Here is a 144,179-nt window from a genome sequence, read left to right on the forward strand (position 1 = left end):
ATATACAATGCACTGTAATTCCCACATCTTCACTATATTTTTTGCCTCCACCTGGGGGGTTCAAGGGGGGTGAAGCCCCCCTGGTAAACCTCATTCCCCAAGGTTCACTTGGGGTGGAAGCCAGAGGATCATTGGGGGCGCCTTCCTTAACCCCCCCCCCCCCCAGGCTGAGGCAAAAAAAATTGTGTAGATGGGGGAATTACATTACATCAGGCTTTACCCACAGCCGCTTGGGTAATGTCAGGTTTACCCGGGTAATCATAGGTTTACCCGGATTTCTGACTTTACCCGCAACATATATGCACTCTCCGGCCACTTTATTAGGTAACCATGCTAGTACCTGGTTGGACTCCTTTTGCCTTCAGAACTGCCTTAATTCTTTGTGGCATAGATTCAACTAGGTGTTGGAAACATTCCTCTGAGATTTTGATCCATATTGACATAGCATCACGCAGTTGCTGCAGATTTGTTGGCTGCACATTGATAATGCAAATCTCCCATTCCACCACATCCCAAACGTGCTCTATTGGATTGAGATCTGGTGACTGTGAAGACCATTGGAGTACAGTGAACTCATTGTCATGTTCAAGAAACCAGTTTGAGATAATTTGAGAGTTGTGACATTGTGCATTATCCTGCTGGAAGTAGCCATCAGAAGATGGGTACACTGTAGTCAAAAAGGGATGAACATGGTAAGCAACAATACTCAGGTAGGCCGTGGCGTTTAAACAATGCTCAATTGGTATTAAGTAAACCAATGTGTGCCAAGAAAATATCCTCCACACAGTTACACCACCACCATCAGCCTGAACTATTGATATAAGGCAGGATGGATCCATGCTTTCATGTTGTTTACGCCAAATTCTGACCCTACCATCTGAATGTCATAGCTGAAATTGAGACTCATCAGACCAGGCAACGTTTTTCCAGTCTTCTATTGTCCAATTTTGGTGAGCCTGTGAAAATTGTAGCCTCAGTTTCCTGTTTTTAGCTGACAGGAGTGGTACCCGGTGTGGTTTTCTGCTGCTTTAGCACATCTGCTTCAAGGTTTGGCGTGTTGTGCGTTTAGAGATGGTATTCTGCATGCCTTGGTTGTAATGAGTGGTTATTTGAGTTACTGTTGCCTTTCTATCATCTCAAACCAGTCTGCCCATTCTCCTCTGACCTCTGACATCAACAAAGCATTGTCGTCCACACAACTGCTGCTCACTGGATATTTTCTCTTTTTCAGGACCATTTTATGTAAACCCTAGGGATGGTTGTGCCTGAAAATCCCAGTAGATCAGCAGTTTTTTAAATACTCAGACCAGCCCGTCTGGCACCAACAACCATGCCACGTTCAAAGTCACTTAAATCCCCTTTCTTCCCCATTCAGATGCTCGGTTTGAACGTCAGCAAGTCATCTTCACCACGTCTAGATGCATTGAGTTGCTGCCATGTGATTGGCTGATTAGCAATTTGTGTTACCAAGCAATTTAACAGGTGCCCAGAGGCAGAACTTTTTTTAATTTCTGCGATGAGATTTTTTTAGTGAAACTTTTTCTGCAGGTCATTTTTAAATGAAATAAAATTGTAAATTTGTCAGTTACACTAAAGCACCAGATCAATTGCAATGTGTTGGTTAACTGGAGAATAAAGCAATATTTAAAGTTTTATAATCTAGTGCAGTAGTTGAAAATTGCATTGCAAATTAGCTGCAGACAAAAAAGTAATTGTAAAATGTCTTTGAATTAATTTGTTTCCTTTTCTCTTAGTCTAACATAGAAATGAAGTAATAAAAAAGGTGCATTGCTCATACGAACATCTAACATTCAGAGAAAAACAGCTTTGCAGACTGTGAAAAGTTAGGGAACGAGCTTGCAAAAATCTCAGAGCCAAACAATGAATGCACTGCTGTGTTAAGGAAAACTTATACAATGCAGCCAGAGAACAGCTTTGTTTAAAAAGAACAGCCTAATGTGGAGCAGCACTGAAAAGTTAAAGTGCTGTTCTTTCTGCAGACATGCTGCATTTCTGCGATGACATCTCAGATCACTCTATGTTCTGCCTTGGGGAACAGGTGTACCTAATAAAGTGGCCGGTGAGTGTGTGTATATATATATATATATATATATATATATATATATATATATATGTGTGTGTGTGTATATATATATATATATATATATATATATATATATGTGTGTATATATATATATATATATATATACACATAAATACACATATTTAGACATGTCTATGTATGCATATATATATTAACCCTTTCCAGGTGAAAACCACGCATTGCGCACAGGCGAAATATGTGCACGTGCAGGATCAACACGGATCACTTAGGGTAACGTTAGGAAAAGGAGGGGTCAGGCGGCCATTTCAAAACAGCCGGAGGGGGACAAGTGTTTTTTACCAGTAAAAGTATATGTACATCACAAAAGGGACTGCAGTTTGATGTAAAATGCGTTAATTACAAAATTGAAATAAGTAATAATAGTTTTTTGGGTTGACCAGCGCAGTTAGGACGGCATGGAAGATCCTAATGGGGAAGGGGGTTTAAAGCCATTTGCAGTCCTATTTTTCTTTTTCAAATACCTTATACCATTATATCTTTGAGAGCTTATAACTTTTTTAATGATTTTTTTTTTAAATAATTTGGGCTCTATTTATCATTCCAATTCTCCTATATTTTCTCCTAAAAGTTCGCGATGAGAAATAATTCTCCTATTTATCATTCAAAAATACTCCTAAAATTGGGCAAGTTCGACTGTAAAATTCTCCTACTCTGTTCTAACTCTCCTTGGAGAACATGTTCTCCAAAAAAAGGGTTAAATTAGATCTTTTTAGTCTTATTTCATATAGTTCTCCTCATAATCCTCCTAGTTACAAATTTATCATTTATATTCTCCTGTGGAGGACTGAAAGTTCTCCTGCAAGTTCCTACCTTAAAGTTCTCCATAGCTACAGTGGAGAACAGCATTAGAAATCTATTCTCTACCAGTTGTAGAAGCAGTTACACACAAAAAAAGGGCTCTACAAGGTTCAAAAATTATCTATAACAAAGCACAATAATAATGGTTATTGGAGTGCAATAATAATTTATAATGGAGTAAAAAAAAAAATATATATAACGGAGCACCAAAATAATATATAACAGAGCACAAAAATGATATCTATTGGGGCATAAAAATAAGATATAAAAAAGCGCTAAAATTTAAGCACAAAAACAATGAAAATGTAGATCTATTTTCTTATATGAAAGTTTGCTGAAGAGGGGCGTTAACAAAGCTACTAGGAAGGCTGTATAAAGATTTCTATTGGTTTATAAATGATTGACATGGAGAATAGTTGCTTATTTTTAGTGATAAATAAGGAGAAGATACTAATCCGACTGGAGAAATTTATCATTAGTTCTCCCCAGCTCTCCTCAGCTCTCCCATGGAGAAAAAACAACTTTTTTATGATAAATATGGGCGCACATGTGCTCCTCTCCTAAGGAGAGCTGTGGAGAACTGATAGGAGAACAGAAAGGAGAATTCCCCAAATGATTGATAAATGGAGCCCTTTGTATCAGTGTGTATATGAGTATAACTGTACTTTTACATATATTTATGTTTAATGCATATTTTCTCTTCCTCTACGCGAGCTCACCTTTCCTCTACACACGACACCAAAGCGTACTCTAAGTGTTCATAGTTTACCATGTACTTGTTCCCAATACATCACTTACGAATCATACACTGTAGTTTATATTACTACAATTCCCATGCATTGATGGCTGCTGCCCTTATCACGAACATCACATAATCTGTAATTAGTGCACAGCTGCATGTACTCGCTTTACACACCCTATATGACTACAGAGATCTCAGGTCTCAGCTAGAACCAGATACACAACTCCTCAATATAACCCGCTCCCTGACCCTGACTTTCCGGACGCAGTGACGCACCCGCGCCGTGACATCATCAGGCCCCATCCCTCTGCAAGAGGCCGAGTTCTGGGCGCCGCTACCTGAGCAGGATTAACTGTTTCCTCCCTGCGTAGCCCTATGGGCCAGGCAGGCGGGGCCTATGAAATTGATAGCTGTCACGCTGAGCTGGCTTCAGTCAGTGTCTTATTCGTTGCTGTATATGACAGCAGAGCTGTGACATCGCTATGTGAGTACATGGCTTCATGCGCCCGGTATTAACTCTTGTTCTTCTTCATACAAGGCTGTAACTACCCAATACCTTTATTGTATGATGCATTAACTCTCAGGTTCTTATTCCAAGCGGAAATGGCCAGCAGTAAGTCAGTACTGAGCTTGGTCACCTTCTCTTTCGGAGTGGCTATTGGTTTTATTTTTTGCTACGTGATAGTCAACATAGTCCTAGAGAAGAAGGTGACGCCCCAACCCGAAATCTTCCACAATGACCCCCATGTGCGGCACTCAGATGATGATGCCCCGAGTGAGCAGCTTCAGGGGCAGATGAACTTCAACGCGGATAAGGAGCAGCATCACGGTAAATAGTGTTGTGCCCTACTATCTAGTAGTGTAGGAACATCTCTGAGCTACACGGCTTTATTTTGAAACATGTTTAAGGGATTTAAATTAGAGACTGCTCCTAATTATAAACAGGACCTTGGAACTTTACGACAAGGAAGTTGTTTTTTTATTCAAGCTGCCTTATTCGTGATATTTTGTTTCTTATTCAGGGAAGTTGGTTTCTTATATAAAAAAAAATCTCAGACTGCTTTAAATTAACTTTAATATAAAAATATAGGTTTTATTTAAATAACAATATGATTCATATATTGTACAGTAGTTACACAGAGGTGAACAATTGGATATACAAACTGGAAAAAAGGGCATACGTTGGCACCAATACAAATATTACAATTTTGAATAAGTAACATATATTTTCAAAGGGTTAATGCATAGTTGCCAACAGTCCCTGATTTCCAGGGACAGTCCCTGGATTTTGTTGTATGTCCCTGGATTTTTTTTGTCCCTGGAAATGTCCCTGAAAATCTCCTTTGCACATTTGTTGTTTGCATATACATATATACACACACATACACATATACAGATAGATAGATGATAAATAGATATAGTGTATTATTTAAATATAATTCATTCCTAATAGAATATTGTTATTATTATTGAATGGTTTCACATATTATTTGTCTTTCTAATTTTTATGCTGTGTTGTAAAAATAACCATATGCCCAGAATGTGTTCCAGAGACTGGGTAGGTGTAAGAGCTTGGTGCTGTAATCTGTATAATAAACTATGGATAAGTCTAAATTATACTATTACTTTCAAATGGGTGTGTTTTGATTGCAGAACTGAGTGGGCGGAGCAGTTGAACAGTAGGTCGTCAATACTCCAGTAACCCGCTTGCTTGCTCTGCTGCAAAGTGTCCCTGGAATTTTTTTTTAAATGTTGGCAACTATGGTTAATGACCATTGGGCCACTGATTTTACTGTTAATATATGTAGGGTGGATCCCCCTCCATGACATGCAATTGTTTTTAGCCTGACCCAATGGTGTTTTGGGCACAGAAATTGATGCCAACCCTGGCATAGGGGCTATAATTCTCATTTTTGAATAAGTAACTGATATTTCCAAAGGGTTAATGACTATTGGGCCACTGATTTTACTGTTAATATATGTAGGGAAGATTACAGCATTTATGCCACGGCTGGCATCCATTTCTGTGCCCAAAATACCATTGGGCCAGGCTAAAAACGACTGCATGTCATGGGGGGGGGGATCTACCCTACATACATTAACAGTAAAATCAGTGGCCCAATGGTCATTAACCTTTTGAAAATGTTACTTTTTCAAAAATGAGAATTACAGTACCTATGCCAGGGTTGGCATCAATTTCTGTGCCCAAAATACCATTGGGCCAGGGTAAAAACAATTGCATGTCATGGAGGGGGATCTACCCTGTATATATTCGTAGTGAAATCAATGGCCCAATGGTTTTTAACCCTTTGAAAATATGTTACTTATTCAAAAATGTAATATTTGTATTGGTGCCAACGTATGCTTGTATTGGTGCTTGAATAAGAAACCAAACTTCCTTTCAGGATTTTACCCTGAGACACAGGGTGTTAGCTGTAATCACAGGGGCTTAGGTTCATTGCAGAAGTATCAGGGTTGGGTTTTTTAGTGGCTCATTTTATTAGGCACAGCTTCCTATAAGGGTTTACTAAAGTGAGTTCCACAGTGCATTTATTAGAGTTAAAAAGAGGTATGTAGCATATTATTCTGAAAGTGAGATTATGTGGAATTATTACTGATTTCTATACAATGACACGGGTGAATGACTAAGTGGAATGCCCATAGACTTTAATGGGATGTAAAGTTAAAAGTGCCATAGTAACAAAACTATGAGCCATATAAAATAGATATTTACCAGATACGTTCCCCAAGAAAAGTAGCATATTCCGAAAGTGAGATTATGTGTGATTATACCTTCTTTCCATGGAATGACAAGGGTGAATGACAAAATGGAATGCCCATAGACTTTAATGGGATGTAATGTTAAGTGTTATAGCAACAAAACTATAACATATATCAAATAGATATGTTACCCAAGTACAGTAGCACATTCTGAAAGTGAGATTACGTGGAATTATAGCTTTTTTCTGTGGAATGACAACGTGGAATGCCCATAAACGTTAAAGGGACATAACACCCACATTTTTTTTCTTTCACGATTTAGAAAGAGTATGCTATTTTAAACCACTTTCTAATTTTCTTCTATTAGCTAATTTGCTTTCTTCTCTTGATATCCTTTGCTGAAAAGCATATCTAGATAGGCTCAGTAGCTGCTGATTGGTGGCTGTATATAGATGCCTCGTGTGATTTGGCTCACCCATGTGCATTGCTATTTCTTCAACAAAGGATATCTAAAAAATGAAGCAAATTAGATAATAGAAGTAAATTGGAATGTTGTTTAAAATTGTATTCTCTACCTGAATCATGATCAAAATATTTTTTTGTTTAGTGTCCCTTTAAGTGTTATAGCAAGAAAACGGAGACATATCCAGTAGATATTTACCGGTTATGTTCCCCACATACAGTAGCAAAGTGAGATTATGTGGAATGCCCATACATTTTAATGGTATGCAAAGTGAAGCGTTATTGCAACAAAACTGTGAGGCATATTACATAGATATTTACCAGTTCTATTTCCGAAGTACAGTAGTATACTCTAAAAGTGAGATTATTTGGAGTTCTAGCTGTTTTCTTTGGAATGACAAGGGTTAATGACATAATGGAATGTCCAGTTTAAAGTGCTATAGCAACAAAGCCATGAGATATATCAAATATATATTTACCATATATGTTCCACAAGTCGAGTAGCCTATTCTCATAGCAAGATTATGTGGAATTAGAGCTGCTTTCTGTGGAATGGCGTGTGTGAATGACAAAATGGAATGTTCATAGATTTTAATAGGATGTAAAGTTTTAAAGGGATATGAAACACAAATTTTATCTTTCATGATTCAGATAGAGCATGCAATTTACTGATTTACTCCTATTATCATTTTTTTCTTTGTTCTCTTGGTATTCTTTGTTGAATGAGCAGCAGTGCACTACTGGTTGCTGACTGAACGCATTGGGTGAGCCAATGACAATCGGTAAATATATGCAGCCACCAATCAGCAGCTAGAACCTAGGTTCTTTGCTGCTCCTGAGCTTTGCTAGATAAACCTTTCAGCAACGATTACAAGAGAAGTAAGCAAATTAAATAATAGAAGTAAAGTTGTTTAAAATTGTATTATCTATCTAATTCATGAAAGACCATTTTTGGGTTTCATGTCCCTTTAAGTGTTATAGCATCAAAACTGTGAGACATATTGCATATATATTTAGCAGATATATCCCCCAAGTACCAAAATAGACTAGGAAGGAGAGATAACATGGGATAATAGCTGCTTTCTATATCTCATAGTTTTGCTGCTTTAGCATTTTTAACTTCACATCCCATTAAAGTTTATGGGCATTTCATTTTGTCACTCACCCTTGTCATTCCATAAAAAGCAGCTATAATCTCACTTTCAGAATATGCTACTGTACACAGGGAATATATATGGTTAATATCTTATTCATATATCTCATAGTTGTTTTGCTATAACACTCTAAACTTTATATCCCCTTAACCTCTTCCTGCCTAGACTCATTTGTCTACATAGGAACAAAGTTCCGATGTAGACATTGAAATCACGCAATCGTTCATGTGGGATCCCATTCAAGAAGCGCCTATGGCTTCGGTACAGCCAAACAGCTAGGACATTCTTTGCTATCCTTAGGGCACTAAAGCCTAGTGCAGTTAGGACGGCATAGAACGTCCCAAGGGCAGGAAGGGGTTAAAGTCTATGGGCATTCCATTCTGTAATTCACCCTTGTTATTCCATGGAAAGAAGGTAAAATCCCACATAATCTCACTGTCAGAATATGCTACTGTACTTGGGGTCCCTAAGGCAGAACATAGAGTGATCTGAGATGTCATTGCAGAAAATGCAGCATGTCTGCAGAAAGAACAGGAACTGTTAGCACTTTAACTTTTCAGCCCTGCTCCACATTAGGCTGTTCTTTTTAAACAGAGCTGTTCTCTGGCTGCATTGTATAAGTTTTCCTTAACACAGTGCATCTAGAGCAAAGTGCTGTTTGAAGACAAGAGTCAAATATGCAGTAGTGCTGCAAAGCAGCAATGCATTGATTGTTGTCTGGCTCTGAGATTTTTGCAAACTCGTTCCCTAGCTTTTCACAGTCTATAAAGCTGTTTTTCTTTGAATGTAAGATGTTCGTATGAGCAATGCACCTTTTTTATTACTTCATTTCTATGTTAGACTAAGAGAAAAGGAAACAAATTAATTCAAAGACATTTTACAATTACTTTTTTTGCCTGCAGCTAATTTGCAATGCAATTTTCAACTACTGCACTAGATTATAAAACTTTAAATATTGCTTTATTCTCCAGTTAACTAACACATTGCAATTGATCTGGTGCTTTAGTGTAACTGACACATTTACAATTTTATTTCATTTAAAAATGACCTGCAGAAAAATTTTCGCTAAAAAATATCTAATCGCAGAAAGTGAAAAAAAGTTCTGTCTCTGGGCTTGGGGTACATATCTATTTGATATGTCTCATTGTTTTGTTGTAATACCACTTTTAACTTTACATCCCATTAAAGTCTATAGTCTTTCAATTTTGTCATTCCTTTTAGTACATCCCTTAAAAAGGTGACAAAGCGTTTAATAAAATTATATCAGCGTTGCTTTATATTTATCTAAATACTGGTGCAAGAAAAAAATCTATCATATTTTCAAGGATCTCTGTAACCTTAAAAGGTCCTTATAGTGGAAAATGAAATGCACTTATTCATTAGAGCATGTGATTGTATCACTAGCCACCCTGCAACTCTGAGTTTAATCCAAACAAAGCGGTTACACACACAGTCCTTGATACAATTATACATGCTAGTGATAAAATGGCATGCTTTAATAAATTAGTGTATACAATTTTTCCACTAATTGTTCTTTAAAGGAGCATAATAGTCAAAAGTAAAATGTGCATGAGTGCTTTCACAGGTACTGTGATTAATGAGCATATGTACATATGCTATGCATTCTCAGTGCACCTATATTTTAAACACTGTTACTGCTAAGGATCTGATTAGTAAAACGTCACTGGCAGGGAGAAAAATCACAAACTTTTTTTTTTTTTTCCTGTGCATTGTGTTTCTCCTTCACATCCAGAACCCATAGCCCTAGATACTGAAAAAAACAATGATTTGAGGGACCTCACAGAGCTGACCAGACTTCTTAGATAATCTCGCCAGACCAGAGAGCTTTAGAGAATCGGGCCCTCATAGAGCCGGCTGTGGATTTTATGATGCAAACTGAGGTTATTTTCTGGCATACTACACGCTGCTGTCAGAGTGATGCTTGTGTGCAAGTGTAGTGTGTACACCCAGCATATGCACAGCAATAGCTTTTATAAGAAGTTTTTTTTTTTTTTTTTTGCTGATGGACAAATGTTGGAAAAAATGCTGTTCATAATTTAAAGTTCAGTTATGCAAATTCCATTTTTTTTTTTTATTTGGATATTTTTATTAAGTTTTGAAAAAAAAGTGAATTTAGAGAAATTAAAAAAAAAAAAAAATTGTACAGTAATCAAGGTGTGTTGTCCCACTACCTTGACGTACATATAAAGGTTAGCCATATACTTTTAGATACATAAGAGAAAAATCAATTACATAAAGGGAACGAGTATTCCATAAGAAATATATGATCCTTACAGGTCAATAACATTATCCTGTCCAGTTGTGACTTTTAAGTTACTTAACTGAATATAATTAGAACATGCAGCTTTTAGAGGTGTTACAGGGCAGAGGTCTGATGTGTGCGTATGTCTAACAGAACAAAAAACAAGACAGGGGGGGCCTCGTGCAGATCAACCAGACTGATGTGGAAGATATGGTGAATAAAGCCAAAGGGTACTCATATTTGGCAATAGCACCTTTATTTGCTTGTAGTCGCAAGCTGATATCTTGGGGTGTATCAGCTCACCCACTCCTGGTCATTTCAAGCCGACTGGATCATAGGCAGAATACTAAACTCACGTCCATGTAGTGCTCCAATGATCAAAGTGATATGATACTTTCACTTTAGTTAAAAACTTGTTTATTAAAAACAACAAGCAGTGAATAAGGGGATATCAAGGTATGTTTTGTATGTCTAACAGAGGCTGTTAGGCTAGGAGTCTGATCGGAGGTCTTATGTAGACATGTGCTTCAAAGAAGGAGATGAGGTTGTAGTGCCAAGAGTCTGATGTGAGGCCATCCTCATTTTAGTACTACAAGGATATAGGCTTGACTTTTTTTTACAAATGAGACAGGCAATAAGAATTGTGGTGACTTGTTGGCAAAATCCACCTTCTAATCGTATTTGCTGCTTCCTATAAGCTTTGTTGAAGATATATTGGCAACAGCGCTGTTACTTCCTTCACCCCCCTCAGTCTCAGGATCAGCTTGTTTTCAAAGTTCCCAGGTATATCTCTGATACTTTGCCGAAACAAAAGACCAATGGGCCCTGGGTGAAATTTGAGTTCAGACTTCCTCTTACGCTGCTGTAACATTTTTCAGCCTTATACGGGTCAGCCGCAGCAATGTCCACCTTGGTGACACATTTAATTTTAATAGTATTTCATAGATACTATTCTGAATTTTAAAAAAAACACTTTGATAGATCTTCTCTTTATGTAAAATTATTTAATCTCTTTCCTGTTATCCCCTGGCTTTGGTGCGCAAACATTTATTTTAGTATCTTTTATTCATTTAAAAACATTTCTAAAATTACAGCTTAGCGTTTAAAGTGATGGTAAATCCTAGTGTTTGTGAAACGCTAGGATTTACCATCGTAACAAATAAAGGGGACTTTCATTCATGAAGTATAAAATACTTCATTCTGAAAGCCCCTTTATCTGTTAGCAGAGTCGCGGCGCTGAGCTGCTAAAGGCAGCCCACGGCAGAACGATATTTGGCTAATCTGTGACGTTTCCACCTCTTAGCCAATAGCTGTGCAGGAAATCAAGCTTGGCGCCGTTACATATGAAAGTCCCCTTTATTTGTTACAATGGTAAATCCTAGCGTTTCACAAACGCTAGTATTTACCATCACTTTAAGGATCTCTTCTTATTTATTAAACGGTTTGAATTTTGTACTTTAATTACCTGGGTAATTTAAGTAAAGCATTGCCTAGCTACAGCTAATTTACAGTAAGAAATTTTAATAATGCAATTTTAAAATATTATCCTACTTTCCATGCAACTTTCCTGCTGCCATAACTCCTTGTATCATATCTTGCTCAAGCGACTTTAAAATTTTGGTCATTGGCAAGAGTAGAGCAAAGTTGCACATGCGCACTCTAATAAAAGCTGCACTAATACGCGTCTCTCATATCGCTTTGGCAACAAGTCCCATACAACTACATAATATGGCAACTGATCTGCTGTATCGTCCTGAGTTTGAAAAGGAGGGGGGAAAGTGGTGTTGTGGGTGGAGGCTGAAAGCTGCACAGCAGGTAGGTTTATATTTTAAAATGATGCCTATTAAAATGCACTATTGAGATTTTTAATGGGAATGTATTGTATAAACTGCCAAGTTAGTTAGTCCCTTTAAAGGGATGTGGATATTTAAAATTAAACTTTGATAATTCAGATAAAACATGCAAATTTAAGAGACATTTCAGTTTACTTTTGTTATCAAATTTTATTTAATTCTCTTGATATTCCTAGGTAAGTTTTTAGGAGCAGTAATGCACTGGTGGTTATGCATATATGCCTCTTGTTCAGTTGGGTCCCAGTAGTGCATTGCTGCTTTAGAGTGAACATTAACTATATGTGTAACCCTATATAGGGGTTACATAGAGCATGTTATTATTACACTATTGCGTGCCTGTAAAACTTTTTTTTTTTTTTTTTTTTTTTGTAAGATGAGGATACACACATAGCTGACGGTCTGAATGAGAAGGTGAAAATCTTATGCTGGGTCATGACAGGTCCTCAAAACCTGGAAAAGAAAGCAAAACACATTAAAGCTACGTGGGCTAAAAGGTGCAATAAGGTATTGTATATGAGTTCAGAAGAGAACAAAGAATTTCCCACAGTGGGATTGGATACAAAGGAGGGCAGAGACCAACTGTATTGGAAAACCATTAAAGCCTTTCAGTATGTGCATGACCATCATCTAGAAGAAGCTGATTGGTTTATGAAAGCAGATGACGATACATATGTTGTTCTGGATAACCTAAGATGGCTTTTGTCAAAGCACAATCCTGAAGATCCTATTTATTTTGGGAGAAGATTCAAGCCCTATGTAAAGCAAGGTTATATGAGTGGGGGTGCTGGTTATGTGTTGAGTAAAGAAGCTCTGAAGAGGTTTGTTAATGCATTCAAAGAGGAAAAATGCACACACAGTTCTTCTGTGGAAGATCTTGCTTTGGGAAAATGTATGGAGATTATTAATGTAAAAGCTGGAGATTCCAGAGACACTAGTGGTAAAGAAACTTTTCATCCATTTGTTCCGGAACATCATCTTATCCAGGGCTACTTGCCGAAGACTTTTTGGTACTGGAATTACAATTACTATCCTGCTATTGAGGTAAGGTATTTCTTTTGTTTTAATGCACATTATTTGTATTTTGTTCTCTGTAATGCACAACATTTAGATTGCGGATGGAAGTCTCTCTTAATGACTGGAACCAATCTCTCTGGAATTCATACATTGGCTTAGATTAAGGGATTTGTAAATCTATGAAACTGAAGTTTTGGCATCTACCCAAGTGTAAGCTTAAATAGATTACTTTTCAGTGTTGCTGTACATTGTTGAGCACTCCTTGAAAAATCACTTAAAGGGACAGTATACACTCATTTTCATATAACTGCATGTAATAGACACTACTATAAAGAATAAGATGCACAGATACTGATATAAAAATCCAGTATAAAACGGTTTAAAAACTTACTTAGAAGCTGTCAGTTTGGCTCTGTTCAAAAGGTAGCTGGAAAGCCCCCTGCAAGTGGCAATTAAGACACTCCCCCCCCTCCCCCTTCTTTTGCATATGAAAAGACCCTTTACACAAACAGGGGCAAGCTGTAGAAGGTAGCAGACGGTATTCACATAAAACTTTGGGGCTTGGTTAGGAGTCTGAAAATCAGAGCAATGTTATTTAAAAATAAGCAAAACTATACATTTATTTAAAAAAAAAAAAACTTTATGGGCTATGTAAATAGATCATCTACAAAACATTTATGCAAAGAAAAAATAAGTGTATAATGTCCCTTTAATAAAAATATATAAATAAATGTTTTCAATGGCAAAATAAATTTAGGTTAATGCCAGAGTTTAAAGGGATAGCCTAGTCAAAATTAAACTTCCATAAATTGGATAGGGCATATAATTTTAAACTTTCCTATTGACTTTATTCATCAAATTTGTTTTGTTCTCTTTGTATTCTTAGTTGAAAAGCTAAACCTAGGTAGGCTCATATACTAATTTCTAAGCCCTTGAAGGCTGCCTCTTATCAGAATGCATTTGACAAATTTTCACAGCTAGAGAGCATTAGTTCATGTGTGCTTAAAATACCCAATAAAAGTAGTATGGCAACTCTTTAAGTGAGAATTATCCCAAAAATCTCACAATAATTACAAATATAGAGTTGAAAGAGTGCGCTATAAAGCTAACTACACCTATAATGTGTTAAAGGGACACTGTACCCAAAAATTTTCTTTTGTAATTCAGAAAGAGCAAACTTTCTAATTTACTCCTATTATCAATTTTTCTTCATTCTCTTGCTATCATTATTTGAAAAAGAAGGCATCTAAGCTTTTTTTGGTTTCAGTACTCTGGACAGCAGTTTTTTATTGGTGGATGAATTTATCCACCAATCAGCAAGGACAACCCAGGTTGTTCACCAAAAATGGGCCGGCATCTAAACTTAGATTCTTGCATTTCAAGTAAAGATACCAAGAGAATGAAGAAAATTTGATAATAGGAGTAAATTAGAAAGTTGCTTAAAATTTCATGCTCAATCTGAATCACGAAAGAAAATTTTTGGGTACAGTGTCCCTTTAACCCCTTAACGACTGAGGACGTGCAGGGTACGTCCTCAGAAAAAAGGCAGTTAATGCCTGAGAACGTACCCTGCACGTCCTCAGTGTGGAAAGCAGCTGGAAGCGATCCTGCTCGCTTCCAGCTGCTTTCCGGTTATTGCAGTGATGCCTCGATATGGAGGCATCCTGCAATAACCTTTTTTAAGTCATCCGGTGCAGAGAGAGCCACTCTGTGGCCCTCTCTGCACCGGAGATCGGTGGCTACCTGCGTTGGTGGGTGGGAGCCGGACCGGGAGGCGGGGTGGCGGCCATCGATGGCCATGTGGATCTGAAGGGGGGCGGGATCGTGGGCGGGGGTGGCTGGGGGCGCGCACGGGCGCGTGCACGGGGAGGGAGCGGGTGGGAACCGCTACACTGCAGAAAATGGGGAAATAAAAAATATAATAAAAAATAAAATCCAAACAATCAGCAAGGTGGTGGGGGTTTGTTTGTGGGGGGGTGGGGGGGTTGGGGGAAGCTACACTACAGAAAAAAACAAAAAAAAACCCCAAAAAAGCACTTTTTATTGTAAACTGGGTACTGGCAGACAGCTGCCAGTACCCAAGATGGCCCCCAATAAGGCAGAGGGGAGGGTTAGAGAGCGGTTTTGGGGGGGATCAGGGAGGTTGGGGGCTAAGGGGGGGATCCTACACAGTAGCATATGTAAATATGCTAAAACAAATTTCATTTTTTTTTAAAAACCCTTTTATTTTAGTACTGGCAGACTTTCTGCCAGTACTTAAGATGGCGGGGACAATTGTGGGGTGGGGGAGGGAAGGGAGCTGTTTGGGAGGGATCAGGGGGTGGGATGTGTCAGATGGGAGGCTGATCTCTACACTAAAGCTAAAATTAACCCTGCAAGCTCACTACAAACTCCCTAATTAACCCTTTCACTGCTAGCCATAATACACGTGTGAGGCGCAACAGGATTTAGTGGCCTTCTAATTACCAGAAAGCAACGCCAAAGTCATATATGTCTGCTATTTCTGAACAAAGGGGATCCCAGACAAGCATTTACAACCATTTGTGCCATAATTGCACAAGCTGTTTGTAAATGATTTCAGTGAGAAACCTAAAATTGTGAAAAATTTTACGTTTTTTTTAATTTGATCGCATTTGGCGGTGAAATGGTGGCATGAAATATACCAAAATGTGCCTAGATCAATACTTGGGGTTGTCTACTACACTAAAGCTAAAATTAACCCTACAAGCTCCCTAAAAGCTCCCTAATTAACCCCTTAACTGCTGGGCATGATACACTTGTGGTGCGCAGTGGCATTTAGCGGCCTTCTAATTACCAAAAAGCAACGCCAAAGCCATATATGTGTGCTATTTCTGAACAAAGGGGATCCCAGAGAAGAATTTACAACCATTTATGCCATAATTACACAAGCTGTTTGTAAATGATTTCAGTGAGAAACCTAAAGTTTGTGAAAAAATTTGTGAAAAAGTGAACAATTTTTTGTATTTGATCGCATTTGGCGGTGAAATGGTGGTATGAAATATACCAAAATTGGCCTAGATCAATACTTTGGGATGTCTACTAAAAAAAAATATATACTTGTCAAGGGATATTCAGGGATTCCTGAAAGATATCAGTGTTCTAATGTAACTAGCGCTAATTTTGGAAAAAAATTGTTTGGAAATAGCAAAGTGCTACTTGTATTTATGGCCCTATAACTTGCAAAGAACATGTAAACATTGGGTATTTCTAAACTCAGGACAAAATTTAGAAACTATTTAGCATGGGTGTTTTTTGGTGGTTTTAGATATGTAACAGATTTTGGGGGTCAAAGTTAGAAAAAGTGTGTTTTTTTCCATTTTTTCCTCATATTTTATAATTTTTTTTATAGTAAATTATAAGATATGAGGAAAATAATGGTATCTTTAGAAAGTCCATTTAATGGCGAGAAAAACGGTATATAATATGTGTGGGTACAGTAAATGAGTAAGAAGAAAATTACAGCTAAACACAAACACCGCAAAAATTTAAAAATAGCCTTGGTCCCAAACGGACAGAAAATGGAAAAGTGCTCTGGTCACTAAGGGGTTAATGACCGAGGACGTGCAGGGTACGTCCTCCAAAAAAAAGGCAGTTAATGCCTGAGAACGTACCCTGCACGTCCTCGGTGTGGAAAGCAGCTGGAAGCGATCCTGCTCGCTTCCAGCTGCTTTCCGGTTATTGCAGTGATGCCTCGATATGGAGGCATCCTGCAATAACCATGTATGGCCATCCGATGCAGAGAGAGCCACTCTGTGGCCCTCTCTGCACCGGACATCGATGGCCGGTATCGTTGGTGGATGGGAGCCGACGTGGGAGGCGGGTGGCGGCCATCGATGGGCCCAGTGATGTGGAGGGGGGCGGGATCGTGGGCGGGGATGACCGGGGGCGCGCGCGCGTGCACGATAGGGAGGGGGCGGGCGCGTGCACGGGAGGGAGCGGGTGGGAACCGCTACACTACAGAAAAAGGATTTGCTCATCAGGGTTCTAAAACGTAAAATTAATAAAAAATAAAAAGCGAAATCAGGGGGTGTTGGGTTAGTATGTGGGAGGGAAGCTACACTACAGAAAAAAAAATGGGGAAAAATAAAAAAAAACAACATTTTTTTTCTGCAAATTGGGTACTGGCAGATAGCTGCCAGTACCCAAGATGGCCCCCCAAAAAGGCAAAGGGGGATGGTTAGAGAGATGTTTGAGGGGGATCAGGGAGGTTGGGGGCTAAGGGGGATCCTAAACAGCAGCATATGTAAATATGCTATACATTTTTTTTTTTAAAAAAAAAAAAACAAAGATTCCCTTTATTTTTGTACTGGCAGACATTCTGCCAGTACTTAAGATGGCGGGGAAAATTGTGGGGTGGGGGAGGGAAGGGAGCTGTTTGGGAGGGATCAGGGGGTGTGATGTGTCAGGTGGGAGGCTGATCTCTACACTAAAGCTAAAATTAACCCTGCAAGCGCCCTACAAGCTACCTAATTAACCCCTTCACTGCTAGACATAATACACGTGTGATGTGCAGCGGTATTTAGCGGCCTTCTAATTACCAAAAAGCAACACCAAAGTCATATATGTCTGCTATTTCTGAACAAAGGGGATCACAGAGAAGCATTGACAACCATTTGTGACATAATTGCTCAAGCTGCTTGTAAATGATTTCAGTGAGAAACCTAAAATTGTGAAAAATTTAACGTTTTTTTTTAATTTGATCGCATCTGGCGGTGAAATGGTGGCATGAAATATACCAAAATGGGCCTAGATCAATACTTTGGGTTGTCTACTACACTACACTAAAGCTAAAATTAACCCTAGAAGCTCCCTACATGCTCCCTAATTAACCCCTTCACTGCTGGGCATAATACACTTGTGGTGCGCAGTGGCATTTAGCGTCCTTCTAATTACCAAAAAGCAACAACAAAAGCCATAGATGTCTGCTATTTCTGAACAAAGGGAATCTCAGAGAATAATTTACAACCATTTATGCCATAATTGCACAAGTTGTTTGTAAATAATTTCAGTGAGAAACCTAAAGTTTGTCAAGAAAAAGTGAACGATTTTCTTTATTTGATTGCATTTGGCGGTGAAATGGTGGCATGAAATATACCAAAATGGGCCTAGATCAATACTTTGGGGTGTCTTCTAAAAAAAAATATATACATGTTAAGGGATTTTCAGGGATTCCTGAAAGATATCAGTGTCCCAATGTAACTAGCGCTAATTTTGAAAAAAAGGGGTTTGGAAATAGCAAAATGCTGCTTGTATTTATTGCCTTATAACTTACAAAAAAAGCGAAGAACATGTAAACATTGGGTATTTCTAAACTCACGACAAAATTTAGAAACTATTTAGCATGGGTGTTTTTTGGTGGTTGTAGATGTGTAACAGATTTTGGGGGTCAAAGTTTGAAAAAGTGTGTTTTTTTCCATTTTTTATAGTAAATTATAAGATATGATGAAAATAATGGTATCTTTAAAAAGTCCACTTAATGGCGAGAAAAACGGTATATAATATGTGTGGGTACAGTAAATGAGTAAGAGGAAAATTACAGCTAAACACAAACGCTGCAGAAATGTAAAAATAGCCTTGGTCCCAAACGGACAGAAAATGGAAAAGTGCTGCGGTCATTAAGGGGTTAATATATAACTAGTCTGGGCGTAATAGTGTTATATCAATATATGCACCACCTCACAAATATTAAATAATAAAAGTAAATTTATTGTATATAAAATAGTATCTATTTATCAATGTAATTTCATATAAATATCATAGGATGAAGATACTTGTAATGCCTCTTAATAGTTATTAACTCTAAGGTGCACCCGATGAAGTACTAATAGGCATTAAATACCATCTATCATAAAATCGTGGATCCACGTTAATATTGATAAAAATATTGTGCAGTAATAATACACAATTATAGTATACGGTTAAAAACAAACTGATGAATTTGACAACATATCACAATATTGCATGGGTAACAAATAAGCTATAAGCACTGCCCCTTTATGTTTTATCCTCGTTTTGTATTTCCAAGTCTCTTTGGAGTATTATTTACGTCTTTGAGACGGAGGATTACTCTTTAAATATTAGTGAGTTGGAGTTTTAATGAACAAAAAATGCCCCAAATGGAAGGATATATATCAATATACGTTAAAGTTCCGTTGGCCAATGGAGTTCTACTCACCGAAAGCTTATGTTATAGTGTGCTTTCTCTGACCCTTACACACGTACCTCTCTTGTCAGTCTCGGCGTTTACACTGCCACTTCCGGGTTTCGCTGACGTAGTGGTCACGTGTTTAGTTCCAGTTCAATTGGGTGATCAGATTATCGGCATATGTAGCAGAATCCTCGGCAGCCAAATTGTTGCAATACTTTCTTTGACAAAGCCTTTACAATGTTTCACTTAGAGCGCTCATGAGACTTGTACTTTACCAGGCATGGGTGGAGTATGAACAAAACGAATCCTTCCTTTGTTCTAAACAATTGACGTTTAGTAGACCGCAAACTTCTTTTCTCTTTTAGTGCAATACAGGGCAACTCATCGACATGTTTCAGCTATACAGCTTGAAAAAAGTTAGAAACCAGTAGTGCATTGCTGCTCCTTCAACAAATGATACCAAGAGAATGAAGCAAACTGGAAATCATGAAAGAAAATGTTTGGGTTTCATGTCCCTTTAAGTTCTTTGCCATTGAATTCCAAAGTTTTAAATATATGCAAGTGTAGTGTGAAACTTTATTATTATTATTATTATTATTATTATACACACAACTAGCATATATAAGCATTTTTTATTACAGTAGCATACCGCTTGTCCCTTTTTAATTGCCACATGTTTTAAAATAACCAGTTTTTCTTCTTATAAAGCTTTAAATTATTATGTAAAGAATATTTTAAATATTTTTACAACACTCATTACTATTAATCAGATATAGACACGATATTACATTATCATTTTATAGTACTTTGTATTCCTTGTTTTATAGCCAATAAACAAATGTACAGAAGTAAACTTTCAAGTTCACTTAATCGCTTAAAGGGACACTGAACCCAAATTTGTTCTTTCATGATTCAGATAGAGCATGCAATTTCAAGCAAATTTCTAGTTTACTTCTATTATAATTTTTTCTTAATTATCTTGCTATCTTTATTTGAAAAGCAAGAATGTAAGTTTAGAAGCCGGCCCATTTTTGGTTCACAACCTGGGTTGTGCTTGCTGATTGGTGGCTACATGCACGCACAATTAAACAAGTGCTGTCCATGGTCTGAACCAAAAATTGGTTGGCTCCTTAGCTTAGATGTCGTCTTTTTCAAATAAAGATAGCAAGAGAACAAAGAAATTGATAATAGGAGTAAATTAGAAAGTTGCTCAGAATCATGAAAGAAAAAATTTGGGTTTCGTATCCCTTTAATGATTATGAGAGAGAGATACACATAGATGGCGTCAGCACTGCTTTTTCAGTTAAAAATATTTGTGACAAAGAAGAACAGCAACGTTTCGGGTCCCACAGACCCTTAGTCATGCTATGGTGTGCTATGAAACGCTGCCCAATTTAGCACCTGTGTCTTTATTACTAATCATTAAAGGGACAGTCTAGTCAAAATTAAACTTTCATTATTTAGATAGGATTTGTAATTTTAATCAACTTTCCAATTTACTTTTATCATCAAATTTGCTTTTTTTCTCTTGGTATTCTTAGTTTGAAACTAAACCTAGGCAGACTCATATGCTAATTTCTAAGCCCTTGAAGACTGCCTCTAAACACGCTTTTTAAATTCCTTTTCAACACAAAGAGACTGAAAGTACACGTGGGCCATATAGATAACACTGTATACAGGCACAGGGAGTTATTTAAGATTTAGCACAACACAATGCTTAATGCAAGACAATAGATAATAAACAGTCACAGTCATGTGATCAGGGGGCTGAACAAAGGTTCTTGGATACAAGGTAATCACAGTGGTAAAAAGTATATTAAAGGGACAGTTTACTCAAAAAATGTCTCCCCTTTAATTTGTTCCCAATGATCCACTTTACCTGCTGGAGGGTATTAAATTGTTTACAAGTATTTCCATTAGCCTTATATTAGCATTTGAAATAGTTTATTTAGCCTGTGGTATCCCCACCCATCCTGAAAGTTTTTGGTCTCGAGGCCAAGCTCTGTTAACACAGCCAGTAGAATAAATTACACTCCTAGTGGGTTAAAGAAGAGATAAGGTAATAAAATGTTAATTTTCCATTGTTCTCTCCAAGTACTGGTGATTGGTTTATGGGCAGATATAAGATAAAGAAGCAGGTATATGTACACAATGTGATACAGTAATGAGATCTGATTATACCTACAAGTTCAACCCATTTTATTAGGTTGTGGCTTCAAAACACAAAATCAGCTAATTCATATACACAAATAAGCCTTAAAAAAGCAAATCTCATATTTTTTATTCTCTGCAACTGGAAAAACAAGTAATTGGAAACACATTAAGGGAAAAATTATTTTATAGTATACTGCCCCTTTAATATAACTGTTTGATATGCAAAACTGGGGAATGGGTAATAAAGGGATTATCTATCTTCTAAAACCATAACAATTCTATTGTAGACTGTCCATTTAACCCTCTGGGCTCTTGAATTCCATATGAAATAACACTGCCATCTACTGACAAAAAATAAACAAACAAAATAACAATAAACAAAAAATAAACATAACACCTAAAGAAGATTATTATCTCTAACACAGATTATATGCTAGCAGAAAGTGATGCATAGCAAGATTAAAATCATACAATATAATTAAAATATTGCTACATTTAAAAGGAAAACGTTACATAAAGAATTACTTATAAAAACAAATGGAGATCATAATCTTTATTAAGACCTATCAGATGCAAAGTTTTAAGGTGTTGAATCAACCAGATCTCTCTCTCTGTCTCTGTTTCTTTCTTTTCTTGTCGGTGTCACAGGTATAGAAACCACTTATTTCACGCTTCTTCATATCCTGTAGTTGTGCTACAAATTAACCTTTTATCATAGCATTGCATTGAACACAATGTAGACAGGCATAAGAGCCCTTTTTTGAAGAAGTTAAATAGTTGATTATTCCAGTATTATGTCCACCCACATCCGCTTTCACTAGAACATCTCTGCCATTTTTAGTCCTTTTGTAGGCATGCATGGGGGGGGATTTTAAATTCTGGTATATGTGGATTATATTTATTTAAAAGATACCAATGTTTTTTTTCTTATGATCTTAGAAATAGTGTCACTATGAGTGTTATATTCAGAGGTAAATATGAGTTGTTATCGTTCTTGCTCTTAGGACTGGCATTTGTCAAAACTTAATTTCTTTCATATAATTGGCAAGAGTCCATGAGCTAGTGACGTATGGGATATACAATCCTACCAGGGCAAAGTTTCCCAAACCTCAAAATGTCTATGAATACACCACCCACAACTCGGTTTTACAAATTTGCCTCCTATGGAGGTGGTGAAGTAAGTTTGTGCGAGGTCACAAAATGCTGTTATTTATTGCGTCATTCTTGGCGCAATAATTTTTTGGCGCAGATGTGCGTCTATGATGAAGCAAGTTCGTCATTTCCTGCGTCTTAGTTGACGCCAGGTTGTTTGGCGTGAAGTTGTGTCTGTTATGACGCGAGTTGCGTCATTTCCGGATGTTTGTTGGCGCCAACATTTTAATTATACCTTCTTTTGCGTTGTGTGTCATACTTGACGCCAAAAAATTTGGTTTTATTTTACCCCACTTCCTATATGCTCCTTGCCTTATTTATGCTCAGAGGGCTATGCTATTTGCTTTTTTGCCAATCTTAGCATTTGCATTTTTTTCCCCATTCCTGAAACTGCTATATGAGGAAATAAGATATTTTTGTTTAAATGTTGTTTTTTCTTTTACATTTTACAAGATGTCTCAATCTGATCCTGTCTCAGAAGCTGCTGTAGGAACCATGCTGCCTGAACACTATTCTACCAAAGCTAAGTGTATCTTTTGTAAGCTAGCGGAGACTATATCTCCAGCTGTAGTATGTAACAGTTGTCATGATAAGCTTTTGCATGCTGAAAATGTTTCTATTAGTACTAGTACAGTATTTGTTGTTCCCTCAACATCTAATATACATGATATCCTTGTTGATATGAAAAATTATATTGCTGATGAAATACAGAAGGCTATGTCTACTATTCCGCCTTCTAATAAACATAAAAAGGTCTTTTAAAACTTCTCATAATACTGATTAATTTATTAATGACCGACAACATACTGATATATCCACCTCTGATGAGGATCTCTCTGACTCAGAAGATCCTACTTCAGACATTGAAATTGATTAATCAACTTATCTTTTTAAGATTGAGTATATTCGTTCTTTGTTGAAAGAAGTGTTGGTTACTTTGGATATTGAGGAGTCTGGTCCTCCTTGATAACAAATCCAGTAAACGTTTAAATTCGGTCTATAAACCTCCTGTGATTGCACCTGAGGTTTTCCCCGTTCCTGATGCTATTTCTGATGTGATTGCTAAGGAATTGGTCTAAGCCTGGTACTTTTGCTCCTTCAAGTTTTTGAAGGTTGTATCCTTTGTCAGTAGCTGAACTAGAGTTTTGGGAAAAAGTCCCTAAGGTTGATGGGGCTATTTCTACTCTTGCCAAACATACTACTATTCCTATGGAAGATAGTACTTCTTTTAAGGATCCTTTAGATAGGAAAATTTAATCTTATCTAAGGAAAGCTTATTTACATTCTGGCTATATTCTCAGACCTGCCATTTCTATGGCTAATGTTGCAGCTGCATCGACTTTTTGGTTGGATAGCTTAGCACAACGGGAAAAAGATTCTGATTTGTATAGCATTGTTTGTTTGCTTTAACATGCTAATCATTTTATCTGTGATGCTATTTTTGATATCATCAAGATTGATGTTAAATCTATGTATTTGGCTATTTTAGCTAGAAGAGCTTTATGGCTCAAATAATGGAATGCTGATGTGGTATCTAAATCTAGGTTACTATCTCTATCATTCCAGGGTAATAATTTATTTGGTTCTCAGTTGGATTCTATTTCCACTATTACTGGGGGGAAGGGAGTTTTTTTGCCCCATGACAAAAATTCTAAGGGTAAATCTAAAGCTTCTAATCGGTTTCGTTCCTTTCGTCAGAATAGAGAACAGAAAACCACTTCTTCTTCTCCTAAGTACTCTGGCTCCAATTGGAAGCCATCTTTGAGTTGGAATAAATCCAAGCCTTATAAGAAACCAAAGCCAGTCCCCTAGACTGCATGAAGGTGCGTCCCTCAATCCAATTCTGCTGGTGGGGGGCAGATTGAAATAATTTCAAGACGTTTGGGCAGGTTCCGTTCAGAATCATTGGATTCTGAATATTGTCTCTCAGGGATATCAAATAGATTTCAGAATAAGACCTCCTGTGAGAAGATTTTTTTTTCTCTCTCACGTTCCAACAAATCCTGTGAAAGATCAGGCCTTTCTGAAGTGTTTCAGATCTGGAGCTTTCAGGGGTAATTGTACCAGTTCCACTTCTGTAACAGGGTCTGGGTTTTTATTCAAATCTATTCATTGTCCCAAAGAAGGAAAATTCATTCAGACCAGTTCTAGATCTAAAGTTTTTTTAATCGCTTTGTAAGGGTCCTAACTTTCAAGATGGTGACTATAAGGACTATTCTGCTTTTTGTTCAGCAAGGTCATTACATGTCCACAATAGACTTACAGGATGCATATCTTCACTTTCCGATTCATCCAGATCACTATCTGTTTCTGAGATTCTCTTTTCTAGACAAGCATTACCATTTTGTTGTTCTTCCATTTGGCCTAGCGACAGCTCCAAGAATCTTTTCAAAGGTTCTCGGTGCCCTTCTATCTTTAATCAGAGAGCAGGGTATTGCGGCGTTTCCTTATTTGGACGATATCTTGGTACTGGCTCAATCTTTTCATTTAGAAGAATCTCACACAAATCAACTAGTGTTGTTTCTTCTAAGACATAGTTGAAGGATCAATTTACCAAAGAGTTTCTTGGTTCCTCAGACAAGGGTTACCTTTTTAGGTTTCCAGATAGACTCAATATCCATGACTCTGTCTTTAACAGACGAGACGTTTGAAGTTTGTTTCAACCTGTCTAAACCTTCAGTCTCAATTATTCCCTTCAGTGGCTATGTGCATGGAAGTTTTAGGTCTCATGACTGCAGCATCAGACGCAATCCCCTTTGCTTGTTTTCATATGAGACCTCTGCAGCTTGAATCAATGGTGCAAGGATTATATTCGGATATCACAATTGATATTCTTAAATCCCAATACTCAACTCTCTCTGACTTGGTGGTTAAACCATCATCAGATTATTCAAGGGACCTTTTTTTTTTTTTTTTTTTTTTTTTCTTCGTCCTTCCTGGACTGTGATTTCAACAGATGCAAGTCTCATCTGGGGAGCTGTCTGGGGGTCTCTGACAGCACAAGGAGTTTGTAATCCTCAAGAGGCAAGGTTACCAATCAATATTTTAGAACTCCGTACTATTTTCAGGGCTCTTCTGGCTTGGCCTCTATTAAAGAGAGAATCATTCATTTGTTTTGAGACAGACAATATCACAACTGTGGCATATGTCAATCATCAGGGTAGGACTCGCAGTCCTTTAGCGATGAAAGAAGTATCTCTGATGCTTTCTTGGGCGGAATCCAACTTCTTTCTAATTTCTGCGATACATATCCCAGGTGTAGACAATTGGGAAGCAGATTATCTCAGCCCCATAGGCAGAACATTTTTTCATTTTATGCAATGAGAATTGTTTTAGTGAAAAAAAAAAATTCTGCAGTGTCTTTTAAGAAGCTGGTGTTGCTATGTTTGTTGCCCTTACTCTGTGTGCATGAGGACAGGTTCATGTGCAGCCTCGCTGATGTCTGCTGTACGTTCCCACAGTGTCAGTCTGCCTGGGAATCTGCTCCACTGTACTGCTGGGGTCTATATGCCCTTTTTGGAGGATATTTGTGTGTGTAAGGGTTTGTCTATGTGTGTGTGTGTGTGTGTGTGTGTAAGGGTTTGTCTGTGTGTGTGTGTGTGTGTGAGGGTTTGTCTGTGTGAGTGTGTGTGTGGATCTGTGTGTATGTCTTTTTTTTTTTTTTGTCTTTATTTATAAACCGACAACATAGTAGCAATAGAAGGTTAACAACAGAAGAAAAAATTATGTTAAAGTCACATTCGTTTCACCACGCAGGGTAATTAATATAAGATACATAGCCAATAAGAGCATTTTAACCATGTAAAAAAAAAGAAACACTTAATACATTTCCAGTCATATGAAGATCAGACCCAGAATAAGACATACTATCACCAGTCTGTTGATCAAAGTAAATTAACCTCTACTGAACTTCAGTTTAAATTTTTATATTGTTGGTAAAAAAAAATTTTATTTTTCTCACTAAATCTAGACACTCAAGCAAGAAACACACAATCTATTATCCAACATGAACAAAATAACAAGAAAAGAAAAAAAGAAGACAGGGACCATCCCGTCGGCTCCCTCTCCCCCTTTCCAACTCTATTATTGTATAGGCAACCATTCTCCCTCTCTCAGATACGATTTTCACGCCTTTTATCATTGCCATCATGCCAAAATAATAAAACAAACCTAAGCCCATTCAATAGGTAATTTACCCGTTTGTATCAGGGTATCAAAAAGATTTGTTTTTCTAATGATAGCTATAAACTGTTGTAACATAATGGGAAAGGTTCTCATTAGTCCAAGCCATTTTTGGAGATTGCTCCATTTTGCCCTCAAGATAGATATCACTATAATATTGTTCAGATATAATTATCTTAGCTATCATAGATTTAAAAGTTTGGAAAGAAGGCAAAGTATTAGACCTCCAGTTCAGCAAAATAAAGTTACGTCCTGCCAAGATCAATGTATTAATTGTCTTATATTGTTTGTTTTTATGGTAGTTACACAAAAAAATTATATCTTGTGGGCTTATAACAAATCCATCATCCAAACTTAAAGATAACCAAAAATTAACCTTATACCAGAATTGTCTAACTTTAGCACAATTCCAGAAGCAATGCATAAGATCTGCATTCGGGTTACTACATTTCGAACAAACATTATGGTTGGCTCGATATCACTTTTTAAGTTGTGCGGGTGTTACATAGACCATATTTAAGAGCTTGCAATGAGATTCTCTCCAAGAGGTTATAGTGGTTGCTTTTTGTACCAATCTGAAACTCTCCTCAATATCTATATTCGTAATGGAAGGAAAATGTATTTTCCATTTCATCAATAATTTAGACGTATCTGATCGGCTTTATTAAGTAGCATATTATACATAAAAGAGATAGATACGTTGCCTTGTCTATATATATATATATATATATATATATATATATTGTTGTATTAATATCCCCTAGCTTCCAATCTGACATATTATCCTCCCATAATTCCCCATAGAAATGTCTCAATTGTAGATAGGCAAATAAACTGTTTATGAATCGCATACTCATTCTGTCCGAAAAAGATTTAACAATATTGAGTGTCTCGTTCCAAATTTGAATCACATTTTGTAGGCCTTTATCTGACCATTCCTTAAAGGTTCTGGAGGAAATCCCACTAGGAAATTTTGGATTTCCACGTATTGGTAAATATTTGGAAGACTTCCAGCAAGTATCCAATTCATCACACAATTTATGCCATGCCAAGATCGGATTTATAAATATCCCCATCCGGGCAATACGTTTAGGTAGTTCTATCTTGGATAGATGCATAAGAGCTTTCAAGCAATATGGCATTACAATACCTGACTCTAGGTGTAGGTTCATTGAGTATTCGGTTTCTGTAATCCAATCTAGTATATATTTACTAAGTGTAGTTAAGTTATAGTATCTAAGATTTGGAAGCGCTAGTCCTCCTGCATACGTATGTAAGCTAAGATTGTGTGTAGAAATTCGTTTACATTTTTATTTCCAGATAAATCCAGCTGTTATACCATTAAACAAAGCGATATATTTAGCCTTAATCATGATTGGAAGATTTTGTAGCAGATATAGTAGTTGCGGGAAAAAAATTGTCTTGATCATGGAAATCCGTGCAGAGAGTGAAATAGGGAGCGCCATCCAGTTATCTAGATCTTTTTTATATTTAGTAAGATAGGATGTATAGTTTAATTCGTACCATAGAGCAGGATCCTTATGAATTTTAATCCCTAAATAGTTTATTGACTCTACTGACTTAAATAGACAGTCAGAGTTTAATGGTTTATTTTGAATGATCCTTAAGATTTCTGACTATTCAAGATTAATTTTATAGCCTGAAAAGGATCCGAATTGTATTGCTAGTGCTAGAAAATGCTATATTGTATGGTCTGAATCATTCAAAAATAAGAGTAGGTCATCTGCATCGAGAGTGAGGACTGTTTTAACTGATCCAACCATTATCCCAGATAATTCTTGCCGTAGTTTGAACAAAAGAGGTGAAAGAGGACACCCCTGACGAGTACCTTTTTCTAGAATAATATCGTGAGTGAGTTCAGAATTAATTGGTAAATTAGAAGTCGGATTTTGATAAACTGCATATATTAGATTTAAGACATTCCCCTTAAAAACAAAATGCAAGAGTGAAGTGAATAAATGATCCCAGTTTAATGAGATCAAAAGCTTTTTCAGCATCAATCGCCAACAACGCCAAGTTTGATCTGTTCAAAGTTTCTTTACTCTTATTTTCATACCAGAAATACTCCAGGACTGTTAGGACCCTACGTATAATTTTAGATACATTTCTGCCTGTCATAAACCTAACTTGATCTGTATGAATTAGATTCCCCATATAGATTTTTAATCTATTTGCTATAATGGACATAAAGATTTTATAGTCGCGATTTAGTAGAGATATTGGTCTATATGCTGACATATTTTCTGGATCTTTATTTTTTTTATGTATCAGGGTGATGGTAAAAGCAGAGAAATACTTTGAGGGAATTTTATTCTCTATATAGTATGAATTAAAAAGACTCACTAACGTATTTGGGATATAATATTTCAAAATTTTATATAGTTCAGCAGGAAGTTGGTCTGGCCCAGGAACTTTGTTTGTTTTTGCTGTTTTAATCTGCGCTATTACTTCTGCCACTGTAATTGACTGATTTAATGTTTCTAAATCTTGTTCCCCAATTTTAGGGATTCTAAAATTATCCCAGAAGTGCTGTTTATTCTGCATGTTTATTTCTTCCCTCTTATAAATCCTCTTGTAATAGTTAAAAAAGGCTTCCCTTATTTCTTTTGTATTGATAATAGCCCTACCCTCAAGTTATTTTGCTACTCTGTCTATTTTTAATCAATGTTGAAAGGTATCTAGCTGATTTTTCCATAATTTCCATGGTATTTCGCACTCGTTTTTAAGTCCTCTTGTGTGGTCTTATGCTTAAGAAATAAGTCCCTTTCCTTTTTTTTTTCTCTATATATTTATCCCAGGCTATTTTAGCTGAATTATTGATATATGCTTCGTAAGTATTTCTAACCTGGTTAGTTAGCTGTAATTCTCTATCCTTACTTATGTAAATGGAAAAAAAAAATATTTTCTTATCTCACCTCTAATAAATGGCTTAAAGCACTCACTGGACTTTGAAAATAAAAATTTACTTTTAATGATCCAAAGTTAAAAATTCAGGGTGAGCATGACATTTCAATGCTGTACTAGCATCTTTATCAAATGTCCCAAGTTGGAAGTGGTGATGCTTCAGGGTAGGTACATCATCTGTGTGATGCCCCAAGGAAGATGTGTTTGAACTGGCTGTACTGCCACAATTTATAGCCCCTCCTTTAAGAAATTAAGATTGTTTGCGTATCCTCTTCGCTCTAGAGCGTAAGGCATCCACCACATGGTACTTGCAGCTGATTGGAGTATTAGGTTGTAAACACTGTCACTTGTTACAGCGTGAATGCCTCTTGGCTATTTAGCATATACGTCATTATAATCGCAGTTCTCCGCCCCACAGGCGTGCGTCAGACAAATCAGATGTCTGTCGGTCACTGAGGGAATGTAGGTATACGTCCCATAGTCGTGAGTCAGACAAATCAGAAATCCACATTAGTCAATGGGAGTGTAAGTGGATACTATACACGGGCTCTTCCGTCAATTCAAAGACGATATTCAGAGATCGTGTTCCACATATAGTGGAATGTTCAATTTTTTTGTACCATCCTTCATTGTTGTATCGTTATGCGTATAAAGAGCTTGCATTGTATCTGTATGCAAAATGGTGAAACATTAGACACAGGTGATACACACTTGTACTCTGATGATCATATACTACAACCCTAAAGTATATTAACAATCCGTGCCCCACATATAGCGGGTTCAACCATCGGTCTAATTCAGTTGGTATATATTGGTATATTAGGTGGTGGATGTCAAGCTGTATACAGCGCAATGTCCAGTATAGTATGGAGGGCTAGTAATAGTGTATGAAAAAGGAAAGAATATAAAAACATAGATATAGATAGATATGTATGTGTATGTGTGTGTGTATATGTGTGTATATATATATATATATATATATATATATATATATATATATATATATATATATATATATATATATATATATATATATATATATATATATATATATATATACAGGGAATGCAGAATTATTAGGCAAGTTGTATTTTTGAGGATTAATTTTATTATTGAACAACAACCATGTTCTCAATGAACCCAAAAAACTCATTAATATCAAAGCTGAATAGTTTTGGAAGTAGTTTTTAGTTATAGCTATTTTAGGGGGATATCTGTGTGTGTAGGTGACTATTACTGTGCATAATTATTAGGCAGCTTAACAAAAAACAAATATATACCCATTTCAATTATTTATTTTTACCAGTGAAACCAATATAACATCTCAACATTCACAAATATACATTTCTGACATTCAAAAACAAAACAAAAACAAATCAGTGACCAATATAGCCACCTTTCTTTGCAAGGACACTCAAAAGCCTGCCATCCATGGATTCTGTCAGTGTTTTGATCTGTTCACCATCAACATTGCGTGCAGCAGCAACCACAGCCTCCCAGACACTGTTCAGAGAGGTGTACTGTTTTCCCTCCTTGTAAATCTCACATTTGATGATGGACCACAGGTTCTCAATGGAGTTCAGATCAGGTGAACAAGGAGGCCATGTCATTAGATTTTCTTCTTTTATACCCTTTCTTGCCAGCCACACTGTGGAGTACTTGGACGCGTGTGATGGAGCATTGTCCTGCATGAAAATCATGTTTTTCTTGAAGGATGCAGACTTCTTCCTGTACCACTGCTTGAAGAAGGTGTCTTCCAGAAACTGGCAGTAGGACTGGGAGTTGAGCTTGACTCCATCCTCAACCCGAAAAGGCCCCACAAGCTCATCTTTGATGATACCAGCCCAAACCAGTACTCCACCTCCACCTTGCTGGCGTCTGAGTCGGACTGGAGCTCTCTGCCCTTTACCAATCCAGCCACGGGCCCATCCATCTGGCCCATCAAGACTCACTCTCATTTCATCAGTCCATAAAACCTTAGAAAAATCAGTCTTGAGATATTTCTTGGCCCAGTCTTGACGTTTCAGCTTGTGTGTCTTGTTCAGTGGTGGTTGTCTTTCAGCCTTTCTTACCTTGGCCATGTCTCTGAGTATTGCACACCTTGTGCTTTTGGGCACTCCAGTGATGTTGAAATATGGCCAAACTGGTGGCAAGTGGCATCTTGGCAGCTGCACGCTTGACTTTTCTCAGTTCATGGGCAGTTATTTTGTGCCTTGCGACCCTGTTGACTATTTTGAATGAAACGCTTGATTGTTCGATGATCACGCTTCAGAAGCTTTGCAATTTTAAGAGTGCTGCATCCCTCTGCAAGATATCTCACTATTGTTTACTTTTCTGAGCCTGTCAAATCCTTCTTTTGACCCATTTTGCCAAAGGAAAGGAAGTTGCCTAATAATTATGCACACCTGATATAGGGTGTTGATGTCATTAGACCACACCCCTTCTCATTACAGAGATGCACATCACCTAATATGCTTAATTGGTAGTAGGCTTTCGAGCCTATACAGCTTGGAGTAAGACAACATGCATAAAGAGGATGATGTGGTCAAAATACTCATTTGCCTAATAATTCTGCACTCCCTGTATATAGATTATATATATATATATATATATATATATATATATATATATATATATATATATATATATATATATATATATATATATATATATATATATATATATATATATATATATATATATATATATATATATATATATATATATATATATATAATGTGTGTATGTGAGAGTCCCCCTGCACCTAATAGGGGAAAGATGGATCTTTAGTAGATGAGGTAAACTCCTCATCTATGATGAGTGTTTCTGAAGAGAGCATCCACATTTTTTATTGGCCCAAAATCAAGTTTTATGTTCAGTCCCTTCGGGGACACTGTGTCCAACATGTAAATCCATCTGGATTCCAATTGTAATAGCATTCTGGCATGATCACCCCCCCCCCCCTCCTCCGTGGTGGTAGGTGATCAATTATCATGCATCGCAAGCTTGACAGATTATGTTTCTGGGTAACAATGCTGTGCAACTGGAAGATCAGATTGACCTCTCTGATTGAAAATCTGTGGTTGGCCATCCTGTCCTTGAATGGGGTGATCGTTGTGCCCATATAAAACAAGGAGCATGGACAGATCAGTATATAAATGACAAAAGTGCTATTGCACGTAAGGCGATGTCGTATGGAATAACGTTTGTTTTTATTCGGGTGTTGAAAAGAGTCCCCAGTCTGCATAGTATTGCCTCTAATTTATAATCCTCGTAATCTTGTATCACTATCGCGCCCCCTTTATCAGCAGGGTGTATGGTGATAGTGTTGTCATTCATAAGAGTAGTTAGTGCTATTTGTTCCTGTTTGGAAATGTTAGAGTAGGTATGTCTGAGAGGTTTATCATTACAATCTGAACGTATCGTTCTAGAGAAACTCTTAATGGATGGATTAGATGTAGGTGGGTCAAAATTAGATGGTGTTTTAAATCCAGTGTCAGTTTGTAGAGGCACTTTATCCGTCAAGAACTCTTTAATGTTCAAATGTCTCTGAAAACGATAAATATCCACTGCAGTTTGAAAAGAGTGGTGTTTCGGAGTGTAGATAAAGACCCTTATTTAATAATTTGGTCTTGTCGTCAGTAAATGGTCTAGAACTAAGGACTATGTCTGTTTCCTGTATGTGGGTTTTCTTTTTGTGCCCCCCCTCGTCTAATGTGCTTCCTTCTAAGTTTTTTGACTGTGTTTGTAGATTTCTATTAGCTGACCTTAAAGTGATATTCCCAGTGTTGGAATGTGCACCCCCTGATTTGGTGTTTGTGGTGCTTGTGTCACTACCAGAGTTTTCACCACTACTGGTATCAATTGTATCTACAATGTTTTTTGATTTAGTGAATGTACGTCGTCTGGGTTTGTAGTCCCTGGGTCTGTCTTCCTTACCATAAAGCCACATATAAATACGCTTCTCCCTGTAGTCAATTTCTACAGTAGACAATTTTCTGTTTTTAAAAGCCAATAGTTCACTGTTATATTTTTTTTGATCAGCATGTCTAATTTCATGACCCAGTTATCTGTCTTATCATCAACCAAAACCTGATAACTCTCAGTTTTTATTATATCAATTTAAATTTGAATCCTTCTTTCCGCCCTAGAGACATCCTCAATAGTCAGTAGAATTAAATCATAGGAGCATTTATTTAAAATGCAACACCACTTCCTACAGAACTCGGCACTTGATCTACCTAGTGTGGGTACATTGCTAATTCTAAAACCTTGAGGTATTAATTTATTTTTGTGATAGTTAGATAGACAGAGGGTAAGTTATAGTCTATTTTACGTTTACTCAAATTTAGAAGCTTATGATATATATCAATGGGGGTATCCCCTCTCAACTCACGTAAATCAGTAGTATTGCGGATGCATTCTGCGTCATCTTCAGTGAGCATAAAAGTGTCTGTGTTCACTATGTCCTCATCACTGAAGTTTGTTGCTCCTCCTGAGGGGTGTAAGCTCGTAGCCCCTGTCTCCATATTAGGTGCAGAGAGAAGATAAGTTAAAAACAACAGCAGCAATAGCTGAAAAAACACAACGTTCCGATATAGACCAATTGAAATCCTGAAATCGTGAGATTTGAATGATGGGATCGGGTCAGGGAGCGTCCTTATGATACTAAGCACACCCTCTTGACCGCAATCCCATCCTGGAAGCGTCATTGGCTTCAGGACAGCCAAACGGCTAGGACCTTCTATTCTAGCGCTAAAGCCCCACCAGGTTAGGACAGAATAGAACGTCGTAACGGCCTTAGAATGTTAATAGCATTGCTAAAGATCCTTATACAAAATAAATGTAATTTTGTTTACGATTTTGTTCATTGTTTTGCAGCTCAAAGATGTACTCTTTTTGATAAGGCTCTTCAGTGTTTCTCTCTTTTGTTGTGGCCATTTAGGGACAGTTAAACTTGTATTTCTGTAAATAATAATATCAAGCAAGCACTATAATAGTTCTGATTTCTTTAGGAGGCAATCCGTCCTTTCCATTGGAAGTGGAAAACTAAATTTTATTCAGCAAGCAAAATTATATCATAAAAATACATAAAGTAATTTAATTTTTCACTATTTTATAATTAAACATTTTATGTGGATTTTCGTTTAAAATTTCATGCCCCTTTAAAAAGGACTTTAAAGTTAATAGCTTAAGCATGCAATGTTAAGAAGCTTTTCAATTTACTTCTGTTATCAGATTTGGCTTTATGCGCTTGGTATGCTTTTCAACAAAGGATACAAAGATAGTTCATAGCTGCTCCTTAGCATATTACAAGGAGGTAGATAGTTATTGGTGGCTGCACACATGCTTCTTGTCATTGGCTCACCAGATGTGTTCAGCTAGCTCCCAGTACTGCACTGCTGCTCTGGAGCCGACTTTAACCATGTGTATTAGCACTCCACTTTGTAATACCAGCAAACTAAAATGTATTCACATTGCTAGTAAGCATTGCACTCACGAGAGCGAGCTATCATAGGCTCCTTTTGGGAGCCTCGTTCTGATGCTGTCACAGACGGCATCAGAATCTTGCGCAGCGAAGTATGTAACACAGCGATAGTCAGTCATATATGTGTATATTTAAAATTGCTGCTTAATTTAAGTGTATACACACATATTAACACATAAATATATGTAGATGTGGAAAAGGGGCGTTAAAAGATTGGGATTAAGGAGGGTTATAATATATAAATAAATTTAAACAGAAAATTATGATATATCAGGCTGATGCTCCTATTAGGTAATAGTAGACTAATATATTGATGCAATATATGTGTAATTGTATCTAGGTTGGTTTGGCAATTGTATCAATCCTAAAATTTGTCTAGTAAATACTATTTGAACAAAAGTGTAACAATTGTATCAATCATAAAAAATGCCTATTGAATACCGTTAAAGGGACACTCAGGTTAAATTAAATTTTCATGATTCAGATACAGCATGTACTTTTAAACAACTTTCCAATTCACTTCCATTAAAAAAAATGTGCACAGTCTTTTATATTTACAATTTTTGAGTCACCAGATCCTACTGAGCATGTGCAAGAATTCAGACTATACGTATATGCATTTGTGATTGGCTGATTGCTATCACATGGTACAAGGGGAGTGGAAATATACATAACTTTGAAATTTGTTATAAAAAAATGTACTACTCATTTGAAGTTCAGACTAAGTGCTATTGCATTGTCTTGTTATCTTGCATTTGTTGATTATGCAAATCTAATGTGTTGACTGGTCCTTTAAACAAAAATATTGCATAAATCATATTTCTTTTATAATAAAACTTACAGAATAAAATTCAATATATGCGCTTATGCATATTAAAATATAATAGACATAAATTACGAATAAGTAGGTTGTGGCCACAACGATATAAAAAACAAAGATAAAAAAGGCTAGCGTGAATGTAAGCTAGCATATAGGACAAAAGACTTGATTTAAGCATCTGATATTAATGTGCACGATGTACATATAGCAAAGTCTCTGAGTATACTATTAGTGATATTTGTAAACACAGTTGTGCAATTGTATTGGTAGAGATTGTATCGAAGAAGGTATCAAACTGATACTGAGAATTCAAAAAGTCAGTGGAGAGTGTAAATAAGTTACTTCCAGTTCGGCTTAATATATTGGAATACAAACTATTCAAAAAAAGATTTTTCACCAGCCGGGCTTACCCGGGAAATCTTATTAGGGTCGTCCTGGGTGTAGGACTCCGTCTGGAGTGAGATTTGGGCAGTTCTTACCACCAAAGTGACACTGGGGAAAGAGTCTTCTCTCTCTATTGTTTTAAGCGTCCTCGGTCACTACGGGCAATCAACTCTGTACTCACACATGTGAATGGTCACGTGTGCTGCTACACCAATCAGGTGGGTCTGGCTTAGGATTCCTCTCCTCTGGAATGTATTTATATATTATTACCCTCCTTAATCCCTAGCTTTTAGCGCCCCTTTTCCACATCTACAAATTTACCCATTTTCTTTTTAAGTGGTTTTGGGAGATCCACTTTTATTTAAAAGGAGCCTTGGGATCAGAGATTGAATATAGAACTTTACCCCCTTTTTTCGCATAAATATATATGTGTGTGTGTGTTTGTATATATGTATGTATGTATGTGTATATGTCATCGCCCAGCTCAAACAGTTTAACCTAGGAGCGTGAATTTTGGAAGGTACGTTGTTTTTATGACATAGGCACCCACTAGGGAAGGATTTTTGGAAATTGCGTCCCGGGGGGTGAATATTTTTTTTGAGGATACCTATATCTCAAAAACCAAAGATGTTAGACTTGAAAATTGGTATTTTAGATTTTCCTTTAAAAATAAAGAAACCTGTGTTTTACCATTTCACAAAAAAGGGGGGGGGGTGAAAAGAGAAGGGTTATTTATGAGGATACCTATATCGCAAAAACAGAATTTGTTAGAAAAGTTATAATTAAAGTAAGTTTACATGCCAATTTTCTTGCTCCTAACGTCAGTAGTTCTCAAGATATTGATATCACTAAAAAATGTAATACACTTTTTTTCACATCTGACAGTTGAGTCATAATATATAATTACAATTTAATATTAAAGGATCAGTAAATACAGCAGCTTTGCATTATCAACAAATGCATGATAACAAGACAATGCAATTGCACTTAGAAAAACTTCTACTACTCAGTTGCAGTTCAGACTAAGTGCTATGGAAGTCTTTTGAAGTGCTATTGAAGTGGCTGTCGCATGATGCAGTGGGAGTGGAAATAGACATAACTTTGAAATGTGTTAGAAAAAATTCTACTATTCATTTGCAGTTTAGACTAACACATTTCAAAGTTATATCTATTTCCACTACCACTGCATCATGTGACAGCCACTAGCCAGTCATAAATGTATATTTTATTAATTCTTGCACATGCTCAGTAGGGGCTGGTGACTCAAAAAGTGTAAATATAAAAAGACTTAACATTTTGTTTATGGAAGTATTGAAAAAAAAATTCTAACACCCCACTCCCACCAACTTTAAAGCCCCAAAACTGCCTAGTGCACAAAACTACAATGCCCTATATTTTGAGGGCATTTAGGGCACTTTTAGAAAATTAACCATAGATCTAATCTCTGGTTAATTTGGGAGCTGGTTAATTATTGCGCTCCTGCAAACGGCAAATTTGCCCATTTCTTTCCTATGGCATGGAGTGTCCACAATTTTTATTCCAATTACTAGTGGGAATTCAATTCCTGGCCAGCAGGAGGAGGCAAAGAGCACCCCAGCAAAACTGTTAAATGTCACTTACCTTAACCATAATCCCCAGTCATCCTCTTTGTCTCTATCACAGGGCTTACCGCCACACTGCCCTGAAAGCACCCGATACTGACTGATCTCTGAAGTTAAGCAGGGCCAGGCTCGGTCAGTACCTGGATGGGAGATCGGAGACCACTCGGATCTCTTGCAGAGGATATTTCTGGATTCCTATCTAGAGATTCTCTTTCTTGATGGATTTCGCAGAACCATCTGTCTTAGGGTATATGCTCCTGATACCATCCTGGGTGATTGTGATCGTGGACGCCAGCCTGTCTGGCTGGGAAGTGGTGTGGGACTCTTTTTAAAGGTTCAGGGTTTTGTGACTTGAGAGTAATCTTCTCTTCTCAAAACTTCCTTGAGTTGAGAGCGTTCTCTGTTCTTTTTTCTTTCTGGTCTCAACTTGCTTTGATGTGTTTTTGCAGATCCAATGGAAATCTTTTCCTCGGTGGCATACATTTACCACCAGGGAGGTACTCAGAGTTAGTTAGATTTGAAGGAAGTGTCCCGCATTCTCCAGTATACAGAATCTCTCGATTGTCTCCTCTCTGCCATCCCAGGGGGTGGATATCTGGGAAGCGGATTTTCTGAGCAAGCAAACCTTCTCTCCATCCAGAAGTATCTCTATGATAACCCTCAAGTAGGTTTTTTTTTTAGTTGGATCTGTTGGCGTTGCGCTCGAAGCGCCAAGCTTCCAAGATTCAGCTGAAGATCAGGAGATCCACAAGCCACACTGATCAACGCTCTGGTGGTGCCTTGGATCTTCAGTCTGATTTACCTGTTTTTTCTTTTTGCTCTCCATCCTCAAGTCTTTTTACTCATTCCAATCAGGAGAGGGAGTCTGTGTTTCTAATAGCTCCTGTCTGGCATCGCAGGATCTGGTTGGTGGATTTGATGAAGTAAGCCTGTTATTTGTAAGATTTTCCATAAGGTATGGCGTACATACCTGTATTGGTGCGAATCAACAGGTTTTTCTTGTTGAGTCGAGTAAGGGTTCCTTGCGTTCTGTCTTTTTTCTTCAGGAGGGCCTGGAGAAAGATTTGTCAGTCCATACTCTGAAGGGTCAGATTTCTGCCTTGTCTATTCTTTTGTCCTAACGTCTGGAAGGTCTGCCAGGTGTTCGAATTTTTGTTCTGGCCTTGGTCAGAATCAGGCCTTTCTTTATTCTGGTTACTCCTTCCTGGAACCTTTTCCTTGTTCTTAAAATTTTGCAGCAGGCTCCGTTTGAGCCTATGCATTCGGTTGATATTAAAGTGTTATCGTGGAAAGTAAGGCGGTCCTTCGTACTAAATTGGGGATTTCTTCCCAAAGTGGTATCTGATCATATCCTCAATCAAAAAATCGTTGTTCTTTCTTTTTGTCCAAATCCTTCTTCATAAGAAGGTACATGTTACACAACCTGGATGTTGTGCATGCTCTAGAATTTTATCTACAAACAACTAAAGTTTTTCGGCAGTCTGCCCTGTTCATTGTTTTCGCTGCTAAGCGTAAGGGTCTGAGGACCTCTTATACTGCTCTATCTCTCTGTTTGAGAAATGTTATCTGATTAGCATATGAGTCAGCTGGACAACAGCCTCCTAAGAGAATTACGGCTCATTCCACTAGGGTTGTCTCTTCTTCCTGCACTTTCAAAGATGTAGCATCTGTGGAGCAAATCTGCACAGCGGCCACTTGGTCTTCATTGCATTATTTTTCCAAATTCTTCAAATTTTATACTTTTGCCTTGGCTGAGGCTTCCTTTAGGAGAATAGTTCTTCATGCGGTGGTGCCTTCTCTTTAGGTTCACCTGTCTTGTTCTACCTTCTTTTCATTTTGTGTCCTCTAGCTTATGTATTGGTTCCCACTAGTAATTGGAAAAAAATCGTGGACTCACCATGCTATAGGAAAAAAACCAAAATGTATGCTTACCTGATAAATTTCTTTCTTTCCGGGCACAGAGAATCCATGACCCGCCCTTCTCTACATTTAACAATTTTTTGGTTTAAACCTCAGGCACCTCTATACCCTTGTGTTATCTTCTTTTTCCATGTTCCTTCAGCCGAATGACGGGATCATGGGTAAGGGAAGTGACACTTAACAGTTATGCTGGGGTGCTCTTTGCCTCCTCCTGCTGGCCAGGAGTTGAATTCCCACTAGTAATTGGAATGAAATCGTGGACTCTCCATGCCCGGAAAGAAAGAAATTTATCAGGTAAGCATACATTTTTCTTTTTGCGGAAGCACAATCATTTAGGGCTCCACTTGTAATCTAGCCCATTGCATTTTATTATTGCACATAACTTCTTAGAGCATTACACTTTTTTATCCCCTAAAAAAAAAATGATGGGTCTCAAATCTAGGCTACAGTAATTTTTTTTTTTTTTTTTTTTTTTTTGCTGTTCCAAAGCCTACCTAGGTATGCTCAACATAGGATACTAAAAGAACAAAGCAAATTAGTTAATAGAAGTAAAATGAAAAGTTGTTTAACATTGCATACATAGGCTGTCTGAATTGTGAAAGTTTATAGGACCATTATATACAACAGAATTGCATGATAACAAGATAATGCAATGGCACTTTTTTCTCTGACAGATTTTACAAAATCACTTTAAATTGCTGTCCTCTATTATATGACAGCTATCAGCCAATCACAGACTTATATCTGTAGCCCATGAGCCCTTGCACATACTCCGTAGGAGCTGGTGCCTCAGAAAGTGTGCATATAATAAGAGTGGGTTTATGCCAGCCTACAGGAGGAGTTATAATTTATGTGATAAATTAGTTAGAGCTGACATAGGACAGTCAAAGTTGAGCATATATCTCAGAAAATAATTAATGGCTGTTATCCATGTCTTGGTGCTCCAACTACAATAGTTTGAATAAGGGTAAATATGTTTTTCACCCATCCTAGAAAAGGTAAAATATTTAATATTAATGGGTTTTATACCTGTAACATTATTTTTATTTTTGCTATATACATGATCAAGTGCCCATGTGGGCGGGGCTACAGTGGAGAGACCACTAGAATAGTCTGCAACAGAATTAATGAGCATAAGTATAACATTTGAAGTGAACTAAACAGATCAAGAACCCTGTGGCAGAACATTTATTTAGTTGCTGGACATAACATCAGCCATCTTAAGTTTCAGATTATTGACCATATTAATCCATTGAAAAGAGGAGGGAATATTGAACTATTTTTAAAACAAAAGGACGCATTTTGGATTCATAAATTGGATACACTTTTTGTCCCATACAACTTAAAGGGATAGTAAACCCCAAAAATTTATTTTATGATTCAGATAGAACATACAATTTTAATCAACTTTCCAATTTAATTCTATTATCACATTTTCTTCATTCTCTTCTTATCCATTGCTGAAGGGACAGCATTGCACTCATGACAGGAAGCTGAAAATATCTATTTAGCCAATCACAAGAGACAAATGTGTGCAGGCACCAATTAGCAGCAGCTCCCACTAGTGTAGGATATGTGCGTATTCATTTTTTAACAAAGGATACTAAGAGAACAAAGCACATTTGAAAATAAAAGTGAATTTAAAAGTGTAGGGCTGCAACTAACGATTATTTTCATAATCGATTAATCGGCCGATTATTTTTTCGATTAATCGACTAATCGGATAAAAAGAGAATCAATAATAGTTTTCTATGTTTTAAATAAAATCCACATATTGAGTGTTACAAATATAAACTTCAGACTAAAACTTTACATTAACACAACTGTTTCTTCAATTTTTAAGCAACAGAGCACAGTTTTATAATTAAACAAAACAAAACCACAAACTGTTTGAAAAGAGGTAGAACTAGAAAGAGTTAGACTATCACTATTAATAACATTCTGTTATTCACTCTTTCAGAAACTTTGCATTGAAATGCAAAAATCTCAACATGTCCACATGCTTCTGACTAAGGCTGGTTCTCTGTTTGCAGCTATATTTCCTGCAGCAGAGAAGAGGCACTCAGATGGCGTTGAGGTTCTTGAGATGTATAAGTAGGGTTTTGCCAATTTCACCAACGTGGGATATTTATATTTTTTAGCTCTTCACCAATGCGAAGTGTTTTCTACCTTGGCAAGGGGCCTCTCAAAGTAACCCTTGACTTCATTCTAACATAAAAATATCTTGATTATCTATATGCAATGGTAAATAACCAGCAATAAGGTTAGGGGAAATATCTAGTCCGCTCTAAAAATAACGAATATATACTTATAAAGGTTGAATCTGGTACATATCACAATTTATTAAAAATATAAAAAAACAATAAAAAACAAAATCAGAAGCGCTAAGGACTGTATATCAATAACAGGACAAAGCCATACACATTTATTTATACAGTACATATAATCAGCAATAGCAAGCGATCTGCTAATAATTGTGCAAACAGATAATAGTGCACATCAATTTAAATAAGTCCCATCAATCTAGGGGCAAGGTGTAAACAACAAGCTTGGCACTATATCATGAAAAGCATAGTTCCAAATCACCTGATTTAATATAAACAATCCAAATGATGACTATTATATCTGGGTTGCACATAAGCCAGGGGTAGTTGTAAACTTATGCTGTCCTGAAAAAGTAAAAAGTATACGTCTGTAAACATCCTTTAGGCTAAGGACATAACCATAAAACACAATACCATATGCAGGAGTTCATTGGAGTGAAGCAGCTGGTGTTGTGCACAGACCAACTAATTGCAAACCAACTAATCGATTAATCGATTATGAGATTCGTTGACAACTATTTTCATAATCGATTATTATCGATTATGACGATTAGTTGTTGCAGCTCTATAAAAGTGTCGTAAAATGACATGCTCTATCTGAATCATGCAAGTTTAATTTTGACTTTCCTATCCTTTTAACAAATATTTTGATTTGACAGTGTTTCTTTAATGAAATAATGTGAGATGCTTTGTTTCTAATTACTATTTGTTAATAGGCCTTAATGATACTGTGTATATATATTTTTTTTAATTTTATATTTTTTGTACAGTTTATGAAATGTATATAATGATTGATGTTAAAGAGATAACCCTGAAGGACGGACCTTAATCGACCTGCCTATAAATGGGTGGTATGTTTCTCTGTGTATACTGACATTACTAACGATATCGCACCCGAAACGTTGATTTTGGTGAATGCTGCTGTCTATTGAACTGTTGCTATATTGTGAGAGGATAAGTACAGAACCTCTGACGGATTTGCACCACCTTATCACATTGTGCTGAACTATATTGAATACTTGACTTATAAAAAGAGTGAGCACAATTTAAAGTGAAGGTAAACTTTGGTGAATGAAAGCCCGTTTTTTTAAAAAATACTATTAAAAACAGGGGCACTTTCATTCATCAAAGTTTACAAAGCAGCCGTTTTGATTAAAAACTTAACTTTTTTTTCTTTTCACAACCAGAGCAGCTTCCCCGTCCTGGAAATCCTCTCTTCACACGTCAGCAATGACAAACTCGGCTTCCTCCAATCACGGCTTTCCCCCCAGGGTAGTCATTGCCTGAGAACATGCCGTGATTGGAGGAAGCCGGATTAGTCATTGCTGACGTGTGAAGAGAGGATTTCCAGGAGGGGGAAGCTGCTCTGGCTGTGAAAAGAAAAAAAGGTAATTTTTTTTTTTTTTTTTTTAATCGAAACGGCTGCTTTGTAAACTTTGATGAATGAAAGTGCCCCTGTTTTTAATAGTATTCTTAAATTCATTCATCATCAGTTTACCTTCACTTTAATAATGGAAGGAATTTGTAAAATCTCCTTAGACCTGCATTCTCTATCTGGATCATGAAACAGAACTCTGATCCAAGATGACGGACCTTCTCTTATCATATGTGCCTTTTGAAGTGTATGACCAAAAGTATTAAGTCAATCACTATGTTGAATCTATATGATTTTCACGAAGTGCAAAAAAAAAAAGGAACGTTTATTATACATTAAATATGTGATATATTTATACTTTATATACTTTTTTTAAAAAACATTTTTATTTTTATCCCCCCAGGGTCCCGGCTGCTGCTCTGACCTGGCAATTTCTTACCACTATGTGGATTCTACAACTATGTATCAGTTAGAATATTTGGTTCATCATCTTCGACCATATGGATACAAATACAGATACAACCCAGAACCACTAAAAAATACTGTGAACCAAAATGTAAATGAACCTTCCGACAAAGCTATTGATGGACAAGCAGCAGTGTGAAATCCATATATATATATATATTTAAAAAAAAAAATCTTCAAATGATACTTGTGCACTGAAGTGAAGCAGGTGGTTGGGCAAATAACCACAAACGACAGCCTATATTATTTTATGTTTTCAAGCTTGATAGACTCTGTTCTTTTCCCACAATAATCAATATTGAAGGATGAAAGTGATTGAAGAAATGTTATTACTTATGTTATGTTTATTCTGTAATGCTGTCAAGTGAGTGAAATGAAGAAAGATTGCTGTGGAAACCGTCTGTATTTACAATCACATTAGTACATATTGTGCCATTTACGCATACCTGTAAAACAGGATAGATTGCTACAAAGCCTAATTGATACCTATATCATAGAGCACTTTTGCTTCACTGGTTAATTATGCATTCATTCTTTTTCAAAGAGTGTCTGATGTCTGGTTTACTGGTAGCTGAATACAGGTCCAAATCCAGAATTCCAAAATACACTTTTTAATAATATATCTTCTTTTAAATATTAAAGGCATCCTAAACCCAAATTTTTTATTTCATGATTCAGATAGAGCGTGCAATTTTAAGCAACTTTCTAATTTACTTCTATTTTCATGTTCTCTTGATATCTTTATTTGGAAAAAAAAGCAGTGATGTAAGCTTAAGAGCTGGCCCATTTTTGGTTCAGCATCTGGGTAGCGCTTGCTGATTGGTGGTTAAATGTAGCCACCAATCAGGAAGTGCTGAACCAAAAATGGGCTGACTCCTAACCTTACATTTCTGCTTTTTCAAATAAAGATGACAAGAGAGCAAAGAAAAAATGTTAATAGGAGTAAATTAGAAAGTTACTTAAAATTGCATGCTCTAACTGAGTCACAAAAGACAAAATGTGGGTTTAGTATCCCTTTTTAATCAAAAATATTGTCTAAATGACATAAGATATTGTGTTTACACTTGGTCCGTCCCCTCTCCAAATTTTCCCTTTATATAGATGCAAATATTCCAAAATCCAAACATTTTCCGTCCCAAGCAGTTTGTATAAAGGGTTTTCTACCTGTATTCTCAGCTTTGAGACCTTGAAGTGACCCATGAACTTTAATGCGTCACAGTCCCTAGGAGGGAACTACAGTACAGAGATGCATGAACAAAACATGTTTTAGATGCTTATTTTAAATTAAACTTACCCTGTTCATTTAAGCACTATCTTTAGCTGATGTTGGGCACAACTGCAACAGCATGGTTACTACTCGCCATGCTTTTGTTATTAATTCTGCGCCAACAACTAATTTGAACCCCTTACTGGTGCCATATTATAGAGCTTAAAGGGACATTATACACTCATTTTTTCTTTGCATAAATGTTTTGTAGATTTATTTATATAGCCCATAAAGTTGTTTTTTTTAAAAAAAATGTATAGTTTTGCTTATTTTTAAATAACATTGCTCTGATTTTCAGACTCCTAACCAAGCCCCAAAGTTTTATTAGAATACAGTCAGCTACCTTCTCCAGCTTGCTCCTGTTTGTGTAAAGGGTCTTTTCATATGCAAAAGAAGGGGGAGTGTCTGATATTTCCCACTTGCAGTGGGCTTTCCAGCTACCTTTTCAACAGTGCTAAACTGTGAGCTTCTAAGTAAGTTTTTAAACAGTTTTATGCTGGATTTTTATATCCGTATCTGTGCATCTTATTCTTTATAGTAGTGTCTATTACATGCAGTTATATGAAAATGAGTGTATACTGTCTCTTTAAGTACTCTGTAAAAGGTGGGTGTGCATTCACAGATAGGTGTCAGGTTTTTTAACAGCTGCATTGTGCGCTTCTTGTTACTGTGCATGATACAGAGTGGGAACTTTGGATTCTTGTAGTAGATGAATTCTTCTATATTAATATGCCCTTTTTCTGTATATGTTATTTAAAACTGTGTATTAACGCTGCAAAAATGTAAACCTCGTGCTCTGTGTTATAAAACACCCAATACAGCTGTGAATAAGCCAATAACATCACTGAACTGTGAATGTTAACAACTTCTGTTACAAGGTGCAAGAATATTAGAACTCCAAGATGGCCAAAAAAGGCAATTCAGGGCTTTATCAACCAGCAACTGTAAAGTGTTAAAATAAGAGAACAATTCTGAAGAGAGCTGTAGGCATAGGCGGAGAAACAATAGTCTGGTAAGCATTAACCCCTTTGTGCCCTTATGACGTTCTATGCTGTCCTTACTGCTCTGGGCTTTAAAGCCCTTAAGACAGCATAGAATGTCATAGCTGTTTGGCTGTACTAAAGCCAAAGGCGCTACCTGAATAGGATTGTGGGCTGGAGGGTGTGCCTAGCTTCATAGGCACTCCCTCCTAACACGATCCCATCAATGAAAGCATGCAATTGCATGAACGATCGTGCAATTTCAATGTTTTACTTACTTAGTTTACATTGGGTAGACGAATAAATCTGGGCGGGAAGGGGTTGACCATTCTGTTGAAGTTTTGTCCAGCAGTTTCAATATCCCTTTAAGATTGGGAGCAGCATGTGAGAGGCTGTAATCCCCAAGCCATTAGTGCTTATTGCCTTTGGATAGAGCAGTGTCGCTCTCCCATATTGAGTTTTAAATAAACATTTGAAATAAGGGTGACACACACACTTTGGCAGTAGAGGTTTAGTTGACAGCAAAAAATGATAATTTATAGTCAGTCTGATTTTATTTATTTTTGGTTACTGCATCCTGTGCACTTTCTTTTGTGAAACAATGTTCCAAGGACACATAGAAAGCCCTGGCATATTTAGTGGGTTGGCATTACCCATATGGGGTTGTAATGTTAACAGGATTGCACAAATAAGATTGCAAATAAGGCCACATTTGATAAGAGGCCGGAGCCCTGGTTAATATTGAGAAACCAGGTAAAGCTTACATAGCTACATGTAGAGTTAAAAGTTGGTTATCAATTGATAATTGTTTATAAGCTCACATAATTTTTCATGGCCTTTACAATTTAAACAAGATTGTGCATTTGCCTTATTTTTCTTCATACGTGTTTTTTTTGGGGGGGGGGGGGGTTGTTACTGGGATTTGTTGCCCCGTGTTCCAGAGTGACTTTAAAGGGACATTACAATGAACAGTATGTTGGGACTATTTAGCTTGTGAACATCCTTTTTGCTGAGGTCTGATTGTCAGGGATACATATACCTCAGTCAGTAGCTTCTTATGGTCTATGTTTAGCTGTCTAACTCCTTGAGGTTGGTCACAATCCTTTAGACTTTAATGGTGATTTTTTGATTAAAAAAAAAAAAAAAGTTTTTTTCTAAATGGTTGTGGTCGACCCCCTTGTTTAAAACATTTTGGAGGACGTCTTTAACACAAGGGTAAATTCCACCTGTAAAAATTATGACACAAATATATCAGAAAAAAATATAGTCTAATCTTTTAATACCCTTTATAGAAACAGGCAGCTAAACATTGAGTATTACCCCTTGTAGAGGAAAAAATAAATAAAAAAGGCGCTCACCGTTTGAACAAAGATGTCATGTCTGTCTGTCTGATGAAGGGGCACCACCCTGAAAGGTCATGCTATAAAATTGACATCTTTGTTCAAACGGTGAGTGTCTTTCCATATAATTTCTCAATTGTGTATGTTACTTGCACGGAGCACCCCGGAAGCTGTGTGGTTCTTATTTATTCATAGTGTGCCAACCCTTGCTTACTTTATATATATCCCATGTTGACTTTGATTAATTTCCCTTGTTTTTTTACAACTCTCTCCACCTTACAAAACCTCAATTACCAGAGTAAATCTGTTTGCTACCACATTCTGTGCAAGACATTTCACATTTGTCGTGTGTTCTTTTCTTGGTTAAAGGGACATACATGTCTTTCAGGATTTGGATAGAACAAGCAATTTTAAACTTTCCAGTGTACTTATATTATCAAATTTTCTTTGTTTTCTTGTTATCCTTTATTGAAAAGCTGGAAGGTAAGTTTAGGCGTGTGCACGTGTCTGCATCACTATGTGGCAGCAGTTTTGCAAGGATGTTATACATTAGCAAGAGCACTAGATCCTGTCAGGTAGTGCTCCAGACGTGCACATTACCTACCTAGGTATCTCTTCAACAAAAAATAACGAGAACTAAGAAAATGTAATAATAGAAGTAAAGTGTATTCTATCTGAATCATGAAATAAATATTTTGGGTTTCATTTCCCTTTTAAAATTTATTTTCTAAGCTAAAAATGTCTTCTAAGTTAAAGGGACATAGAAATAAATATTAGATTATTTACCATATATAAGATGGTAGTGTGCCAATAAACATGTTTGGCTTGATTATGAGTGGTGCTCTGTTGTGCGGAAGCAAAAAGGGGTTTATCACGGCTCTTTGCACACATCTGACGTTGCGCGGTATTACAAGTTGAAAGTAACCGCATCTGCTTGAGCGCAATTAAATTTAATGTATGTCAGGATAGCATGACCTCAAAGCTCTTGTTAAGCGAGACGAAAAAGTTGCACAAAACATACATTTTAAAGTATAGTTACAATGAAAATGACACTATCTAATAAAAATGATTAAAAAGTTATAAAGGCTCAAAGATATTAGGTCTCAGGTGCCTGCAAAGGACTTTAACATAGAAATACATACATAGACATGTCTAAATAATATTATGTGTGTGTATGTGTATTTACAGACGTATACATATATAAGTGCATTAGAGCCCTTTGCTGTCAAGTAGATGAAAACACGTAAAATCCTATTTATGCAATATTTAATAGTGTTTAACTATTTACTGTAAATATTTCACATACCAATGTTCTTTACATAGGGAAATATGTGCTATGTATTTTAAAATAGATATTCCTATATATATTTGTCGATATCTTATACTTTTTTTATATACAGAAATGGTAGGCACTGCACTCTCACTAACCAAAAAATGACAACAACCAGGGTGCCGGCAGGGGCAATAAATAGAAAGTATGCAGACCGCATTTGCTGGATTTCAGATTTTCATGTCCATTTAGCACACTTGAGAAAATGTGATCCGGTTTATGCGAGTAAGGGTTAGAATTAGCGATTTTCCCACTTTTCGCTCTCCATTGAGCGGGGAATACCGTAAAGCGGTCACAATATTTGAACTTAAGCTTTTTGTGCGCATTGCCTCAGTGGTTGATCGTAAACTTTTTACTTTCAACTTGTAATACGCGCGCAACACAACATGTGCAAAAAGCCGCAGTCTAGGACAGTTAAGACGTGAGCACACTCGTTATGTAGCCCAATATCGTTTCGTGCTGCTTTAATATTGTTTTTTATTTACAAATTCAGATTATCGTCTTAACTCTTTGAACCACAAACAAGCTGTTATTTTTATTTGAATGTTTAAAGGGATATTGTTCCCAGTATTTATTTATTTTTTAAACAAAAGCATGCAAGTAAACTTACCTTCTCTTTTCAGGCTTGTAGAGGGTAGTCCATATCAACCAGTACAGCTGGGGCATTGTACCCATCTTACATTTGTTGATTTTTCCATATATGCATATTATTTTTTGTTTACCAAAATGTTTGTTTGGAACGTCTGTAACAATAACCGTGCTGCTGGCCTATATGTTTTTTTAAAAGTTACTGTAAAATTGTTTGCCTTATCAGTTTATTCTAAATATTTTGAGTATTGGTAATTACTATAAGTAATCATTAACTTTAAAATCTAAACCACTGTTATCTTTACATATGTTATGTAAATTTATATTTTTGTTCTATTTTATTTTAAAATAATTGTATATTACTCGAGTGTTTATTAAACATGCATTTTACATGTTTTCAGAGGGCTTCGTTATAAGTACAAGAACTTTTTTTTTTTTTTTTTTTACTTAAAAGGGACAGTGTACTGCAAAATTGTCTTCTCTTTAACATGTTTCCAATGATCCATTTTACCTGCTGGAGTGTATTAACTTGTTTACAAATGGCTCATTTACCTTTTTAGCTTGTCATTTTAAATGGATGTTTCTCCTGTAGAAACCTCCACCTGTACTAAAATTCCAGTACAGAAGTACTGGCTAGAGAAAAGCTATGTAAACAACAAAATACATTCAAACAAATCAACCTTCGGGGGTGGTAGAACCCTGCCCTTTGTAAAAGATGTTCCTGCATCCGTTTTAAATCTAATGAACTCTTCTACTTGCTGCTTGCCTGGGTACACTGTCCCTTTACAACAAGGTAGCCATCTTCAGCTCAACTCCATAGCAGAAGGTGGTGGTGTTATGTGTTTGTTTTTTGTTTGTTTTTAATAATTGCCTGGACCTATTTTGGTGTTGTGTTTTTCTTTTTGTACAGTATGGCCAGTCAAGAAGTGGACATTGAGGTAATTTAAATTATAAAATAAATATTTTAGTAAGGACTAAAATTGAAGTTAAGAGTTCCATAGACTTTGGTTTTATTAAGTGCTTGTGGAAACACAGGATTGCATCAACTTTGTCTCAAATACAACCATAACTGATTAAACCAACTTAAATACTGATTTAAGGACAATGGTGTGATAGCAGCAAAAGTACATTTTGCTATATAGTCAACAGTGAAGTATGGTCTCGTCAGAATCAAACGGAGAATTAAAAGAATTGTATTCTTTCTGTGTACCTGCCTACTTTGTGCTATGAAAAGATATGCTGTCGGCATTCAGATTTATTTTATTTAAAATTAAAAACTTGATTTTTTTTTTCATATTTTACTTCTAAATAATCAGATCTCTGTTTTGATTAACTTAAGTGCCTTTTAAGTATTGATAGTGGTGTTTGTAAAAAAAAAATAAAAAAAAAATATCCTAAAAGAAACAATAAAAAAATAATAATTAAAAATCAGTATTTTGTTTGACGTTTTTTCATCAGATCTTCCATTATTACTGGGTGTATAACAAATCCATTATGCTCGGTTATTTGACACCTAAAATGTTCTACCATTGTACCACCCTTTAAATCCAGACAATGCTGAGGTTAAAGGGACAGTCAACTTCTTTTTGTAAGGGCCCAGGTTTTATTTATGTGTGTGTTCAGTAACTGTTTATGGCGCAGCTATTGTACGAGCAAGCAGCTCTGATTGTAATTGTTGTTGCACAGTTAGGACTCAAACCGTTATGCCTGTCAGTTTTATCTCCCTCTGCTAATAGCGACCAAAACAGACTTATTTCTCTCCTCACATTGTGCACGTTGTCACTCACAAAGTGCACATCGCCAATCATGTGTTTGTGTACGATTTGTGTCTGCACATTTCTGCTTGTATCCTTAGCTGAATGAGAACCTCCTTGTTTGCGGTTGCTGTCGGCTATGGACGTGTTTGGGCAGCACTCGGGAGATAGTGGAGGCACTTCTACTCCAGGGATGACGTGGCGCTAGGTGATATCACAAGCAAGGGTGCTTATCGAAAACGTTTGCATGTGCAAAGGAATCTCCTTGCACATGTCAAGGGTAACAGTAATAAATAACTAATATATATATATATATATATATATATATATATATATATATATATATATATATATATATATATTTAAAAAGTATTAATTAAGTATAAAGAAAAGGGATTGCAGCACTCTTTTTGAAAATAGTCTAATATAAATTTATTTCAAAATCTAAAAAATGGCGGAATCCAGCCCTATCAATGGGCAGTATACCTACACAACATAGACATACATAAAAAGGATGCAGAAAATCACATTTGACTGGCCAGTCTGAAACTATAATCTATTGGTAATGTGGTGAATAGATATATACAACCACAAATATACACAACAAACAGTATTACATACTGCAGAGAAAATGTTCTTCAACAAATTATAGCAATGTAGCAAAAAGTGTAACAAACATATGTTGCAACATTAGAACAGTCCCCTTAGTAGATATAGAGGCGAAATTATGCATAGTGAAACTGTGCTAGCATAGTCATAATTCCATCTAATAATATTGCACCATTATTTGGATGCACCAGTTCATCAGAATGATGACAAAGAAATTTAAAGTTCACTTTACCATTTCCACGGCAATGTCCGTCAGTCGGTATTGCTCTCCTTACCGATATGGGCTTTAATGCTCCAAAGTGACGGACTGTTGTTGTCAGATTTGTATTCCAACAGCCACGCTTAGCTCAGCGTCTCCTCACCTCTCCTGGGCTGTATACCATCCAAGGCAAACGATTAGAAACAGATATGCACAGAACCAGGCCGTGCACTGCATCCGGGATAGCTTTCAGACTTCCACTTTTACTCCGGTTAGCTGTTTGCTTTTTGTTTCCGATCTGTGGTGTCTTGCCTCCCTATTTCTCAGGGATACCTCCAGGGTGCTTGTAAATCGCTGCTCACTCCTCCCTTGATTCTACCAGCTTTGAGGTTGTCAGCTGTATCTTGTTTCTAATCAGGAACCGACTCATGCAGGTAAACTGATACTCCTTAGTTGCGGTGCTCGCTGAAATGGTGCAACTTTACTTGGGGACTGCTTATTAGGGTCAGTCAGTGTGACTTCTTTGGGAGCTTGCCAACGTACGTTTCACCCCTTGTTGCTCCAAACATATCGGGGCTTCCTCAGGGCTAAATTATTCAGGTACAGGTGCTCTTTTTAGTACCCTAAACCCCGCCTCCATTCATTACGTCATGGGGGCGTATAGCAAAGAGGTCTTTTCTTATTTAAAACTGCTCTACATTTAAAGGTATTATATATCAAATTCCTTAAACATATAAAACATATTTAGCATTCTTTTAATGCAATCCTGAAGCCCAGGAAAAGGTGTTCACCATGTCATTTTATTTCTCTTGCACAGTATTTCTAAAGAAATGAAGCAAACTCTAGTCCAGAGCTTTCCAAACTTTTCATGTTGGTGACACACTTTTTAAACCTACATCATTCCGCGACACAGTAATTAATTCAGTTGTACTAGCAAAAAGGAGGTTAAACTAACTTGTTTTAAAATATACGGACACATACATAAATTATATAATAATAATAATAATAATATGTATTTACAAGTAACAGTATGTATGTGTAAGAATTAAAAAAAAAAAAGTTTAACACCAATAGCTACTTACTATTTTAATGGGATTTATGAGGTTGATGGGATGAACACAATTTCTGAATATTTGGTGGAATATTAGATAAAAAACAAGAAATAAAAATATGGTGCTGCACAATTAATCTGGTGCTAAGAACAACAGTGCTGGCAGTCCCAATGAATAATATGAACCTTAGTTTAAAAGTGTAGGATTGATAAAAATGTTTTCAATCAAAGAAGGACCAAGGCCGCACAGTGTTCTAAATGCTTTTATTACTAAAAAATCGTTACACAGAATTCCATCCCGAGCACAGGACGTCTATGCTCCACCCAAATCCCAACAGCACCCCTTACACCATAAAAAAGAGTAAAAGCAGGAGGAGGTAAACAAACTACCTTGAAACAGGATACTATAGTATGCTAACTCTATGTAGAAAATAAAAGCCCATACAGGCTGGAAAAATAAAGCTAGGAAGCACGCTATGTACCGCTATCTAATGTAACCGGTTACAGCTGAGTTATAATACTAGCGGGGCCCCGGAGAGAATGAAGTGTGTAAAAGTTCCAATAGATATCCAATTCCCAGGCACTTAGTGCTATATGCACGCTCTGGTTTAGATATAATTCAATGTCCTAATGGCAGATCATTATTAACAGATGCACTGATGATTAAACTTCGCCTGGCACACAAGTGTTTATAACACGCTCAGGCATAAAACTTAACAGTCCACCAGAATGTATAAATGTTGCCGCTTGTATTTCATCTGTGTGTTGTTAGATATTCACAGTTCAATTTAGCTCAGCATAAACTTGCATACAATGTGTCAGGTAGCTGATACACTTGATTGGTAACAATTTTTGCCGGATACTGGGTCCCTTGCAATTTTAAACATGAACGGTAAGCAAGACTTAAATCTCTCCTAACCTCAGCTCTTATCCGTTTGCATATGTCACTAAACAATGCTGCGGTAAAAGAACATACCCGCATCACCGGAGTCCGTGTGAGAGTGTGGGTTGGCGTATTCACTTGCGTTACCGTATAGAGGGATCCTGACGATTGTTTCAATGATAAGTTTGAATCCTCCTCTCAAAGCTCCTACGTCACCAATGACTGTTCATGACGCGTTTCGCCCCTCCCACTGCAGGTTCAAGATCGTGGGCTTCATCAGATGTACTCAATAGAGGCTATTCCTTGCTTATATCAGGTAATCCATTGACTGGTTCCGCCTCCTCTTACTGGCACATATTTGACAAGGCTATATTAACAACTTTGCAGCTTGTCTATTGTCGGTGTATAGCGTGCTAATGTTGGGACAGGTTGAAAAAATACTACTACTTTACTAATCTATATAATGATCTAAACATTTAGATATATACGAAAACACAATTTATTTACAATGTAATTCTTAGCCTATAACATAAGTAGAAAAGATATTTAGCAATCTTTATTATATTTTCACATTTTCATTTCGAAGCAGTGTTGTACAGAACATTAGTTAGCATAGAGATATCACTACTTTTTTTCTACTCCCTACTACTCCACTATCTTGCATTGGATAATACCATTACTGCACCTATTAGGACATTCCGTCCTTTGAAGTTTCACTTATGACTTTACTGCCCTCTATGGCATAGACTCATAGCCTAGCAGTAATATACCTCCAACCCTTACATTGATTAAAATGCTTTCAACTGCTTATAGTTATATCCTCACATTCATTTTACTAAACTGATCATGCAGGAAGCTAATTCCAAACCAAGGGGTTAGATATTAAGGTAAATTTATAAGTATTCATTTTAAACTTTAAATAGGTGCACGACATTTCACTTCCAAATAAGCAAGATACCATATGGCAATTTATAGGAAGCATGAATATTCGATCTTCTCATTCAGGCCATTTGGACTTAGTGTATTTAGCCTGTGAATTCATCTTGATTCATGCTGTAGAATGATCCTATCCAGATTACCTCCTCGTCTACTTTCTTTTAACTGCTCAATGCCCATCATCTGTAGTTTACTATGATCTGAATTATGAAATGCTTTAAAATGTCTTGCTACCGGACTGTCTTTTTCATTGTTTTCTTTCATGTAATTAGCAAGAGTCCATGAGCTAGTGACGTATGGGATATACATTCCTACCAGGTGGGGCAAAGTTTCCCAAACCTCAAAATGCCTACAAATACACCCCTCACCACACCCACAAATCAGTTTTACAAACTTTGCCTCCTATGGAGGTGGTGAAGTAAGTTTGTGCTAGATTCTACGTTGATATGCGCTCCGCAGCAGGTTGGAGCCCGGTTTTCCTCTCAGCGTGCAGTGAATGTCAGAGGGATGTGAGGAGAGTATTGCCTGTTTGAATTCAATGATCTCCTTCTACGGGGTCTATTTCATAGGTTCTCTGTTATCGGTCGTAGAGATTCATCTCTTACCTCCCTTTTCAGATCGACGATATACTCTTATATATATTCCATTACCTCTGCTGATTTTCGTTTCAGTACTGGTTTGGCTTTCTACAAACATGTAGATGAGTGTCCTGGGGTAAGTAAGTCTTATTTTCTGTGACACTCTAAGCTATGGTTGGGCACTTTTTTAATAAAGTTCTAAATATATGTATTCAAACATTTATTTGCCTTGACTCAGGATGTTCAACATTCCTTATTTTCAGACAGTCAGTTTCATATTTGGGATAATGCACTTGAATCAATTATTTTTCTTACCTTAAAAATTTGACTTTTTTCCCTGTGGGCTGTTAGGCTCGCGGGGGCTGAAAATGCTTCATTTTATTGCGTCATTCTTGGCGCTGACTTTTTTGGCGCAAAATTTTTTTTCTGTTTCCGGCGTCATACGTGTCGCCGGAAGTTGCGTCATTTTTGACGTTCTTTTACGCCAAAAATGTCGGCGTTCCGGAAGTGGCGTCATTTTTTGCGCCAAAAGCATTTAGGCGCCATATAATGTGGGCGTCTTATTTGGCGCTAAAAAAATATGGGCGTCGCTTTTGTCTCCACATTATTTAAGTCTCATTTTTCTTTGCTTCTGGTTGCTAGAAGCTTGTTCCTTGGCATTTTTTCCCATTCCTGAAACTGTCATTTAAGGAATTTGATCAATTTTGCTTTATATGTTGTTTTTTCTCTTACATATTGCAAGATGTCTCACGTTGCATCTGAGTCAGAAGATACTTCAGGAAAATCGCTGTCTGGTGCTGGAACTACCAAAGCTAAGTGTATCTGCTGTAAACTTTTGGTAGCTGTTCCTCCAGCTGTTGTTTGTATTAATTGTCATGACAAACTTGTTAATGCAGATAATATTTCCTTTAGTAATGTACCATTACCTGTTGCAGTTCCATCAACATCTAATGTTCAGAATGTTCCTGATAACATAAGAGATTTTGTTTCTGAATCCATCAAGAAGGCTATGTCTGTTATTCCTCCTTCTAGTAAACATAAAAAATCTTTTAAAACTTCTCTTTATACAGATGAATTTTTAAATGAACATCATCATTCTGATTCTAATGACTCTTCTGGTTCAGAGGATTCTGTCTCAGAGGTTGATGCTGATAAATCTTCATATTTATTTAAAATGGAATTTATTCGTTCTTTACTTAAAGAAGTACTAATTGCTTTAGAAATTGAGGATTCTGGTCCTCTTGATACTAAATCTAAACGTTTAGATAAGGTCTTTAAATCTCCTGTGGTTATTCCAGAAGTTTTTCCTGTTCCTGGTGCTATTTCTGAAGTAATTTCCAGAGACTGGAATAATTTGGGTAATTCATTTACTCCTTCTAAACGTTTTAAGCAATTATATCCTGTGCCGTCTGACAGATTAGAATTTTGGGACAAAATCCCTAAAGTTGATGGGGCTATTTCTACCCTTGCTAAACGTACTACTATTCCTACGTCAGATGGTACTTCCTTTAAGGATCCTTTAGATAGGAAAATTGAATCCTTTCTAAGAAAAGCTTATCTGTATTCAGGTAATCTTCTTAGACCTGCTATATCATTGGCTGATGTTGCTGCAGCTTCAACTTTTTGGTTGGAAACTTTAGCGCAACAAGTAACAGATCATGATTCTCATAATATTATTATTCTTCTTCAACATGCTAATAATTTTATCTGTGATGCCATTTTTGATATTATCAGAGTTGATGTCAGGTTTATGTCTCTAGCTATTTTAGCTAGAAGAGCTTTATGGCTTAAAACTTGGAATGCTGATATGTCTTCTAAATCGACTCTACTTTCCATTTCTTTCCAGGGTAACAAATTATTTGGTTCTCAGTTGGATTCTATTATCTCAACTGTTACTGGTAGGAAAGGAACTTTTTTACCACAGGATAAAAAATCTAAGGGTAAAAACAGGGCTAATAATCGTTTTCGTTCCTTTCGTTTCAACAAAGAACAAAAACCTGATCCTTCATCCTCAGGAGCAGTTTCAGTTTGGAAACCATCTCCAGTCTGGAATAAATCCAAGCCTTCTAGAAAAGCAAAGCCAGCTTCTAAGTCCACATGAAGGTGCGGCCCTCATTCCAGCTCAGCTGGTAGGGGGCAGGTTACGTTTTTTCAAAGAAATTTGGATCAATTCTGTTCACAATCTTTGGATTCAGAACATTGTTTCAGAAGGGTACAGAATTGGTTTCAAGATAAGACCTCCTGCAAAGAGATTTTTTCTTTCCCGTGTCCCAGTAAATCCAGTGAAAGCTCAAGCATTTCTGAAATGTGTTTCAGATCTAGAGTTGGCTGGAGTAATTATGCCAGTTCCAGTTCTGGAACAGGGGCTGGGGTTTTATTCGAATCTCTTCATTGTACCAAAGAAGGAGAATTCCTTCAGACCAGTTCTGGATCTAAAAATATTGAATCGTTATGTAAGGATACCAACGTTCAAAATGGTAACTGTAAGGACTATCTTGCCTTTTGTTCAACAAGGGCATTATATGTCCACAATAGATTTACAGGATGCATATCTGCATATTCCGATTCATCCAGATCATTATCAGTTCCTGAGATTCTCTTTTCTGGACAAGCATTACCAGTTTGTGGCTCTGCCGTTTGGCCTAGCTACAGCTCCAAGAATTTTTACAAAGGTTCTCTGTGCCCTTCTGTCTGTAATCAGAGAACAGGGTATTGTGGTATTTCCTTATTTGGACGATATCTTGGTACTTGCTCAGTCTTTACATTTAGCAGAATCTCATACGAATCGACTTGTGTTGTTTCTTCAAGATCATGGTTGGAGGATCAATTCACTAAAAAGTTCATTGATTCCTCAGACAAGGGTAACCTTTCTGGGTTTCCAGATAGATTCAGTGTCCATGACTCTGTCTTTGACAGACAAGAGACGTCTAAAATTGATTTCAGCTTGTCGAAACCTTCAGTCACAATCATTCCCTTCGGTAGCCTTATGCATGGAAATTCTAGGTCTTATGACTGCTGCATCGGACGCGATCCCCTTTGCTCGTTTTCACATGCGACCTCTTCAGCTCTGTATGCTGAATCAATGGTGCAGGGATTACACAAAGATATCTCAATTAATATCTTTAAAACCGATTGTACGACACTCTCTAACGTGGTGGACAGATCACCATCGTTTAATTCAGGGGGCTTCTTTTGTTCTTCCGACCTGGACTGTAATTTCAACAGATGCAAGTCTTACAGGTTGGGGAGCTGTGTGGGGATCTCTGACGGCACAAGGAGTTTGGGAATCTCAGGAGGTGAGATTACCGATCAATATTTTGGAACTCCGTGCAATTTTCAGAGCTCTTCAATCTTGGCCTCTTCTGAAGAGAAAATCGTTCATTTGTTTTCAGACAGACAATGTCACAACTGTGGCATACATCAATCATCAAGGAGGGACTCACAGTCCTCTGGCTATGAAAGAAGTATCTCGAATTCTGGTTTGGGCGGAATCCAGCTCCTGTCTAATCTCTGCAGTTCATATCCCAGGTATAGACAATTGGGAAGCGGATTATCTCAGTCACCAAATGTTGCATCCGGGCGAATGGTCTCTTCACCCAGAGGTATTTCTTCAGATTGCTCAAATGTGGGAGCTTCCAGAAATAGATCTGATGGCGTCTCATCTAAACAAGAAACTTCCCAGGTATCTGTCCAGATCCCGGGATCCTCAGGCGGAAGCAGTGGATGCATTATCACTTCCTTGGAAGTATCATCCTGCCTATATCTTTCCGCCTCTAGTTCTTCTTCCAAGAGTAATCTCCAAGATTCTGAAGGAATGCTCATTTGTTCTGCTGGTAGCTCCGGCATGGCCTCACAGGTTTTGGTATGCGGATCTTGTCCGGATGGCCTCTTGCCATCCGTGGACTCTTCCGCTAAGACCAGACCTTCTGTCGCAAGGTCCTTTTTTCCATCAGGATCTCAAATCCTTAAATTTAAAGGTATGGAGATTGAACGCTTGATTCTTGGTCAAAGAGGTTTCTCTGACTCTGTGATTAATACTATGTTACAGGCTCGTAAATCTGTATCTAGAGAGATATATTATAGAGTCTGGAAGACTTATATTTCTTGGTGTCTTTCTCATCATTTTTCTTGGCATTCTTTTAGAATTCCGAGAATTTTACAGTTTCTTCAGGATGGTTTAGATAAAGGTTTATCCGCAAGTTCTTTGAAAGGACAAATCTCTGCTCTTTCTGTTCTTTTTCACAGAAAGATTGCTAATCTTCCTGATATTGTTTTGTACAAGCTTTGGTTCGTATAAAACCTGTCATTAAGTCAATTTCTCCTCCTTGGAGTTTGAATTTGGTTCTGGGGGCTCTTCAAGCTCCTCCTTTTGAACCCATTCATTCAATGGACATTAAATTACTTTCTTGGAAAGTTTTGTTCCTTTTGGGGATCTCTTCTGCCAGAAGAGTCTCTGAATTATCTGCTCTTTCTTGTGAGTCTCCTTTTCTGATTTTTCATCAGGATAAGGCGGTGTTGCGAACTTCTTTTGAATTTTTACCCAAGGTTGTGAATTCCAACAACATTAGTAGAGAAATTGTGGTTCCCTCATTATGTCCTAATCCTAAGAATTCTAAGGAGAAATCGTTGCATTCTTTGGATGTTGTTAGAGCTTTGAAATATTATGTTGAAGCTACTAAGTCTTTCAGAAAGACTTCTAGTCTATTTGTTATCTTTTCCGGTTCTAGAAAAGGCCAGAAAGCTTCTGCCATTTCTTTGGCATCTTGGTTGAAATCTTTAATTCATCATGCCTATGTCGAGTCGGGTAAAACTCCGCCTCAAAGGATTACAGCTCATTCTACTAGGTCAGTTTCTACTTCCTGGGCGTTTAGGAATGAAGCTTCGGTTGATCAGATTTGCAAAGCAGCAACTTGGTCCTCTTTGCATACTTTTACTAAATTCTACCATTTTGATGTATTTTCTTCTTCTGAAGCAGTTTTTGGTAGAAAAGTACTTCAGGCAGCGGTTTCAGTTTGAATCTTCTGTTTATGTTTTTCATTAAACTTTATTTTGGGTGTGGATTATTTTCAGCAGGAATTGGCTGTCTTTATTTTATCCCTCCCTCTCTAGTGACTCTTGCGTGGAAAGATCCACATCTTGGGTAGTCATTATCCCATACGTCACTAGCTCATGGACTCTTGCTAATTACATGAAAGAAAACATAATTTATGTAAGAACTTACCTGATAAATTCATTTCTTTCATATTAGCAAGAGTCCATGAGGCCCGCCCTTTTTTTGTGGTGGTTATGATTTTTTTGTATAAAGCACAATTATTCCAATTCCTTATTTTATATGCTTTCACACTTTTTTCTTATCACCCCACTTCTTGGCTATTTGTTAAACTGATTTGTGGGTGTGGTGAGGGGTGTATTTGTAGGCATTTGAGGTTTGGGAAACTTTGCCCCTCCTGGTAGGAATGTATATCCCATACGTCACTAGCTCATGGACTCTTGCTAATATGAAAGAAATGAATTTATCAGGTAAGTTCTTACATAAATTATGTTTTTAATAGCGTCCCTATGCTCACGTGCTCGTATCTTGAGCTCTCTTGTAGTTTTGCCCACATAGAACATGGGGCACGGGCAGTTCAACAGGTAAATGACATTTGTTGAGGTGCAAGAAATTCTCTCCCTCACATAATGTACTTTTTTCCGAGTTGGTGTGCAGAAGCTGGTTGACCTTTTTATATACGGGCAGTACACACAGTGACCACAAGGTACTGATCCAACCTGATTACGCGCTGAGGTAAGCCAGTTAATACTCGGTTCCCTTTTATGCTCACTGTGGACCAACTTGTCTCTTATATTTGGTGCTCTTTTTGCAGTTAGTAAGGGGTATTCCGAGATACAGCCTATTAAGGATGCATCATTTGTTAGAATGTGCCAATGAGTATTTAAAATACTTTGTAGTTTACCCCAATGTGAGTTATACTTTGTCACTAGTCTGGCATGATTTTCAACTTTTTGTGCTTTACCTTGGTTATATAGCAGGTCACTCCTTGCTGTGTGACGAGCCCTAACCCAGGCTTTTTTCAATTGCCTTTTTGAGTAGCCTCTGGATATGAATCTTTCAGCCATTTCTTTTGCTTGTTTCTCAAAGGCTACTGGAGACAAACAACATCTCTTCAGCCTGAGAAATTGTCCCACTGGGACACCATTTTTCTGGGATTGTGGATGATGGCTTTGAGCATGTAACAGGCTGTTTGTTGCTGTCTTTTAACAATATATTCTGCTTTGATGGAAAGCTATATAGACAACTGAGGGGCACTGCAATGGGTGCAACGTGTGCACCCACTTATGCATGCCTGCATTTAGGTTTTTGGGAAAATAAAGTGGTCTTTTGTGAATTAGCAGGATGGATTGAGAAGCATGTAATTTTATGGCTGAGGTTTGTGGACGATATACTCATACTCTGGAAAGGGGATGAACAATCAGTTGTTGAATTTGTTAAAATTCTTAATGAGAATGATTTAAATCTGTTCCTTACATTTAATGTAAGTAAAAATGAAGCGACTTTCCTTGACTTAAATATATCAAAAGTAGGAACTGAGATCCACACCAATGTTCATCGTAAAAAGACAGCAACAAACAGCCTGTTACATGCTCAAAGCCATCATCCACAATCCCAGAAAAATGGTGTCCCAGTGGGACAATTTCTCAGGCTGAAGAGATGTTGTTCGTCTCCAGTAGCCTTTGAGAAACAAGCAAAAGAAATGGTAGCAAGACATTTTAAAGCATTTCATAATTCAGATCATAGTAAACTACAGATGATGGGCATTGAGCAGTTAAAAGAAAGTAGACGAGGAGGTAATCTGGATAGGATCATTCTACAGCATGAATCAAGATGGATTCACAGGCTAAATACACTAAGTCCAAATGGCCTGAATGAGAAGATCGAATATTCATGCTTCCTATAAATTGCCATATGGTATCTTGCTTATTTGGAAGTGAAATGTCGTGCACCTATTTAAAGTTTAAAATTAATACTTATAAATTTACCTTAATATCTAACCCGTTGGATTGGAATTAGCTTCCTGCATGATCAGTTTAGTAAAATGAATGTGAGGATATAACTGTAAGCAGTTGAAAGCATTTTAATCAATGTAAGGGTTGGAGATATATTACTGCTAGGCTATGAGTCTATGCCATAGAGGGCAGTAAAGTCATAAGTGAAACTTCAAAGGACAGAATGTCCTAATTGGTGCAGTAATGGTATTATCCAATGCAAGATAGTGGAGTAGTAGGGAGTAGAAAAAAAGTTGTGATATCTCTATGCTAACTAATGTTCTGTACAACACTGCTTCGAAATGAAAGTGTGAAAATATAATAGAAAAAGATTGCTAAATATCTTTTCTACTTATGTTATAGGCTAAGAATTACATTGTAAATAAATTGTGTTTTCGTATATATCTAAATGTTTAGATCATTATATAGATTAGTAAAGTAGTAGTATTTTTTCAACCTGTCCCAACATTAGCACGCTATGCACCGACAATAGACAAGCTGCAAAGTTGTTAATATAGCATTGTCAAATATGTGCCAGTAAGAGGAGGTGGAACCAGTCAATGGATTACCTGATATAAGCAAGGAATAGCCTCTATTGAGTACATCTGATGAAGCCCCGATCTTGAACCTGCAGTGGGAGGGGCGAAACGCGTCATGAACAGTCACTGGTGACGTAGGAGCTTTGAGCGGAGGATTCAAACTTATCATTGAAACAATCGTCAGGATCCCTCTATATGGTAACGCAAGTGAAGACGCCAACCCACACTCTCACATGGACTCCGGTGATGCGGGTATGTTCTTTTACCGCAGCATTGTTTAGTGACATATGCAAACGGATAAGAGGTGAGGTTAGGAGAGATTTAAGTCTTGCTTACCGTTCATATTTAAAATTGCAAGAGACCCAGTATCCGGCAAAAATTGTTACCAATCAAGTGTATCAGCTACCTGACACATTGTATGCAAGTTTATGCTGAGCTAAATTGAACTGTGAATATCTAACAACACACAGATGAAATACAAGCGGCAACATTTATACATTCTGGTGGACTGTTAAGTTTTATGCCTGAGCGTGTTATAAACACTTGTGTGCCAGGCGAAGTTTAAACATCAGTGCATCTGTTAATAATGAACTGCCATTAGGAGATTGAATTATATCTAAACCAGAGCGTGCATATAGCACTAAGTTCACAAACCATTTGGGACATAGAATCCCTGAAAGAAAAATGCTTGGGTAGCACTCTGTGCCCAGACTATATTGGTAGAGACAGGGCAATTTAAAATATAACTTTTATTTTCTTGATTAAAAAAATGGGTGAACACAAAACATTTAAAATTTTGCTCTATCGTGAATAGCTAGTCAAATATGTGAGATCTGTTATAATTAATTTGGCCTGATACTTATTAATGTATTATCAGTTCTCACTAAGTTATTAATACCATTTGTTTTTGGTTGGCTCGTATCGAGGTTGTAGTGTGATTATAATGCACTATTATTAATTTATTAGCTGTCACACTGTAGTTCTGGTGATCCAATTCTGGTTCTCCCAGTTGAATCGAAGGGTAATACAGCTACCAATTGAGTTTATGGTGTGTGCTGATTAGAACTGTTGTACATGAATTCTCAGTTAGTTTGTTAAATATGGAGTTCATAAATTTCTACCATTATGTAACAACCTGTAACTCCTTATTAACTGTAGTTATGAAGTGAGACAGTTCAATTCTGGCAGGATACGGTAATAATATTGTTGTGGATAGGCTATGAATCCGTCTTGTGGTCTATGTATGGCTATACGCCTGTTTATGATTAAGGCTTGTGACAACCTATGTGTCACTATTGTTTATCGTTGTTTGAATATACGTATTCTTTTGTTGATCCAATATATGGTTTGTACTTATGTTGTTATTATTGTAGTTTTGCACCCTCCTCTAATTTGGATGTTTGGTTCACATTAGTTGTATTGATTCAGTGGATGTGCATATTTATTATCTATTTCTATGATTATAGCATCTGTATCAATAGTTACTATCACTATTGTGCTATATAATTTATATAGAAAAGTGTATTCTGTTAGTACACACTGTTCCACTTTAGTTGTCTCAATATATATAGACTGTTATAGAGCAGTATGTTCTGTTGGTGCGTACTACTTCACTCAGATTGTTTCGATATATACCAGCATATATTGCTTGAATCAGTGTATCACTTTCTCTGTTTTATACCAAATATTGTGGTCTCATACCCCAATGTTCTTACTTTAGCTGCTAGGATTACTAGGTTACGACTGGAGAATATTAGTACATAAAATTTATTCAAATGTCATACTGTTATGTGCTATCTTAGCCTTTTGTTAACTATGTACGACTATTGCCCAGTCTCTTAAAATGCTAATCTTTATTTCACCGTATAACTACTATCCATTTCTCTCTGTTATTACTGTCAATCATGCGTTTCTTATAAGTTTGTAGCCAGCGTTGTTACTTGTATCAGACATTCACTTCATGCACACACCATCCTTCATCTATGTAGTTTTTTTTTTTAAAATATCTGCTTTTATACGTCATCTAGTAACCTTGTTCAATGCTTTGAGCTGTGTTAGCTCCTTTGCGTAATTAAATTAACCAGTTACTAGAATACACAGTCACACAGTGTCCGTTTAAATATTGGGTTAAACTGATAAATGTGTACTTCTAAAGTAGATTCTGTCATTTACCCCACTATATATAAACAGTGCTCCGTGCTTCCATTAAGCTTATCGTGGGTTTGTTAATAAGTTATAGCTGCTTATCGTGCCTCTATATTCACAAGCTTGTCCCCGCTAATAAGTTATAGCTTTATACTGTGCCTCTATATTCACACAATAATCCCCACTATAGTGCAAGTGGAGCACTCTTCACCTCTTGTACGGCTGAGCCGTTAATCAATAAGTCAGTTACGATAATGGTATTATAGCTACGATAGATTTAGGTTAAAACATACACTAATTGCGGGACCCCATTATCCCACACAACCCCCCTGACGCGTTTCGCCTGTTTTAGGCTTTATCAACATATAGCACTAAGTGCCTGGGAATTGGATATCGGAACTTTTACACACTTCATTCTCTCCGGGGCCCCGCTAGTTTTATAACTCAGCTGTAACCGGTTACATTAGATAGCGGTACATAGCGTGCTTCCTAGCTTTATTTTTCCAGCCTGTATGGGCTTTTATTTTCTACATAGAGTTAGCATACTATAGAATCCTGTTTCAAGGTAGTTTGTTTACCTCCTCCTGCTTTTACTCTTTTTTATGGTGTAAGGGGTGCTGTTGGGATTTGAGTGGAGCATAGACGTCCTGTGCTCGGGATGGAATTCTGTGTAACGATTTTTTAGTAATAAAAGAAAACTAAAACTGTTGCAACAGTAAAAATTATGATGTGAAATATTTTTTTAATTGCAATTCTGTTGGGGTAGTCTATCTAATACACTGTTCATGCCCAAAATTCTATGTAGGAAAAACAAAAAGATTCCTAAAAGATAGGATTCAAGAACACAGAGACGACATCTCACATAATAGAGACACTACAATAGCAAGACACTTCACTCAGTTTCACCAATCAAATGCAGCACATTTAAAAATAATGGCAATTGATAAGGGAATAGTGAATAACAGAGGAGGTGATAATGACACAGTATTACTACAGAAGGAAACTCGTTGGATCTATGTTTTAAAAACAAGATATCCAAGAGGCCTGAATAAAAGACTAGAGTTTGCTTCATTTCTTTAGAAATACTGTGCAAGAGAAATAAAATGACATGGTGAACGCCTTTTCCTGGGCTTCAGGATTGCATTAAAAGAATGCTAAATATGTTTTATATGTTTAAGGAATTTGATATATAATACCTTTAAATGTAGAGCAGTTTTAAATAAGAAAAGACCTCTTTGCTATACGCCCCCATGACGTAATGAATGGAGGCGGAGTTTAGGGTACTAAAAAGAGCACCTGTACCTGAATAATTTAGCCCTGAGGAAGCCCCGATATGTTTGGAGCAACAAGGGGTGAAACGTACGTTGGCAAGCTCCCAAAGAAGTCACACTGACTGACCCTAATAAGCAGTCCCCAAGTAAAGTTGCACCATTTCAGCGAGCACCGCAACTAAGGAGTATCAGTTTACCTGCATGAGTCGGTTCCTGATTAGAAACAAGATACAGCTGACAACCTCAAAGCTGGTAGAAGCAAGGGAGGAGTGAGCAGCGATTTACAAGCACCCTGGAGGTATCCCTGAGAAATAGGGAGGCAAGACACCACAGATCGGAAACAAAAAGCAAAAAGCTAACCGGAGTAAAAGTGGAAGTCTGAAAGCTATCCCGGATGCAGTGCATGGCCTGGTTCTGTGCATATCTGTTTCTAATCGTTTGCCTTGGATGGTATACAGCCCAAGAGAGGAGAGGAGACGCTGAGCTAAGCGTGGCTGTTGGAATACAAATCTGACAACAACAGTCCGTCACTTTGGAGCATTAAAGCCCATATCGGTAAGGAGAGCAATACCGACTGACGGACATTGCCGTGGAAATGGTAAAGTGAACTTTAAATTTCTTTGTCGTCATTCTGATGAACTGGTGCATCCAAATAATGGTGCAATATTATTAGATGGAATTATGACTATGCTAGCACAGTTTCACTATGCATAATTTCGCCTCTATATCTACTAAGGGGACTGTTCTAATGTCGCAACATATGTTTGTTACACTTTTTGCTACATTGCTATAATCTGTTGAATAACATTTTCTCTGCAGTATGTAATACTGTTTGTTGTGTATATTTGTGGTTGTATATATCTATTCACGACATTACCAATAGATTATAGTTTCAGACTGGCCAGTCAAATGTGATTTTCTGCATCCTTTTTATGTATGTCTATGTTGTGTAGGTATACTGCCCATTGATAGGGCTGGATTCCGCCATTTTTTAGATTTTGATTCTGAAATAAATTTATATTAGACTATTTTCAAAAAGAGTGCTGCAATCCCTTTTCTTTATACTTAATTTGTCGAAATTTTGTATACTCTATCTATCTTTAATACTTTTTAAATATTTTATTACTAGAGGGTCTGCACCATAAGATGTGACTACATCAATAGTAACTTTGTACCATGGTGAAATAATTAATCTCTCCCCATCATAACATTTTGTGTATATATATATATATATATATGTGTGTATATATATATATATATATATATATATATGTGTATATATATGTGTGTGTATATATATATGTGTATATATATGTGTGTGTATATATATATATATATATATATATGTGTGTGTGTATATATATATATATATGTGTATATGTATATGTGTATGCAAAAGTTCAAAGGTATATGCACTCTCACCACCGTCCAACAACTGCCAGGGTGCTCTTGAGAAGTGTACAGCAAAAAACAGAGTGAAGCACTCACTGGACTTTGGACATCAAAGTGAAATCTTTATTAAGTGACATTTCGGGACCTCAAACGTCCCTTCTTCTGACAATCAGAGTGTGCAAATGAACAAACTTATAAAGGCCTTCAGGCCCCTCCCCCAATCCTGTCTCCAATCACTGGAGATCGTGTGCAAACAGTAAGGGGCTAAACCATGCTGGTAGCCTAAACCACAATAAGGTATTAACACATACCTGTGAGTAAGAATGGCATTAAACAATGAAATAATAAATGTGCATATCAGATCGTGTGTTGTGATCTATATATACTGTGTTTCCAAAAGTGTGTTTCTAAAAGTGATATATATTAAGCGATCCTACAAGGTCCCTACATCCCACACTGGTACATGTCTCGGGATTACACGTAAATGGAACAGTCTAAGTATCAGGTCATGCCATTGGACAACATGTATCACCGCCCACACAGTTGTCAAGCATTGTCAAGACAATCAGAATAAACGCTCAAGGAGAACACACCTCTTCCCGTTTACACCCCTCTCATAGCATGCCTTAACTTTTCTTATGGGAAAAAGACCTGTCAAACTGGCCACAATCAAGGCAAACAGAAATGGGCACCCCGCTTCTAAAATCAGCTATTGTTGACAAACTTGCAATATAGACCGCCCGGAGATCGGATCTACCTATCGATCATACAAGTGGCAAAACTGTGCACGCATCCACGGGTACCACCCACAACACAGTCCCGTAACCTAATAGGAGCCTCAGGGGCACACCCCCTCTCCCATAAGTTGGGAGTATAAGAAGACCAGCCTACAATGTCATGTAGCCATCTGTCCCGAGATCACTGTCCTATCTGTCAGATCAAAGGATACCGGGCATATACAGGGAACACGAGCAAACAATGCCCGCTCCCCAACTGTATGATACCAAAGCCCCAAATTAGTGAATTGTACATACTGCCAACCAGCGAGTCACCCCAATCCTCCCCACGATCCACTACAAGTAACAGTTATGTTGACTCCATAGGGGTACCCTGTAGCCCTACAGCAACAAACTAAGGGATATTTGAATCAGAAAATATACATCCGTAGCCAACAAAAACACACCCACACAATTACATGAGGGGAGCGGGGGCGTACCCCCTTTATTTTAATGGGCTGTGATCTTTGGCATCATGACTATATTAATGATTTTGTATGGGGACCCAAAATTGAGGTACTATCAACCGAACCGGCATTGAATGCTGTTCTCTATCCCAGGGGCAAATGAATAGGGAATCCATATTATTCTAGAGATGCACATAAGCATGCAAACAAATACCCAGACCTACCAGGCTACACAGGTAGCTGTCCGTGCCGCAAGTCTACGTCCAGTGTGAGGGAATCCCCACCACCTTCCAGGACTCCAACCTAATCACCCCACTTGATAAGTATAATCACAGGAGAATGAGTCCACACAGCCATGAAAGTAAAAAATACAAATAAACTTAACACTAGAAAACTTATAAAATGAATCTCACAACCAGATAAAAGTAAATAAATGAAAAAATGACATCCACTACAAGATGACCCCCCGCAATTATAATACCCCTAGTGAGACAGGACCACCCCAAACCACATTGTGCACCTGGCTCCAAAGGCAGGGAGAAGTAGGCAGTGGTACCGGTATAAGTCTATGTAAATTCTCTACAGCGCCTTATATGTCAAAGACAAGAGTGGCCATATCCACCACCAATACTTCATAATTTAGCCAACCTCAAGGATAGAGGAGAATCATCATCAACCCACAAGTGAGAAAGACCAATGTAGGAGAACTTAGAGGTTTTGTGGGTCGCCTTCGGCTCCCAAGACATGAACCCAAACCTAAAACCCGTCAAATAACCGGCGTGAGAGCAGAGCTGTGGGATCAAATCAAACGTGGTGTGAAAAAAGGAAAGTGTTATGCAAACCAAAATCTACACATAAGACAAATATATTCTAATAGAAAAAAAGGCTAAAACAGGTATAAATATAAAAACAAATATTCCTATACCTGCTAGATTATTAAAACACTGGTTGCTTCAATTTGTGTAACCAACAGCGTCATAACATAGGAGAGAGCTAGCTGTTCACAAGCTAAATGGATGATAATAAATGACTATAGTAACAGATTTGGCCAATTTGGTTACAAAACATTCCATAATGAAATCATGTACTCTCATATATAAAAATATGATTATGGACTGCAGCCCATTGGCTATTTATTAGCCCTATTGATTAATAAATAGGGCTAATAAATAGCCAATGGGCTGCAGACGGTTGAGCATGTGTGTAGCTTGTTTACAACATATATATAACATGCTCAACCGTCTGCAGCCCATTGGCTATTTATTAGCCCTATTTATTAATAAATAGGGCTAATAAATAGCCAATGGGCTGCAGACGGTTGAGCATGTGTGTAGCTTGTTTACAACATATATATATATATTGCAGCCTACAACAAAACTAATTAACATTTATGACATCTTTATATTTTTTGGATTGCACATGCGGTTTATTTTGACTTTGAATAAATTTGATTTTTAGTTTTTGTAACTACACATCTCCTGTACTATGATCTGTTGCCATAGAAACTCAGGTCTAGATGCTTTTATATATATATATAAACATGGCAGCCTCCACAAACAACACGTGTGCGGAGGCTGCCATGTTGTCAAGCGTCTGAGCTTACTCTGAAAAGTCCCAGCATGCTGGAAGCGATGGGACTTACGTCAGCAGAGCACTCAAAAAACGCCCAGCCTCTCACTTGCAGGTGTTAAGAAAAAGCTCCAAGCGAGTCCCAGTTCGCTTGGAGGGATGTCCGAACGCGGCCATATATGTGGCGGTGCGCTAAGTATCTGAGATCCATTTTCACTATTGGGATCTTTTATTAGAGAAGGGGATTAGAGCAGTTATTGTTGTGCTCTACTTAACCTTATTGTTCTTTATGCGGTACCTCTGTTTTTCATAGAGGTTAAATCCGCAGACAGTTTTTAGCGCCATTTTGGAAATAATTGGCTATATTAGCGGTTGTTTTCCTGCCTCAACGTGAAGTTTGAGCGTATTGTTATTTTCTCAACAGAGTATTCAGTGCGATATTTAGCTGACTATTTTAATCAACTCTGGTCCTTCATACAAGATTTAAAGACTGTTTATTTCATCCCCAATATTATTTATATCTGTTCATTTTCTATTTATATTTGTGTTCATATAATACCACAATGAGGGGACTAAGGTCTCTGATTGTATTTAATTATCAATTCAGAACTATGTAAATGCAATTTTTATTTTTCAGGTTGTTTTTTTTTCTCCTGAAAATAATTTGTTTTCCTAATATTGGCCGCCATCTGGTGGCAGCTAAGAAAACTGCATGCTCTATTTTATGTTATGCATATTTCTAGAGTCCTACTATGATATATTCACATTGTTATATTTATGTGTATCCAGACTATTTTAAGTCCTTTTCATCGGATTTTGCTGCTTTATTATGGTAGCATCTTTATAAGACATATAGGTTTCATTATAAAGTTGTACTTTTTATTCAGGGGTACTATATTTTTTATTGAGGTACATTTTAAGGCACAGTAGAATATAGATGGCGCAGATCCTATAGAATTCTTGTCTGACTTATGCAAGTCTTCCATATATCTGTGTTCTGTGTGTTCAGCCCGTCTGAAAGAGAAGCCCCTTAGTTTGCGAAGCACAGCCAAACTAGGGATAGGAGGAGGAATACTCCGTTGATGAAATATTAAAATGCTATGTATAAAAATAAAGTAGTAACTTCATTAAAAAGGGAAGTCCATCGTTGTCACAGCAAAAAAAAAAAACAGCACAAAATAAGAAATGTAGAATAAAAGCAAAACAAAGCTTTAATGTAGCTCAACGCGTTTCAACAATAAAGCTTCTTTTTTAAGAGCAAATAAAACCAAGTAAACAACTGCATACAGACCATATGGAAAACATAGGTAACATTTTACTGTGATACATACAGCATAAGAGAAAGAAAACACAAACATTGGAAAGTTTCCACAGTGCTCAACATAGTTATAACTTAAAATAACAGTTTCCAATAGCTTAACAGAGAATATGTATTTTTGAGAGTTGTATATAAATAGTATACCAGCAAATGTGTAACTCTCCAATCAATTTATGGGACCACTTTCAGGTCTCCCAAGTCTGTAAAGCATCTAAGGTAACTGTGGGTCTACTGATGTTTAGGAGGTTACAGTTAGCTATTTGTAAGGACCTCATTTCATTTTTATTATGATATACTAGTAATAAAATGATATACTTAAATGCTATAAGTAATGGATAAACATATTTAAAAATAGGTAAAACCAATTTCCAAATGGTCACAAAATGTAAGTAAACTGAGTATTATACTATTAGGATTTATATGTATAGATAGGTGTAACCAGATTTTGTGAAACCACAAAATATTTAAAGGTGAATGTATCCAACTTCCAAATGATCACAAAGTATAATTAAACTGATTATTATACTATTAGGAGTTATTTATATATAAGTAGGTGTAGCTATATTTTGGGCAACCGCAAAATACAAAGGTACATCTCTTAGGCCTAGATTTAGAGTTCGGCGATAGCCGTGAAAACCAGCGTTAGAGGCTCCTAACGCTGGTTTTGGCCGCCCGCTGGTATTTGGAGTCAGTGATTAAAGGGTCTAACGCTCACTTTTCAGCCGCGACTTTTCCATACCGCAGATCCCCTTACGTCAATTGCGTATCCTATCTTTTCAATGGGATCTTTCTAACGCTGGTATTTAGAGTCGTTTCTGAAGTGAGCGTTAGAGCTCTAACGACAAAACTCCAGCCGCCAGAAAATAGCAGGAGTTAAGAGCTTTCTGGGCTAACGCCGGTTCATAAAGCTCTTAACTACTGTACCCTAAAGTACACTAACACCCATAAACTACCTATGTACCCCTAAACCGAGGTCCCCCCACATCGCCGCCACTCGATTTAAATTTTTTAACCCCTAATCTGCCGACCGCCACCTACGTTATACTTATGTACCCCTAATCTGCTGCCCCTAACCCCGCCGACCCCTGTATTACATTTATTAACCCCTAACCTGCCCCCCACAACGTCGCCGCCAGCTACTTACAATAATTAACCCCTAATCTTCCGACCGCAAAGCGCCGCCACCTACGTTATCCTTATGTACCCCTAATCTGCTGCCCCTAACACCGCCGACCCCTATATTATATTTATTAACCCCTAATCTGCCCCCCTCAACGTCGCCGACACCTGCCTACACTTATTAACCCCTAATCTGCCGAGCGGACCACACCGCTACTATAATAAAGTTATTAACCCCTAATCCGCCTCACTAACCCTATCATAAATAGTATTAACCCCTAATCTGCCCTCCCTAACATCGCCGACACCTACCTTCAATTATTAACCCCTAATCTGACGACCGGAGCTCATCGCTACTATAATAAATGGATTAACCCCTAAAGCTAAGTCTAACCCTAACACTAACACCCCCCTAACTTAAATATAATTTACATCTAACGAAATTAATTCTCTTATTAAATAACTTATTCCTATTTAAAGCTAAATACTTACCTGTAAAATAAATCCTAATATAGCTACAATATAAATTATAATTATATTATAGCTATTTTTACAGGCAACTTTGTAATTATTTTAACCAGGTACAATAGCTATTAAATAGTTAAGAACTATTTAATAGTTACCTAGTTAAAATAATAACAAATTTACCTGTAAAATAAATCCTAACCTAAGATATAATTAAACCTAACACTACCCTATCAATAAATTAATTAAATAAACTACCTACAATTACCTACAATTAACCTAACACTACCCTATCAATAAATTAATTAAATAAACTACCTACAATTACCTACAATTAACCTAACACTACACTATCAATAAATTAATTAAACACAATTCCTACAAATAAATACAATTAAATAAACTAGCTAAAGTACAAAAAATAAAAAAGAACTAAGTTACAAAAAATAAAAAAATATTTACAAACATCAGAAAATTATTACAACAATTTTAAACTAATTACACCTACTCTAAGCCCCCTAATAAAATAACAAAGACCCCCAAAATAAAAAATTCCCTACCCTATTCTAAATTTAAAAAGTTAAAAGCTCTTTTACCTTACCAGCCCTGAACAGGGCCCTTTGCGGGGCATGCCCCAAGAATTTCAGCTCTTTTGCCTGTAAAAAAAACACATACAATACCCCCCCCCCAACATTACAACCCACCACCCACATACCCCTAATCTAACCCAAACCCCCCTTAAATAAACCTAACACTAAGCCCCTGAAGATCTTCCTACCTTGTCTTCACCATCCAGGTATCACCGATCCGTCCTGGCTCCAACATCTTCATCCAACCCAAGCGGGGGTTGGCGATCCATCATCCGGTGGCTGAAGAGGTCCAGAAGAGGCTCCAAAGTCTTCCTCCTATCCGGCAAGAAGAGGACATCCGGACCGGCAAACATCTTCTCCAAGCGGCATCTTCGATCTTCTTGCATCCGGTGCGGAGCGGGTCCATCTTGAAGCAGGCGACGCGGATCCATCCTCTTCTTCCGTTGTCTCCCGACGAATGACGGTTCCTTTAAGGGACGTCATCCAAGATGGCGTCCCTTGAATTCCGATTGGCTGATAGGATTCTATCAGCCAATCGGAATTAAGGTAGGAATATTCTGATTGGCTGATGGAATCAGCCAATCAGAATCAAGTTCAATCCTATTGGCTGATCCAATCAGCCAATCAGATTGAGCTCGCATTCTATTGGCTGATCGGAACAGCCAATAGAATGCGAGCTCAATCTGATTGGCTGATTGGATCAGCCAATCGGATTGAACTTGATTCTGATTGGCTGATTCCATCAGCCAATCAGAATATTCCTACCTTAATTCCGATTGGCTGATAGAATCCTATCAGCCAATCGGAATTCAAGGGACGCCATCTTGGATGACGTCCCTTAAAGGAACCGTCATTCGTCGGGAGACAACGGAAGAAGAGGATGGATCCGCGTCGCCTGCTTCAAGATGGACCCGCTCCGCACCGGATGCAAGAAGATCGAAGATGCCGCTTGGAGAAGATGTTTGCCGGTCCGGATGTCCTCTTCTTGCCGGATAGGAGGAAGACTTTGGAGCCTCTTCTGGACCTCTTCAGCCACCGGATGATGGATCGCCAACCCCCGCTTGGGTTGGATGAAGATGTTGGAGCCAGGACGGATCGGTGATACCTGGATGGTGAAGACAAGGTAGGAAGATCTTCAGGGGCTTAGTGTTAGGTTTATTTAAGGGGGGTTTGGGTTAGATTAGGGGTATGTGGGTGGTGGGTTGTAATGTTGGGGGGGGTATTGTATGTGTTTTTTTTACAGGCAAAAGAGCTTAAATTCTTGGGGCATGCCCCGCAAAGGGCCCTGTTCAAGGCTGGTAAGGTAAAAGAGCTTTGAACTTTTGTAATTTAGAATAGGGTAGGGAATTTTTTATTTTGGGGGTCTTTGTTATTTTATTAGGGGGCTTAGAGTAGGTGTAATTAGTTTAAAATTGTTGTAATAATTTTCTGATGTTTGTAAATATTTTTTTATTTTTTGTAACTTAGTTCTTTTTTATTTTTTGTACTTTAGCTAGTTTATTTAATTGTATTTATTTGTAGGAATTGTGTTTAATTAATTTATTGATAGTGTAGTGTTAGGTTAATTGTAGGTAATTGTAGGTAGTTTATTTAATTAATTTATTGATAGGGTAGTGTTAGGTTTAATTATATCTTAGGTTAGGATTTATTTTACAGGTAAATTTGTTATTATTTTAACTAGGTAACTATTAAATAGTTCTTAACTATTTAATAGCTATTGTACCTGGTTAAAATAATTACAAAGTTGCCTGTAAAATAAATATTAATCCTAAAATAGCTATAATATAATTATAATTTATATTGTAGCTATATTAGGATTTATTTTACAGGTAAGTATTTAGCTTTAAATAGGAATAAGTTATTTAATAAGAGTTAATTAATTTCGTTAGATGTAAATTATATTTAAGTTAGGGGGGTGTTAGTGTTAGGGTTAGACTTAGCTTTAGGGGTTAATCCATTTATTATAGTAGCGATGAGCTCCGGTCGTCAGATTAGGGGTTAATAATTGAAGTTAGGTGTCGGCGATGTTAGGGAGGGCAGATTAGGGGTTAATACTATTTATGATAGGGTTAGTGAGGCGGGTTAGGGGTTAATAACTTTATTATAGTAGCGGTGCGGTCCGCTCGGCAGATTAGGGGTTAATAAGTGTAGGCAGGTGTCGGCGACGTTGTGGGGGCAGATTAGGGGTTAATAAATATAATATAGGGGTCGGCGATGTTAGGGCAGCAGATTAGGGGTACATAGGGATAACGTAGGTTGCGGCGGTTTACGGAGCGGCAGATTAGGGGTTAAAAAAAATATGCAGGGGTCAGCGATAGCGGGAGCGGCAGATTAGGGGTTAATAAGTGTAAGGTTAGGGGTGTTTAGACTCGGGGTACATGTTAGAGTGTTAGGTGCAGACGTAGGAAGTGTTTCCCCATAGGAAACAATGGGGCTGCGTTAGGAGCTGAACGCTGCTTTTTTGCAGGTGTTAGGTTTTTTTTCAGCTCAAACAGCCCCATTGTTTCCTATGGGGATATCGTGCACGAGCACGTTTTTGAGGCTGGCCGCGTCCGTAAGCAACTCTGGTATCGAGAGTTGCATTTGCTGTAAAAATGCTCTACGCTCCTTTTTTGGAGCCTAACGCAGCATTTGTTTGAACTCTCGATACCAGAGTTAAATTTATGGTGCGGCCAGAAAAAAGCCCGCGGAGCGTTAACAGCCCTTCTACCGCCAAACTCCAAATCTAGGCCTTAGTGTTTAGTAGAATAGTTATGAGGTATTGTATTAAATGCGGTAATTGCAAGATAAACAGCGCCATCTATGTCCGGGTAAGGTCAACAAGTACCTGGGCACAATTAGTGGGGGGAATTAGCAAGACCGTATCATGGAATAATTACTAGGCATGGGCTGCCTCCTAATTAAACATATAACTATTTGATGTGGGGTAGCAGCCTATAGAGCTTTATGGGTTAGAATAAAAAACATATAGGGAATGCCAAAGGAATCATCTGTATTATCTCACCACTGTCAAGTAAGCTATAATGAGATACATTTTTGCACCTTTACAATGTGTATATAAAAAATTAGTAATATCAGTTGAAAACTACCATTCTGAGCTTTATGGACAAGAGAACCAGAGTACACTGAATCAGAGTAAGTTCACTTCATAAGATTAGAACATAGAAATGTTAGAAGTTATAGAGGTTACTAATATATGGTCTTATGTAAGTATATATATATATATATATATATATATATATATAGGACTGTGTTTCTGTTCCACGGCTTAGATTCCGGTAAGATCGTTTCATTTTTACACATAAATGTTAACACTAGAAGGCAGGGTCACAGTGAGACTCCTTTATCTTTATGGAATCAAGGGTTAATATCTCCTGAGGGTGATCGTTGAACAGTGGGGTGTTAATCATATTTGTTTATGTGATTTATGCTGCTTCTATGTGTGAGATGTTTTGGGCTCATAGGCTGATATGGAACGTACAGGTTACTCCTTTACTTTGAGAGCTGCGCAGTTTTATTAGACTTGGCACACTTTTCCTTTAGCAGGGGCGGTCCTGCATTGCGCACCGTGTGACCGGGAGGGGTCACGGTTTCCATTTCATATTCCTGACCGAGTGACTACGAAGAGGAGCGTGTTTTCTCTACCCTGTCTGGGTCATAGGAGGTGGTGAGTGCCCCAGCCATTGGGGGTATAGGTGCCAATTGTTTTTTTACCTATTTATGGAGGTCTCTGATTTTTTTAGAGGATGCTTCCTCTACATCTGAATTTGATACCTGTGTATATTGTGAGGAACTGGTAGTGAGAAAGATGAGGCGCTGGAGAATTGACCCTGCTAGACTAATGTATTCCCCTCTAAGAAAACAGTGGTTGATATGTAGTGAATGTAGTCCAGCGCTAAATTAGCACGGGTAGAGTATTTAGTTAAATTCTATAATTTGAATATATTGTATTTTGTGATTGGATAAATGTTTAATGTATGTACTGCAATGTTGTTATTATATATTTATTGTAGGTAATCCTAAGTATTTATCAACATTCAGTTAATAAAAAGATATAAACAGGTATATACAACTGATATATATAAACTTGTTGTCTAATGTGAGCTTCTTATCTATATATAAAAACTAATAAAACATTTGTATAATTAGACAGAAATTTAATAACTTGTTAAAAGCATACATAAAATAAAAAGGGACGTCTCCCTTGTAACATCGATTTCATCAGAGAAAACAATTGAATAACTGTAGTATATATTTCCGCTATTTGATAATCAGGTACCTGTTATATAGTGTAACAAATGATAATGTCCAGAAATTGGATTAAAAAATCGTAAAGATCCAAACGAGATGACCTCCCCGCTATTGTGGCGGGTGTGTGTTACCGGTCCGTTAGTGAGAGACTGGTATTTAAAAATATGTCATGTGACTTTTCCTACGTCACACTTGTGATCGTAGCTGTAACATCACTGATGTCCTGTAAAGATTCTACTCCTAGTCACCACTTGTGACCGCAAAGACCCCACCACTAGTCACCTCCGTGACCGCAAAGACCTCATTACAGTCACTACAAGTGACCGCCAAGTCCACACTGCGAGGATTGCATTATAGTCACTGCACGTGACCGCAAAGTTTAACATCCAAGTCACTGAATGTGACCGCAAAGACCACACTAAAAGAGAAATCAGGTGTGCCAAGAGACCAGCGTAAGTTGCAATCTCCCCCAAGACTCCCTAATTACACACGGAATAGGGGAATACACCTTCTGATACACATACAGATTAAAGTTAAAAAAATTGCAACATAATAAGCGCTTGACAGAATATCAAGGATCACTGGTTACATTACAACTATATTGAAACAGCTACGATCACAAGTGTGACGTAGGAAAAGTCACATGACATATTTTTAAATACCAGTCTCTCACTAACGGACCGGTAACACACACCCGCCACAATAGCGGGGAGGTCATCTCGTTTGGATCTTTAAGTTTTTTTAATCCAATTTCTGGACATTATCATTTGTTACACTATATAACAGGTACCTGATTATCAAATAGCGGAAATATATACTACAGTTATTCAATTGTTTTCTCTGATGAAATCGATGTTATAAGGGAGACGTCCCTTTTTATTTTATGTATGCTTTTAACAAGTTATTAAATTTCTGTCTAATTATACAAATGTTTTATTAGTTTTTATATATAGATAAGAAGCTCACATTAGACAACAAGTTTATATATATCAGTTGTATATACCTGTTTATATCTTTTTATTAACTGAATGTTGATAAATACTTAGGATTACCTACAATAAATATATAATAACAACATTGCAGTACATACATTAAATATATTGTGAGGAAGCCCGGGTAATCCAGCCCTCTCAATTATGTTCCATATGCTGCAACAGAGTGTTTTAATCAACCAATGTTGAGATGTTAGATACCACTGAGCCTTCCGCCTCTGAGGACTCTTCGTCCCGTGAGGTGTGTCCCCTACAGTCATCTGATCCTACATGTTAAGCTTCTCCTTGCCCCACTAATCCTCCTCCCGGAGGGGGCATTTTTCCGCCAGACGTTACTGTGCCGTTCCATATGGCGATGTCTGTGGCCTTAGCCGTTTTGCCCCGTACAGCTAAGTGCAAACGAAGGGTTAACTCATGCACTCCTGCTCAGGATGCATCATGTAAATTGTTGGTTGTATCCGATCAGTCATCTGACGATGTGGTACTCTCTGAGGCTTCAGAGCACGGACCTTCTGGGTCAGAACCTGCTGCTTCAATTCCTCCAGAAGAGGAGGATTTTGCCTTTAGATTTAAGGTAGCACACCTGCGCTTCCTTCTAAGAGAGGTTTTGACGATATTAGAGATTCCTAGTACTGATCTGCCACTCGAATCTCAGAGCCCTAAATCAGAGGGTGAATTGGATTAAGGTGAGAGGGGAAGGATGGGAATCCTGTTCCTTGTTTGTTTTTCAAGATCCCGGTTCTGGGCTCTATGAGGGGTTGTATTGGCATCCCTACTTGGCGATCACTTTTTTGTGCTCTTGCCTAATGTTTTTTACTATTCTGTTTAAGCATCGTTTATTCTTAGAACTCTTGGTTATAGGGGAAAATCTTTTTATGAAGAAGTTTCATCACAAGGGATATCTTATGTACTGATGACTTTGGTTGTCGCAGTTTTTCTGGAGACTTCCTATTGGAGGTCTCTGTCTCGATACGAGAGGATGTTAACCTCAATATTTTCTTGAAAGAATTAAGGCCTTGGAGCTTATAATTCTTTCATCTGTGATTTTCACAGTTTTCTTGTTCCAGAGCTAGTGCTTCAGTTTTTTTCTGTTCAGGCCTTGTATCGTTCTGTCATATATGACACTTGGTTCCGCTATTCCACGGTTTTATCATTTGATGAGGCGAATCTGAGAGACAAGTTTCTTTTTATTTGTCCTTTAGTCCAGTTAATGCCCAGCATCAGAGACCTCAGCTAAGCGGAGCAATCCAAGTGTTTTTGAAAGCCGTTTTCACTCCTGGATTAAGTCCAAGCAGAGCAGAGGCCCGCTGAAACTAGATTGGCAGGAGGGGCCAGTCCAAGGTCCTATATTGGATCGTGTTGGGGACAGTCTATCGCTCTTTCAGTCGCTTGGTTCAGGGACGTACCAGATACATGGGTCTTTGAGGTCATAGCTAGGTTTCAAGCCTCATCCTCCCGGGGCATTTTCCTTCTTTTGATCATGTTTTCAGACAGAGAGAGGGATGCTTTCTCAGTTGGGTTTTGTTCTCTTTGAGTAATTATCCCAGTGTCTATCACGGAGTGAGCTTTGAGATATCATTTAAACCATTATTTTCATGATCCCATAGAGGGAGGGGCCTCCTGCCCTTTTGTGATCTTAAAGCCTTTCATGTATCCTCATTCCTGAGGGAGACTATAAGGTCCTCCCTACCTTTGGTGCGGGTAGAGCAGTGCAGGTCCTCTGTTGAGGAAGGGTATCATACCTTTTTTCTTTCCTCCTCAGGGAACATTTCCGGTTCCTAGGGTTGTTTTTTCTGGACCAGCATTTCCAGCACATTGCTCCTCCTTTTTGGTCTCAGAGCCTTTTAGGAATCAAGGGATTCTTTGGCAATTGCCAGAATCCATATCTAGCGGTAGATTCCCTTATCTAGACGATTCTGATCCATCGTCTTGTCTGATAAAAGAACATTAAGAGTTGGAAGAAATCTAGACCAGAGTTCTCTGGTGTTGGGCACCAGCATGGATTCCTGGATGCTATTTTAGTCTGCATAGAGATAAAGATTTTTCCTCAGATTTGTGAAGTTATGAGTTAGCTTCATCAGGTTGTGCCCTCCAGTCCTTCTTCAGGCCATCGCTGGCTCTGCGTTTTGGTGGTAAGGATAATCATTTGGCTTTTCTTGGACCTCATTCCTTTTGCCAGCAGAGGCTCAGAGTATGCTGAGGAAGTGGAGTGGCGCTATTTTCAAATTTGTCTTAACAGATTTACCTGGACTACTAGTTGAAGGAATCGCTCTCTAGTGTTTTTGTCCAAATCTCTTGTCCTGAGGGACATTTCCTTAATTCGTCCGGGGCAATTTTGACTTCGGTCGGAAACCCCCCAGGACGGAGAGAAAGAGCATGGGATCTGTGGTTTTAGGAGGTTTACCTCCCGATTACTTTTGGATCTTCAGGTAATTTTCTTTTTGCACTGAGTGTTTTGAATACTGGGTTAGTCCCAGTTTATAGATTCCCGTTTGTCTTACTCTTGGCGGCTTGGAACTTCATCTGAGGGGAACGAGAGGCACCTTAGTGATGAGGGTAGTATCTCTATGGATTTGTGCCATGGGGTTCTATCTTCAGGCTACTTAGGAAGGGACAGATTTTTCTCTGTTATCAAGGGAAGCGTAAGGGTCGGTAGGCGTCTTCCACTTCCTTCTCTGTGAGTTGAGGAGTACCATCCGCTTGACATATGATACAGCGGGGCACAAACCTCCTCAGAGGATTATGGCTCATTTATGAGAGCAGTGTCATAATTTTGGGCCCTTAAGATGGGGCCCTCTATGGATCAGACTTGTAGGACGACTACCTGGGCCTCCTTACTTTCTTTTTCCAAAATGTTTTAACAAAAAGATTTGCTTATGTGGAAGCAGTCTTCGGGAGGAAGGGTTTGCAGGCTGTGGTGCCCTCAGATAAAAGGGGGCCGCCTCTTCTTTTTGCCCTCCCGTTAGCATTCAGTGTCCTCTAGAGCTTGGGAATAGATTTCCCAGAAGTAAGGAATGCATCTGTGGACTCTCCCTGTATTAAGAAGGAAAACATAAATTATGCTTACCTGATCATTTCCTTTCCTTCTGTACAGGGAGTCCACAGCTCCCTGGCACCTTTTTCACCCTTGTATTTCTCCTACTGTTCCTTGTTCCCTTGGCAGAATGACTGGGGGATGAGGGAAGTAGGGGAGGTATTTAAGCCTTTGGCTGGGGTGTCTTTGCCTCCTCCTGGTGGCTATGTTCAGTATTTCCCACAAGTAAGGAATGCAGCTGTGGACTCTCCCTGTAAAGAAGGAAAGGAAATTATCAGGTAAGCATAATTTGTTTTCTTTAGGAAAATATAAACTCTGACAGACCTACAAACAATAGAATAAATATACAACGTTAAATAATCATGACAGTGGGACGCTTAGACAATCAGACAACAGTCCTCATAGAAAGTTCCCCTGAATGCACACTAATATGAGAATGGAACAGTGCAAGTAATATAGCATTATTGTCCTATGGTGTAAAGGTTTCCAATGTGTGAGTGACAGTCTAGGCAATTATATATAAAGTTACTTGCTCATTATACGTTTATGATATGTTTATCCAAATCCCCTATTAGTGGCTAGGATTGCGTACAAACTTTCTTCACGCTGCCAGGGTATCAATTTGTAGGGCCGTCTCACATGAGAATTATCTTCTAAAGGCACAGATCACATCACATAAGAGATTAGACTCTCCTTTGTATTACACATTTGGGAAGCTTTATCGGTCAGGGCCAAAGCAGCCGGTGAGGTCTTCTTCAGTATGAATGCCGTAGCCTTTTGGGTCAGCAAACAAGCTGAGCGATCTGTAGCTGGGATTCCTTCATATGTAAATATCTGTGCATGGCGGCTCTCCACGCTCCGTTTCACACTTCATCATCCCTAATCTCAGCCATCCGTTCTGTAGAGTCCTCAATTGTGGGATTCCATGTCCACTGAGGCTTACCAGGGGTGAATAGCAAGCGCTGGTGCCCCAGGATGCCCCCACTCCCCCCCCCTCTCATTCAGAGTAGATTCGGGTTGAACTGGTTGTTCGTGATTATAGGCATTGCTATGTCTGAGCCCTGTATATAGTGTTGCCTCGAGGGCATGGTGGTCCTTAAGTAGGTGGCACAGTTCCTCTAGGAAATATTCAAGCTCCATACTGAGCATCAGCAGTAGATGTTAGGCAGGTGTTTGAGGTGTTATATCAAGTTAAGAGCAGCGTCTGGGGTTGGTAGAGAGACCTCAGCTGCAGATGCCGTCTTGGGGAAAGAATGCGAGTACCAATCTCAAAAATGAAAACCTTCTTAGGAAGCAAAGTTTGTAAATGTATAGTTAAATCATCGTAAGTGAAGTTTTTCTGCTTATTTAACTTGAAAGGTTGAGCAGGTCACAATCCTGTGTCCAAACATGGCCGCCACCCAAAAATTCCCCCAGGGGTACAATATTTTATTCTTTCTCTTATTGAGATTTTTTTCTTATTGTCTGACTCAGGTTAGTTCTCCTCTTAGTGTCTTTAGGACACTAATATATATCTATATTTTCTGATAGGAATACAATATTATTTATCTCGGTGACATGTTTATATGTCTCAAATTCATTTTGTTGGTGTTTTTAGGACACTTATTTATCTATTTTGATATTTCTAGAAATACTGTTATTTTCTCCTATTGAGGTGGTGATATTTATTATGACAGGTTTGTTTTCCTGTTTCACTCTCCATTCTTGTGTTTTCGGACACTAGTATATTTAATTCCACTTTTCATCTGGCTCATCTCATAATAGGACAGATTTGTAGAGGTCAGAGTCATGCTCAGATCCCTGATGAGTCCTGTCAGGCAGAATGCCTTCCTGATCTTTAGGGTGACTATCAGTACCATCTTACTTGTCTGATGGTATTTATATGGATAATGTTCTAAGCATTATGTTTACTTATTGCTTTCTTTCTTCTGTACTTATGAATTGTGTGTTTTTAGGGAGTTTTAACATTTACATGGTTAATCCCTACCTTTTTACAGTAGAAGAATATCTCGATATCCTTCTTTTGTACATATTCAATTTTTTTCCCTCTTTGTCTTCGGTAGAGGTATATTCTTGATACTTTGATATTCTTCCAGATGAAGTCTCCCAGGGAACTAAATAGGATCACATCTTGTACTATATAGGGCCTTTTTAGGAAGAATTGTCACTGTTCTTCTGGAGGATTTAGGTCAAGGTTTCTATTCCAACCTATTTGTGGTTCCCAAGAAAGAGGGAAATTTTCGACCCTTTTTTAGACCTAAGGTGTCTCAACACATTTCTCAAGGTCCTGTCCTTCAAAATGGAGACTATCGTTCCATTTTCCCTTTGGTTCATGAGGGTCATTTTTTGACTACCATATATCTGAAGGATGTTCATCTTCATGTTCCTATCTCAGGGAACATCTCCTTTCCTTCTTAATATTAGGAGAGTCCATGGCTTCATTCCTTACTGTTGGGAAATACTGAACCTGGCCACCAGGAGGAGGCAAAGACACCCCAGCCAAAGGCATAAATACCTGTCCCACTTCCCCTATACCCCAGTCATTCGTTGCCTTTCCGTCACAGGAGGATGGCAGAGAAGTGTCAGAAGATTTCGGAGTTGTTCCTCAGGAGGGATAAATGCCTTTTGTTATGGAACTGGAGTTTTAGGTAGTCTTGTCAGCCTCTCAGTGAGATCATTGACGAAAGTTAGAGTCTGGAGATGCAGGGAGAGTCTTCCTGCGAACCCATCCAGACTACCTGCTAACAGCTCCTTAAGCAACCAGTGTTGACGAGTTTCACTGTCTGCTTTCTTCACTCAAGTCCATGTCAAGAGCGATGCTTCAAGACTGTCACACTTGAGAGGCTGTGTTTCTGTTCCACAGCACGGATTCTGGTAAGATCGTTTCAATTTTTACTTATGTTGAAGTTGCTGAAGACAGGGTCACAGTGTGACTCCTTTTATCTTTATAGAATCATGGGTTAATATCTCCTGAGGGAGGTTATTGAACAGTGGGGATTAGTCAAATGTGTTACTTTGATTTTATGCTGCTTTATGTGTGAGATTTATTGGGCTCATAGACTTATGTGTTAACGGAACATACAGGTATTTACTTTTACTTTGAATGCTGCGCAGCTTGTAGCTTGGCACGCTTTTTCTCATAGCAGGGCAGTCCTGCCTTGTGCACCACGTGACCAGGTGTGGTCACACTTTCGTTTTCTCTTTCCTGACCGAGCTAGCTGTCAGAGAGGTCGCTTCTTCACTGGTTGCCTGGGTCTAGGAGGTGGTGAGTGCCCCAGTCATTGGGGGTATAAAGGAGCCATTTATTTGTATCCTACTGTTGTTAGTGCAAGCTATGGAGGATCCTGATATGCTTGAGGGTACTCCCTCTTGCTAATAGTAATACCTGTCTATATTGTGAGAAGGCCTTGGTGTGCCCACCCTCTCAACTATGTTCCATATGCATCAACAAGGTTAATATGTCTAAAAAGGTTAACCCCTTTAGTACTACTGAGCCATCCACCTCTGAGGACTTGCCGTCCCATGAGGTGCATGCCCACCTGTCATCTCCATTTTCACATGCAGCTTCCCATGGCATGCCTGATCCTCCGTCTGAAGGGAGCCTATTACCATCAGACTTTACCGCGCAGTTAAAGACGGCGGTGTCTGAGGCCCTTAGTTTTTTACCTTGCCCTGCTAAGCGCAAGTGAAAGGTCAAACATAGATCTCCAGTCCAGGGGACATCCAGTGATTTACTTGATTTGTCTGCTTTTCAAGTATCCCAGGATGGGTCACACTCTGAGTCTTCAGAGGGTGAAATTTCTGGATTGGAGTCTGCTACCTCTAGGCCTCCGTCTGCGGAGGAGCCAGTCTTCAGTTTTAAAATTGAACACTTACGTTTTCTTCTAAAGGAGGTTCTGTAGACATTAGAGGTTACGGTGGCCAAGTTGCCTGTTGAACCTTTGATCCCTAATTTAGACAGAGTGGGGTCGATCCGATAAAAATCGTTGCCCGCAAAAGCTGGCGACGCCAATATTTGCGCGGGTTTGGTATCCTATATACGGCGTAACCTAGAAGTTACGCGCGTATATTTCTGCCGTCGCCCGTAGTTTTTTGGGCCATAGGCAGGTATACCAAACCCGCGCAGTTTGGTATCCAATATACAGCGTAAGGACTTACGTGGCGAAAATGGAGAAATCTTACTCCATTTTCACCTCGCCACAAAAAGCAGCCGTAAGAAGCCTTACGCTGACTATTGGAGCCCCGTAACTCTCTAAACTAGCTGCTAAATAAACCTAACACCTAACGCATGCGCAATGTCTATCTACCTAACACCTAACGCATGCGCAATGTCTATCTACCTGTCAACCGCGATCTGCTAAATAAAACCTAACACCTAACGCATGCGCAATGTCTATCTACCTGTCAACTGCGATCCCCCGCCGCAATCCCTAATAAAGTATTTAACCCCTAAACCGCCGCCATCTACATAAACTAACCCCCTACTGTGAGCCCCTAAAACCGCCGCCATCTACCTGATCTATACCCTAATCTGACCCCTTACACCGCCGCCAGCTATATTAATATTATTAACCCCTAATCTAATATCCATAAATTAATAAACTCTATTACCAGCCCTTAAAAGGGCCTTTTGCGGGGCTTTGCCCCAAAGTTAACAGCTCTTTTGCCCTATAACCTGCCCTCCCTACACCGCCGCACCTATATTAATGGTATTAACCCCTAATATAAGCCCCTTACACCGCCGCCATCTATATTAAAATTATTAACCCCTAATTTAATCTACCTACCCCGCTGCCAGCTATATTATCTATATTAACCCTAAGTATATTATAGTTAATATAGTTATTACATTATATATATTAACTATATTAACCCTAATTATATTAGGGTTAATATAGTTAATATAGTTACTATAGTATTTATATTAACTCTATCTAACCCTAACACCCCTAACTAAATTCTTTTTAAATAAATCTAATTTATATTATAAACTAAAATATTCCTATTTAAATCTAAATACTTACCTATAAAATAAACCCTAAGATAGCTACAATATAATTAATAATTACATTGTAGCTATGTTAGGGTTTATATTTATTTTACAGGTAAATTGTTAATTATTTTAACTAGGTATAATAGCTATTAAATAGTTATTACCTATTTAATAGCTACCTAGTTAAAATAATTACCCAATTACCTGTAAAATAAATCCTAACCTAAGTTACAAATACACCTACACTATCAATAAATTAAATAAACTACAAATATCTATCTAAAAATACAATTAAACTAAACTAAACTAAATTACAAAAAAAAAAAAACACTAAATTACAAAAAATAAAAAAAAGATTACAAGATTTTTAAGCTAATTACACCTATTCTAAGCCCCCTAATAAAATAATAAAGCCCCCCAAAATAAAAAAACATTCCCTACCCTATTCTAAATTAAAAATAGTTCAAAGCTCTTTTACCTTACCAGCCCTTAAAAGGGCCTTTTGTGGGGGCATGCCCCAAAGAAAACTGCTCTTTTGCCTGAAAAAAACACACAATACCACCCCCCAACATTACAACCCACCACCCACATACCCCTAATCTAACCCAAACCCCCCTTAAATAAACCTAACACTACCCCCCTGAAGATCTCCCTACCTTATCTTCACTACGCCGGGCCGAACTCCTCATCCGATCCGGGTGATGTCTATCCAAGCGGTAAAGAAGAAATCTTCATCCCGGCGATGTTTTTATCCAAGCGGCAGCAAAGTCTTCATCCATCCAGCGGCATCTTGAATCTTCTCTCCACCGACGCGGAGCATCCATCGCGGCCGACGACTGAACGACGAATGAGGTACCTTTAAATGACATCATCCAAGATGGCGTCCGTCGAATTCCGATTGGCTGATAGGATTCTATCAGCCAATCGGAATTAAGGTAGAAAAATCTGATTGGCTGATTGAATCAGCCAATCAGATTCAAGTTCAATCTGATTGGCTGATTGGTTCAGCCAATCGGATTGAACTTGAATCTGATTGGCTGATTCAATCAGCCAATCAGATTTTTCTACCTTAATTCCGATTGGCTGATAGAATCCTATCAGCCAATCGGAATTCGACGGACGCCATCTTGGATGACGTCATTTAAAGGTACCTCATTCGTCGTTCAGTCGTCGGCCGGGATGGATGCTCCGCGTCGGTGGAGCGATGAATGAAGATTGAAGATGCCACTTGATGGAAGATGCTGCCCGATGGAAGAAGACTTTGCTGCCGCTTGGAGAAAGACATCGCCGGGATGAAGAATTCTTCTTTGCCGCTTGATTGGACATCGCCCGGATCGGATGAAGAGTTCTGCCCGGCGGGGTGAATACAAGGTAGGGAGATCTTCAGGGGGGTAGTGTTAGGTTTATCAGGGGGCAGACTGTTGCTGTTTTCAGACGCTTGGTCCAGGGACATGCAGGATCTGTGGGTCCTGGGGGTCGCAGCTCAGGGATAGAAGATAGGTTTCAAATCTCATCCACCCAAGGGCAGATTTCTCCTCTCAAGCCTGTCTTTAAAACCAGAAATGAGGGAAGCTTTTCTGGGGTGCGTGCGGGATCTGTCTTCCTTAGGGGTCATTGTCCCGATTCTTATCGCAGAAAGAGGTTTGGGATACTACTCAAACCTTTTTGTGGTCCCAAAGAAGGATGGAACTTTCCCCCAATTCTGGACCTAAAGTGCTTAAAAAAGTTTCTAAATGTCCCCTCGTTCAAGATGGAGAAAATAAGGTCCATTCTTTCTCTGGTTCAGGAAGGACAGTTCATGACTACTATAGATCTGAAGGATGCCTACCTTCATGTTCCAATACACAGGGACCACTTCCAGTTCTTAAGGTTTGCGTTCTTGGATTAGCACTATCCATGAGAGTATTTCTAACTGACCAGAGATGTTGCAAGCTAGCTTCGGCATGTCTTGCCCTCTGGACCCCCTTAAGGCCATCTGTGGCTCAGTGTATGGAGGTAATTGGTCACATGGTGTCCAGCATTGACATAATTCCTTTTGCCAGGTTCCGTCTCAGACCGTTACAACTATGCATGCTGAAACGGCGATCATTCGGATCTGTCTCAACAGATTTCCCTGGATAGCCGGTCAAAAGAATCGCTCTCTTGGTGGCTCTGTTCAGATCATCTGTGGGACATCCTTTCTACGACCATCCTGGGAGATTATGACTACGGACGCAAGCCTCTCAGGATGGGGAGCTGTTTGGGGTGCCAGGAAGGCACAGGGCCTGTGGTCTCAGGAGGAACGCTCCCTCCTGATCAACATTTTGGAGCTTCGAGCAATCTACAATTCTCTGAAGGCTTGGCCTCTTCTGTGTTCATCCCGGTTTATCAGATTCCAATCAGACAATATAATATTGGTGGCTTACATCAACCATCAGGGGGGAACAAGAAGCTCCCTAGCAATGAGGGAAGTATCTCGAATTCTGGAGTGGGTTGAGGCCCACAGCTGCTCGCTGTCAGCGATCCACATTCCAGGTGTGGACAACTGGGAAGCGGATTTTCTCAGCAGACAATCCTTTCGTCCGGGGGAATGGTCTCTCATCCCGAAAAGTTTGCAGAGATATGCATCATGTGGGGGACGCCGGAGATAGATCTCATGGTGTCTCGTCTCAATACCAAACTACCCAGATATGGGTTGAAGTACAGGGATCCTCATGCGGAGCTAATAGATGCATTAGCGGTACCTTGGAGGTTCAGTCTAATCTACCTTTTTCCGCCATTACCACTCTTTCCTCGGGTAGTGACCCGCATCAAGCAGGAGCAGGCGTCAGTAATACTGATTGTTCCATCGTGGTCGCGAAGGACATGGTTCGTGGATCAAGTGAGGATATCATCTTCTCCTCCATGGAAGTTACCTTGTCGCTGAAACAGGGTCTGCTGAAACAGGGACCGTTTGTTCATCAAAATCTAGATTCTCTGAGGCTGACTGCGTGGAGATTGAACGCTTAGTCCTTGCCAAGAGAGGGTTTTCTGAGAGAGTTATTGATACTCACTCTTATTCAAGCACGTAAGCCGGTTACTCGTCACATCTATCATAAGGTGTGGAGAACCTATTTATTCCTATTTATAGTGTGAAGAGCTTGGATTTCCTTGGCATAAAGTTAAGTTTGCCAGGATTCTATTGTTTCTCCAGAATGGACTGGAGAAGGGTCTTTCGGACAGTTTCCTGAAGTGACAAATTTTGGCCTTGTCTGTTTTACTGCACAAGATGCAGTCTTTTTATAAGGCTCTGATTAGGATCAGACCTGTATTCAGATCTTCGGCTCCCCCTTGGAGTCTGAATCTGGTTCTTAAGGTTTTGCAACGGACTCCGTTTGAGCCCATGTATGAAATTGACATCAAATTGTTGTCCTAGAAAGTTCTTTTTCTACTGGCTATTGCTTCAGCGTGCAAAACCTTAAGAGTATCTGAAATTGCCCCCTTGCAATGTGAGCCTCCTTATCTGGTGTTCCATTCGATTAAGACTGGCCTACATACTAAAGTCGTGTCAGACCGCAACATAAATCAAGAGATTGTGTTCCCTTCTTTATGTCCTAATCATTCTTCTTCGAAGAAACGTTTACTTCATAATTTGGACGTGTTTCTTGCCTTGATGTTTTATCTTCAGGCTACTAAGGATTTTAGACAAAATTCTTCCTTATTTGTGGCATATTCTGGGAAGCGTAAGGGTCAGAAGGTCTCTTTGACTTCCTTATCTTTTTGGTTGAGGAGTCTTATCCGCTTATCTTATGAAACAGCGGGACATAGACTTCCTCAGAAAATTACGTCTCATTCTACTAGAGCAGTGGCTTCCTCTTGAGCCTTAAAGAACAAGGCCTCTATGGATCAGATTTGTAAGGCCTCCTTACAGACTTTTTCTAAATTCTACAAGTTTGATGTTTTTGCTTCAGCTGAAGCAGCCTTTGGGAGAGAGGTTTTGCAGGCTGTGGTGCCCTCAGATTAGGGTCCGCCTCTATTTTTGTCTGTCCCGATATCATTCAGTGTCCTCTAGAGCTTGGGTATAAGTTTCCCAAACAGTAAGGAATGAAGCCATGGACTCTCCTTATATTAAGAAGGAAAACATAAATTATGCTTACTAGATAATTTCATTTCCTTCTGTATAAGGAGAGTCCACGGCTCCCACCCATGTTTCTCCAATGGGCGGCCCCCTAAATTATTTGTTTCTTCTGGCACCTTTTATACCCTGATATTTCTCCTACTATTCCTTGTTCCCTTAGCAGAATGACTAGGGGATAGGGGAAGTGGGTAGGTATAATAGCTATTAAATAGTTATTACCTATTTAATAGCTACCTAGTTAAAATAATTACCCAATTACCTGTAAAATAAATCCTAACCTAAGTTACAAATACACCTTTGGCTTGGGTGTCTTTGCCTCCTCCTGATGGCCAGGTTCAGTATTTCCCAACAGTAAGGAATGAAGCCGTGGACTCCTTATACAGAAGGCAATGAAATTATCTGGTAAGCATAATTTAGGTTTTTTTTCTGCGGTTTGCCTTTCTAGACAAATACTTTCAATTTGTTGCTCTTGGACGCCTAGTCTTAGCTAGGTGTGATTTTTCTGAGAAGGTCATTGATACCATGCTTTAAGTTCGTAATCCTGTTACTCGTAAGATTTACCATAAAGTAAATACCTTTATTGGTGCGAATCTAGAGGTTTCTATTGGAGTCGGGTAAGGATCCCCTGCATTTTATCCTTTCTTCAGGATGGCTTGGAAAAAGGTTTGTCAGTGAGTACTCTGAAGGGTCAGATTTCTGCACTGTCTATTGTTTTACACAAACGTTTGGCAGATCTGCCTGATGTTCAATCATTTGTTCAGGCCTTGGTCAGTATCAGGCCTGTGTTTAAACCTGTTGCTCCTCAATGGAGACTTAACCTTGTTCTTGGAGTTTTACAACAGGCTCTGTTTGAGCCTATGCATTCGATTGATATTAAGTTGTTATCCTGGAAATTATTATTTTATTTTTTTCACAGGGATAAGGCAGTCCTTCGTGCTAAGTTGGGTTTTCTTCCTAAGGTAGTGTCGGATCGCAACATCAATCAAGAATTTATTGTTCCTTTTTTTTTGTCCTAACCCTTCTCAGAAGGAAAGTCTGTTGCACAACCTGGATGTTGTGCATGCTCTAATATTTTATCTGCAAGGAACCAAAGATTTCCGGCTATCTACTGTCCTGTTTCGTTGTTTTCACTGGTAAGCGTAAGGGTCAGAAGGCCACTAACTTATCCGTTTAGCTTATGAGACAGCTAGACAACAGCCTCCTGAGAGAATTATGGCTCATTCCACTATGGCTGTCTCTTCTTCCTGGGCTTTCAAAAATTAAGCTTCTGTGGAGCAAATCTGCAATGTGGACACTTGGTCCTTATTGCATACCTTTTCCAAATTCTACAAATTTGATACTTTTGCCTTGGCTGAGGCTTCCTTTGGGAGAATGGTTCTTCAAGCCGTGGTGCCTTCTGTTAAGGTCTGCCTGTCTTGTTCTCCCACCCTTTCATTCTGTGTCCTCTAGCTTGGGTATTGGTTCCCACTAGTAATTAGACTGGATTTGTGGACTCTCCATGACAATGGGAAAGAAAACTAAATTTATGCTCACCTGATAAACTATTTTCTTTCTTTGGCATGGAGAGTCCACGACCCTCCCTTAATTTCAGTTAAAGCGACAGTCAACACCAGAATTGTTGTGGTATTAAAAGATAGATAATCCCTTAATTACCAATTCCCCAGTTTTGCCTAACCAACAGTTATAATTATACACATTTTACCTCTGTAATTACCTTGTCTCTAAGCCTCAGCAGACTACCCCCTTATTTCAGTTCTTTTGATAGACTTGCATTTTAGCCAATCAGAGCTGACTCCATGGTAAATTCACGTGCATGAGCTCAATGTTATCTATATGAAACACATGAACTAATGCCCTCTAGTGGTGAAAAACTATCAAAATGCATTTAGATTAGAGGCGGCCTTCAAGGTCTATGAAATTAGCATATGAATCTCCTAGGTCTAGCTTTCAACTAAGAATACCAAGAGAACAAAGCAAAATTGGTGATAAAAGTAAATTGGAAAGTTGTTTAAAATTACATGCTCTATTTGAATCATGAAAGTTTTTTTTGGACTTGACTGTCCCTTTAAGATAGTTTTTTTTTTATAAACCTCAGGCACCTCTATACCTTTGTGTCATCTAATTTTTCCATTTTCCTTCAGCTGAAGGATTATTGTAATGGTAGTGACACTTAACGGCTCTGCTGGGGTGTTCTTTGCTTCCTCCTGCTGGCCAGGAGTTGAATTCCCACTAGTAATTAGAATGGATTTGTGGACTCTTCATGCCAACGAAAGAAAATAATTTATCAGTAAAGCATACATCATTTTGTTATTAGCAAGAGAGAAGGTTCAGTGGCACTACCTATAAAGTTAGAATGCCTACACCCTCTTTATATTCCTTAGCTCCTTGGCTGTATAGCGGGGTGGGTGGTGCTGTGTATTAAATGATCAGAACCAAAATGTGATGGGTTAAAGACCCATCCTAGAATACACTATTAGCACTCATAGTAGGCATATGTACAGAGATGAACACCAAATGGTTAGAGAGATCTCATAGGATTTAATAAAACATAACTTTTATTTTATACACATAAAAACAGAGTTAAAATTCAGGGATGTGCAGATTAAAAACAAAAAAACTCCTAGTAAGGTAATGAGATATACAAATTCCTACCCAAATGTGAAAAATAGCAAAATTCTAAAGAAATGCTGGTTATGGCGATACCTGAGTATTCAATACTCCACGTTCAGAGTGAATAAATGAAACCCTCTGATAGTGAAGAAATATATCCACTTTAGTTATGTTAATGTAATAATAACTGGTATCATGTGGATTGTGATATCAGGAATCAGCATAATGGGTTTCATTCATAGCGTACTGACTTATATTAATATTGTTAGCCTAATATTAATCTTAAAGATCTACAATTATGTATATACCAGAAGTGCTCAGGTATTGTTTTCAGTGCCCCTTCTGAATTGTAGATAGAATTATAAGATAGTATATCGTTGTCCAGTCAGTGTGTTTGGTGCATACTTAGGTATCTCGTCATTTGCTTAACACAGATAGGGCAGAGTCACATAGGGTTTATAGTAATTATTTAAAGTTGGTATCAAATTTCTCAATAGAGCTAATTTATATTCTCCCAATATTATTATATGCGTAATATTCAGAGCCACTTTTGTTCACCACATAAAGTATAATATTTATGCAAGTTGTTATTGTCTTTTAACTGAATAACCACTTCAGCTAATGATAGAGTATTAGTCACAGGATGGGGGGTAGGAGTTAGTAGTTATTAACATAAATACTGGAGTTATAGTTAAATTAGATGGTAGGATGAAGTAAGTAAGTAACGTGGGTTGTAATATGACACCCTGTATGGTGTGTCTCTTAAACTACTGCCTCTGTGTTTAAAATTAATGCATATTAGTTGCTGGCAGCTGCAGCAAGGTTAATTACACCCACTCGTGTGAGACTCAGCTTGTGTTTAGTATATTCAGAGTAACCACATATTTGACACTTGGATTATTTACGTCATATACTCCAGCTTTAGGTTAAATAGATACAATAGTAGGATGTAATAGATCCATAGCACTGGATGGAAAATAGAAAAGGAGTTTCCAGTTAATGTAGCGAAAAGTATAAGCGTTTACATTCACTAATGTCTAGATTCAATTCACTCCATACAGTATCTATATATGTTCAGTGCTGCATTAAATACCAGCTAATATAGGTATAAGTACTTAATCGCCACTAAAGTATTGTTAACATAAATTTTCCCCATCTCTAGCTTAAGCTTAAAGGTTATTCGTGAATAAAGCGACTAATCTTATCCCTATCGTGATCTTGCACCATATAGCTCAAAGCATAGTAAGAGATAGTCAATCCTTAACAGCTTGTTAAGTCGGTTCTGAACCGCAACAAGTAATTAAATATGCGGGGAGAAGATACCAAAAACGATATCCCTACTAAGAATTTTGCCCTAACAAACACAGGAGCTCCTTGACTCCTCACCAATTCCCTAACATGTTTCGCCGTTCTCACGGCTTTCTCAAAGGGGGGTGTGTGCGCGCGTCGCGCTGGTATTGGCTTTTTATGTGTTGAGGCAGCTGATCCCCCTCCCACATCTATGACGTCACTTTGACGAGAGCGATGAGCGGATACAGTATGAATGGAGGTGGTGCTCTCATCCACTGCAAGGTTCTATTACTAAAACAATGAAATAGACTGGATATATAAAGTTGATATGTAACTGTCTACAAATTCCCATGGTTAATAATAATCAACCATTGATAAATTTTATTTATATTATTATAAAAAATCGATATGGTTTAATAACATGCCTATGTGTGACTTTACTGTATATCTTCAAAGGGGGTGTAAATATTTGTATGTCTCTATAGTGGTGACGATTAATTCTAACAAATAATAACTAATACTCAATAACTGGAAATATTTGTGTAATATTAATATCTTATTCTTACACAATCTAGGTAATACCATCCCATATGTGATATTAAATGTGACGTGAAATAAGTGTATTGGAAATTAATAATTCTGTGAAGTAGGTATAACTGTTAAAAGTTTATTAATTATATAGTATATAATCTTAATACGTTATTGTGACTCGACTAGAGTGAGGACTGATAATGTGATTGGTATTGTGTGGTGAGTACCCAACAGTTAATTACAATTTAATCTTGGCTTTAATACTGCCTAGATTAAAATTTATTTTTTTTTACCCTTGGTCTAAATATAAATTCAGCTTCATTAAGTGTTAAAGTTGAAAATAGTGAATGTAAAGGGTGAAGTGATACAGAAGAACTGAGGGTGCTCAAACATAGTTTCCTTAGAGTGCTACATAATCTAAAAATTAGATAAGAAAGAAGGGGGGAGAGAGTGGGAAGTGAGCATTATCTCATGTGATTGCGGTTATGAAAATATTTTGTTCTATTTGCTTACTCATAATATTATTGCGGATGAAATTTATGTGTACATCATAATCACATATTTGGATATCTAGATATATCCTTACTTTATTCCACAATACTATAGATTCAATAGATATTCTTGATTAACCCCTTAACGACTGAGGACGTGCAGGGTACGTCCTCAGAAAAAAGGCAGTTAATGCCTGAGAACGTACCCTGCACGTCCTCAGTGTGGAAAGCAGCTGGAAGCGATCCTGCTCGCTTCCAGCTGCTTTCCGGTTATTGCAGTGATGCCTCGATATGGAGGCATCCTGCAATAACCTTTGTAAGCCATCCGGTGCAGAGAGAGCCACTCTGTGGCCCTCTCTGCACCGGAGATCGGTGGCTTACTGCGTTGGTGGGTGGGAGCCGGACCGGGAGGCGGGTGGCGGCCATCGATGGCCCTGACGATGTGAAGGGGGGCGGGATCGTGGGCGGGGGTGGCTGGGGGCGCGCACGGGCGCGCGCGTGCACGGGAGGGTGGGGGCGGGCGCGTGCACGGGGAGGGAGCGGGTGGGAACAGAAAATGCTAAAATAAAAAATGTTAAAAAAAATCTAAAAAAGTCACAAAAATGATCAGCAAAGTGGTGGGGGTTTGTCTGTGTGTGGGGGGGGGGGTGGAAGCTACACTACAGAAAAATAAAAACAATAAAAAAAAGCACTTTTTATTGCAAACTGGGTACTGGCAGACAGCTGCCAGTACCCAAGATGGCCCCCAATAAGGCAGAGGGGAGGGTTAGAGAGCGGTTTTGGGGGGGGGATCAGGGAGGTTGGGGGCTAAGGGGGGGATCCTACACAGTAGCATATGTAAATATGCTAACAATTTTTTTTATTTTTTTTTAAAACCCTTTTATTTTAGTACTGGCAGACTTTCTGCCAGTACTTAAGATGGCGGGGACAATTGTGGGGTGGGGGAGGGAAGGGAGCTGTTTGGGAGGGATCAGGGGGTGGGATGTGTCAGATGGGAGGCTGATCTCTACACTAAAGCTAAAATTAACCCTGCAAGCTCCCTACAAACTCCCTAATTAACCCCTTCACGGCCTTCTAATTACCAGAAAGCAACTCCAAAGTCATATATGTCTGCTATTTCTGAACAAAGGGGATCCCAGACAAGCATTTACAACGATTTGTGCCATAATTGCACAAGCTGTTTGTAAATGATTTCAGTGAGAAACCTAAAATTGTGAAAAATGTTATGTTTTTTTTAATTTGATCGCATTTGGCGGTGAAATGGTGGCATGAAATATACCAAAATGTGCCTAGATCAATACTTGGGGTTGTCTACTACACTACACTAAAGCTAAAATTAACCCTACAAGCTCCCTAAAAGCTCCCTAATTAACCCCTTAACTGCTGGGCATAATACACTTGTGGTGCGCAGTGGCATTTAGCGGCCTTCTAATTACCAAAAAGCAACGCCAAAGCCATATATGTTTGCTATTTCTGAACAAAGGGGATCCCAGAGAAGAATTTACAACCATTTATGCCATAATTGCACAAGTTGTTTGTAAATAATTTCAGTGAGAAATCGAAAGTTTGTGAAAAAATGTGTGAAAAAGTGAACAATTTTTTGTATTTGATCTCATTTGGCGGTGAAATGGTGGTATGAAATATACCAAAATTGGCCTAGATCAATACTTTGGGATGTCTACTAAAAAAAAATATATACATGTCAAGGGATATTCAGGGATTCCTGAAAGATATTAGTGTTCTAATATAACTAGCGCTAATTTTGGAAAAAAATGGTTTGGAAATAGCAAAGTGCTACTTGTATTTATGGCCCTATAACTTGCAAAAAAAGCAAAGAACATGTAAACATTGGGTATTTCTAAACTCAGGACAAAATTTAGAAACTATTTAGCATGGGTGTTTTTTTGGTGGTTTTAGATATGTAACAGATTTTGGGGGTCAAAGTTAGAAAAAGTGTGTTTTTTTCCATTTTTCCTCATATTTTATCATTTTTTTTATAGTAAATTATAAGATATGATGAAAATAATGGTATCTTTAGAAAGTCCATTTAATGGCGAGAAAAACGGTATATAATATGTGTGGGTACAGTAAATGAGTAAGAAGAAAATTACAGCTAAACACAAACACTGCAGAAATGTAAAAATAGCCTTGGTCCCAAACGGACAGAAAATGGAAAAGTGCTGTGGTCATTAAGGGGTTAAAGATGTGAAATAACCTTTTGGCTTGTATAGTGATTAATATTTTTGTACAGTCTTCATGTATTTACAGTGTGATATTGCTTACTGCTCCGTATCTTAGAGATAATATTTATCTCTCTCATCAGAGATAGTGGGCGAAGTTGTTCTGTTCATTTAACCCTTGAGGGTAAACAGAATTTAAAAGAAAAATCCACCTTGTTTCAGCTCTTAAGAGTGCTTTTTCTTGATTCCCACCTCTTATACCCAGATCAATTTTCTGCAAGCCAAAACACTGTAGATCAGACTGTTTAGATTTGTGTTTTAGCAGAAAATGTCTGGCTACTGTTGTGATGGTTTTACCTGCCTGATTATCTTTGTGGGCATTTTTTATGTTTCTCAGGTGCTCTTGTAACCTGGTTCTTATTTTCCTGGTGGTCATCCCAACATAGAATAAATTGCATTTACATTTTAAAGCATAGATGACCCCTTCAGTATGGCAATTGATGTATGCGTTTATTTTGTGAATCTTCCCAAATCTATCAGTAACTGTATTGGTTTTGTGCATATAATTGCAGGTGCTGCAGACTCCACATTTGAAAGAGCCGTTCTTTAGTTTTGTTTTTGTTTTTTCTCCATGGAAATGGCTTGGACTGATAAGATCTTTTAAATTGCGTGCTCTTTTATAGCCAACAGCTATCCTATCATCCAATATGGTTCCTAGAACAGGATCCGCTTTTAAGATATGCCAGTTGTCTTGCAGGATTTTCACTACTTTGTTTGTTTGTGGATTATAAGTAGTAATAAACCTAATTGTATCTGAAGATTTGGTATCTGTTTTCTTCGTCAATAGTTTTTGTTGAGGGGTATGTCTTGCTCTGTATTCCGCCTTTTTAATAGATCTTTTACTGTAACCACGTTGTAACAATCTTTCTGTTAGTTCTTTAGCCCTGCATTTGTAATTTTCTTCGGTTGAGCAGTTTCTTTTCATTCTTAGAAACTCTCCTGTAGGTAACGCTTTAGCTGTGCTAGGGGCATGTGCACTTGAACAGTGTAGAATACTGTTAGTTGCAGTAGATTTTCTGTAAACATCTGTATCAAGTGTTCCATTTTGGTTCTTGTTGATTTTTAGATCTAAAAATGTGATCTCAGTCAGGCTTGCTTCATATGTCAATTTAATGTTTAAGTTGTTAGTGTTGAGAGTTTGCAGAAATAGATCCAAGTCAGATTTGCTTCCTTCCCACAGGAAGAGCACGTCGTCTATATACCGAAGCCACAATGGTACATGTGCCATGTGGCTGGAATTCTGATCTGAGAATACTATAGTTTGCTCCCACCAGCCTAAAAAAAGATTGGCATACGTGGGTGCACATGATGTGCCCATCGCCGTGCCTCTGATTTGCAGGTAAAATCCATGATTGAAGGTGAAAAAGTTATGGTGAAGAACAAAACTGAGTAATTCTAGGATAAATTCGTCGTGAGCATCATCTTCACTTGATCCCATTTGTAAAAAGCTTTTTACTGCTTTTAGGCCCAACTCATGGTCTATGCTGGTATACAGTGATTCTACATCAGCTGTTACTAGCCAGGTGCCAGGTTCAATCTGAAGTTATTCAAGTTGTTTTAGTACATCTGGTGTATCTTGCACGTATGACGGTAATTGTTGTATTCTCTTAATCTGTAATCTACGTATTTGCTGGCTTTTTCAGTGATACACCTTATTCCAGACACTATTGGGTGGCCAGGTGGATGAGTTGGATTCTTGTGTATTTTGGGGATCAAGTAGAAGGTTGCTGTGGTTGGATTATCAACATTCAGAAACTTATATTCTTGTGGCGAGATAATGCGGTTATATCTGGCAGTTTCAATCAATGCTGTGTATTTATCAATATACATTTGTGTTGGATTAAAATGGAGCTTTTTGTAACATTTGATATCTCTCAGTTGTTTCTCCGCTTCCATTAAGTACATTTCCACTGGCCAGATAACAACATTTCCTCCCTTATCAGAGTTTCTTATTATTACATCCTTCCAAGTTTGTAGCTCAGATAATGCTTGTTGTTCCGTGACTGAGAGATTATGTTCTCTTTGGATGATGTTTAGATCAGTAATTTGTTTGCATACCATGTTGTTGAATACTTCCAGGTAATGGTTATTGTTTATTTTGGGCATAAATTGGGATTGATTTTTTATTTTCTTTCTCCACGATGCTTGTTGTGGATCTTCATTTTCTCTTAACAATTCTTCCATCAATTCCAATGTAAATTGTTCTTCTTCTGTCCATATATTGTTGTGTTCTTCGTTAGTTTGACTGGTTTTATTATTGTACATTCTTTTGAGAGCTATTTTTCTCACAAATAACTGTACATCCTTTATCACTTCAAATTTATCGTTTCGAGGAGTTGGACAGAATGAAAGCCCTTTGGATAGCACTTTTATGTGCTCTTCTGAAAGTAGTTTGCTTGATAGATTTATAATTCTCATTTTGTCATTCTTATCTGTGAGAATGGACTCGGTTCTCTGTGATAAGGTTTCCAACCCTTTCTTGTTGGTTTGTTGTGATTGTTGTTTTTGTTCTTCATTTGCTTTTTTGCTTTTCCCCCTGCCTCTTCTTGTACGTTTGTGGAAGAAGAGGCACTTTCGTCTAAAAAATCCTTTCTTTTCCTTCTAGTTAATCTCTCATTGATGGAAGTACTTGGAGTTTGAATTTCTGTTTCAGTTTCAGAGTTGTCAGTTTCGTCAATGTCAGTGTCTGAGATGTCACTTTCCACTATATTGACTCTTGAGGGTTTACCTCTATTGCTATTCTTTTTCCATTTATAGACTTTTTTATTTTCATAATCCGATTTGTCTCTGCTGAGTTTGCCTTGTTTTTCTGATTTGATTTCTTGTTCATATTTGTCAAGTTCTTGTTGATATTTTTTTATATGAACTCTCAAACTCGCTCAGATGGTCAAATTCTTTAAGTTTTTCGTTTAGTTCTTTGATTTGTGTCTCAAGCAGATCATACTCAGATTTGTCATGTTTGATAAGTATTTTCATAAGTTTCTCAGAGCATTCTGACAAAGCATCTTCCCATTCAACGCTTAAAGAGGGATTTTTAAATTCAAATGCAGGGAATAATTGCACTCTTAATCCGCGAGGGATCATGTGAGTTTCTATGTACTTTTCAAAAAAATGGTGATTCCACCATACTTTATTTTGTTTGTGCATTAATTTATGGATGTCTCTTAAGGTACCATTCATTCTATCATTGATATTGGTACTAACAGTATTAGGGTTTTGGAACACTTCATTGAGATCAGCTTCTCTTTTCTGTTGACGTGAGAGTCTGTCTTGTTCCCATTTGGTTGTCATATTATAATAGATAAATTAATTTCCTTGTTATGAATGGTGTGCTCACTGAAATGAGACCTGCTTATTGCAGGTTATTAGTTTAGCAAGAGAGAAGGTTCAGTGGCACTACCTATAAAGTTAGAATGCCTACACCCTCTTTATATTCCTTAGCTCCTTGGCTGTATAGCGGGGTGGGTGGTGCTGTGTATTAAATGATCAGAACCAAAATGTGATGGGTTAAAGACCCATCCTAGAATACACTATTAGCACTCATAGTAGGCATATGTACAGAGATGAACACCAAATGGTTAGAGAGATCTCATAGGATTTAATAAAACATAACTTTTATTTTATACACATAAAAACAGAGTTAAAATTCAGGGATGTGCAGATTAAAAACAAAAAAACTCCTAGTAAGGTAATGAGATATACAAATTCCTACCCAAATGTGAAAAATAGCAAAATTCTAAAGAAATGCTGGTTATGGCGATACCTGAGTATTCAATACTCCACGTTCAGAGTGAATAAATGAAACCCTCTGATAGTGAAGAAATATATCCACTTTAGTTATGTTAATGTAATAATAACTGGTATCATGTGGATTGTGATATCAGGAATCAGCATAATGGGTTTCATTCATAGCGTACTGACTTATATTAATATTGTTAGCCTAATATTAATCTTAAAGATCTACAATTATGTATATACCAGAAGTGCTCAGGTATTGTTTTCAGTGCCCCTTCTGAATTGTAGATAGAATTATAAGATAGTATATCGTTGTCCAGTCAGTGTGTTTGGTGCATACTTAGGTATCTCGTCATCTGCTTAACACAGATAGGGTAGAGTCACATAGGGTTTATAGTAATTATTTAAAGTTGGTATCAAATTTCTCAATAGAGCTAATTTATATTCTCCCAATATTATTATATGCGTAATATTCAGAGCCACTTTTGTTCACCACATAAAGTATAATATTTATGCAAGTTGTTATTAAGTTATTAAGAGTCAGGATCCAGCACTCAATATGTCTTCAACCTCCGGGGTGCACTCCAAAAAGTAATACACTATAGAAGGCACTCGCCATTTTGACAACAATAATTTTAATGAACCGTTCATTAAAATTATTGTTGTTGGGGGGCGTGTCCAAGCAGCGCCGGGAGATGACATACATCCAGAGACCTCCTGCCTGAGATCTTTATTCTTTAAATTTTATAAGGAACCAAATAGCGCATTACCTTTAAAACTGTACATCTATTTACCTGAATATGCGCTGAACAAGAAAATACCAAGCTCTGAGACATTCAGCCGGCTTTTACCCTGATAAGCAGTACAGAGGCCTAAAGGCGCAGAACCCTTATCATCCTCTCCCGGCACGCCAAATACTACAAATACAGCAGCTACCACTGCACAACTCTACAACCCACACTAGGTTTAGCGTACGGAGCTTTACCGGCTATTTAAATACCATTGGGCTGAAAGAAGAAAGTGAAACACAGCCAAACACGCACCTGGCGTTAACCTAAGATGGAGGCACAAATCATTGCAGCACTCGCAATACTGGAGCGCACCATGGACATGCAATTTGAGGACCTGAGGCAACATGTTTACGTTCTCCGGAATGGAGAACTCGACTCACTTACTTATCAAGCTTGCCAGCCAACTATTCACCCTGAGCTGAAAGGGGGCGGATGTGATGACTGGCTACTACGCCCGGTCGTCCTATGCATATAGTAAGTGCCTTCCCGAACACAACGAACAGACTACAGAGGTCCAGGCTCAAAAGATCCCCTTGACATCTCTAAATGGTCTTTGCCTAGAGGATGCTGTGATACCCCTGGACTCGGTGGCGAGGCGGCCGATCGCCACGGAGACAGAGAATGCAGTTGAGTATGCTCTGCAGCACCTCACACCAGCTCCACCGCACACACAGCACCGGACCCCATTTGTGAGCAGCGATTACTTCCTGCATACCACTCATGATGCCTGCTCACTGTCTTTGCCACTTGCTTCCTTGTGCTGCCCGGTGCCCGGTTATGGGCCTGTGGATATCTGCAGGGAGGGTGCTTCTTCACTCCATCAAAGCCCACAGTTGAGACTCAGGAAAACCACATTTGCGAGGCTTCTTTGTAGATGTGGGGTTGGATAGCTTAGATATGCTTGCCCGGTGGGATATAATGATCGATTCACCTATAACCGGGAGGTACACAACACCTACTCTTGAGGTCATATTTAAGTGGACAGTATCATTCTGAGATACAAGCCCAACGTTTGAGACACGCTATCACTGTTATCCTTTGTTAATTTAGGTTTGTATGTGCATATTTTTAGATAACTAGGCTCTTGTTGTGCTCATATAATTGCCTATTCACAGCATGCTAACTAGCAGTTCTCTTGTTTTACTATTACCTATATCTGGTTCTATCCCTTATGATAAGTTCCCTGAGGAAGAATGTTTATGCCAACAAACTCAATACATAAATGCTTGGGAACTCACTCCTGTATTTAACTTGGTCTAACTGCATTCTGAGGGTTCCTACACAAAATTTACTGAGCTTACCTCAGATTAAAGGCTCTAGCTTAATATAGTATTTCAATTATACTGTACAGTGTCATATCTTTAACAGACCTCAACTATTACCAAAGCAAATAATACTGTCTCCCCAAATTTAATATAGCCCAGTATTACCTGCGGGTTCCATACTCATGCCCGGGTATTTGGCAATTATTCCCCCATTTTGGTTGAATGACATTCATAATTAGATCAGCCGCAAGTACCCTCGCCCCTATCCCTTAAACTACATTACAAACATTAGTTGTTAATTACTGCCATAATCATACAGTATTATATTGGCAGGTTCCCATGATCCTACGTTTCCCAGAAATCTCTTAGATCTATTGTCTTTATTATTGGGTAGAATTTTTAAAAGCAAAACCATGCCCCCTAGGTTTTTGATAATAAGCCCTCTAAGGAGAGATATTTAGCTCCACAAGTCCAATGTATAATTGATAATGCTTGGAAACTCACTCCTGATCTTAACTTGGTCTAACTACATTTTGGGGGTTCCTACACAAAATTCACTGAGCTTACCTCAGATTGAAGGTCCTAGCTTAAGATAACATTTCAATTATATTGCACAGTGTCATATTCTTAACAGACCTCAGCTATTACCAGAGCAAATAATACTGTCTCCCCAAATTTATTAAAGCCCAGTATTACCTGTAGGTTCCATACTCATACCGGGGTATTAAGCAATTATTCCCCTATTTTGATGGAAGGACAATCATAATTAGATTATGAGGGAGTACCCTCGCCTCTATCCTTTAAACTACATTACAAACATTAGTTGTTAATTACTTTCACAATCACACAGTATTATAGGGGCAGGTTCCCATGATTCTACGTTTCCCAGAAATCTCTTAGATCTATTGCCTTTACTACTGGGTAGAATTTTCCAAAGCACAACTATACCCCCTAGGTGGTTATTATAAGCCCTCTAAGGAGAGATATTTAGCTCCGCGAGTCCAATGTATAATTGATCATTAGTAATCCTCTATAGTTAATAGATTTCTCAAGGGCTCAGAGACATATTCATTCACCAAAATAGCTTAAGCTCCTCCACCGTCCCATTACCCCTCAGATCAGTATACGGTTAACATTCCACACAGGCAGCTTCCATAACATCATAGAACAAGTTTTTGCCCACCCCATTAAATTAAGTCTAAGAGATCACTGGAGCCCCTACTAAACCATAATAACCATGCTACACACCCTCCACATCCAGACACGCCCCCCTCTATTTTCCCTTTTTTTTTTTATTAGAGCGGCTCTTGCCCGCTGAATCCCCCCCTCCCCTAAAATTAAACCTTCTTGCTAACCCCATCTTGCCATGAGTCATTCTGAATAAATACATTACCATAGGGTCTTCGCAGTAAGATGGAGACTATCCTCATCTTTCATAAGCTAAAGGTCATAAAATGAGGTCTCTACACCATATGTTCCAGTTAACCATCTCAGTTTCATGTAAGTCTCATATCTCTACCTCCATTCCTATATGCTATGTATCTTACAACCCACATTTTGGTCATAATTTTGTACCCTAAGCCAGATTTCATTCTCTATATATGTACATATATTTCCACAAATCATGAATTACTGTTGGGAATACAACACCTGGCCACCAGGAGGAGGCAAAGACACCCCAGCCAAAGTGCTAAGTATCCCTCCCACTTCCCCTACTCCCCCAGTCATTCTTTGCCTAGTCAACTAGGAGGTTGGCAAAGAAAGTGCTCTGAAGATTTCTGGAAGTCCTTTAATGGGTAGTTTCCCTTCAAGATAAGACTGGGGTTCTGTTGTAGCCATGAAATCCTCTTAGTAAGAGTATTGGTGACTTTAAGCTCATGGATGTCGCAGGGAAGCTTCCCTGCCCTCCTTCCAGTATACTTCTGCTAACACCCCAATTGGCAACCAGTGTAAGTTTACAGTGCTTTGCTTTATTCTTAGGTCCATGTCAGATGTGAATAAAGCTGTCAGACCTGGAGGTGCTGTGCTCCATTAGCCCTCAGTAAGACCGTGGGGTGTTAGACTCTACACTCTCTGATGTGGCCATAATCGTTCAGCTGCCTTTATAACTGGTATACCCCCAGTGGGGGAGGCTCTTATATAAATGTTTTATGGGCTTTTATTGTAATGGGAGTGTCTAGAGTTGAGCTCCTTTATGCCGGTACATTTTTTATTTACATCAGCGGCACCTTCGGCTACACAAGATGAGAGGAGGCTACCGCAAGCTGTGTAATTAATTTATTTACCTCTTCTTATAAGGGGTTTTTTTTTTTTTTGGAAGTACATTTTTACTGTTTGATCTGAGGCAATCGCAATATGCGCTATTGACTCTATGCATTGCTATCTGCAGCGCCATTTTAACTGCCCCGTGGCGGTGCGCACTACTAAACGGTTCTTCCCGCCACGGGCAATGTTTTTGGTGCGCTTTCCAGATCAGCGCCATGGGGTTTTCCTTACTAGTCAACTCTGGCACTAATACACCAAGTTTAGCTCGGCTGGTGCTGTCCTAGCAATTCAGCTACTTTATTTATTTCATTGGGAGTTATATATATATATGTGTGTGTGTTCTAATATACTGTATATTTGTGCATTACTATATGTTTAAACTATTATATATCAAGATTCTTGGTACATTACCGGATTAAGATTAGATTTAAAGGGACAGTCAGCACTAAAATTGTTATTGTTTAAAAAGATAGATAATGCCTTTACTACCCATTCCCCAGCTTTGCACAACCAACATTGTTAGATTAATATACTTAATAACATTTAAACCTCTAAATTTCTGCCTGTTTCTAAGCCACTACAGACAGCCTTTTATCGCATGCTTTTTTATAAGCTTTTCACAAAAGGATACTGCTAGTTCATGTGGGCCATATAGATAACATTGTGTTCAAGTCCATGGAGTTATTTTAGAGTCAGCACAACACAGCACTAAAATGCAAGTCAACAGATAATAATGAAAAGTCATGTGATTAGGGGGGCTCTATCTTTTAAAACAATAACAATTCTATTGTAGACTGTCCCTTTTTCTGTTTAGCAGGGATTCCCCGGTGTTTGCTGCCATCTAGTGACATTTAATTGTAATGATCCTTTATTACTTGTGCTGCATCAGATTCTGTTGTTTTTAACTCTTCTCTAATGAAGAGTATTTTATATGATGAAGGAATAACCTTCTCTGAGGTTTTCATCATTATATTTCCTCATAAATTAAGATTTGATCTAATTTCCTCCTGGTTTAGGAAATATTGATATAATATGATGTTTTATTCATATCCCTCTTATCTGCAGTAGAATATTATAAATTTGATGATTTAGGGGAATAGTTAAGGCCCCCTTTCTCCTCGTTTCAGAATTTATTCTTAATATTTAGATGTTATATTCCTTGCCTTGCTACAGATACACTAGTTCCCTATTTCTTATTCAAGAATGGTTTAGTACTGGTCAAATTTAAGCATTATCTGTATAGCTCATATTTCTTACTTACGGCTAGATTTAGAGTTTGGCGTTAGCCGTCAAAACCAGCGTTAGAGGCTCCTAACGCTGGTTTTGGGCTACCGCTGGTATTTAGAGTCTTGTAGGTAAGGGTCTAACGCTCACTTTGCAGCCGCGACTTTTCCATACCGCAGATCCCCCTACGCCATTTGCATATCCTATCTTTTCAATGGGATCTTTCTAACGCCGGTATTTAGAGTCTTGGCTGAAGTGAGCGTTAGAAATCTAAAGACAAAACTCCAGCCGCAGAAAAAAGTCAGGAGTTAAGAGCTTTCTGGGCTAACGCCGGTTTATAAAGCTCTTAACTACTGTGCTCTAAAGTACACTAACACCCATAAACTACCTATGTACCCCTAAACCGAGGCCCCCCCACATCGCCGCCACTCTAATAAAAAAATTTAACCCCTAATCTGCCGACCACACACCGCCGCAACCTACGTTATCCCTATGTACCCCTAATCTGCTGCCCCTAACACCGCCGACCCCTATATTATATTTATTAACCCCTAATCTGCCGCCACCAACGTCGCTGCTACCTTACCTACAATTATTAACCCCTAATCTGCCGACCGGACCTCACCGCTACTATAATAAACTTATTAACCCCTAATCCGCCTCACTCCCGCCTCAATAACCCTATAATAAATAGTATTAACCCCTAATCTGCCCTCCCTAACACCTAACTTCAAGTATTAACCCCTAATCTGCCGACCGGACCTCACCGCTACTATAATAAATGTATTAACCCCTAAAGCTAAGTCTAACCCTAACATTAACACCCCCCTAAGTAAAATATAATTTAAATCTAACGAAATAAATTAACTCTTATTAAATAAATTATTCCTATTTAAAGCTAAATACTTACCTGTAAAATAAACCCTAATATAGCTACAATATAAATTATAATTATATTGTAGCTATTTTAGGATTTATATTTATTTTACAGGCAACTTTGTATTTATTTTAACCAGGTACAATAGCTATTAAATAGTTAACTATTTAATAGCTACCTAGTTAAAATAATTACAAAATTACCTGTAAAATAAATCCTAACCTAAGTTACAATTAAACCTAACACTACACTATCAATAAATTAATTAAATAAAATACCTACAATTAAATCTAACACTACACTATCAATAAATTAATTAAATACAATACCTACAAATAAATACAATTAAATAAACTAACTAAAGTACAAAAAATAAAAAAAGCTAAGTTACAAAAAATAAAAAAATTAATTACAAACATAATAAAAATATTACAACAATTTTAAACTAATTACACCTACTCTAAGCCCCCTAATAAAATAACAAAGCCCCCCAAAAAAATGCCCTACCCTATTCTAAAATTAAAATAGAAAAGCTCTTTTACCTTACCATCCCTTAAAAGGGCCTTTTGCGGGGCATGCCCCAAAGAATTCAGCTCTTTTGCCTGTGAAAATAAACACAATACCCCCCCCAACATTACAACCCACCACCCACATACCCCTAATCTAACCCAAACCCCCCTTAAATAAACCTAACACTAAGCCCCTGAAGATCTTCCTACCTTATCTTCACCACACCGGGTATCACCGATCCGTCCAGGCTCCGAAATCTTCATCCAAGCCCAAGCGGGGGCTGGAGATTCATCATCCGGCTGAAGTCTTCTATCAAGCGGCAAGAAGAAGTCCAGAAGAGGCTCCAAAGTCTTCATCCTATCCGGGCAGAAGAGGAGATCCGGACCGGCAACCATCTTCATCCAAGCGGCATCTTCTATCTTCATCCGATGACGATCTATCCTCTTCTTCCGACGTCCTAAGTCCGAATGAAGGTTCCTTTAAATTACGTCATCCAAGATGGCGTCCCTTGAATTCCGATTGGCTGATAGGATTCTATCAGCCAATCGGAATTAAGGTAGGGAAAATCTGATTGGCTGATTGAATCAGCCAATCAGATTGAGCTCGCATTCTATTGGCTGTTCCGATCAGCCAATAGAATGCGAGCTCAATCTGATTGGCTGATTCCATCAGCCAATCAGATTTTTCCTACCTTAATTCCGATTGGCTGATAGAATCCTATCAGCCAATCGGAATTCGAGGGACGCCATCTTGGATGACGTCATTTAAAGGAACCTTCATTCGGACTTAGGACGTCGGAAGAAGAGGATGGATCCGCGCCGGAGGTCTTCAAGATGGAGCCGCTCGTCATCGGATGAAGATAGAAGATGCCGCTTGGATGAAGATGGTTGCCGGTCCGTATCTCCTCTTCTGCATGGATAGGATGAAGACTTTGGAGCCTCTTCTGGACTTCTTCTTGCCGCTTGATAAAAGACTTCAGCCCGGATGATGGATCTCCAGCCCCCGCTTGGGCTTGGATGAAGATTTCGGAGCCTGGACGGATCGGTGATACCCGGTGTGGTGAAGATAAGGTAGGAAGATCTTCAGGGGCTTAGTGTTAGGTTTATTTAAGGGGGGTTTGGGTTAGATTAGGGGTATGTGGGTGGTGGGTTGTAATGTTGGGGGGGTATTGTATGTTTTTTTACAGGCAAAAGAGCTGAATTCTTTGGGGCATGCCCCGCAAAAGGCCCTTTTAAGGGCTGGTAAGGTAAAAGAGCTTTTCTATTTTAATTTTAGAATAGGGTAGGGCATTTTTTTATTTTGGGGGCTTTGTTATTTTATTAGGGGGCTTAGAGTAGGTGTAATTAGCTTAAAATTGTTGTAATATTTTTATTATGTTTGTAATTATTTTTTTTATTTTTTGTAACTTAGCTTTTTTTATTTTTTGTACTTTAGTTAGTTTATTTATTTGTATTTATTTGTAGGTATTTTATTTAATTAATTTATTGATAGTCTAGTGTTAGGTTTAATTGTAACTTAGGTTAGGATTTATTTTACAGGTAATTTTGTAATTATTTTAACTAGGTAGCTATTAAATAGTTATTAACTATTTAATAGCTATTGTACCTGGTTAAAATAATTACAAAGTTGCCTGTAAAATAAATATTATTCCTAAAATAGCTACAATATAATTATAATTTATATTGTAGCTATATTAGGGTTTATTTTACAGGTAAGTATTTAGCTTTAAATAGGAATAATTTATTTAATAAGAGTTAATTTATTTCGTTAGATTTAAATTATATTTAACTTAGGGGGGTGTTAGTGTTAGGGTTAGACTTAGCTTTAGGGGTTAATACATTTATTAGAGTAGCGGTGAGGTCCGGTCGGCAGATTAGGGGTTAATTATTGTAGGTAGCTGGCGGCGACGTTGTGGGGGGCAGATTAGGGGTTAATAAATATAATATAGGGGTCGGCGGTGTTAGGGGCAGCAGATTAGGGGTACATAGGTATAATGTAGGTTGCAGCGGTGTACGGAGCGGCAGATTAGGGGTTAAAAAAAATATGCACGGGTCAGCGATAGCGGGGGCGGCAGATTAGGAGTTAATAAGTGTAAGGTTAGGGGTGTTTAGACTCGGGGTACATGTTAGAGTGTTAGGTGCAGACTTAGAAACTGTTTCCCCATAGGAAACAATGGGGCTGCGTTAAGAGCTGAACGCTGCTTTTTTGCAGGTGTTAGGTTTTTTTCAGCTCAAACTGCCCCATTGTTTTCTATGGGGGAATCGTGCACAAGCAAGTTTTTTAAGCTGGCCGCGTCCGTAAGCACCGCTGGTATTGAGAGTTGCAATGGCGGTAAATATGATATACGCTCCCTTTTTGGAGCCTAACGCAGCCCTTCTGTGAACTCTAAATACCAGCGGTATTTAAAAGGTGCGGGGGGAAAAAAGCCAGCGTTAGCTACGCGGGTCGTTACCGACAAAACTCTAAATCTAGCCGTTAGTTAATATGCATCTCTGTCAATGTGTGATCGTATTTATTCTCACATGACAGTTTCACATATATAATACTTTTAGCATTTCAAATGTTTATGCTTGCTTATCATTTATTTAGAATGTGTGCATAGCTGAAACTTATTATAATTACCAATGTGTAATTATAATTGACAGGAAAAATACTCAGTCTTGGTCATTTTTCAGCATTACCATAATTTGTTCCGCAAATACATATCTGCAGATTTTTTTAGTTCTTCCAGTATGTATTCTTATTTATCTCTTATTTAGAGTGTATTATCTGGAATTTTTACTTGCATTCTAGTGGATACTTATTTTCTCTGAAACAGTTAAGTATCTTAAACTTTAAAGCTCATGTCTTGTGATGTTCAGTATTTGTTCATGTCTCTTTTATGGAAATTCTCATGTCTGTCAATTTTTATTTTCCTTAAATGGGCTTTCTGCTTATCTAAGGGTGTGTTGGACGTTAATAATAAAGAGACATGCCAGATGGTCTTAGGCCATTCTAGTCCATTTTCACATATGTCAAATTTTATGGTACTTTGTGCCTCAGGGTTTAGTGGTGAACTTTGCTGCTTTGAAAGTCGAGAGTTCAAATCCATCTGAGGCTGTCTGGTTTTCTTTGTGCATGGCTTTCCTTTTTAGCCATGATGTTTTTTTATTATACCGGCTTAAAAAGAAAGATCTGACAGTGTGTATACACACTACCATAAAAAGAAAGGAAATCAAGCACTCTTTTTATCAAATGTCTATATCAAAAATTATTTAAATAAAAAAAAAAGTAACCAGAGATATTTCTCCAACAGAATATAAGCACAAATTAAAGAAAAACACACATTATATATACAATAGTCGATAAGTCTATGTTTAAAAACTACAACCCTAGTTACAAAAAAAACAACTAAAATTACAGATAAAAAATAAACAAAGCTATCCAAAATAAAAAATGTAAACCTAAACTATAATGTATTTGTTATTATTCTTTAAAACAAACCCCCAATTAAAAATGTATTAACGAAACAATTGAAATTAATAATTATTCCTAAATTCTTTAGATTAGTTAAAAATTATAAACACATTGAATTATATTTATAGAAACTAGATTATGAATCAACCATACACATATGCTGTTATAATATTCTTATAACGATCATAAAAAAATATACCTTTAAAATTAACCTTACTCACAATGAATCACAGTAACATACCACAATAAAATACCAGAATATGGACCGCTAACTTCACAGTGTTTAGATAAACAATATACCAAGATACTTCACACAATTCTTACTGGATTTCAATAGATTTAAGATTTAAGATAACTTTCAGACAACTTCAATTAAAAACACCAGAAATTGTATATATTATCGATGCAAACAGCCAATTTATATGGCAATATGTCTGACCTAAAATGACCTCTTATGTAGCTACAATCAGGCAAATTCTAAAATATATATATATAGCAATAACTGTAATTAATTTATGATATTAAAATATGAAATTCTGGGGCGGAGTCTGGCCACGCAGGGAGATGGCCGCACATTAGAAGGGCTCCTAAGACCCATATAGGCAAAAAATCACAAACCCAGCATTATACCCTACCTTTCCCACCCAAATCCAGGGGTCATGTATCTAAGACATTGGGACTGACTTCCGACCGAAGTTTAACTTAAGGACAGCACTTCCCCGTAATACAGGCATCCTGAACTGATCCTCGCACATACGAGGCCTAGACTGGCGGTAACATCCGTCCCGGACATCGGAGGGTTATGGAGAGAGGTGCCTCACAGGCCAATCCAGCGCACCCCTGCATTTTCTTCCTGGGCTAGATACAGCAGGTGGAGTAGGAGCAACGTGACAAACAAATGTAAAGGCATAACAGACAGCGGAGGGCCTAACCTAGCGAAGTGATCCACTCCAAAGGTGCACTACAGGACAGGTGGAGTCCAACTGATTCGTCCTCCAGGGTGGTGTTTTGACGACAGTGAGTCTGGGTTTTCTTTCCCTAAAATCACTAGTTTGTGGTTCTTCATACCCCAATTAAATAATAAACTGTGAGGTTATCAAGGCCTAAGATACTGGCATACTGAGGCAAAAGCTGTAACTTTCACAGCAGCAGGCTAACACCAATAACATATAATCAAAGCTAAAGAATTAGACCCTCCTCTATAGGTTATACATATTTGCAACTTCTAGTAGAATACAGAAAAGGCAATAATTATTAACTCACTTTGATATAAAGCAGGAGAAGGAGAAACAGAAAGGAAAATAGGAGGGAGACAGCCTCTTCCTGAAAAATAAAGAAACCCCATTATATATGCATTTTTATGCATACTGCTGGGGCTGTAACAAAACAAGCACTAAAGGATTTATATTGTTGCACTGGAGGATTTCTTCTAGTTTAAGTGGAAATACATTTTAAGTCTCATGGTGATTGCTTCCTATGTAATGTCTTGCAAGAGACAGAACAAATCTGGGAAATCTAACAGATCTAACCCTCTCAGCCATTATCTTAAACCAATTGACCCAAGGTCTGACATCCCAAAAGAAGATATGGCTAACAAACAAGTGAACACAGCAGCCCAAGTTATACAAGCCGACTTCGCTCAACCCCCTTTTGTCACTAAGGAAGATATCCAACATTTGTCATCAAAGGAAGACATAAAAGGTGTCCTTCAGGAGATGAGAAACTTATTTGGGGACCTGCGCAAGGATCTGAGCGCTCTAGACAACAGAGTTCTCATGATTGAAGAACAACACGGCACTATCACCGCCAATCTTCAAAACATCTCTACGGAGTTACAGAATCAATCAGAACACATGCACTTCTTAACGGACAAATTAGAAGATTTGGACAATCGCTGCAGGGAAAACAACCTTAGATTTAGGGGTATATCAGAGACGGTCCATCCTCCAGCAATCGAGGGTTATCTGCAGGCCCTTTTGAGGGTCATGAAAGATGCCCCTACTGCAAATGAGATTCCTATTGAAAGAGCCCACAGGGCCCTTAGGCCCAAACCCCCTCTGAAAGCCCCACCGAGAGATATTATAGTAAAGTTTCTTAGTTTCAAGGACAAGGAGGAAATTCTATGGTGCGCTAGAGTGAAACACCCTATCTTTCACGAAGGGGAGGAAATACAAATATTTACAGATCTCTCTCCAGCTACGCTCCAGAAATGTCGAGAACTGTCCCACATAACTTCCCATCTGCGCAACAATAAAGTACAGTATCGCTGGGGATTCCCAGTATCTCTGATTGCAAATCACAACAATAAGGCAATTATTTATAAGCCAGGAACTGATCCTCAATTTTTTCTACAAAGATCTTGCTTTACCAGGACCCTCGGAGAAGACCCCGGATCATACTCCAAGAGGAGAGGCACCTCGATCTACTACACCTACCGGTGACCTCATCCCAGATGCTTAGATAAGTACCTTTCTCTTTGATCTGGACCATAGGGCACCTAAGTGCCTCCTCTCATGGCCTAAATATGATCCTGTGGCTGGGGGGTGATATGCATTGGGTTGGTCCCCCATCTAGCCTTAAAAGGACTCTCGCTAAAGTTTATCCTGTTGGACTTTATTATTTTAATAGAAGTTTGTTTAACTGCGTAATAGATGCCACGTCACATCAAGTGATATTTAAGTAGAGGGCGGGTTGAAATAACTTAAAGAACTGTAGTCGAACGACCAGCATCCATAAGCTAATATAAGTTAATAGGCTCAGTCATATGTGTTTATACAATGTTTTTATATGTTGACGTTTCCTCCTTAGACATCTAAATAACTTAAACAGATCCTTTTCTTCCAGCTATGACCCCTCAACTACCACTCCCATTCCCGACCACCCTATTTCCCTTCACCCCCCTCTCCCCTACCTCCCCAATACATTTTGTCATCCTCCCCTCAAATGCTGGGTAACCAACAAATGCATTGTCACGGATATCAGACGGCTAAGGCTACCCCCCACCCCCCTACAACCTCCCCCCTTTTGTTTCTCAGTGGTTTTGGGCTCCTCAGAGCAACCACCATCTCTGGAAGCTGTTTGTTTGCTTTGTTTTGGCTTGTTTTTGTGTTCAGAGAAAAGTTGGTGTATGACCAGGAAAACCCTCGTAGGCTGGCCGGGCTCCTGGAACTCCCGGTCGGCTGCCTTACAACGGACACCGGCCTAACCCCTCTCAGGCTGGCCAGGCTCCTGGAACTCCAGGTCGGCCACAGGACAGCAGAACACCCGCTAACTTTAACCCAGGTCGCTCCAGCAACCATGTGCCCCAGAGCTCCGTTCTTTTGGGGATTAGTAGCCCCTGGGGAGTACAAGGTGTGGGGGAATTGCCGGAGGGGAGCTCCTTTTGGAACTGGGGGTTTTGGACACCACTAACCCCATAACTTCAACGGACTGTAACTCCGGTCCCTAGTAACGAATCATGCTGATTTTTGGACTGATGCATCTGGGGACCGAGATGACACCCTGGAAGTGCTGCCGCTCCACCAGGATCACCCGAAACCGCCACCCCTATGTATTAGGATTATGTGAGACTGTGGCTCCTATGGAGGTGCCGGGCTGTCTAGAGGGGCGGGAATGGCTGGAAAATAGTGGGATTGTCCAGGGTCTTATCAAGATGAGCTGACTGTATAAAAGGAGTGTGTGTTTTCAATAAAATCAGTTCCTGTTAAACCTGAATGCTAGGCTGTCTAGTTATTTGGGTTTGCTCCAGCTAAAATCACTTTTCCTGGGCTAGATAGCAGCCTGTTCCAGGTAGAGGAAGGACACTCTGACAGAGCTACCTAGTCTGGTAGCTGGAGTTTGCCACAGGGTGGGACCCTGAGTACTGGTGCTGTTGGGCATCAGGGGTGGCTACAGGCTGTGGTCACTTGCCAGCTACATAGCTGCAATTGGCAGGGAGGAAGCAGGACCCGTTTGGCGGAGCTACCCAGTCGGTGTAGCCAGGGGGTATCCGTCACATTGGCTGGCACCGGTGGGATCTGCTTCTTTTCCAAGGTTCCTGCTGACAGAGGAGACGTACCACAGTAGCCGGTAAATATGGAGGCAGGGTTCCTAGTGAGAGTACAAAAGATGCTGACTGGAACAAAGGATCCTTGTTCGGAACAGGACGTTCTGACATGGAGGAACCTTGCCCTCTGAGACCTTTGGTGGGAGGCTCTGCAACAGGAGCAGGAAAATGGAAAGGTCCTCCCCACGAATGACACGAGATTCCGGGTATGGTGGACCGTGAGGCTGCCTTTCCTGGGAGAACAGCCAAAGAAGGAATGGCTAGCTGTTCTACATAGACTGATCCAGCAAGAGATGTGGGTGGAGGACGGCTATCGAGCCCTCCAATGGCTCGCTATGCAAGCGCAGCCATGGCTGAAGGAACGATCCCCTACAGAGGGCTTTGGCTTCGGCGGCCCTGGATTGTTGTTTACAAAAAGGACAGAGGACCCACAGTTTGGGGACGAGACAGACCAGGGTCTAGAGGATATCTCTTGGCTCCAAGAGGAACTGCTGGATCTCTTGGAGGAGACCTGGCTGCTGGACGATCTGGATTTTATAATTGACCAGGAAGAGGCACTGGTCAAGGAATACAAGAGGCTGCTGGATCTCGCTAAGCAGCGTGCCAGGGGCATACAGATCTGGGGTGCAGCCCTCTGGGATTCATGGAGCTTGACTGTGGAGGAGTGGCAGCAAAGAGAAAGGGAACCAGGGCTCCTGGATCCTGATCAGCAGTCTGGTTCTGAGATTATAGACTTGGACAAGGGAGAGATGGATGTTGATAACTCTCCCCAGCAGCAGAAACCCTTCCTGGGAGAGGAGACAGTCGGTCTCTCTCCCCAGCGGCAGAGCCATCCCCTGGGAGCTGAGGTAGTCATCCTCCTTCCTCGGAAATAGAACCCCTTCCTGGGAGAGGAGACAGTCGGTCTCTCTCCCCAGCGGCAGAGCCAGAAGCCGGGAGAGGAGACAGTCGGTCTCTCTCCCCAGCGGCAGAGCCATCCCCTGGGAGCGGAGGTAGTCGTCCTCCCTCCCCGTAAACAGAACCCCTTCCTGGTAGAGGAGACAGTCGGTCTCTCTCCCCAGCGGCAGAGCCAGGAGCCGGGAGAGGAGACAGTCGGTCTCTCTCCCCAGCGGCAGAGCCATCCCCTGGGAGCGGAGGTAGTCGTCCTCCCCGTAAACAGAACCCCTTCCTGGGAGAGGAGACAGTCGGTCTCTCTCCCCAGCGGCAGAGCCGGGAGAGGAGACAGTCGGTCTCTCTACCCAGCAGCAGAGCCATCCCCTGGGAGCGGAGGTAGTCGCCCTCCCTCCCCGTAAACAGAACCCCTTCCTGGGAGAGGAGACAGTTGGTCTCTCTCCCCAGCGGCAGAGCCAGGAGCCGGGAGAGGAGACAGTCGGTCTCTCTCCCCAGCGGCAGAGCCATCCCCTGGCAGCGGAGGTAGTCGTCCTCCCTCCCCGTAAGCCGAACCTCTTCCTGGGAGAGGAGACAGTCGGTCTCTCTCCCCAGCGGCAGAGCCATCCCCTGGGAGCGGAGGTAGTCGTCTCCGCTCCCCTTACAGAGAAGCCCTTGCAGGGAGAGACGGGTATCGATATCTCTCCCCAGCGACCAAACCCCTTCCTGGGAGAGGAGACAGTCGGTCTCCCTCCCCAGCGGCAGAGCCAGGAGCTGGGAGAGAAGACAGTCGGTCTCTCTCCCCAGCAGCAGAGCCATCCCCTGGGAGCGGAGGTAGTCTTCCTCCCTCCCCGTAAACAGAACCCCTTCCCGGGAGAGGAGACAGTCGGTCTCTCTCCCCAGCGGCAGAGCCAGGAGCCGGGAGAGGAGACAGTCGGTCTCTCTACCCAGCTTCAGAGCCAGGAGCCGGGAGAGGAGACAGTCGGTCTCTCTCCCCAGCGGCAGAGCCATCCCCTGGGAGCGGAGGTAGTCGTCCTCCCTCCCCTTACAGAGAAGCCCTTGCAGGGAGAGACGGGTATCAATATCTCTCCCCAGTGGCCGATTCCCTTTCTGGGAGAGGAGACAGTCGGTCTCTCTCCCCAGCGGCAGCACAGTTTCCCATGGAGCGGAGGTAGCAGACCTCCCTCCCCAGCAGTAGATCTCCTTCTCGGGAGAGGAGACAGACGGTCTCTCCCCTCAGTAGCTTGGCAGGGTCTATACCCTTTTCTTGTCCTGGAGTATATCTCACAGGGGGCAGGCCAGGGGGGGTATCCACTCATGCAGTTGGTGCCACAAGTTTGGGCACCCGAGTTTTGCCTGCCCCACCAAGGAGCCACTTTCACCAACAGTCTGGGGTGGGTATACAGCCGGGAAACCGGTACTGGCTTTGTTTGTGGGTGGGTCAGCCAGTACTCAACAGAGTGTCACAGAGGGAAACAGTTTGGCCATGGAACTTAAGGACACTGGAACTTGTGGAACAGCAATTGTTTGGGAGCCGGCCTTAGCAAACTTGTTTGGGACTTTGCATTTTGTGACTATCCCTGCGCCCAGGGCGCAGGGTATAAACGCCAGCAGAAAACCCCCCAGGATGCCCCAAGCTCAGGAGAGATGGGATAACCTCTCTCAGCAACCGAGAAGTGGAGGGCCACTGTCGGACAGCCCCAGGCCGACCCGTTAAGGGTCTAGCCGGGTCTGCCGAACTGGAGGGGGGAGATGTCACGGATATCAGACGGCTAAGGCTACCCCCCTACAACCTCACCCCTGTTGTTTCTCAGTGGTTTTGGGCTCCTCAGAGCAACCACCATCTCTGGAAGCTGTTTGCTTGCTTTGTGTTGGCTTGTTTTTGTGTTAAGAGAAAAGTTGGTGTATGACCAGGAAAATCCTCCTAGGCTGGCCAGGCTCCTGAAACTCCCGGTCGGCTGCCTTACAACGGACACCCGCCTAACCCCTCTCAGGCTGGCCAGGCTCCTGGAACTCCAGGTCGGCCACAGGACAGCAGAACACCAGCTAACTTTAACCCAGGTCGCTCCAGCAACCATGTGCCCCAGAGCTCCGCTATTTTGGGGATTAGTAGCCCCTGGGGAGTACAAGGGGTGGGGGAACTGCCGGAGGGGAGCTCCTTTTGGAACTGGGGGTTTTGGACACCCCTAACTTCAATGGACTGTAACTCCGGTCCCCAGTAACAAATCATGCTGATTTTTGGACTGTGGCATCTGGGGACCGAGAGCTTTAAAATGACACCCTGGAAGTGCTGCCGCTCCACCGGGATCACCTGAAACCGCCACCCCTATGTATTGGGATTATGTGAGACTGTGGCTCCTATGGAGGTGCCGGGCTGTCTAGAGGGGCGGGAATGGCGGGAAAATAGTGGGATTGTCCAGGGTCTTATCAAGATGAGCTGACTGTATAAAAGGAGTGTGTGTTTTCAATAAAATCAGTTCCTGTTAAACCTAAATGCTAGGCTGTCTAGTTATTTGGGTTTGCTCCAGCTAAAATCACTTTTCCTGGGCTACATAGCAGCCTGTTACAGGTAGAGGAAGGACACTCTGACAGAGCTACCTAGTCTGGTAGCTGGAGTCTGCCACAGGGTGGGACCCTGAGTACTGGTGCTGTTGGGCATCAGGGGTGGCTACAGGCTGTGGTCACTTGCCAGCTACATAGCTGCAATCGGCAGGGAGGAAGCAGGACCCGTTTGGCGGAGCTACCCAGTCGGGGTAGCCGGGGGGTATCCGTCACATGCATTATTATTATTATCTGTTATTAGCCAAACTTGGGTATACTACCCCTATTAGATTTGGTTCTCTTTCAATTAAATTTCTACTGTTAAGAAATTGTTGTTTAATAGTTGCTACTCTGGAATATACTGAAATACATTATATTCTTGTCTAATTTTCCACTATCCTAACCCTCTTCTCCTCCCTTCCTCTTCTTTGACCTTCTCCCCGCCCCCCCCCCCCCTTTTTTTTCCATAGTGCCAAGATTTATTCTAAGGCCAGCAAATTCCAAGATCATACAATACAGATAACCACAATAAATGCAAAGGGACTAAATAATCCCGGTAAACGCTCTATTGCTCTCCGAGATCTGAATAAATTAAACAGTCACATCCTGATGTTTCAGGAAACCCACTTTCAGAAGGGAAAAGAACCCAAATGGCACAATACACAATACCCTATAGCTTATTTTGCCTCTGGGCCCAATAAAGAAGTCGGAGTTGGCATACTCTTTCACAAAACACTACCGATACAAATACTCCACATTGAAAAGGATCCTGAAGGAAGATTTATTCTTCTAAAGGGCTTACTCTATGGTCATCAAATTACACTCCTTAATGTATATGCTCCCAATCAGATGCAAACAGGGTTTTTAAAAAAAATACTTCTGGACCACTCCCAGGGTGTAACCTTCATGGCAGGAGATTTTAACCTGTCATTCGATCCCTCAATGGACTCCTCTAGGGGGACATCAAGCATTCCTAACACTACGCTGAAAGCCATCAAAAACACTCTCCAGAATCTTACACTCCATGAGACATGGAGAACACTTCTTCCTTTAGATAGGGATTACACCTTTTACTCTAATACCCATAACTGTTACACGAGAATTGACCATATATTTACTGACTCACATGGCCTCTCTATCACCTGTAGCTGTGAAATCGGGTCTATAACATGGCAGTGCTCTGGCCTGATGTCCTTATTTCGGCTAAGATATGGAGATTGGATGACTTTATTTTGAATGACCCCTTACTAGTAGAAGCAATCCATAAGGACATAATTGAATATTTCGCAATGAACTCAAAATTTTCAACATCCCACCAGGTCGAATGGGAAGCACACATTAGAGGGTTGGTTACTCATAAAGCATAAATCCAAACTGAATAGACAGGCTAGGGAAAAACATACGAATCTACTAAACAAAATTAGCTCCTTAGAAACTGCTCATAAAAAAGACCCTTCTGACTATATAATTACAACTGAACTCACTGACACAAGACTCACGCTTAAACAACACTTAACCGAAGTCCACCAATGCAAGGCCTTAATCCTCAAACAGTACTATTACGAAGGGGGAAATAAACCAGGTAAGGTATTAGCCAGAAACCTGAGAAGGAAACAATTAAATACATATATTCACTCCCTTACCACATCGGAAGGTCAAATAGTCGAAGATAGCCTCAAAATCGCTGCTTCCTTCAGAAAATACTATAACAAATTATATAATTTAGACAATACTAAAAATATGAAATTATTTCTAAACATTAATATTTAATACCAGTATACTTACTACAATCTAACTAAAGCTTTAGAATATCTTTGATTTAAATATAAAAGTATGAAATAACCGTTTTTACGTTACCAGATAAAATTGAAGTTCACCTCATAAATTAAGAGAGGTATTTTTGCAATATGGATCAGGAAGTTAGGTTCAGATTTGCTTTATAGAGACTGGATTCCAAGGCAACAGTTTGTCAGTCAAAATTCAGCAGCCAAGCCCCTTTTTCCTTCCTCACGTGATATACCACACCCCTTTTTATTCTAATCATTAGTGAACCTTTTTGGATACGCTCCATGGATCTTGTCTGTGATAGGTTACAGGGAATGCCATTTGGTTGTAACACTGGATTTAGGCCATCGGGGGCAAGAGATGCATTCAAAGTTAATTTTTTTTTCTTAATACCCACAGCATGCATTTGATTAATATATAAATTTATATTCTGAAATAACATTGTTTTGAATGTATGAAATATGAATAAGGTATAATTCGTTTAGCAACTTATTGTATGTATATCTCTTCACATTGGGAATTCTCTGTTTAATCCGATGCTTGCAATAAAAGAAACAGGGTTTTTATTCTGAGATTTTTGGAACACATTTTAAATTTATTTATGTGGCTAATCATTCAATAGAGCAGATATTTGTTCAATATAGTATAATTCAGATCAATACATATACACACACACATATATATATATATATATATATACACATACATACATACATGTTGTTAATATAATCTTATATAAAGATTAAGTCACAGCATTCCCATATGACTGTAGGTAACTTGAGTTCAGATTCTTTCTGTATTTAAAACACAACAGGTACCAATTTGTATGGAAGTGTGAATGGTCACTTCCCCTGTAAGATTGTGTTTTTCCTCTGCATACACTCAAGCCTTAAAGAGTTCAGTCCCAAACCCAGTGACTGTATATCTTCACATAGGGTCATTAGTGATCTGATAGGGAATCTTTGAAAACAATTCCTTTGTTCTCAGATGTTCTGTAATCAGGAAAAAGGCATCTCATGTCTGACCTCAGATTTGTAATACACAAAATGTATTCAGCGATAAAATTTGGCACCACGATGACCAGATGTGGGAGCATCATGGGCATGTTGAAGCATGAGACCTCTGAACTGGGTAGATACCACCCATTGCTGGATGCCAGTATTTGAGGTTCTATCTAACAAACCATCTTGTAACTTGAATTGTGATCTGGATTTCCTTAAGATTCTAAGATCTGATGTCACGAAAGGCGGTGCCAACTACCGAAGCAGCCGGACGCACACATCAAGAGCTCCTAGCTATAAGTCTGATTTTAGTGGCTTATATATGGATTTTCATACTATTTAGAAAGTTTATTTACACTTCAACCATATATATTATCCTCATCATCACTTTCTAGAGGTTTGAAGCCGAAATTGATCTGCAGTCCTGACCAACGTCTTTTGGTAAGGCCACAAGGTTATCTACAGCTCATATTAACATCATGGCCACGGACCCTGTTCGGTTGGAGCTTGATTTACTTGAGGCTGAGAATATCATATGATTCCTACCACCTAGATATCCAGGAGATGCTAGTGGATATATAATAAACACTTTTACCCTATAAATAAAAGACACCTAGGTCGATACAAGACTACCCCCATACTTAAACTCCAATCCCAAATAATGTCTCGGACACAGTGATCTAACTGAGGTAGAAGGGCCAGTTACCTCCACCACTGTCATCTGAACCCCCAAACATTTGAATCTTTTAGAGCCTAGATCCCGGACTCTCATTTAAAGCTCATTTTGTGGGGACAGATTGGATACCGCAACCAGACGCAAAGATGGACTCCCAAATTAAAAGCACACTAGAACTACGGATGGATACTCAGTTTAATACTCTTCTCCTGGACCTAGCTCTTGCTCGGGAGGGCCGGATGGACGCTGCTAAGGGTGAACTAAACAAACTGCACGCTATTGCGGCTAACTTGCTGGAAGAGGCCATCCCGCAGAATCTACATCCCCAAGACAAGAAGACGGGTGAGACACATGGAGACTTATCCACATTGTTCGAATGGCCTATTAAGACGGAGTCTCAGGTCAGTCCCGCTCCTAGTCCAAAGGCATATCCTGAGGTTGCTCTCGACTTGGCCGCAGTACACCCGGCTCCTGCTCCGGTCGGAGCGGGAGTTAAGGAAGATAAGCCTACAACTAAAATCTCTAGCGACACAGGCATATCACTTCCCTTTGGAGATGGTAACCTGAAGATTCTAAGGAGGCCCACAAGCCAGCTGAGTTGCCTAATGCATAGACCCTCCGTCACAGTAAATTCTCTGGGTTCGTCCTGCAACACCTCAACTCCTCTTTTAACCCTAAAAGGCCTAAGCCTTCTATTGTCTACACATTTGGGGTTACCAGTAATCGGAGTAGGCTAAAAGACTCAGCCGCTATCCCCTCCTTCATCATGGACGTTAATTATGCATATTAGGCATGTTGATATATTAGACAGCCGCAATTTGTTTATTCTGTTTGGAGTTTAGCTTTAGTTCTTGGTATGATGTTTATTACTGTTTAACCCTAGATACCTGGCAATATGTGCACTAATGTCCTGAATTAATTAGATCAGGGTATCAGTTAAGAATAATGAGTGTGTAGTCTATTTTCTCTCATTCACTCCAGCAATCCCTTATCCTATCTGTTCCCATGTATATCCCACTTAGTCCCTTCTAAACATTAACATAAGCTGTTACTTTATAGAGACACATTAAAGAAAGAATAGCGCTGTTGTTATACTAGGTCATATCTGTATGTTTATACATTTGGGTAGATATTACATAATATTAGTGGCCTTGGCCAGGCCACAGATATTCAGCTGTTTATCAAGAGATCCTCCTCTTTATGTTTATATAGCTATATAATTTAGAAGTTGTGCGCTATGGGAGACACTTAACTATGGGTCTGAAATTAAACAAGTAATCCTAGTCAGGTATCCATACTTAACTCTGTCTAGTGGGACACAGTTAGCTAGGCTGAATCCTTAACCGTGAACCTAGTACTTATTGTGCTCTTATTACTACTTTATATCTTCTTTACCACAGTATTTATTTAAACCCTATAACTTAGCTGCAAATGCTTAGCAATGATACCCTAATTCATACCATGCCCAAGCATTTTTAGCCATTTCACAATATTGTTGTATAAGGGTTTCTAACTATAACTTGCCGGTTTATCAAGTTTATGATTATTTGACTTATGTGTTTAAGTTTTGTATTTACTCATCTCCTCATGTGTATTTACTTTAGTTTGTTACTGGCTCTACTAAGGGGTACGAAGGTATTTTACAACAGACCATACCTTGGTACTATACCCATTTCACTTACATGGGCCATAACTACCCTGCACATCCCAAGATTGTATATTTGATTCCATATATAAGTTAGATAGGTCTCCCATCTCATATTGATATAACCATCTATCTATAATATTGTAATGTGTGTCCCCACTAGGAACTATCTCTGGATCCCATAACCGAATGTTTCCAACATCTCACCCTCGACACTAATATGCTCCCCACAGACAGCCCGCCCCCCCCCTTCCCTCTTCTCTAATAAGAGCGGCTCTGGCCCGCTGCACTCTTTTCCCCCTCTCTATACTTTAGCCTGAGAAGGAACAATTCATAAGCTCCCACCCTACATTTTACTCTCACTAGATTACTTAGGTCCAAGAGTGACCCCTCTGACATTGGGGGGAGCATTTTCATCTGTTTTCCTTTGTTCTTCGACTTAACATAAAAAAAGAAGTCCCATTTTCTTTTGTCCAGTCCGGTTTACCATACTGTAGAGGAACCTATCTGAGAGTCTTATTTTTTCATTTATACCCCTCTTGGTAGACTCCAATACAAATAAGCAGATGGCTATAATTTTGCATACAGACCCCGAAGTGATTAAGACAGCCTTAATGCTCAATCAGCTTAACATCCTCTCATTGTAGCTGTATGTTATGTTATGTAATGTTCCTGTTCTATTAATGTATACTTTATTTGTGTATTATTCCGGTCTATGGACGGACCTTGTGTGTAATTTTGACTTACGACTTCAATACAAAATTTGGAGAAAAAAAAAAAAAAAAAGATTCTAAAATCTTCCTTACCAATACAATAATCTTTTGAGATGTGGTTGCTTTCAGGATCTTCTATGTGTTTATAGAAGATGCCTACAATGGGGTCTTCCTTTTGACCAGGTACTCACTAGGAGAATCCTGACTCCATTGTACCCGGTTAGGCTCACTCTGTTGTTTAGCCTGGTTTCTGGTAATGGCTTCTACCTGAATTGCACCGATTAAGTGGTCGATATTAAGGAGTTCTCCAGTTATGGCTCCTTGTTTGGCTAATGAATCTACAAGATCATTGCAATCCTTATCAGGACCTTGAATCCTGGAATTACCCTTGGTCTTTTTCCAGTGTATGGTTAAATAATTGGACACCACTAGATTATCAATCTCGCAGAACAACTTGCCATGTTTGACTGGTTTGTTGTTAGTTTTCTGCATGCCATTTCTTTTCTAAGTTGGCAGGTATTCAACAAAACTGTCACACACATAATTTGTGTCAGTAATCACAAATTCATGAATACCATGTTCAATAGCCATCTCAATGGTTTTTAGAACAGCAGTTAGTTCTGCAACTTGACTGGATCTTGGTCCAATGTTGAAACCTACAGAAATGTTTGGGAATCCATTGGCCCAAGTTATACTGATGTCGGCGACTAATCTGCGCTCATTATCAATAGTGGCATGGTAAGAACAACCATCAACATATACCCAAGGTAATGTTTGACAATGGTCCTCATATATTTTATATAGGGAATTTATGATAGCTTCCACCTTTTTCTTCTGAGGATTTAACCCTTCAGAAGTAACTTCATGTCCCAAGAAGTTACTTACACGAGTGCGGCACCATTGAGCTTTTTGTAGGGATAATTTCACACTTGCCCTTTTAAGTTGGCTGTGGACGTGTTTAAGTTCTGTGATGTGTTTTTCAAAGTCTGTGCTTTTGATTAAAACATCATCAACATAAGATAAGGTCTCCCTTTCCAGTGCATCAGGCATAGCCTTATGCATGAATACAGCAAATTCATGTCCTGAATTTATGTATCCAAACAGGAGCCTTTGGAATGCATACTGGACCTTTTGGAATGAGAATGCAAGCTTATACTGGTCCTCCTCATGTACCTTTATGGTCCAAGATCCCTGTGCACAATCAATCACAGTGAATATTTTAGATCCCTGCATCTGTGCTAGGCACTGGTCAATGTATGGCACAGGCCAGCCAGACATGTACACGCTTTTGTTTAGCTGTCTTAAGTCAGCACATAAATGCCATTGTCCATTGGGTTAAAAGAACACCTAGAATAGGATTGTTATAAGAGCTGTGCACCTGTCTGATAATACCTCTTTCTTCCAGGTTCCTTATGATTTCTGCAAGAGAATCATATGAGGCTAAAGGAAGTCTGTATTGTTTAACAAAGACAGTTGATGCATTGGGATCTGTTTGGATTCTTGCAATGTGCAAGTCTGTAGTCCCACAGTCATAAGAATCCCTAGCAAAAATATCCTTCTACTCCATCAGGAGTTCTCGTAGCCGTCGGCGTTCATCATCACTGGAACAGCCATTAGCTAAAGAGATTTACTCTTCGACTATTTGCTGAAATCCAGGAAAGATTTCAGGCTGTCCTATCTCATAGGCTTCTTCCAACCTAGAGGTAAGATCCCCTTGATTATAATTTACATTGCCCCCATGACTCTGGGTATTGGGGTATTCTTGCTCTTTGATTGGCTGATCAAATACTAGAGAGGCTTCTTCAATTTTACAGATGCCTTCCTCTGAGCTGAAGGGATAAATAGACTGAATTGTAAATAGACCCTCTGAAATAGATGCAAAGGATTGTTCTATTAATTGTTATACAGTTAAATATCCTTCAGGTATAAGCCCAATTACATTATTCTGGAATCCAAAAGTGTAATAACTTGATTCCAGTGCATACCCTATGGTAGTTCCCTTGGATAAGGTGATATCCTGTAGGGTCATGTTATGCACAATAACATGTATTGGAATAGTTCCAATATTTACCATAGGAGTATGGGTCATTTTTATACCCAGATTTTGCATTCTATAGGAGATGCATATTAGTGTTTCAGAAGTTTTTAATTTCTGACCTCTATTTACCTGTAAGGATAAGAGGAATTTATCAGCCCCAGCAGGGATTACAACATCATTAGACACCTGCATATTCACAGCATATGGCAATTGCAGATGTGATTTCAGGGCTGCATTTTCATCTTGAAATATTTCAGGGTCCCCCTTTAACCTGCTCCAGAGGCAAAGGTTAATCAAATCTATTTGTATGGCATATCTATGTAAGAGATCATTGCCAATGTATACTTGATTTTGGGGAATATTTCAAACTAAAAACAGGTGCTTCGCTGATTTATTACCTATGGAGATAGATAATAAACACTTAGCTGTGATGTTATAGCTTTCACACTTGTCATCCAGGTCATGGACACAGTGGTCTTGGGGAGAAAGATATTTAATCTCTTTAGGTTCAGTGATCTGCGCTAATAAGCCTTTGCTTATATAGCTAGCTTCCTGTTTTAAGATCAATTTAGCATACTTGGTTTTACCAAAGTCATGCACTTGCATAGGGATAAATAGATCCTCTTTAACTTTCGCAAATTCTGCGAGGAATTGTGAATGATTTCCCCCCTTAGGGGATTTAGGGTCCTCATTGTGGAGGTATATGGTTAATACATCGTCTAAGGAAATATTTGCTATCTTTCCAGGCAAAATTTTAAAAGTATTACCATCAGAGCCACTTAAAGGAGTCTGATCATCTATTTGTAGGATAGTGATTTCAGGTATAGTCATTCCTGAAATTAATCTCCACAGCATCTGGACTCTCTTCCACCACATGACAGTTATGTCGGGTGCGAGATATACCGGACCGAATTAATAGGCCTTTTTACTTGTGACCAAATTACATTATTTATGCAATCAATTATGGTGCTTAATCGCTTCAGGAGATCACTACCAATTATCAAACGATCAGTTGGCAGATCCACTATAATGACAGGGTGTCTTATTACCCTGTTCCTCAGCCTTAGTTTTAACCATGCCATACCGTAGACTTTGAGAGAGTCACCCCCATCACTTATTAGTGAACCGTCAAAAAATGTTATCTTGGGTTTGTGGGGTGTCAGCTCATTTAGCCGTGTGTAGTACCTGTGGGACAAAATAGTTGCCTGAGATCCAGTATCAATTAATCCCATGATAGGCTTGGAGACTGAATCCTGGAGCTCAGCTAATACATAATATCTCCCTGCAGTTACTACCATTTCACACATAAAATTAGTATGATTACATATCTGTGGGCTTCGCCACGTTTTACCTCTATTCGCCACGTTACCTGATGCAGGAGAATTTTCATGCTCGCCATTCACCTCCTCTATAATAGGGCTGATTGGGTTCCTGTGTACTGCATCTGTGGGAATAAGGTTATGAGAAAACTGCAAAGGAAGAGATTTGTTAGAGCTTCCAGGCTGAGGTTGCTCGTCATCACAGCTAAATCGTCCGTCCCTAGTCTGTAGGGAGAGAACATGATTAGTATTATTATTGACATTTTTCATTTAATTTGGTATATCTCTCCGCTCTCTCTCTGCTCCATGATGATCTTGAAAGAAGAACTAGAGGCGGAAAAATATAGGCAGGGAAGTGTCAATGCATCCACTGCTTCCGCCTGAGGATCCCTGGACCTGGACAGGTACCTGGGAAGTTTCTTGTTTAGATGAGATGCCATCAGATCTATTTCTGGAAGCCCCCACATCTGAACAATTTGAAAAAACACATCTGGGTGAAGAGACCACTCTCCCGGATAAAGTTTGACGACTGAGATAATCCGCTTCCCAATTGTCTATACCTGGGATATGGACCGCAGAAATTAGACAGGAACTGGATTCTGCCCAAACAAGTATCCGGGATACTTCTTTCATAGCCTGAGCACTGTGAGTCCAACCCTGATGATTGACATAAGCCACAGTTGTGACATTGTCTGTCTGAAAACAAATAAACGGCTCTCTCTTCAATAGAGGCCAAAACTGAAGAGCTCTGAGAATCGCACAGAGTTCCACAATATTGATTGGTAATCTCGCCTCTTGAGATTTCCAAACCCCTTGTGCTGTCAGAGATCCCCAGACAGCTCCCCAACCTGAAAGACTCGCATCTGTTGTGATCACAGTCTAGGTTGGACGAACAAAAGAGGCCCCTTGAACTATACGATGGTGATCTAACCACCAAGTCAGAGAGAGTCGAACATTGGGATTTAAGGATATTAATTGTGATATCCCTGTATAATCCCTGCACCATTGGTTCAGCATAAAAAGCTGAAGAGGTCTCATGTGAAAACGAGCAAAGGGGATCGCGTCCGATGCTGCAGTCATGAGACCTAAAACCTCCATGCACATAGCTACTGAAGGGAATGACTGAGACTGAATTTTCCGACAGGCTGCAACCAATTTCAGACGTCTCTTATCTGTTAGAGACAAAGTCATGGATACTGAATATATTTGGAATGGAAACCTAAAAAGGTTACCCTTGTCTGAGGAATCAAAGAACTTTTTTTTTTAATTTTTTTTATTTATTTTTATTGAGGAAACATAACACATCGTTACATGCATGGCAAATAAAGGTACAAACAGTATCTCAAAAATTGACAACAAGATAAACACAATACCATACCAATACAATGTACAGTTGTCTTGGCAGCCAATCTTTCCTGTTCCCCATTTCAATTTTTAAAGGTTTGTTGTGCCATCAAAGATTGTTAGCTCCACTGGTGGGAGCAGACTCTTTGAAAACGTGGATGACACCAGAGTCCATCTGTGGTAGTGTCAGTTAACAGCACAGAAAGTAATCTGGTTCAAATGCTATGTCCATATAGTCCTCAGAAAACAGTGCAAATATAATAGGACAGTAACTCCAAACATTTTATAACAAAAATTACTCTAATAAAATTTTCAGTTCTGGTCTGGTACCCGGAATCAGGATACACTTAGTAAACTTAAGTAGACATATTGACTATAAATAATAAAGAACATAAGTATAGACACTTTTTCTGTTGTATTTAGGGCCAGAAGAGTCTTTTAGTACATATATGGGAACAAGCTTTAAACAGTTTCTTCGAACTGGGCAGAGGCTACGAAACTCTGCCAGAATATAAATGCGGAGGAAAAATTACTCATCCCTTACCGCATAGAAGGAGGGAGGGGGGGCGGAGTAGTGAGTAACAGACTAGTGATATTATTCTCCACAACTGCTGACCTGCGCCATGGACAAAACTATTATAGTTATGAAACATGTCAGGTGTTTCTTTTGTCTGACTATGTCCTATATTTCTGGATGAATAAACACTACTGATTATACCAGCACTTGGGTCGCCTGAGCAGTGTTTGCTTTTGTTTCTTATCTCTATTATAGTTATGATGGGCATTAGGCAATATCAAACATAAATACATTTTACCCAGTGAAGTCCAGATGAACATAAATACTCATGTTAATGGTGGCTTTAAAACTACTCAGAAAAATGTATACAAACTTTAGCACATTTGTGCGAGAAGTAACCAACACATACAAGATAGGTAACTTTCCTTAGGCAAAAAAACAACAACATATTAGCGGCAGGATCAATTAGCATTGTGATTCAAAGTACTGGGGAGAATGTTGAGGGTATCACCCTCAGTTAAGTAGCTAAGCATGAAAGTTACAAACTCCTTTTCATAAATCCCCTTTAGGCCTGGACTCAAGGTCAAGTTACAGATGTAGAACAGTAATGTAAGTAATAATCAGAGTGCTTACATCATCTAAGGATTAGCTTATCTAAATAATAAAAACTTATAGCACAGGCTAGCAACTGGCACACAGTTAATATGTAAGAACTGCTGGTCTCTAGATCCTTATTACTATTCTAGAATATAAATAATTAAATAGAACTTCTCAAAGCCCATTGGGTTACTAGGGGTATACGATTTACAGTATATATGCTCGAGTATAAAGGGATTTTACCTTAAAGTCACTATTATTTATCTCTAAAATATAAGAAAACCTAACAGAATAGTATACCAGCAAGGCATAGTCTAAGTGTTAAATATTATAAGTTGCATGAATTTGTACAGTCCTGGTCTGTTAAAAAAAAGATTTTAAACATAAACTTATTTCTTAAGCTAATAACAACAGTAAAATGTTAAGTTATAACCAGGATACATATGGGAAATATTTCTAGGCAACTAAACAATTACAGTCATTGTCGTTAGGTCTCTATTAGATCCACACATAATATCAACAGCAGGAGGAGTTAATTACACAGTCTGCATAATCTCTGATTTTATTCTTCATGAATGCAGATTTAATGTTTTTAACTTTTAATACAGTTGTTTGGCGAGCCTAAGCCGTAAACTCGATTAGCAGCGTTTAGGATAGGCAGAATTGAGCAGCAGTCCAAAACATTTGGCATCCACTGCCTCTATCAGATTTTCACCCAACACCGACTTTTATGGTGGCCCAACCAAACACTCCGGAAACCGGATGCCTACAATGGGGTCTTCCTTTTGACCAGGTACTCACTAGGAGAATCCTGACTCCATTGTACCAGGTTAGGCTCACTCTGTTGTTTAGCCTGGTTTCTGGTAATGGCTTCTACCTGAATTGCACCGATTAAGTGGTCGATATTAAGGAGTTCTCCAGTTATGGCTCCTTGTTTGGCTAATGAATCTACAAGATCATTGCAATCCTTATCAGGACCTTGAATCCTGGAATTACCCTTGGTCTTTTTCCAGTGTATGGTTAAATCATTGGACACCACTAGATTATCAATCTCGCAGAACAACTTGCCATGTTTGACTGGTTTGTTGTTAGTTTTCTGTATGCCATTTCTTTTCTAAGTTGGCAGGTATTCAACAAAACTGTCACACACATAATTTTTGTCAGTAATCACAAATTCATGAATACCATGTTCAATAGCCATCTCAATGGTTTTTAGAACAGCAGTTAGTTCTGCAACTTGACTGGATCTTGGTCCAATGTTGAAACCTACAGAAATGTTTGGGAATCCATTGGCCCAAGTTATACTGATGTCGGCGACTAATCTGCGCTCATTATCAATAGTGGCATGGTAAGAACAACCATCAACATATACCCATGGTAATGTTTGACAATGGTCCTCATATATTTTATATAGGGAATTTATGATAGCTTCCACCTTTTTCTTCTGAGGATTTAACCCTTCAGAAGTAACTTCATGTCCCAAGAAGTTTACTTACACGAGTGCGGCACCATTGAGCTTTTTGTAGGGATAATTTCACACTTGCCCTTTTAAGTTGGCTGTGGACGTATTTAAGTTCTGTGATGTGTTTTTCAAAGTCTGTGCTTTTGATTAAAACATCATCAACATAAGATAAGGTCTCCCTTTCCAGTGCATCAGGCATAACCTTATGCATGAATACAGCAAATTCATGTCCTGAATTTATGTATCCAAACAGGAGCCTTTGGAATGCATACTGGACCTTTTGGAATGAGAATGCAAGCTTATACTGGTCCTCCTCATGTACCTTTATGGTCCAAGATCCCTGTGCACAATCAATCACAGTGAATATTTTAGATCCCTGCATCTGTGCTAGGCACTGGTCAATGTATGGCACAGGCCAGCCAGACATGTACACGCTTTTGTTTAGCTGTCTTAAGTCAGCACATAAATGCCATTGTCCATTGGGTTAAAAGAACACCTAGAATAGGATTGTTATAAGAGCTGTGCACCTGTCTGATAATACCTCTTTCTTCCAGGTTCCTTATGATTTCTGCAAGAGAATCATATGAGGCTAAAGGAAGTCTGTATTGTTTAACAAAGACAGTTGATGCATTGGGATCTGTTTGGATTCTTGCAATGTGCAAGTCTGTAGTCCCACAGTCATAAGAATCCCTAGCAAAAATATCCTTCTACTCCATCAGGAGTTCTCGTAGCCGTCGGCGTTCATCATCACTGGAACAGCCATTAGCTAAAGAGATTTACTCTTCGACTATTTGCTGAAATCCAGGAAAGATTTCAGGCTGTCCTATCTCATAGGCTTCTTCCAACCTAGAGGTAAGATCCCCTAGATTATAATTTACATTGCCCCCATGACTCTGGGTATTGGGGTATTCTTGCTCTTTGATTGGCTGATCAAATACTAGAGAGGCTTCTTCAATTTTACAGATGCCTTCCTCTGAGCTGAAGGGATAAATAGACTGAATTGTAAATAGACCCTCTGAAATAGATGCAAAGGATTGTTCTATTAATTGTTATACAGTTAAATATCCTTCAGGTATAAGCCCAATTACATTATTCTGGAATCCAAAAGTGTAATAACTTGATTCCAGTGCATACCCTATGGTAGTTCCCTTGGATAAGGTGATATCCTGTAGGGTCATGTTATGCACAATAACATGTATTGGAATAGTTCCAATATTTACCATAGGAGTATGGGTCATTTTTATACCCAGATTTTGCATTCTATAGGAGATGCATATTAGTGTTTCAGAAGTTTTTAATTTCTGACCTCTATTTACCTGTAAGGATAAGAGGAATTTATCAGCCCCAGCAGGGATTACAACATCATTAGACACCTGCATATCCACAGCATATGGCAATTGCAGATGTGATTTCAGGGCTGCATTTTCATCTTGAAATATTTCAGGGTCCCCCTTTAACCTGCTCCAGAGGCAAAGGTTAATCAAATCTATTTGTATGGCATATCTATGTAAGAGATCATTGCCAATGTATACTTGATTTTGGGGAATATTTCAAACTAAAAACAGGTGCTTCGCTGATTTATTACCTATGGAGATAGATAATAAACACTTAGCTGTGTTGTTATAGCTTTCACACTTGTCATCCAGGTCATGGACACAGTGGTCTTGGGGAGAAAGATATTTAATCTCTTTAGGTTCAGTGATCTGCGCTAATAAGCCTTTGCTTATATAGCTAGCTTCCTGTTTTAAGATCAATTTAGCATACTTGGTTTCACCAAAGTCATGCACTTGCATAGGGATAAATAGATCCTCTTTAACTTTCGCAAATTCTGCGAGGAATTGTGAATGATTTCCCCCCTTAGGGGATTTAGGGTCCTCATTGTGGAGGTATATGGTTAATACATCGTCTAAGGAAATATTTGCTATCTTTCCAGGCAAAATTTTAAAAGTATTACCATCAGAGCCACTTAAAGGAGTCTGATCATCTATTTGTAGGATAGTGATTTCAGGTATAGTCATTCCTGAAATTAATCTCCACAGCATCTGGACTCTCTTCCACCACATGACAGTTATGTCGGGTGCGAGATATACCGGACCGAATTAATAGGCCTTTTTACTTGTGACCAAATTACATTATTTATGCAATCAATTATGGTGCTTAATCGCTTCAGGAGATCACTACCAATTATCAAACGATCAGTTGGCAGATCCACTATAATGACAGGGTGTCTTATTACCCTGTTCCTCAGCCTTAGTTTTAACCATGCCATACCGTAGACTTTGAGAGAGTCACCCCCATCACTTATTAGTGAACCGTCAAAAAATGTTATCTTGGGTTTGTGGGGTGTCAGCTCATTTAGCCGTGTGTAGTACCTGTGGGACAAAATAGTTGCCTGAGATCCAGTATCAATTAATCCCATGATAGGCTTGGAGACTGAATCCTGGAGCTCAGCTAATACATAATATCTCCCTGCAGTTACTACCATTTCACACATAAAATTAGTATGATTACATATCTGTGGGCTTCGCCACGTTTTACCTCTATTCGCCACGTTACCTGATGCAGGAGAATTTTCATGCTCACCATTCACCTCCTCTATAATAGGGCTGATTGGGTTCCTGTGTACTGCATCTGTGGGAATAAGGTTATGAGAAAACTGCAAAGGAAGAGATTTGTTAGAGCTTCCAGGCTGAGGTTGCTCGTCATCACAGCTAAATCGTCCGTCCCTAGTCTGTAGGGAGAGAACATGATTAGTATTATTATTGACATTTTTCATTTAATTTGGTATATCTCTCCCCTCTCTCTCTGCTCCATGATGATCTTGAAAGAAGAACTAGAGGCGGAAAAATATAGGCAGGGAAGTGTCAATGCATCCACTGCTTCCGCCTGAGGATCCCTGGACCTGGACAGGTACCTGGGAAGTTTCTTGTTTAGATGAGATGCCATCAGATCTATTTCTGGAAGCCCCCACATCTGAACAATTTGAAAAAACACATCTGGGTGAAGAGACCACTCTCCCGGATAAAGTTTGACGACTGAGATAATCCGCTTCCCAATTGTCTATACCTGGGATATGGACCGCAGAAATTAAACAGGAACTGGATTCTGCCCAAACAAGTATCCGGGATACTTCTTTCATAGCCTGAGCACTGTGAGTCCAACCCTGATGATTGACATAAGCCACAGTTGTGACATTGTCTGTCTGAAAACAAATAAACGGCTCTCTCTTCAATAGAGGCCAAAACTGAAGAGCTCTGAGAATCGCACAGAGTTCCACAATATTGATTGGTAATCTCGCCTCTTGAGATTTCCAAACCCCTTGTGCTGTCAGAGATCCCCAGACAGCTCCCCAACCTGAAAGACTCGCATCTGTTATGATCACAGTCTAGGTTGGACGAACAAAAGAGGCCCCTTGAACTATACGATGGTGATCTAAACACCAAGTCAGAGAGAGTCGAACATTGGGATTTAAGGATATTAATTGTGATATCCCTGTATAATCCCTGCACCATTGGTTCAGCATAAAAAGCTGAAGAGGTCTCATGTGAAAACGAGCAAAGGGGATCGCGTCCGATGCTGCAGTCATGAGACCTAAAACCTCCATGCACATAGCTACTGAAGGGAATGACTGAGACTGAATTTTCCGACAGGCTACAACCAATTTCAGACGTCTCTTATCTGTTAGAGACAAAGTCATGGATACTGAATATATTTGGAAACCCCAGAGGCAGAACTTTTCTTCACTTTCTGCAATGAGATTTTTTAGTGAACATTTTTCTGCAGGTCATTTTTAAATAAAATATGTTAAATTATACAGTTACACTAAGGCACCAGTTCAACTGCAATGTGTTGGTTAACTGAAGAATAAAGCAATTTTTAATGCTTTATAATATAATTTCATTGCAAATTAGCTGCATACAAATTTATTTTTATTTTTTTAAATGTCTCTTAAATAAATCTGTTTCCTTTTCTCTTGGTTTAACATAGAAATGTAGTAATAAAAAAGATGCAATGCTCATACTAACGTCTTACATTCAGAATAAACAGCTTTGCAGACTGGAAAAGGCTTGGGGGCGGGTCAACAATCTCAGAGCAAGTCAACAAGCAATGTGCTGCTTCTTTGCAGCGCTACTGCATATTTGACTGCTAACTTCAAACAGCACTTTGCTCTGGATGCACTGTGTTAAGAAAAACTTACACACTGCAACCAGAGCACAGCTCTGTTTGAAGAGAACTGTCTAATGTGGAGCAGCACTAAAAAGTTCAAGCGCTATCAGTGCCTGCATGTGTCCTGTTCTTTCTGCAGACATGCTGCATTTTCTGCGATGACATCTCAGATCTCTCCATGTTCTGCCTTGGGGTTGGAAACCTAAAAAGGTTACCCTTGTCTGAGGAATCAAAGAACTTTTTTTTTTTAATTTTTTTTATTTATTTTTATTGAGGAAACATAACACATCGTTACATGCATGGCAAATAAAGGTACAAACAGTATCTCAAAAATTGACAACAAGATAAACACAATACCATACCAATACAATGTACAGTTGTCTTGGCAGCCAATCTTTCCTGTTCCCCATTTCAATTTTTAAAGGTTTGTTGTGCCATCAAAGATTGTTAGCTCCACTGGTGGGAGCAGACTCTTTGAAAACGTGGATGACACCAGAGTCCATCTGTGGTAGTGTCAGTTAACAGCACAGAAAGTAATCTGGTTCAAATGCTATGTCCATATAGTCCTCAGAAAACAGTGCAAATATAATAGGACAGTAACTCCAAACATTTTATAACAAAAATTACTCTAATAAAATTTTCAGTTCTGGTCTGGTAACCGGAATCAGGATACACTTAGTAAACTTAAGTAGACATATTGACTATAAATAATAAAGAACATAAGTATAGACACTTTTTCTGTTGTATTTAGGGCCAGAAGAGTCTTTTAGTACATATATGGGAACAAGCTTTAAACAGTTTCTTCGAACTGGGCAGAGGCTACGAAACTCTGCCAGAATATAAATGCGGAGGAAAAATTACTCATCCCTTACCGCATAGAAGGAGGGAGGGGGGGCGGAGTAGTGAGTAACAGACTAGTGATATTATTCTCCACAACTGCTGACCTGCGCCATGGACAAAACTATTATAGTTATGAAACATGTCAGGTGTTTCTTTTGTCTGACTATGTCCTATATTTCTGGATGAATAAACACTACTGATTATACCAGCACTTGGGTCGCCTGAGCAGTGTTTGCTTTTGTTTCTTATCTCTATTATAGTTATGATGGGCATTAGGCAATATCAAACATAAATACATTTTACCCAGTGAAGTCCAGATGAACATAAATACTCATGTTAATGGTGGCTTTAAAACTACTCAGAAAAATGTATACAAACTTTAGCACATTTGTGCGAGAAGTAACCAACACATACAAGATAGGTAACTTTCCTTAGGCAAAAAAAAAAAAACATATTAGCGGCAGGATCAATTAGCATTGTGATTCAAAGTACTGGGGAGAACGTTGAGGGTATCACCCTCAGTTAAGTAGCTAAGCATGAAAGTTACAAACTCCTTTTCATAAATCCCCTTTAGGCCTGGACTCAAGGTCAAGTTACAGATGTAGAACAGTAATGTAAGTAATAATCAGAGTGCTTACATCATCTAAGGATTAGCTTATCTAAATAATAAAAACTTATAGCACAGGCTAGCAACTGGCACACAGTTAATATGTAAGAACTGCTGGTCTCTAGATCCTTATTACTATTCTAGAATATAAATAATTAAATAGAACTTCTCAAAGCCCATTTGGGTTACTAGGGGTATACGATTTACAGTATATATGCTCGAGTATAAAGGGATTTTACCTTAAAGTCACTATTATTTATCTCTAAAATATAAGAAAACCTAACAGAATAGTATACCAGCAAGGCATAGTCTAAGTGTTAAATATTATAAGTTGCATGAATTTGTACAGTCCTGGTCTGTTAAAAAAAAGATTTTAAACATAAACTTATTTCTTAAGCTAATAACAACAGTAAAATGTTAAGTTATAACCAGGATACATATGGGAAATATTTCTAGGCAACTAAACAATTACAGTCATTGTTGTTAGGTCTCTATTAGATCCACACATAATATCAACAGCAGGAGGAGTTAATTACACAGTCTGCATAATCTCTGATTTTATTCTTCATGAATGCAGATTTAATGTTTTTAACTTTTAATACAGTTGTTTGGCGAGCCTAAGCCGTAAACTCGATTAGCAGCGTTTAGGATAGGCAGAATTGAGCAGCAGTCCAAAACATTTGGCATCCACTGCCTCTATCAGATTTTCACCCAACACCGACTTTTATGGTGGCCCAACCAAACACTCCGGAAACCTTCAGAAGGCATCATCCACATAAGGGTAGCAGAGCGGCTGCATTGTAAGACCAGACAGAGGAGAAAGAGAGCCCATGTGGCAGGGCAGAATGTCTCTGTAGTTGTGACCTCTTGGTCGGACATATCCATAGACCCTCGCACAGATATCTCGAGGACCCTGCCTTTAGCGTTCCCCACAGCCGCTCCCTCCTGAAGGTACAGAAAGATTCTATGCGAATCGCAAGCACTGACCGCATCTCCCAGGGGAAAGGAATATGGTGAGTGGCCATTGCTCTTGCGGGCTGAAGCAGGTTCTAAAGGATAAGCTGTCTCGGGTAAAGGATGTCCCCTGGGAAACAATCACGGGTTTACCCGGAGCCACAGCCATTCCTACACAAAATTCAGCGCTACTTTCTTCCTCATCTTGAAGTGTAACGGTTGCAATAAGGCGGTCAAATCTGCCCCTGAGGTTGCGGTCATACTCTATAAAAAGGGCTAGAATAGCCATGTGGGGATCTTCCATGTTAGTTCCTCTTCGTAGCTAGGCTGCAATAAGTCTCTCCTCCAGTGGGCTATGAAAAATCTCCAGAGTCTTCTCCAAATCTTTTTAGCAGGCTCTTAGGCAGGGCTCAGAGTATATCTGCCATTTGATATGGGCTATCAGGACAAAAAGAACCCCTTAATTATCAATTGAAGCCGGGAGCTACTTGTATGTGCGTCTAGTTGCTTTGGTGGCTAGCTCCACCCCCCCATCAAATAACTTTTTGGTAAATTGATCCTCCAACCATGTCTTTGAAGAAACAATACTAGTTGATTCATGTGAGATTCTGCAGAACATAAAGACTGAGCAAGTACCAAGATATCGTCCAAATAAGGAAACACCGCAATACCCGCTCTCTGATTACAGAGAGTAGGGCACCGAGAACCTTTGAAAAGATCCTTGGGGCTGTCGCTAGGCCAAAAGGAAGAGCAACAAATTGGTAATGCTTGTCTAGAAAAGAGAATCTCAGGAACTGATAGTGATCTGGATGAATCGGAATATGAAGATATGCATCCTGTAAGTTAATTGTGGACATATAATGCCCTTGCTGAACAAAAGGCAGAATAGTCCTTATAGTCACTATTTTGAATGTTGGTACTCTTACATAACGATTCAAGACTTTTAGATCCAGAACTGGTCTGAATGAATTTTCTTTCTTTGGGACAATGAACAGATTTGAATAAAACCCCAGACCCTGTTCCTGAAAAGGAACTGGCACGATTACCCCAGATAACTCCAGGTCTGAAACACACTTCAGGAAAGCCTGCGCTTTCTCTGGGTTCACTGGAATGCGTGAGAGAAAGAAACTTCTCACATGCGGTCTTACTCTGAAACCTATTCTGTACCCCTGAGAGACAATGTTCTGAATTCAATGATTTTGGACTGAATTTATCCAAACATCCTTGAAAAATTTTAATCTGCCCCCTACCAGCTGAGCTGGAATGAGGGCCGCACCTTCATGCGGACTTGGGGGCTAGTTTAGAACTTTTAAATAGCTTGGATTTATTCCAGATTGAGGAAGGCTTCCAATTGGAGACAGATTCCTTAGGGGAAGGACTAGGTTTCTGTTCCTTATTTAGTTGAAAGGAACGAAAACGGTTAGAAGCTTTAAATATACCCTTAGATTTTTTATCCTGAGGCAAAAAAGCTCCCTTCCCCCCAGTGACAGTTGATATTTTAGAATCCAACTGAGAACCAAATAATTTATTACCTTGGAAAGAAAGAGATAGCAATGTCTATTTAGAAGTCATATCAGCATTCCAAGATTTAAGCCATAAAGCTCTTCTAGATAAAATAGCTAAAGACATATATCTAACATCAATTCTGATGATATCAAAAATGGCATCTCAAATGAAATTATTAGCATGTTGAATTAATTTAAAAATGCTATACACATTATGATCTGATACTTGTTGCACTAAAGTTTCCAACCAAAAAGTTGAGGCAGCTCCAACATCTGCCAAAGAAATAGCAGGCCTAAGAAGATGGCCTGAACATAAATAAGCTTTCCTTAGATAAGATTCAAGCTTCCTATCTAAAGGATCTTTAAAGGAAGTACTATCTTCCGTAGGAATAGTAGTATGTTTAGCAAGAGTAGAGATGGCCCCATCAACTTTGGGGATCTTTTCCCAAAACTCCAATATATCAGTAGGCAAAGGATAAAATTTGTTAAACCTTGAAGGAGTAAAAGAAGTACGCAGTCTATTCCATTCCTTAGAAATCATATCTGAAATAGCATCAGGAACTGGAAAAACCTCTGGAATAACTACATGAGGTTTATAAACCGAATTTAAACATTTACTAGTTTTAGTATCAAGAGGACTAGTCTCCTCCATATCTAATGCAATCAACACTTCTTTTAAAGAATGAATATACTCAATTTTAAATAAATAAGAGGATTTGTCAGTGTCAATATCTGAGGCAGGATTCTCTGAATCAGACAGATCCTCATCAGAGATAGATAAATCAGTATGTTGTCGGTCATTAAAAAATTAATCAACTCTATGAGAAGTTTTAAAAGACCTTTTATGTTTATTAGAAGGCGGAATGGCAGACAAAGCCTTCTGAATGGAATCAGAAATAAATTCTCTTAAATTTACAGGAATATCCTGAGCATTAGACGTTGATGGACCAGCAACATGTAATGAACTACTACTTATGGAAACATTCTCTGCATGTAAAAGTTTATCATGACAACTATTACAAACCACAGCTGGAGGAACAGTTACCACAAGTTTACAACAAATGCACTTAGCTTTGGTAGAACCGATATCAGGCAGCAGGATTCCAGTAGTAGATTCTGAGACAGGATCAGATTGAGACATCTTGCAGTATGTAAAAGAAAAAAACAACATATAAAGCAAAATTATCAATTTCCTTATATGACAGTTTCAGGAATGGGAAAAAATGCAAACAGAATAGGCCTCTGACATAGAAAAAAAGACCAGAGGCAAAAGGAATGAGGTCTTAAATAATGAAAAAATGTTTGGCGCCAAGTATGACGCACCACAAACTGACAAACATTTTTTGGCGCCAAAAACGTCCAGAACGAAACTCGAGCGTCATAGATGACGCAACCTCGTGAAAAGACTCGGCACCAACTAAGATGCCGGAAATGATGAATTTGCGTCAACGTAATTTTCGCACCAAAAAAGTCTCGCGCCAAGAATGACGCAATAAATTATAGCATTTTGCGCTCTCGCGAGCCTAATACAGCCCGCAATATAGAAAGAGTCAATTTGAAAACCTCAGGTATGATTTTTTTTATTTTTAAAGCATTTCCCAGATATGAAACTGACAGTCTGCAAAAAGGAAATATACTGATAAGCCTGAATCATGGCAAATATAAGTACAAACATATATTTAGAACTTTATATATAAAGTGCCAAACCATAGCTGAGAGTGTCTTAAGTAGATGAGACATACTTACCAAAAGACACCCATCCACATATAGCAGATAGCCAAACCAGTACTGAATTGAAAATCAGTAGAGGTAATGGTATATAAGAGTATATCGTCGATCTGGAAAGGGAGGTAGGAGACGAATCTCTACGACCGATAACAGAGAACCTATGAAATAGATCCCCGTTAGGAAGACCATTGTATTCAATAGGTGATACTCCCTTCACATCCCTCTGACATTCACTGTACTCTGAGAGAAACCGGGCTTCAACATGCTGAGAAGCACATATCAACGTAGAAATCTAGCACAAACTTACTTCACCACCTCCATAGGAGGCAAAGTTTGTAAAACTGAATTGTGGGTGTGGTGAGGGGTGTATTTGTAGGCATTTTGAGGTTTGGGAAACTTTGCCCCTCCTGGTAGGATTGTATATCCCATGCGTCCCTAGCTCATGGACTCTTGCCAATTACATGAAAGAAAAGAGAATATCACCATTTTTCTATATAAAAAAGGAAGATATTGTACCTCAAAATTTCTTCAGTAGCCAAATCCCAATGCAAAGGGACTTTAAAGTGATGGTAAATTCGTCCAAACTGCTCCACATATTTGGAAAGGTCTTCTCCTAACTTGCATATCAATATGCTTATTTATTAAAAAAGTCATAAGTACACTAAATAATGTTCCTTTTATTCCTGCTACATTACCTCAATGAATGCAGCCTCTCTCTACGATTTTTGATTATGCTTATTTGAGTGACAGCTCTTCTAGCCAATCAGAGCCTCACCATGCGCCCCATGTAAATGTATAGCAGCACGCTCCCATGCTTGGAACTCTGTCATCAACTTGAAATGTGCATGCGCTACTCCTTACTCTATTTGCGCAACAGAAGAACTGAATTTGCTTTACCGGTTGCAATTCACTTGGATCCATCTGCAAGGATATCAG

General features: G+C 38.8%; 1 protein-coding gene across 2 annotated transcripts; it reads left to right on the forward strand.

The window, feature by feature from the left end:
* Nucleotides 1-3,987: 3,987 nt before the first annotated feature.
* Nucleotides 3,988-51,027, forward strand: C1GALT1 (core 1 synthase, glycoprotein-N-acetylgalactosamine 3-beta-galactosyltransferase 1). Of its 2 annotated transcripts, none has more exons than XM_053714086.1 (3): nt 3,988-4,494; nt 12,492-13,159; nt 26,578-27,050. In XM_053714086.1, exons 1-3 carry the CDS (start codon nt 4,269-4,271, stop codon nt 26,779-26,781), a joined length of 1,098 nt encoding a protein of 365 aa, XP_053570061.1. In that variant the 5' UTR covers nt 3,988-4,268; the 3' UTR covers nt 26,782-27,050. The 2 variants fall into 2 exon arrangements, with proteins under 2 accessions (XP_053570061.1, XP_053570062.1); XM_053714087.1 differs by lacking the exon at nt 26,578-27,050 and adding an exon at nt 44,030-51,027 and having other exon boundaries at nt 3,993-4,494.
* The last annotated feature ends 93,152 nt before the right edge of the window (nt 51,028-144,179 follow it).

Source organism: Bombina bombina, chromosome 5 (genome assembly GCF_027579735.1).
Source record: "Bombina bombina isolate aBomBom1 chromosome 5, aBomBom1.pri, whole genome shotgun sequence".
NCBI classification, from domain to species: Eukaryota; Metazoa; Chordata; class Amphibia; order Anura; family Bombinatoridae; genus Bombina; species Bombina bombina.

Coding starts and splice junctions, on each gene's coding strand:
- C1GALT1 (XM_053714086.1), top strand. CDS start 4,269: ATGGCCAGCAGTAAGTCAGTACTGAGCTTGGTCACCTTCTCTTTCGGA. Junction 4,495..12,491: donor GGATAAGGAGCAGCATCACG/GTAAATAGTGTT, acceptor TTTTTTTGTAAG/ATGAGGATACACACATAGCT. Junction 13,160..26,577: donor ATTACTATCCTGCTATTGAG/GTAAGGTATTTC, acceptor CACTAAATCTAG/ACACTCAAGCAAGAAACACA.